This window comes from Pleurodeles waltl, chromosome 3_1, assembly GCF_031143425.1.
Source record: "Pleurodeles waltl isolate 20211129_DDA chromosome 3_1, aPleWal1.hap1.20221129, whole genome shotgun sequence".
NCBI classification, from domain to species: domain Eukaryota; kingdom Metazoa; phylum Chordata; class Amphibia; order Caudata; family Salamandridae; genus Pleurodeles; species Pleurodeles waltl.
In genome coordinates, this window is record NC_090440.1 from 802,364,086 (window position 1) to 802,508,264 (window position 144,179).

Sequence of the window (144,179 nt, forward strand, 5' to 3'; positions counted from 1 at the left end):
TGCATACTGCAACACCTCATCAATCGGCTTTGCTTGCCACCAAATCAAGTGACACTTAATCATCTGACCTATTTCAGGTCTCAATCCCTCCACTAACCTGAACACAAAATGCAACATGCTTTTTGGCTCCATCGCTTCCTTGCCACTGTACTCCTTGAAAGCCATTAACAATCTCTCATGGTATGTATGTATTGACTCCTTTAGCTCCTGTACTGTCCTGTCAATCCTTTGGCAACCAATATTTTTAGGCAAAATTCTTGTCTTCAGGAATTCAAACACCTTATAGTAATGCTCCATTACTTCAGGAGATGGTGCACCTGTAGTCCTATCCCTTTCTGGTTCACTCGTCGGCCAATCTACATCTGTTTTGCTTTCCACCCACAAATCAGCTGGAACTACTATTTGTAGTAAAATATTCAGGTCTTACCACAAACATTTCGAAAGCTTCGCAAATCTATCTGTTTGCTGGTACCATTCGACCAGTTTCTCCCTTAATTTTGGATAATCATTTGTGAATGACAGAATATCACTCCTGTGCCAAGGAACATGAACAAACTGCCCTCCTGGAATCTCCCTCATTGGTAAAATGTTTACAGGATCCTTATCTTTCTGTACACTTTCGGAGCCTTCTTGTGAATCTCGTTTCCGTTTATCCTTCTTCTTCGCCCATCTGCCGTCCCACTTTTCTAATGCTCCCTGTATCTGAGCACTTTGCAATAATTTCTTAAGATGCGCTTTCATTCCAGCTGACCTCATGTGCTCAAAATCCTTTGCTTCAAAATCTAACCTGTAACTCCTTTTCAAATGTTTTGTCTTTCCAATTTCAATATTGTGTTTTTCCGCCAAGTCTACCAATCTCTGATGTATCTTTCCCACCTCTCTCGTGATCCTCGGGCATAAGTATCTCAACTCTTCCTCTGTATAAGATTCCAACCTATTTACCCCTATTGTCCCTTCGACTAATTCAGTCATTTCTGTACCTAACTTAACACGATCAATCTGCTCCTCACTCTTGGACGTGTTCTGTGGAGTGTTCAAACTATCTAACCACTCATTCAACTGCTGTGCTGTCAATCCTTGTAATGTAATGTTGCTCGCATTTGGTGATGGCACTTGCTGCACCACTGCGCTTGCAGTTTGCGGTGTCAGGAGCTTCAAGCTCTGACTTACACTCAGACCATTTACAGCATCAGGAAGTGCGACTAGTGAACTAAGATCCATAAGTGGCCTGGATCCATCAAAAGTCTGACCCATGGAAGAAACTACCTACACATGCTCTCTCACCCTCCTCCTCACAAGGCTCTGTGACATTTCACCCTGTTCTCCAGTGTTTGATTTCTTCTGCGCAAACAATGGCACTGCTGGACCAACAGTAATCGGCAATTATAGTGCATCTGGAGCTGCTCTAGCTCCTGCATTCTGTGGAGGAGTTACTCCCATACTCTGATTCATTACCAGAGTCCAATCTGACTGTGTCCCTGTTAATGGTGTAAACCTCGGCATAACCTGTGGCTGTGCCTGGGGCATCAATATTGGAGCTGGCTCAGTCTGGACCAGTAATGGTCTTGGAACCACTTGTTCCTTAGGCACCACTAAGTTTGAAGCTGTCTCAAGAATTGGTACTTCAGGATAAATTCTCCGTATAGGTGGCGGATGCATCTGTGCTTGGACTACAGAAGCAGACAATGCATTGGGAGTACTCTGCACTACCCCTTATACCTGTCCATTATCTGCTTGCACTGGTCCCGCTGTCCCTGACACTTGTGCTGGGGCAGATGGAGCAGAACTAGTACTTGGACCCCCCTCATGCACTGCATATGGTGGAGGTCGGTCCCTCGGCATCTGTGTAATAAGATCCTCGACATCTGAGTCTTCTTCTGCTATGTAAGCCTTTTTCTTCTTTTTACTCCTAGGCAAACTCTTATCACTTTTGCTAGTCTCCTCTTTCCCTTCTGCCTCATCTTCCTCTGTGATAGCAGGGGACAACTTAACATCCTGCAAAGTCATTGTGCTCCACTTCTTCTGTTTCCAACCCTATCTTGCTTCCACTAGAGGCTTCTCTACTCTCCTTATTCTCCTCTGAAACTTTATTTCCTGCTGATGTCTCACTATCAGCTCCCAGACTGCTAATGCCTCAAACTGTGCCGGTCTCGGAAGGGGTTTTGTTTCATGCAACGCCATCCGTAACTGATCTAATATTCTCAAATTAAACATTCCATGCTCAGGAAACTCTAAAGCTCCTTGTTTCTCTGTCAATTTGCACCATTGCTTTAACCGAAGAGACGGCACAACATCTCGCTCTCCCACAGTCGCCTTAATGTATGTATCGCCCTTCATGGCACTCTTGAAAGCTTTGAAAAACTTAATCTTCTCTACTTTTTGGATATTCAAATCAAATCAGGAAATGTCTTTTACTCCCAAGATTCCCTTCACCTATGTTCTCAACCAATTGCCTCTCATGGATGACTGCCAATCCGTGTGCAACCCTTCTCACTAACCAACCTATCCCAGCACGACTCCAATGACGTCACACACACACACACACACTGCGGCTGACAAAGTCTTGTGGCTCGTCCTCCTAAACTTCAATTCACACAAAACTAATACAAATTATTGAGAGCACTAACCAAACCAATGACCAAAACAAATCTGCTGGTTTATTACAGAAAGGTAACACAATCGCTTCATAGACCTTACAGATTTTCACTGATGGCCCTTTCGCTCATGCAGCTATTCCTCTTTCTCAGTCTCCCACATTTGCAAGCAAAATTTGACTCTCAACTGATCAATGGGTCTGTCCTGGTGCACATAGGACTCACCAAATCTCAATCGAGATTTCTTCTGTTCACTTTAACTACTCAACCTACTAGATCAGACAAACTACAACATATAACCAAGTGTCTCCTACTCTTGTCAATATACTCCGGAGTCTTAGACCACGCAGGGTCCGTACATCAACAACCACGTGGACAATTTGTGAACACAAAGCGCCACACACAGATGAAGTACGACGACTTCCCTACTCTCATACTGCGGAGGACGTACACTCCTACTAAACTTCAACTGGAGTACGCAGACTCCCTAATTTCGCTCACATAGGTAACAATTCACCTGCATTTTGCATAAGCTGTGCAAGTGCACTTTTATCCCTTTCACTCTAGTACTAGAACGCCGAGAACATACCCAACCTACTTGCAGGATCCAGGATCTGGGAAAGTCATTTTTGGGCTTAAGGGGACATCATCTTTGCTACAATTGCCATTTCAGAAAAACAAAATGCAAATCTCAATAATGAATAACTAACCAACCTTAACCTACCACCATAACCACATAACTAGTTCTCCAAGGAAACTAACCATCAAGCTGCTACCAAAAACTGTTAGCGCACCTGGTCCTTAATAAGTAAACTTACAAGGGGACGCGCATAGGACGATTAACCTTTTGATTTGCATGGAGTATCCTAGCTAGGGTATGGTTGATACTTTTAATGATCAATACATAGCTCAATAAACATTAGTCATCAATCAGCAATTAATCAAATGAATACAATGCCCATAACCCTCCAGTCATGAATAACCACAACTTGTTATACATTTAGTGCTTTTATTTCCCTATTTGTTACAATACTAAGTCATAAGATTAATTCCACACAAATTCAAATCAAATCAAAAGAATTCCATATTAGTTATTATAAGGCGCCAAAAACATGATCTAACCAAAACTTGCATCAAAACATATTCTAATGCATTAGTAAGATTGACTAGAAAGATAAAAGGTAATACGTTTTCCCTATTCATAAAGTTCAGCAAAACAGTCCGTCAATCATTTGTCTCTTAAGTCAGTCAGATTGTCATATAAGGGAAACCTCATCTAGTCCAGATTAGCATCGGTATGTGGGACTTCATGCAAAACAATTTGGAACAAGAATTTTGGAAAAACATCTAGCTAAGAAAATATATTTAGACATCACAGTTGGTACCTAGAAAGAAAAGGCATAAAGTTATATTCAGTCACATTATCATATCTACCTATCCTCGGTTTGGTTCAGCAACAGAGTCAGTCTTCGTCTAAAGGTTATCAGTCAGTCAGCACCACATCAGACTCACAAAAGTATGAACCCAATGACTGAATCTCGAATCGCCTTAACAACATCTAGCATCTGCGTCTGGCATCTGACACATCTCTTTCCAACAGTCTAATCTTCCCCCTTCTCCCCTCTGTCAGGTTGTTATATCGAAGTTACCCAGACTATCCCCCAATTTCCAATTGGTCAATTAATCACCAGTTATGACTCTACCCAATAGTTGTTTTTATTCCAAATCTATGAATTATAATATTTCTCAGTTCCCATGTCGTTGATTGGTCCTCTTTACGATGTCCTCATCTTCCAGCTCGTCAGGTATCAAAAATGTTGCATCTTCTTCTTCAGTCAGTGCCTTCATTGTTCACGTCCTGGGAAAGTACACTCAATGCGCTTTACACTCTTAAAAGCTACAATTCTAGTTCTATCATGTCCTGTCCGTTGGTTCACGTAGAGGTTTCAGCTAAGCAAATTTTATTAAACAATGAGCAGTTCACGATTATTTCAGCTTGTCAGCATTTTCCATTAAATGTTAAGAAATACAGCTTCTGCATGAGGCCTGGTAAGACTAGGCCAAGACATTAGCTACGTTGAGGTCTACCATCATTGCAAAACATAGGTTATATCTTTCAATATGACACACTACTATATTATTACGTTTTTCTATATTTCATGTATGCTAGACTTTTTATTAGTATATTCGTAAATCTTGGTGGACAATCTCCGAGGTCACAATTTCAAACGTGCAAATTTATTTTCCTATGTTAATCATTTTCTAACAAATTCATTATTTGAACACATAAACACTCATTAATAATTTTTAAATAAGTCATTTTGCATTAACAGGGGAAAGTAGCAGTCCCAAGACTAAGACGTCCCGGAGGGTTGGGTCTGCTGCTTTTCCTTATGGCTGACCTTTGGTCAGCCAATAAGGAAAGGCAGCAATCCCAGCCTCATCACAACTCTGTGACGATGTGACGATGTGTCACTGATTGACACTCGACCCTGGGGGTCTTGGGCTTAAAGCTGAGTGCCCCGGTGCAAGGCAATGAATAATGCTACCCATCATCACCAAGGGGGAGGGTCTTGAGGACCTTTGCTGAGCTGAGGAGGTCACACACACAGGAGCTGTTGACATTCTCAGCCAAGCAAAGTTCAGGTCAGGCAGCCCGAGTCTGCACAATTAGCGCATGTCAGGATCCTGGCTGCCTGACCTGAAAATAAGGTGTGTCTGTCTGGCTGACCTTTGCCCAGCCTGACAGACACTCTTCCTGAGGGGCAAAAGGAGAGGGGGCATGGCCCCTCTGCCCCTGTGGATGGGCCACGGCTGGTAAGAACACAGAGGTAATCTTTCCCTTTGTTTGCCCAAATATTTTGTCAAAAAAATCAAGCCATGGCTGCTAATTCAGAAAAAAAAATCAGTTATAAATACCACTGTAACAATTTGCCGATTTCTTCTTAGCCTCAAATAATATGTAAATCTCCTTGCTGTCACTGATTTTCAGGACTAGTAATATGATATACACATAAACCAATAATGCCCAACATAAATTCTAAAATGCACACAGTTCAACAACTTCAAGTCCCAGGATGTCCCGACCATGACTAGAGAAATCAACCATGAAAGCTTGTTGGCCATTATAAATGAAGGGATCACTAAGCCATTGTCATCAACCCCTCTAGATCTTCCCATCACCCACTCAGTTCTGGGCCTTAAAACCAAACAAGATAAAACTAGTATGGTTCTGGGCCGTAAGGGATATGAGCTACATCAATGCCGCAGACTTCCTTGCTGACAGCAATGCTATTACTAATCCTTCAATTAGTTATAACTGCTCCACTGACACAACAAGTCTGTTCCAATGACTCTTATGTCTCCATCTCCATCCGTCCTGGAAACCACCCTGCTCCATGATTCTGTTGCGCTCTATTACCCACATCACTTTGCTATTAGAATTCACCATACCAGCAGCATGCAATCTGACGTATTACAGGTGGACCCTACCACTACTATTAATGAACCTCATAAAATGTGTGACTCTATGCCAGCTACTCTACTACAAGACCTTCTGGTTCAATCATTACTTTGTCACCTGCACTCCAACCAAATTGCATGACATCGAACTGAAATTGAACTACCTCCATGCAGCAATGCAAACTCTCCAGTGAATACTCTCCACCCTTCTCTCCCATGCACACTCATTGAAAATGCTGCTCTTCTGATCTTGCCTCCTATTCTCATTTGAATACCCAATCCAGTCCATATTAATATAGACAGTATACCTAACACCTCTAAACACTCCATCACACAAACAACCTCCGGGTCATAGTCCACTCCAAAGTATTCAACAACTGAAGATGCAACAGCTCACACCTCTCGCACTAGTGATAAAGCCAGGCATCCCATCCCAGGAAGGATTAAAGATCTATTTGCTCAAGTAACCTGAAAGGTGTTGTCACTTCTAATGCTAGCAACTAATTCTCTCTCAGCACATCAAAACTGACATCCTAAACTGTTGGTATGTTGTATACAATGCCACATAAACTTCTATTCTCAGTCTAGGATATGACCTTGGCTCTATTGTGATCATTTAGTTTGGTTGAACCCATACCCCTATTTCAAGTGAGCTAACTTTAAGGACACATCATTATTTCTCTTACAGAGCTGAGAAATGCAACATGGAGGGCTGCCTGGTAAAGAAAGAGACCCTTAAATATAAGACAATCAACTATGATATCTCCTCTATTGATGCTACTCAGTGAGATACCAAACACAGCACAAAATCGTCTGAGACAACATATCCTATACCACTCATCCGGACATAACAAGAGATTTGCTAGGACTTACTTGCCTGAAGCACAAATCAACTTCTCTCCGGACGTGAGCCGATTTTCCTTGGATACGTCAACCTCCATGAGGAAAAGATGACAATATTTACACATTTCTCTTCTAATCCTTCCTATTAAACAACAACATGTTTAACACTGCATCTCCCCTACCCATAACAAGGGCTCCATCATACAATTGATTTTCGCAATAACATTCACAGCTGTAATGGTAAACTAACAAGATTTTAGTGGAAAAGAGTGATGACCCTTCCAAGCTATTAGAACAATATGAAGAAGCAGTCTTCAGCATCATGTACAAACGAGCTTCCATCATCTCTAAATGAAAACATAGATGAAAACCTTAAATGGGTTCAACAATTATGTTCAGAAAATCTAAAAACCATTATGAGCTTCTGAAAGGAGATTGGGAATCTGTCACATCTGTCCACCTTCGCAAACTCAAAATTGCCAGGAAATCATACAAAAACACAGTTTCAAGCTGCCGAATAAAAGCAGTCATGGTAGGAATACCCAAACACATACCCCTATCCCACAAAGAACATAATTTTCACAAAGAAAATTAACTTGCAATCTGAAGTACATACACTAACAGGATCATTTAGATCCAGTCAGATTGACTACCAGCCCACCAACCTGCCAGCTCAGAGGATCATATGAACTTGCTCCTTAGGTCGAGGACCTCCTGCTAAATTTAGAGAATTGTACCAGGCACACTTCAATCTTAACTCCTAAATCTCTCCATAATGGCCCCTCATGCACCTTCTATCACACTGTGCCCAGGGTTGTGACGCAATATATCTAGAACTACACTAAATAAATAAATATGTGAATAGGCAATTTTAGATCATGTAGAACATATAGAGCTGCAGTTTAGCATAAATCACAAAATACACCTAGTAAAGCTAGAAGGTGCTGTTGAACCTGGCACCCTTGGTATGGTTTCCTCCTAAACTTTTGCCTTTCAGCTTCCTGTTTTTGCTGACTTCGTTCTTGCTGGCTTTAGGAGTCTGCACAATTTACCACTGCAAACCAGTGCTACAGTACTTGTGCTCTCCTCTTTAAACATGGTAACATTGGCTTACACCCAATTGTACATTCAATGTACTTGTAAGTCCCTAGTAAAGTGGTACCACATGTACCCAGGGTCTGTAAAATAAATGCTACTCAGCACTCATTGTACTACCCACATAAGTAGCCCTTTAAACATCTCAGTGTTGCCTTTGCAGCCTGTATGTGCAAGTTTAAACCCTTTTGAACTGGCAAAAAAGACTTCTGGCCAGGCACAAAACTCCCTTTTTATTACATGTAAGTCATCCCTAGGGTAGGCCCTAAACTGCCCAGAGGGTAGGGTGGCATGTATTCAAAACGTTGGACATGTACGTTTATGTCTTACATGTCCTTTTCATGATTAACTACTGTGAGGTCTTCTACTCCTATATGATAGAACGTTAAGTTTATTATTACATTTAATACATAACTTTCAATTGAGAGCAGGTAGTGTTGGAAATGGCCCTTTTTGCAGGGTTATCCCCAAACTTTTTGCCTTTTCCTCTTATTTGTTCTGATCTGTTTTTGCTGGTTTTAGGACTTGGGGTACTTTAGCACTGCTAAAGTGCAAGTGCTCTCTGTCTAAATTCAGTTGGTGATTTTCTCCATGATTGGCATATTTGATTTACCAGAAAGTCCCTTGTAAAGTGTACTTGAGGTGCCCAGGGCCTGCAAGTCAAATGCTACTAGTGGGCCTGCAGCACTGATTATGCCCCTCACATAAGTAGCTCTGTACGCATGTCCCAGACCCCCAGTGCAATGTCTGTATGTGCCGTTTTAAACTTCCAAACCTTCCCTTTTACTACATATAAGTCACTCCTTAGGTAAGCCCAAGGTAGCCCCATGGGCAGGGTGCAGTATATTTAAATGGTAGAACATGTGCTGATGTGTTTTACATGTCCTGAAAGTGAAATACTGCTAAATTTGTTTTTCACTATTGCAAGGCCTATCTCTCCCATAGGTTAACATAGGGATTGCCTTGAAATATCTTTTAACTGTCATTTCCCATTTGAAGCAGATTGAAATATCGAGCTTGCGGTCTCTGAACTCACATTTTAAAAATGTATCTTCTGGTAAAGTTGTTTTTTAGATTGTAAGCTTGAAAATGCCACTTTCAGAAAACCGGGACATGCTGCATCTTTGCCATAGGACTTCACATCACAAGATACTTCTCAACAGCACCCTCTATGACAATGCAGGACCTTGAATTGGAACTTTGCAGCTCCTTGAAACCTCCACTGCACGACGCATCATCGATGCAGAATCTCGCTTTGCTCCGCAACCAGATTTTAAGGTACTAAGGGCCTAACTGGGTCCCTCTAGCCTGCCCCCATTCCACCAATGACGGCCTGAACTTGTGACTCTGCCCCAGTCCGGTGCGAACATATACCCACAGTTGGCACTAAGTGCTTCTAGGCACTTTTTTATTCACTTAAGTATTGAATATTGAAAATCTCTGATTCTACTGATTGGAATTTTGCCATTTAGGTATCAAATAATTAATTACATTTTAGTCTCATTTTAAATTAGTGTGGGATTTGTCTTGTATTGTGTCTTTACTTCATTACTGTTTGAAATGCTACAGAAATACTTTACACATTGCCACTAAGTTAAGCTTGACTGCTTTGTGCCAAGCTACCCGAGGGTAAGCAAAGGTTAACTTGGGGTTTGCTGGTATTTCAGCCTGACAGAGATTGTAGTTTTAGGATTTCACCCCCCTCAAGCAGTAACCCAATTTCCAACAGGTTTCCACAGGTTCTTGGGCACACTGGCCATCGGGAAGTGTAATGAATGTGTCTAAAATATAGGAAATTCGTACAATATACCCCTCTCCAGGGGTGTCCATTAGGAAGAGGCACAGAGGGCCCGAAGACTCTACGGTCATTTGTCCACCGGCTAGTGCAATGACATACTCTACATGGTCGTGGGGTAGTCCTTTCCCCTACATAAAAGCAGGCTGGTACCCCTTCAATTAAAGATGCACAGCCAATTTTCAAATCTCTGATTCATCTTTAAAGTGTGCTGGCCTTTATTGCAGACATAACATAACGTGTTTGTAAAGCGCACGTTCACCGAGAAGGGTATCTTGCCACTGAATAACAGATGTTCATTGTTACCCCACTCAATGGTACTTATTTTATCGACCTCAAAAGGGTAACAGGCTGACTATATCCTCCAGGATTTGAACCTGTGATCAACAGGTCAAAACAGGTCCCTACAGTGGATGTATTAGTCCACTGAACTGCCAAACCCAGCTTAAGTTCCTGAATGAGTTCCTGCAATGGCAAAAGCACATTCTTTTTGTGATGTTGTGCTCTGTCCCAGGCTATACCAGGAGAACCCTTATCAGGGACACCTTTAAATCATATTAATGTAATAGAAGCTCAGTTATCTAGGTCGGCTGTCCACATGTGTACTTCCACTTGTACCGCAACCCCCTGCTCTTTTTGCAGGTCCCTATCTCGTGCACATGTATGCAGCAAATTTAATTAATACACCTAGACAGAAGTCACACATTTTATATGACATTAGTTACAATATTGCCACACATTCACCGTTATATCGGCACCACTGATGTTTTATTGACCCCAATAATATCTGACCTATGAAGATGATCAGCGATAACATTAACTGCTTATAGAATTCTTTACACGCATCTATCTTTGCAATCGGTGTTTTCACTTGTTCGCAGAACAGTAAATGCACACATAGTAAGTTTGGATTTTTATGAGTGCATGGAAAACAGCTGTAAATAATCAGATGAAAAACTGAAACACACAGGGGCAACAAAGCTATGAATCCTTGGCTAATCATCACACACGTTTTCCCTGCAGAAGGAAAACCCAAGAAAACACGAAAAACTCTTACGAGATTAAACAACATATTTCAGATGAGTAAACGATGCCAAACTAATCTTCAAAACTGAAAGCAGAACAGAAATTCTAATGAAATATGATTTATTATAAAATAAAACCTTTCAGCCATTTACATAATGAGTATTGCAAAGCAGACCATATGCAACTTAATCAAAAGTGCATGACAAGACAATTACGCGTTCCATTGTAATTTACTTTTTACTTTTTTTTGATCCCCTGATCTTTCTTTCTTTATCTTTTAGACATATTTCTAAATACGTTCACGCTCTCCTGTGCATAATTCAAAGTCTCTCTAAATGAATATGTATAGCATATTACTTACTTCGTTGGTAGCAGAAAAAACACCCTTACTTTTGGATTTTAAAGTCGAAAGTGGATCATCTAATGTTTTTTCCTGCTTCTTACATCAAATCATTGCATTATCAAATTATGTACCCACATATAAAGAGCCGTAGATGCCTAAATTGTTTTGGGGATGTGTGAATGTTGACAACACTGATGTTAAAACATGCCATGACATCACAAACTTTGTAAGGCACAGACTGACGAAATTGCTATTCTTTTTGGAGAAAGTTTACGGCACAGGCAAATTGGGCAATTACGCATTGCTCCAATCTTCGAACGCCCGCTATCTTCCCTGGGAAAGTGATTTGTCTCTTTAAACCACCTCTATTTCTCTATCTCAAACTTTTCCCCCCTGTCCGCCTCCTTCAACCTCACCATCTTTCGTCTATCTTCTCCTTACCCTCTGCACCTCTCTACAAAGTGGAATTTTATGGATTCTGGGTCTCAGCTGAGATATTTAGTGTGGCCCTGTTTCAGATAATTTAACTTATAAAATCAGTCTTGTTCTGTATTTTCAGGCTTGAATTAGCTGAAAATGGCTAATAAAATTCGAAGTATGTTTTGTCTTAGTTTACACTGATTCTTTCCACTGCAAGGTGTAAGCTTTTTAGCATTGTTTCGTGTGGTTGTAGATACTATGTAGACTCTTCTGTTGGCTGCATTCTTGTGTTGGTGCTACATTAAAGACGACGATGAGGGGATCCTTGTATCTTAGTCTTCAGGTGTAATCATTAAGTAACCACTGCCACCGGTTTTATGGACCATTGTTAGTCGACAAGGAGAATTTAAAAGAAACAATAATTTTCACCAATCCCTTATAACAATCTAACCCATTAGGCACTTATGGTAGTCAGTATAGAGAATTGGTGTGAATTAAAGTGTTTATTACCATTTTAGTGAGTATAAACCGTTTTATTCAGTAAAAAGTTTACTCCATTAGTCGGTATTTTAAATGCAATGTAAAATACCACATTAGTGAAGATTGCAAATAAAATAGAGATAACACAGCAAGCATGTTCCATAAAGAATGTCCTTAATCTGAATTAAGAATTAAAATGGCAATCTAAACCAAAGTAAAAGTGTCAGTTCGGAATCCCAATTAACAGTTCTGATGTGGAATAAGATGCACAAGCTTAGCACCCCGTTATTACAATAAGGTATGAAGGCACATTTAATATTGTACTTTATGCGCTATTATCTCCAATGATCACAGCATTTTACTGAGTTAGGACACGCCTATGGCCCCCCACATGCTTATTATGAATTTTGCACATTTTTATAGCTGTTTTAATTAAATGGAATTGGCCACTGCTGTATTTTATGAGCTTTTATATAATCACTGTATTTGCTTGCATTTTATCTCTTATTTTACATTCAGCTGTGATGTTTTACATGTACTTTTATGGCATCTGCTGAATGAAGCTTAATATGTCATAAATCTAAAGCTTTCATTTTTAAATGACAACATTTTCAACCTGGGTTATATTCTCGGCTTTAAATTAGCAGACATCTTCTGAAACAAAAAGGGCTACAAAGGGAATCTCTCCTTAAGAGATTATGCTACATATCTCAATAATAGAGCTCAAAATACTCTCAAATGCTAGAAGCCTGAGTGCAGAGGGAGAGAGTGAGATCGAGAGGGCCTACCCACTCTAGGAACATAAACATAATTCTGTAAGAACACAAGTTGAAACAATTGACTTGTTCCCCATTCTCTACATCTAATAGGATTTCAGCAATTCCTGGTAGCAGTAAACTCCCTAGTGTCTCACAACACACAAAAGACCAAAGAAACAACAAGTCCTTGAAAAGATACTTTATCCACATTTTGTGGCTCAGACAGTTCATCCCATAAGTCACGCTTTCTGACATCTTCTCTCCTTCTGGTGAGAACCTCACTTTCAGTTGTCTAATATATAACAAATGCCTAATCACTAACCAACAGAGGATTCTGGAAAGTTACAGCGTCTGCAGTGAAAGAGAAGATCATCCCATGCAAAGCAATAGTTCAATGTGGAAACAGCCATTCAATGCTAATGTACAAATCAATATTAATATGACATCAGGAGTTAGGCTAACTTACATCAGTGCATTATTATTACTTTTATATATTTGCAATGTCTATGTATTGTTACCTACTACACCATTTGAATTTATTTTATGTGTGACATTTTTGCTTGTACCTTTGCATTTTCTATTTAAAATGTGTTTTTGTTCACAAAATTAGGGAAATTCTCTCTAGCACTACTAACACCAGTGTTCATGTGTCACCTGATCTCTTTTGGTCCCATTGTTTTGTTAGCAACATAGACACAGGTTATATAAGAAGAGTTTGTAGACTGGTGTCTCATTCTTGATGGTGGCACAGGGTATTGAATGTTTTCTGGCCACATACTACCAGTAATTTGATATTTCTATACATAACAGGTGACAGCACACATATTCTTGTGTGTTGTATAGTTTTTAATAATGTCTGTGTTCTATGCTTGTGTTGCGATAACATGCAATCGCCATGTGTCCTATCACCATTGTCTTCAATTTGCTTCTTAAATTTCTTTGCGTACATCAAGAATACTTTCTTCACTTGAGGCATTTAGTATCTACCTAAAATGCCATCTTGCACTCTTTCCTATAAGTGTAAGAAGGATAGGTAGTTACACAAAAAGGTGACAAAGGTCAGTTTGTGTGCTATAAAGTGCTAATGAACGATAAATCCTGCAATAATAATCACTTTATTAGCATGTAGATCATTTCTTCATTTGTGAAAAACAGTGAATCTCTGTTGGTCACCAATGTTATCCAGATTATTTTTTGTTCACACTTTCAGGCACTTTTCCCATATCAAGTGAGAACTCATTTGACCAAGGTGTTGAATCTGTGCATTGCACTGGTGCCTCTCCTGTATCTTGCTAATACTTTGAGTATACAAGATGATGTAAGGGTCTGTGGTACTTCATTACACAGCCCTACCCTATGTTTTCTCAGTTATTTGTTGTTTGTACCTATTTTTCTGTCTCCTCAACAGATATCTTTAATATTAAGGTCTTACATGTGGACCTCTCAATGTCTATCACTAATATATCCAAACCCATTATTTACCACAATAGAAAATGGAAGTGCTTCAAAACTTAAATGATGCACATATTAGCTAACTGAAAACAAGTACTTGTCCATTGAAGACCCATCTCTCACTTAGCCAGACACAAGAAATGGTAGTAAACACACTACTCTGTTTCTGCTTGCAGCCCACATGCTTTGTGAGCAATTGTCAGCTATAAGACAATGGCAAGAGAGTTAAGCCAAATTGCTAAAGATCACTTAAGAGTTATCAGATCAAAGCCAAACAAGCAAGCGGATTTTCTTGGTCTCCCAGAGACCTTTAATACTATTGAGCACAATGTGCAGATTGATCTCCAGCATATTACCAAGGAATAGCTGGAACTGCTCTAAATTGAAATTTTGTTGTCCTGTCTAATAATACCCAGCAGGCCAAATCAATATTTTTTGTACATGGAACGATATACACAGGATTTCCTTTTTTTCAATTTCTATTTATTGTAAATTCAGGTGTGTTTTTTCAGTGTTTTCCAACGTGTTAAAAAATTTGAATATTCAGGGTCTCATTATGAGTGTGGCGGTAAGGATCGCTGCTGTTACAGTGGTCTGACCACCACATTAAAACCCTGGTGGTCAGACCACCAGAAAATCCCTAGTACCAGCAGGATCCATGATCCCGACAGCCTGGCAGTGGCGGAGATCTTAATCCGCCAGGGCAGCAACCTTTTTCCGCCTTGAAAAGGCTGGCAGAGAACATGTACAGGGGGCCACAGGGGGGCCCTAAACTGCCTTTGCAGACAGTGAACATTGTGAAGTTGCTGGGGCAGTGTTTTACTTTACTGCAGACTCAGAAGAAATTTTCAAATACTGAAAGGAATTTCTGGCATGCAACCCTCTCAGTCTGAGAAACAAATTTATCAAGGCACTTTGCAATGATATACAAGACAAGTGCACATTTGAAGATAATCAGTGCAATAAAAGTGTACTGCTTTGCTTTAAACTGAGGAAACACAAATAAAAGGAATTCCAGCAATGCAGAGCTCTTAGTCTGAGTAATACACTTATTAAAGCACTGTTTCAGGTTTGAATAGAGGCGACATGTAGGTCAAATGCAGCAACACAAATACACTTCCAACAATAATCACAGAAGTAGAATAATGATGCGCATAGAAAAAAACAATGAAAATACACTACTTAATTCATGGATTATATATCTGCATATACAGTGATTACATATTCATGCACAGTGCAAAGATATAAATAATAATAAATAATAATCAAAAAGAAGACGTCATGATGGGGCTTGCTTGCTTCATCTCTTTGCCAGCAACAGGTTGTGAACCCAGCCAACCATGGAGAAAGAGAGACATCTACCCTCAAGGGAGTGAGGGCAGGCAGAGCATACTCTCCTGCCCGAGTTCAATCTTTTTCCACAGAAAATGCAATTAATATCACCTCACATGTAGGTATCCTCCTGTTTTGTGTTCCTTTCTCAACAAGCATGCCACATGAACTGCTACAATTTTATTTACACTGCTCTCTCAAAGAAGGCAACCTAAGCAAAAGGATGAAAGTTGGCCTGAAAATGAGATGTCATTGTTATGTGGTTCCTACTATAGTAATTGGACTGCGTGTTTAGGATGGTGCAATGGTTGAGTGTGGGAGACTGAGTCCACGTACCCCATTAAAACCTGTCACCCTTACTCTTGGCTAGATCACAGTGCCTCACCCGGATCCTAAACCTACCAGGGTGGAAGGTCATTATGGCAACCTGAACATGACACTCTGACTCGCCAGGGAAGCTGGAGAGACAGATCTGAGCCCTTTGGTGATATTGCTCATGCATGCAAAGGTGAGACACAAAAGATGCAGGATGCGTTTTCAATATATTTATTGAAATAATCGCAATCTGGCGTAGGAGGTGCAAGTGCAATAATTATGGCCGATGGAACAAAGCAAGGTAAACAGCCAGCCATGGTGGATTTAATTCTAAATGTTCTAAAGGTCACAAGCATATTTAAATAAAGCTCATCATTTATTCCACAAAACAGTGCTTGGTGGCATCTTAGGGTATGTATGCCTGTGCCCCTAATCATTCAGCCTTTCAGACAGCCGAGAACTGCCTTCTAGAATGTACTCACCATTTGCCTGGCGAAGGTGCACAGGTTTTGGTTATATATCTTTGCATGCAGAATGTTACACCATGTCTAACTTCCTCTCTCTGTTACTAAGGCTCCAATTATGCTTCATTAGGTTTTAGATTGTCTAGAAGGTGCCCATTTGTTGCATTGCTTATGGTCATGAGGCACTCTGCAAAATTCCAACATAATTCTCCATTCCAGGCTCCTTCCATTGTGATCAGTAGCTAATCTTGATTATGTCAGTGATATACCTAAGGTTGGCTCACACACCCTGCCATAGATGTGATCATGTGAGGATTACGTGTGTACTCTCACACTTGAATAAATTCAGTACCTTGCTTCAGGTTCTCCCCAAAATGAAATTGTCTTCTGAAAGGCATTTCACCAAGCAGCATGCATCACCAAATGCCTGGAAAAAGTTGACAATATCATCCAAATCCTAACAGAACTCCGCTGGCTCCAACTGTATGCCAAACTAAGATCAACACCATCACCTACAAATCCAGAATGCATGGCAGCCTGATAAAGAAAACACTGTCACAGGATCATCAGTCATCTGCAGCTAGGGATCACTGAAATAATATCAGGACCAACAATATAGTGTCAACAAATATTGTGTCACAAATATCAGTAACAAAAATATTGTTTTCCTATACTTCTACTGGTAAGTACAAAACTATTTTTAAAAATGTTGTTTTACACTAATATTGTTAAAAACATACAAAACTGGTGTTTCTAATATCGATACAATTTAAAATAGTAAATCTTAAATATTTTGATAAATAACATTAATATAATGCAAATTAAGTAAATTTCACTAATACTAAATACTATACAAAAATATATACTTTTATAAACACATACACATGTGTGTAAATTTATCTACACATACACATGATGTAACAAACATATTTTACATTATATTAAATTTTTTAAATTATTTTTTAAGTGGACTGTTATATAAAAATATATAGTATGTTTATATAAATATTTATATGTACATATGAAGGCATAGCACCAAAACAAGTTATATATATATGTACACACACACACATATATATATATATATATATATATATATATATATATATATATATATATATATATATATATATATATTCATTGAAAAAAACAAAGGTTACGAGGATATTATAGTTAGGAAATAGAATTAAGAAAAATATAGAAATTCACTCAAAAAAGAACACAGGTTACAAGGACATTATAGTTAGGTTCTGAACTTACTCACACAAAACCATTGAAATTCAGCAGTTATAGCTAGAGTTATTTCAAGTAAGTATAACTAATGGCTTAACATAACTATAACTGTGTCCCACCATGCATAGTTTTTTCTTCAATAATTTGACTGCTAATGTTTCATTTATATTTCCAGTGATGCTATAGAAGTTGTCATGACTGCTGTAATATCTGGGGTACTTAGCAGTGAAAGGCCTGCGACAAGGCCCTTGGCCTAACCCCCTGTAACCACCTAGCCCCTTTGGCTGTGCACATCAGGGGTTGGCTGCAGGACCTGGCCTGTGGCCAGTCCCTGCTGTCAACTCCCTATAACTATCCGACACCACGTCTCGCAGAGTCTTTGGCTGTGCAAAGTGGGAGTTGGCTGCAACCCCCTGTAACCATCCAGAGAGTTTTTCTACACTTTGATGAATAATATACTTAGATTGAGATATTTTAAGATGAATTGAAAAGAAAAATGTATTGTTGAGTAAAACAGTGCTTTATATATCTTAAATATTTGAAGTTGAAAATAATTGAAGGAGGAATCTGACTCACCCTGACTGGCACAGTCAACCTTCAGGGTGAGGGCCGGAGACCTTAACTGCATTACTCTTTTCCTTGCAGTTTCCAAACATACATATGACATTCAACACAAAGATTTTGATGGAAAAAAGTTGTAAATGTTCCATCATTAGAAATGTTTAACAGTCAATACACTAGTAAATAAACAGACAAACTGCATGAGATACCAGGATTTGAACTTTCAACTTAATGGGTAACAATCCAAGAGCTTTAAAAGTAGACCAGATGTCACTTCGCTCTGCTGTGCTTCAAAATATAACCTTCAAAACAAACATCTTGCTTGTGTGCTGCTGTGAAGTCATTCTATGGAGAGGCTATTGTTATTGCAATGGTCTCTCCATAGAATAACTTCAAAGTGGCACACAAGCAAGATGCTTGCTGCCAACAGAGGACTGTGGGGGGGAGCCAGAAGACCCCCACTCACTCACAAACTTGCACTCAGACACCCCCATACAAGTGCACACAGATTCACTTGCATACATGCATGCATTCACCACTTCCCTCCACAGACATGCACACACTCCTCTCCCCCTTTCAGATGCCCACTTACCTTCTCCGTCGAGGAGGACATCCAGGAGTGGATGGGTCCTAACGGGCTTGCACCGCCAGCACCACCACACCAGCAGGACTCCGCCATGCCATATTACAGCTTGTGATATGGAGGGCGGAGTCCTGCTGCTGTGGAGGTGCTGGTGATGCAACTGCCACTTCGGAGTCGGCCTTCCGCCCAGAAATGGGCGGAAGTTCTGCAAAGACTCCTTATATGGCAGCAAACTGACCGCTAGCAGTGGCGGTCTATTGACTGCAGCCGCTTTGGCAGTCCTGGAAGGGACCTCTGAAGTTGTTATGAGGCCCAAAGTCCTTAAATATAAAGGTATATCCGGGAGATGATACTTCCACCTCAAAATCCAAGTGAAAAGTGACCAGGAGATGGACAAAGCACTGACAGGAACAGAAAGTTGAAGTCTCTGGGGCACTTCCTACCTGTGTGAAAAAAATAAAAAGGCTTCTCTCAACAACTTGAAGGGTCCATTGGAGCAGAAAATCCAATCAAAAACCTCTTTTTGACTAGATTTAGATCCATTTCAAGTAGAAAATCGACTCCAGGTGAATTTGCGCCTGTGAGCTGGGCTAGTTTGGCTGCTGTCACATCCGGAAGCAGCACGATCGAACAGGAAGTCTCACATGTGTGGCTAAAATCAGCAAAAGAGAATGCAAAGTCTCACGAGCACTCACTAGCTGCATAAGAGTGTCATGGCACTTGCTTGCAAGCTCCAAAACCAAATCTCGCACATGCAGACCAACTCTACTCCACCGGAAGTCAGAATTCTGGGACTCCGCATTACTCTGCATAGCGCAAAGTGCCCAAATTTCGCAAATTCCATTGGCTCAGTGGAGTTCTATGCCCAGGCCTACTGTGATGTCAATTTACAAATATTGAGGGCTTAGGTAAGTATAACTCATGCCCCTACCATGGACAATTTTTTCTTCAATAATTTGACTTCTAATATTTTAGTGATATTTTTATAAAAGTTGTCATGAGTGCTGTATTATCTGGGGTAATTTGCAGTGCATGACAAGGGCGCAAGTTACTATAACTGGTGAATTTCTCTGGTTATGTACGTGTAAATTCAGAACGCAACTATAACATCCCTGTAACCTTTGTTCTTTTCAGTTAATTTCTATGTGTTTTTTAACGTAAAGTAATTTTCATTACTATATGTTAATCCAACAACTGCCGCGAATGGCTTTCAACCAACCCCCCTAAAACCCTAACCCCATGCTGTGCATTGCCTTTGGCTGTGCACAGCAGGAGCTGGCAGCAGGCCCTGTGTCTCTGGGTGTGAGAATAGGTGTTAGAGGGTGTCTCTGGGTGTGAGTGGCTGTGAGAGTGTCTGTCTGGGTGTGAGAGTGCATGTGAGGGTGTGAGAGTGTGTGATTGCGCTCCAATAGATGAAAGATGCATTCACCTTCACAAAGAATTTCCGATCCTTTTTTATGATGAAATTGCAGAGTAGACACACTTGCTTTGTCTTTACCAAGCCTAGGAGTTAGAATCATTTGTCCTTTCCAAAAGTGGAGCTACAACTGGTACATTTATACTTGTAAGTATTTCCTGTTGGGGTTTAATTTCTGAAAAATTTGCATCATGGCCAGAACAGAGACTCATCTGCTTGTTTATCCAACAAAAGTCCTCAGTTTTGTGCACAATGTCTATCCAACTGGAGAACTTTCTACTGGTTAGTTAGAAAGTGCTACCTCAATGGTTGAAGGACCAGTTTAGGGCAGAGGGGCTCCCCTCCCCTGGTCATTTTTGGCCCTGAGGACCCCATCTTCTAGGGCCTGCCCTTCATTAAATGGAGGGGAACCATGCAGCCCCCCTTCCCTGGCTGATTTTGACCCTGGGCAACCCATCCCCTGGAGCCCAGCCTCAAAATATTTTTTTATTCTTTGGGAGGGGGACTGTTAGGCCTACCTCCCTGGGTTGATCTTGGCCCTGGGGACCCCATCCTTCGGGGCTAGGCCATCGGTCCTGGCTGCCCCAAGGGGCACCCAGTGTGCAATGGGACCATGGGGAGCTGAAGGCCCCTGTGGTCCCAGCTGGCTCCCTGCCCCTACAGGTGCTCCTCCTCTGTTTCCCTCTGGAGTTTATGCTCTGACTTGGATGGAGCTGTTAAAAATCCTACCAAGTCTGAGCAAACAGCGGTCCCTAGGGCCATTATTGGCTCTATGAGGGGGGCTGCTCGGTCCCTCACTAATGTTTGTAAACTACCTCCCGAGGAGGTGGTGGTCCCAGGAACGGGGTCCGCAATGGACCGCCCCTTCATTATGATAGTTCAGCTCGGGGAGGTGGTGGTTTTTACATGACCTCAGGACCTGACCCCCACAGGGGCTTTATTAAAACAAGCATGGGAGACTGCGTGTGCTTTAAAAAAAAAAAAAATTCTCACAAATTTGCAACACTGTCGTGAATTCACCGCAAACTTTTTTTTCCTCTGGACTCCAGCACCAGAGCTAAGGGGTGTCTCTACCCTGGCCCCTTTTTTCTTTTTTTTTAGGGTCTTGGCTGAACCCGAGTCCCAAGATTACTGCCAACTCTTCCTGGTTGAAATGTTGTCAGCCAATCAGAGCTCTACAGACCTCTGCATGGGTTTTTATTATTTGCAAAGTCATTGGGGAGGATCCGTGGCCCTAGATCTAAAAAATGTGGAATTACTTCAATTTCTCTTAAACTTCTGAATGGATTTACACCAAATTACAAAAAGCATGATCTGCGTACCAAAAGCTAACTTTATGAACACATTTGGTATAATTCCATCCAGCAGTACGGGCTGCAGTCAGCTTCAATACTCCTATGGGAATTGACATAGAAAACACATGCTTTTTGACCCACCACCCCTTTGTCTCAGCCCCTGCTTGACGGATCACTCCGCAACTTCCCATGCACAAGAATCATCGTCACACTTTTTTTGTGAAAATATTGTGAAGATTTGTCAAACAATGCCAAAGAAATAGTCAAGTCAAAAAAAGTTTTTTCTTAGGAAACATGGTTTTAACTATAACTACGTACTGGCAATATATATATACTACTACTTTTATTTATTTATATATCTTTTACTATATAAATTACTTTAATATATATATAGATATATGTAGGAAAGTAATTGTTAGGGTAATTTTACGGTAGGTGTGGGTTTTTGTGTGGTAAGTGCCTTTTTTAGGGTTTAGGGTGGGTATGGGTTTTTGGGTGGCAAGGGTAATTTTAGAGTTCAGGGTAGGTATGGATCCTTGGGTAGCAAGGGAACTTTTATGATTTAGAATGAGTAAGGGTGCTAGAAATGGGATCTTTGGTTGACAGTCAGGTTACCCCCTGTCCAAGCAAGGACTCTCAGTCTAGTCAGGGTAAGTCACACACAATCCAAATTATCCTGTGCCTACCCTCTGGCAGCTTAGCACTGAGCAGTCAGGCTTAACTTAGAAGGTAATGTGTAAAGTATTTGTGCGAGAAATCATGCAATAACACAGTAGAACACCACAAAAATACACCATACAGTGTTTACAAAATATATAATATTTATCTTATAAGAGGTAGGTCAAAACTATTAAAATGCAATAAGTATATTTTGAAATATCACTGTAAAAATGATATAAAGTGTTTTTACTCTTTTAAAAGCAATAAATGTCTCTTTCAAGCACAAAGTACCTGGTTTGCGTTCAAAATCTCTGCAGACAACTCAATTTCCGGTGCTCGGTCTTGGATCCCCTTCGGGTTGCAGGGTTTTTGGACGCCCTGGGGACGATGCGTGGATTTCCGGAGCTGACAGGACGAAGTCACATGGGCTGCATTGATCCAGTGGGCGTTGCGTGGAAATTTCTACCACACGTTGATTCCTCTCTGGAAGTCGGGCTGCGTTGTTCCGGCTCGGCTGTGCGTCGATCCAGTGGGCCGTGAGTCGAATTTCCTGACGCTACGCTGGCACTGCATCGATCTGCTCGTTGTGAAGTCAGGCTGCGTAATTCCGGTTCGGCATGCAGTGAATTTTTCATCGGGATGTAGGCTGTGCATTGTTTCTGGCAGGCCGTGCGTCGATTTACGCTGCACAAGGAGTCCTTCTTGAAGAGAGGAAGTCATTTTCGTCCTGAGACTTCAGGGAACATGAGGCACGTCCTTGAAGAGCACTTCTCAGCACAGCCAGAAAGCAGCAAAGCAGTGGGGCAGCCGCAAGGCCGCAGTCCTTCACAGAAAGCAGTCAGGTGAGTCCTTTGGGCAGCCAGGCAGTTCTTCTGGGCAGGTTGCAGATTCTGGATCAGGTTCTCTTCTCCAGGAAGTGTCTGAGTTGGTAGGGGCAGAGGCCCTATTTAAATACTCAAATGTGCCTTTGAAGTGGGGGAGACTTCAAAGAGTGTCTTAGAAGTGCACAAGGTTCCCTTTCAGTTCGATCCTGTCTGCCAGGGTCCCAGTAGGGGATGTGGCAGTCCTTTGTGTGAGGGCAGGCAACTGTCCTTTGACATGTAAATGTCAGGCCCTCCACCCTCCCAGCCCAGGAAGACCCATTCAAATTGCAGATGTATGCAAGTGAGGTTGAGCATCCTGTGTTTGGGGTTTGTCTGAGTGAATGCACAAGGGAGCTGTCAACTGAACCTAGCCAGACATGGATTGTAATGCACAGAAGGATTTAAGTGCAGAGAAATGTTCACTTTCTAAAATAGTAATATTAAATCCAACTTCACCAGCCAGCAGGATTTTGCATCACCATTCTGGCAGAAGCTACTACTCAAACAGTATATGAGGGAAGCCCTTATGTTAGCCTATGAAAGAGCAGGCCTCAGAGCAGTACAAAAATGAATTTAGGAGTTTTACACTACCAGGACATGTAAGCTACACAGGTACATGTCCTGCCTTTTGTCTACACAGCACACTGCCCTATGGATAGCCTAGGGCCTCCCTTAGGGGTGACATATGTGGAAAAGGGGAGTTTTAGGCTTGGCAAGTACTTTTAAATGCCAAGTCGATTTGGCAGTGAAACTGCACACACAGGCCTTGCAATGGCAGGCCTGAGACATGGTTAAGGGGCTACTGAAGTGGGTGGCACAATCAGTGCTGCAGGCCCACTGGTAGCATTTAATCTACAGGCCCTGGGCACATAAAGTGCACTTTACTAGGGACTTATAAGTCAATTAAATAATCCAATTGGGTACGATCCAATGTTATCATGTTTAAAGGGAGAAAGCACATGCACTTTAGCACTGGTTAGCAGTGGTAAAGTGCGCAGAGTCTTAAAACCAGCAGAAACAGTATCCAAAAAGTGGAGGGAGGCAGGCAAACAGTTAGGGGTGACCACCCTAAGGCTGTCAGGTCTAACAATCGTTTTTTGGGTGGCATGGGAATTTTGGGGAGTTTAGGAGGGTATGTGTTTTTTTAGGGGCAAAGGTAATTTTAGGGTTTAGGATGGGTATGGGTTTTATGGTGGCAAGGGTAATTTTTGGGTTTAGGGTAGACATGGGTTTCTGAGTTGCAAGGGTCATTTTAGGGCTTAGGGTGGGGATGTGTTTATGAGTGGCAAGGTTTTTTTAGGGTTTTGGGAAGATATGGGTTTTTGGGTGGCAAGGGTAATTTTAGGGTTTAGGGTGGGTATGGGTTTTTAAGTGACAGGGGTAATTTAAAGGTTTAGAGTGGGTATGGGCTTTGAGTAGCAAGGATAATTTTAGGGTTCAGGGTTTAAGGTGGGGGTGGGTTTTTGGGTGGCTATGGGTTTTTTAGGGTTTCAGTGGGTATGGGTTTTTGGGTGGCTAGGGTAATTTTAGGGTTTAGGCTGGCATGGGTTTTGGGTGGCAAGGGAATTTTTAGGGTTTAGGGTGTGTAAGGATTTTTGGGTGACAAGGGTAATTTTAGGGTTTAGAGTGGGTATGTGTTTTGGGTGGCAAGGGAATTTTTATGGGTTAGGATGGGTATGGATTTTTGGGTGACAAGGGTAATTCTAGGGTTTAGAATGGGCATGGGTTTTTGAGTGGCAAGGATAATATTAGGGGTTAGGGTGGGCAAGGGATTTTGAGTGGCAAGAGTAAAATAAGGGTATAGGGTGGGTATGGGTTTTGGGTGACAAGGGGTATTTTAGAGTTTAGGGTGGGCATGGGGTTTGGGTGGTAAGGGCAAATTTAGGTTTTAAGGTGTGTATATGTTCTGGGTGGCAAGGGAATTTTTTAGGTTTTAGAGTTTTTTAGGGTGTAGGCTGACTGGATTTGTGGGTGGCAAGGGTACATTTAGAGTTTAGGGTGGATATGGGTTTTTGAAAGGACTTTTTAGGGTGTAGGGTGGGTAAGAGTTTTTGGGTAGTATTGTGTTTTGGGTTTATTGTGGGTATGGGTTTTTGGGTGACAAGGTAATTTTAGGGCTTAGGGTACGTATGGATTTTTGGTTAGCAAGGGATTTTTTAGGGTTTAGAATGGGTATGGGTTTTTAGGGGGCAAAGGTTATTTTAGGGTTTAGGGTGGCTCTTGGTTTTTGAGTGGCATGGGTAATTTTAGGGTTTAGGGTGTCTATGTATTTTTGAGTGGCAAGGTAATTTTAGGGTAGATATGGATTTTTAATTGGCAAGGGTAATTGTAGGATTTAGGGTGGCAATGTGCTTTTGAGTGACAAGGTTTTTTTTAGGGTTTCGGGTGGGCAAGGGTTTTTGGACAGCAAGGGTAATTTTAGGGTTTTAGTTCGGGTATGGGTTTTTGGGCAGCAAGGGTAATTTTAAGGTTTAGGGTGGGTATGTGTTTTTGGGTGACAGGGGTCATTTTAGGGTTTAGCGTGGGTATGGGTTTTTGGGTAGCAAAGGTAATTCTAGGGTTTAAGATGGGTATGGGTTTTTGATTGGCAAGAGCAATATAAAGTTTTAGGGTGGGTTTGGGTGCCCTAAGGTAACTACAATTTGCTCCCTTGAAATGCACTGCTAATTACCCCAGATATCATAGCATTCATGACATCTTTTAGAACACCATTGATAATGTTACTGTAACATTTGCAGTAAAATTATTACTCATAGACCCACACAGACCCTGACCTACCGCTTCATAGACCCACTAAAAGACTGATGCACCCAGTCTCACACCCAGACAGACATTCTCACAGCCACCCTCACACCAAGATACACCCTGTCACACCTATTCTCACACCCAGAGAGAAAGACTGTGGCCATTTCCTGCTGCACACATCCAAAGGGTTGTGCACAGCGTGGAGTTGGATGACTAGTGGGGTTAGCTGCAGGGTCTAGACGTAGGCCAGACCCTGTGAGCAACCGCCACCATACACGGCCAAAGGCTGTGCGCAGCAGTGCTTGAACTAACGTATAGTAATTAAAAATACTTTATGTTAAAAAAAGGTAGAAATTCACAAAAAAACTAAGGTTACAGGGACATTATAGTTAGGAAACAGAATTTAAAAAAACATAGAAATTCACTTAATAAACAAAGGTTACAGGGATGTTCTAGTTAGGCTCACATTTTAAACGTGCCAAACCATAGAAATTCACCATTAATAGAGTTATCTCAAGTAACTATAACTCATGCCCTAAGGTAATTATAACTCGCACCCTCACCATGCACTGCTAATTACCACACCGATTGCAGCACTCATGAGGTCTTTGTCAACATCATTGATAATACCAATGTAATACAGTATTTGCAGTAACATTTTTGACGAAAAACTGTGCATGGCTGGGGCGCAAGCCTGGCTATTAAGGAATTTGCCTCATTGTGGGATTGTGGTCACCACATTGTCAGGTGTTGTTTAGCCTTGGTAGAGGAACACTGTCAGGTTTGTGGAGAAATGGTTAATTGTCAGAGAAGGGACATCTATACACTGATCTCGATATTGCTATGCCCAGAATGGGTAAACTGCTGAGTGTGTTATAATGGCACCTGGTGACATTCATTTGTTGGACTGACCTTGTGCTCTTTGAAGAAAATAGTTAGATGGGCGTACAAAACTGGTGGGCCTCACGAATGCCCAAGTGGCAATTGTGCATGGTCTTTTTGTGCATGCAATGGTTATACGGGTGTTGAAACTTACATTTTGATTTGATTTTAGGCAGCTTGCACAGAGTGGCATATTTTGATATGTATAGATGTTCAGGCTTCAAATGCCTATGCTGAAGTTGTGTGCTTTCTCTGCTTTTTCTTTGGGGGGGGCGAAGTATCTTGTTTTTAAGGGTTCTCATCTACTATTTCATGTGTTCATTAAGCCTTTCTCCCTATGTGCTATTTCCATAAGGAGGGATTTGTTCTTAGTAAATTTCAACTTCGCTGTGCATTGGGTTACTTGACCCTGTCTTTGTTTCCCTTTTCTTATTTGATGGAAACCCTAGGCAGCCACTGCTTCCACCCTTACACTTTCTCACTTACCTGCATTGTGTGGCCAAACCCTTGTATAACGAGAGACCACGTCTAACCCCACTCTTCCTGTCTCTGCTTTTTTTCTATCTACTGTTCTCTATCATTCCCACGATTGTCATAATTATTTGATCTCATGATATTCCAGGCTCTTGGCATTCCTTTTTCCTCAACCCTTACTGAACCTTGATAGACTGGTACCTCCTTCTGTGCACTCTGTTCTCTACTGTTGCAGCCTCTGTCACGTCGTTTTAACAGCAAATAAGAATTGCACAGTGGACTAAATAGCAGAGGAGGTAGGGGTGAAGCTAAGAGCGTTTCCGTCGCTAAGCAGTGCGAGGTTTTCAAACTGAAATAACGTTTTGCACCATGTTTAAGTTGAAAAAAATGTTCAAAGAATGTTTTTAAGGTTAATAAACACACCCAACTTCTCATATTTTATTTGATGTTAAGTAGTGTACTGTTTGAAGTGCCTTCTTCCTAAACTGTGTTCATCACAGTAGTTTGCTCAAATATATACCTACAGATATTTTTTGTATCAACATGTTTGGTGAAAGACATTGCCTCCAGTTAATAGTCATTTGGGCTGAAATTATTTGCAAATGCTCTTGAGTGGAACAAATATGAAGAACTTGTTTGACCTCCTTGTTCTATCTCTGAATATATTAAATCAGTCTACTTGCTTTTACAAAATGCATTTTTAAATGTTTGCCTTATCTTATGACTTTGACATAACTAATAATGCCTAATTAGTATTTACAAACTCACCCTTTGCCAGACCCTGATGTTATCATATTTCTCAGTTTTTGAAGAGAGGATGCTTACATGCAGTGATGGAGATGTGCATTCCTCTTTATAGCTTACATTACTATTTCTTTCATGTATTCATTTCACCAATGAGACTTCTGCTTAATCGTGAATATGGTGAATTTTCTCAGAAGATAATTGCCCATATGACAAGCTGAACATTATCCAGGGTCATCGTCAACTACGCTGCGGAACAGTATAGATTAAAATTACACAATTTCCTCCATTGTCACGGTGGTTGCTCGGTCCCATATCCTGTCTGTTATCATTTGTATGATAATTGTGTAATCAGTCATGCCTGACTCACGCCATGGATCACCAGCCTCCAAATCATTCAATTAGTTTTTAGTAATTTAATCCACTTCCACTTCTGAGAGAAATGTGTCTTACTCAGATTCCAGGTGGAGAGACAATCTGAACGGGTACATTCATCGCAATTTATTCCTGCCAAAAAAGAGGACGGCCACTATCGTTTTGTCAACAGTTAAGGTATCCCTGATTACATTTTAAGAATATCTTCGTGAATTGGTAGATTTTCCTCTAAAGGTCTTATAACCAATAACGACAACACTACTGAAATGTAAATGAGGGGCAGCTGCTAATCACCACACACCCGCATCCACAGAAACGTCTGGCTTGGATTCTGTAAAACTGCTGATTTAAGACTTGAAATACCAGGTACAATGTTCCAAAGTGGTAAGTCCTGATGAGTCACACATTGGGCTTCACATGGCAGAAAAACTGCTGTAAATAGGAGGCTCCCCTTCTCCGTGAAGCCTGTGTTTTCTCGCTCTACTCAGAAGAGGTGATGTGTCTGGTTTGCACCAGAGGTGTCGCAGCTGTATCTGTCAGTACAAACATTTGATCCTGCAGCCTGTCTCCCATTGGACTGCCGGATTATAGTGAGGGTCAAGGATGGGGTAAGCGTTAATTGCTTTGCCTGCCCGGGACTACCATGTGAACCATAGCAATTTTTGGGTAGGCAAATTAATTAATGGCCCTGATGTATAGGGAGAATATTCCTCCTGCAAGCCAGGGCTATTCATTGTTTCTTTTACAGCACAGGGGTTTTGGAACACAGCTTATCACAGTTTACAGCCTTTACTGCAACCACCACACTGACAGGTGCAATGAAGGGTGTAGAGAGGACCATGAAGGCAGAATTTAAACAACACTTTATTATTCCTTGTTATTATCATGGTTTCCACTTCTTCTTAACCCTTCAGGTGGAAGCTGTTTAATTGTCATTAGTGAAACAAAGGGGCAAGACTGTGATGTCATGGGAGTGACATGATGTCATTTCTACTAAAACTGGTATTATAGTAAATCATAATTCATGGTAAGGACCATACTTAGAGTCAGCCAGGTGTGGGTCATCTGCCAAAAGGAGGCAGATGTCCTGGTTGCCATATTAAGAGTGTATTGAATGCAATGGCGTCTAAATATGGCAGACAGAACCCCTGGCACTTTTTGGCAATGTCCCGATCAGTCAAACACTAAATAAGAATGTTTGTTTTTTATTATACGAATTTTATTCAGTATAGCTATAGGAACACAATATATCAAAAAATAAACACAAACGTAACGCATTTCCTGAGCACTGAATTGATTAGTATCTCCCTGCATCACTTTGGCTCTACTTTTCATTTTAATGCAGTACCTTACTCTTGCAAGTCCTTATTCTTCATAACAGGTTTTCACTTACCATGCATATGCACTCTGTGGTAGGCTTCTAGATCTTACCATATCTGCCTTTTCACATCATATTATCTCATGTCCCAATTCAAATATTCCAAGGTGCTTTTATATGTAACAGTGACAATGGGCTCAGACGTTCCTGTTATGAATTCCCCAAGTATATTTAGATCATTTGAAGGCTGGAGTGAGTTTGAATGTATTTACACATGATCGTTTGAAGAGATGCCCTCAGCGGCCACAAATGTATATATTTATGTCTTAGCCAGTAATTATCCTGAGTGTTCATAAATTTCAAAATCATTAGAGCATTATCAATGTTACTGATCTTTCATCAGTCACACATTTCAAATTGAATTGCGTCTTAGCTAGATAGTAAAATGGGGCATTATTCAGAAATTCATTGGCACTCATTGATTGAGTTTCAAAGATTCACTGATTCAAAATGATGACCAGTAGGCTAAGCCTAGAACCCTGCTGTATTTAGATAGTTATTTACCCTAGATTTAAATTAAGGAATTGTGGTTACCAATTAATCTCTATAGCATTTCGCTCACCTTTCTTAGGGCCCCTTTTCAAGTTGTTCAGAAATACAAAAGCACTATTCCTGCTCCCGAAAAAAAAACATACCACGGGTTTGGGTAATTATGGAATACTGTCCCTCGAGACTGCCTTAAGAATTTAGGAATCTCTATGGGAATCACAAAATTCCCGAGGTAATGGGTATTACCCAATATGAAATATTTTCCACCTAGAGATTTCACAGTGGTGTGGGGCTGCTGGGAGTGAGGTATGCTGTCACTTCCAGTAATTCTCAATTCTACCAAATAATTTCTTTCCAACCAAATCAATAATTCATTTGAATGGAGGCCTTAAAAGGTTGTGGACCTCTAAGTTTGAGACAAGAAACAGATTTCAATAATGTGTACATTAAAGCGATATCCTATGCCTCACTGTTGTCGCCTAGTAACTGTATTGGCTAAGAGTTAACTTTTACTCTATTTACTCATAAATGTGACTATCAAATATGTTTCTTAATTACTGCAGTCTGTCAGTTTAATTATTTCACACACTTTTCTCTCTTTTTAATATTCTTTCCGGAGCTCTATTAACTAATCATTAGCACGTCTCAGTCTCCATTTGGCATAACTGCTCTCTTTCATGCTCCTTTTCTCCCTACGGCTTATCAAAAACCTCTATTCCTTCTGACTTCTGTAAGATACTCTATAACTCCTTTCTTACATCTAGTTAGTATTTTTATCTCCTCTACTATAACTCAATATTTTTTCTGTCTCTCACTGTGATTTGCTGTCAGAGACCAACCTGTCTCTACCTCGTTTCATTTTCACTTCTTCCCATGTGTCAGTACTCGCTAACAATTTCCTTGTGCCCCTGTATCTGTTGTTTCTTCATCCCATATTGATATAAAAAAAAAAAGAAACAAAGTAGAGTGATAGACATATACTGGCTCAAGGACGGGTTCCTCGTCTGTATTACCAAAGCAGGTTCCGATCACCCTTTAAGCTAGATGTCGTTGGTTACACCAAACTCAGGGCGATATTTATACTCCCTTTGCGCCGAATTAGCATAATTTTTATTATGCTAATCCAGTGCAAACTTAACACCACATTTATATTTTGAGGCTAGACCCGTTTAGTGTCAAAATTTCAGAGTTTGCATCATTTTCTGGATGTGTGAAATCGCCTTGTGTCAATGAAATGTAAGGTAGGTGTTCTCATCCAAAAAAACGACTCAAACACCAGTGAGCCATATTTATCCAGCCGTGCAAAAATGACGCACGGCTCAGAAGCGGACCCAAAAAATGACACAAAGCCCGATTTGAGTCAAATTTTAATGCCTGGGTCAGGGCAGGCATTCAAATGGGGCAAACACACCACTACTTAAGGAAAACTCACACAAGTAACATCATTGCTCAAGAAGTACGACATGGAGATGCTACTCATGCAACTTGCCAGACGACGCAGAGCACAGGACCAACAGCAGCAGCTACCACCACACCAACGTGGACCCCAAAGGCAGAGCAGAAGGCAGGTGAGGCTATTCAGGACCATGACAAACCTCCTGAGCCTCAGGGAACAGGATGTCATCCAGAGGTAAAGACTGAACTGGCAAGCCATAGAGTAGCTGCTGTGCCAAATTGCGCCACAGTTAACAGCCAGCCTGCAGACAGCCCACATTATTCCACCGGAGACCAAGCTGCTAGCTGTCCGGCACATGTTGGCAAGTGGCTCATTCCAAACTACAGGTGCCCTGGTTGCTGGGGTCTCACAGCCCTCATTCTCTGCCTTCCTTCCCAAGGTTCTTGATGCCATCATCTCCCTCACACCCCACCACATCAGCTTCCCCAACCCACAGCAGAAGCAGCAGGAGACCAAACAGGGGTTTTACCAAATAAATGGCTTCCCGCATGTGCTTGGTGCCATTGACTGCACACATGTCCAGATTGTACCACCTGCTGCAACCAAGCACCTATTCCGCAACAGAAAAACACCCACTCCATTAATGTGCAGGCCATTGTTCACCAACATCATGGCAAAGTATCCTTGGACTGTACACAATTCCTTCATCTTCTGCCACAGCACCATCAATCGGCACTTCCAGGATGGACGATATGGCAATGGCCTTCTTGTCGGTAAGTCCAGAAACCTTGTAATATACACACAGCACAGCAACCCTGTAGGACACATAAGACATACACCATTACATTGACACGTGGCCAGGAGGACACTGAGGTGTGACACTGGTAGTTATGTTTGATATCCTGACCCAGTGGGATTTGCACCTATGGACAACCCAATGCAGAAAGAACCTCACAGAAGCCCATGATTCCACACAATACCTCAAACATATATGACTCACAGACGACACAAGATAACAACTGCCATGCAAAATGACATAGCTGGTGCAAGCAACAACAACATACTTACCCCTATTTTCTTTTGCAGCTGATCAGGGTTACGGGATCCAGCCATGGATCATGACCCCATTTGCCAACCCAAGCACAGCAGCAGAGCGTGCCTATAATGAAGCACATCGGAGGACACGCACCATTGTTGAACGGACTTTTGGCATCCTGAAGTTCAGATTCAGGTGCCTGGACATCACCGGAGGCAGCCTCCTATATTCCTCAGAAATGGTCTGTGCCATCCTGCACAACATTTGTGTTAGGAAGAACAATCACCCTTTATGGACCTGAACCAGAACTGCATGAAGAGGAGGAAAAGGTGGATGCTGGCCGGGAAAATGAAGGGGGAACATCCTAACACAGCTGCAGGAATGCGTCGCAGACAACAGATAGTCCAAAACGTTTTTCAACAATAGTCACTATCAACATATTGTTACAATATGGAATTAAACACCTCACTTTATCACTAAATCCGGCTCTGGGCAATTATTTATGCATCACATGTTCTCTAGGAATCAAAGTATTACCTCAGGGAGCATTTCAGAAAGAAAAATGTGACTACTTCTGATGCCACATCACATTTGATGGGTATGATTGTACAGCAAACATCACACACAGTTTATATGAAACACATCTTTTCCATTTTCACATTTAAAGGGCAAATTCATAGGGCCACATCTATAAGAGACATCTATGTTGCCAACATGGTCTATTGCAGCATATGACACACAACTATGACATAATCAATCATAAGGTAAATAAGCGCATCATACATGAGGCAGTGGATATGAAATAGCATTGCTAACAGGAATGTATGACCAGACCCTTGACATCAGTAAGTGTGACATCAGCTATCTCTGCAAGGAGCTTGTGTAACAAGAAGTGCATCAATCCTGAAAATGGATAGCACAAGTGTCCCAGGTAGGACAAGCCATACTCACAAGACATGCCATGCACAGTCCATCCCAGGGAATAAGTCCTGCCACTGCCATGTTTTAAGTCTCTGACCTCCCTTCTCTAGGGGGCACTGTAAATGGACTATCTGTACCCTGGAAATCATCATCTACGCTCACCCAGATTCCCATTCTGACTCCAGTATGGCATGTCATAGTTAAACTTCATCAGCCTGCATGGACTTAATGTCCCATAATGCACTGCCTGCTAGTCGGTAAGACCTGTAATCTTCTGTCCATTACTTCCCATTGGAAAAGTCCAGTTGGCCCCTTATACTGGATTCTCTCCTCCAGGACTCGTGAGAGACTGAAGCTGCACACACTTGTGAGCTCTTTCATGCAGCACAGCCATTTGACTCTGCCCTGGCCTTGCTGCTGCCTGGAACTGCTTAGAAGCTGCCATTCCCTGAAGCTCCTTGTTGTGCATTGAAGTTCAATTCATTTGTGTACCAGAGCCCTTGTTGGATTGTGTTACAGTGCTGAGTGCTCCTGAAACTGCTCTTTGTTTCCACAGTGTTGTTCCTGCTTGTTCCAGTAAGACTCTGCTCTCTATTTTTCTGCCTTGTTCATGTTTGTTCCTGACTGAGCCTGCTTCCTGTTAGCAAGACTGGTTCCAGTCTTTGCGTCAACCAGAGCCATTCCTTGTGCCTACATTTGCCTTATAGTTGGTTTCCATGCCCTCGATTTCCTCTTGGGGTATTGTGTCTAGTAAGTTTACGATCAGTCCTCAACTGTATAGACTAGTTTAAATTATTTTTTTGTACTGGCACATGGTTTCCAGTGGGCGAATCCAGCCCTCATCCTTTGTCTGCTTTTGCATGTATTCATTAGTGCCAAACAGTGACAGTGTGCTATGGCTCTATTCCTGGATTTGGTAATGTGCCTCCAGCCAAGCAAACAAAGTCTGGTAATGTGTATGTAAGGACAATCCCTGTTTGTGCCCTACCTGTCCAGACACAGATTCACTTCTGCTGCCACCTTTCGATGGGGCTAACGTGGTGACTAGCTGTGAGATTGATCTGCACAGATGCACTGATGTTTCCTATTGCTGTGGGAAGTTCAGAGCCCCACCCTGTGTACAAATGTAGTGATGAAACCTGCGTGTTTGTCCATTACTGATCTGTAACATGTTTGTCCACACCAATGTTGCTCTGTCTTCACTCTTCTGTACTTTCTGCTGTTCCATAGCTGCCCTATCACCTTGTATGCCTTTAGCTGATCTTCGGCTTTAGGTCAAATCTGCTTTGAACACTACTCTGTGAACGCAAGGGTTGCCTCCACAGACTCCTGACTAGACCTGCACGTAACCATTACACCATGGAGGCCAATACTGACACAGGGTACACATGGCCACACACTTGAACTGGACACTTTTTTTAAACAAACCTCTGAAAATATGTGAGCACATGCAGCCTGGGCTGCTGGTCCACCACAGCCACAGGAGGAACATAGGTCAATTGCATTAGTCTACCTGGTGCACCAATATTATGATTGGAATTGAGGCTCTGTGTCACAAACACTTTACCTACTAAACATGTTCAAATGCCCGACTCATGGGTAGTATACACAAGCAGCACAGATGATTGTAAAATCCAGACCCTTGTGCATAGATATCAGCCCACATTCTTTCTACGCTATTGTATTGACATTCTGTGGCCATTGACTTGTAACATGAATCACAAAACTCCTGCACAGTAGATGTGTCATATTACACGGAGACAAAGTGGTTGTGCAGGTGCTGTTTATTTTAAAGTGCTGAAGTACAATATTTACATAGTCCAGGTTTGTAAGTCCATTGGTGTGACGCATTCTATTGTGACACAACACGAGTGCAAAGTTGAGGGACATGTCATTGGACATGCTGCAATGGAGTGTAATTCAGTGCAGAGGAACATGAATTGGCAATTGGGTAGTGAGACAGAATTGCAGTCCATAGTGTTAAGGTAAACAGTGTGTTGGAGAACAGTGCATGTTACCAACTGTTGCAAGACTAGCATGCTGTCAAGCACAGGACAAAGGAAAAACAGTGCCCATGTGGCATGAGCTGGTGCTACTGGGTACTCCTACAGGTGAAGGTGATCTGTTCCACATCTTCATCTTCTGATGTGTGTGTCGTCTCCTTTGCCCTTGGTGGTGTCCTTGCTGGATTGTGTTACAGTGCTGAGTGCGCCTGAAACTGCTCTTTGTTTCCACAGTGTTGTTCCTCCTTGTTCCAGTAAGACTCTGCTCTCTATTTTTCTGCCTTGTTCATGTTTGTTCCTGACTGAGCCTGCTTCCTGCTAGCAAGACTGGTTCCAGTCTTTGTGTCAACAAGAGCCGTTCCCTGTGCCTACATTTGCCTAATAGTTGTTTTCCATGCCCTCCATTTCCTCTTGGGGTATTGTGGCTGGTAAGTCTACGATCAGTCCTCAACTGTATAGAATAGTTTAAATTATTTTTTTGTTCTGGCACATGGTTTCCAGTGAGCGAATCCAGCCCCCATCCTTTGTCTGGTTTTGCATGTATTCATTAGTGCCAAACAGTGACAGTGTGCTATGGCTGTATTCCTGGATTTGGTAATGTGCCTCCAGCCAAAAAAACAAAGGGGGTCATTCTGACCTTGGCGGTCCATGACCGCCATGGCAGAAGGCGGCGGAAGCACCGCCAACAGGCTGGCGGTGCTTCCTTGTCGATTCTGACCGCGGCGGTAAAGCCGCGGTCAGAAAAGGGGAGCCGGCGGTTTCCCGCCAGTTTCCCGCTGGCCCAGGGAATCCGCCATGGCGGCGCTGCTTGCAGCACCGCCATGGGGATTCCGACCGCCTTTCCGCCAGCCTGTTTCTGGCGGTGTCCACCGCCAGAACCAGGATGGCGGGAACGGGTGCCGTGGGGCCCCTGGGGGCCCCTGCACTGCCCATGCCATTTGGCATGGGCAGTGCAGGGGCCCCCTAACAGGGCCCCACAAAGATTTTCACTGTCTGCCACTGCACCCGTCGCACCCCTTCAACTCCGCCGGCTCCATTCCGAGCAGGCTTCATTGTTGAAGGGGCTGTCCCGCTGGGCCGGCCGGCGGTCTTCTGGCGGTCGCCCGCCGGCCCAGCGGGAAAGCCGGAATGGCCGCTGCGGTCTTTCGGCGGGAACCGCTTGGCGGGCGGCGACCGCCGCGGTCAGAATGACCGCCAAAGTCTGGTAAAGTATATGTAAGGACAATCCATGTTTGTGCACTGACGGTCCAGACACAGATTCACTTCTGCCGCCACCTTTCGATGGGGCTTGCGTGGTGACTAGTTGTGAGATTAATCTGCACAGATGCACTGATGTTTCCTATTGCTGTGGGAAGTTCAGAGCCCCACCCTGTGTACAAATGTAGTGATGAAACCTGCATGTTTGTCCATTACTGATCGGTAACATATTCGTCCACACCAAGGTTGCTCTGTCTTCACTCTGTATTTTCTGGTGTTCCATAGGTGCCCTATCACCATGTATGCCTTTAGCTGATCTTTGGCTTTAGGTCAAATCTGCTTTGAAAGATACTTTGTGAACGCGAGGGTTGGCTCCACAGACTCCTGACTAGACCTGCACATAACCATTACACTATGGAGGCCAAGGCTGACACAGGGTACACATGGCCACACACTTGAACTAGACACTTTTGTGCAGCAAACCTCTGAAAATATGTGAGCACATGCAGCCTGGGTTTGAGGGCGCAACACACACTTCAGTGTTTGGAGAAGTGGACTCTGAATTCCCGGTAGCTGCCAACTGTGGAACTATTAAGGGCATTACTGCAGGAAGGAGGAGCTGCTGGTTATTGAGTATAGCAGCAACTTCCCTATGGTAGGCAGCCAGGTCGGCCCTGAGGGAGTCCTTATTGTTGTCATGCATGCAGTGAAAGGTTTGGGAGGCCAGGTGTTGTGGCAACTCCCTCACTGCAGTGGTGAAGTCCCTCACACACTGTTGTAGTCCTTGCAGTAGTTATTGTTGGACTTGCATGGCTGCTGACTGTTCCGCGGATGTCATCATGCACATGCGTATCCCCTCAAGGCTAGCTGACATATTTTGCATCCCCATCCGCACCCCCTTGGCCAGCTCCTTCTGTACTCCCACAACTGTCCTCTCAAAGGTGATCCCAGTGTCATCAAAGTCCTCAGCTATGTTTGAGCTGGCAAGTCGTACTATTGGGGTGGTTCCTCCGGGGTGGCTGCTACATCTGTACTCCTCCTTGCGACTGAAGGTGGGGTCTGGAGGGTTCCCAGAACACCTTGGAGGGTTTCCTGGCTAATGGTGGTCAGCTCATCCTCCATGTCATCAAGGTATTCCTGGACAGGCATATCCACAGGAGAGCCATTGTCCTCTGCAATGAGATATTGTGCAATTAGTGTGTCTGTGTTGTGGTAGTTGTTTTGTGACGTCACTGACTTCCTATTAGTGGAACATTGTAATCTGGGTTCCTGTTCATTGTTGCTGTCATTAATATTAGCATTCTCACAGGCCTACGCCTCACCTGCATGTCACATGTAATGTGGGCAGTTTGGGGAATTGTCTGCGTCACATCTTCTAGGAGTAGGATCAGTCCAAATTGTGTCTTGCTACCTTCTTGTCCTACTCAACCCTCCCCCTACTACCATTAGCATGGTGAGGCCTAGCAATGCCTGTTGATGTTCTGATGCCACTTGCACCACTCATAACAATATCGGCCTGACCCAGTCCATGATATTTCAAATACACCTATACGTTGTTGAAACCTGGCACATACCATGTATTGCATTGGCATGGCACAATACAGGTGTCAGCATTGGTAGTGTATCATGTTGAGGTTTGCGAATGTGTGCTACATTGCATTGCATTAATGGGCCTGGCAGAGTTTCATTTCCTCTTATGACTGAGCGGGTGTTTTTCACTAGCTACACACATATGTCCTCCCCCTCAATGCTGTTGTCTTAGCAGTATGACAGTTGAGATGTTACAAGATGGCATTGCAGCTATTGTAACACAGGCACAGTGTATACCCTGGAATGGGCAGCATGGGTATGACATTACTGCTGTGTACTTCATAATGTAAGTGATAATACCTGATGTTTATTGAGTCTATAGACATGAGCGTTTGACAGGAGTTACACTTGGTTAGGAATTGAAGGGGATTAATCACGTAGTCATCCTGAACCCTCATTTTGAGTGTGTTTGTTCCATGGGAACCTAACTGCCATTTCCTAATTGACCAGCACACACAGCACAGGTAGTAGTGGCAAATGTTGTCAATGGTAAATGCCGCTTGAGGCAATGGCCTGAGACTGGGCATTGTCCCCTAGTTCACATTCTGACAATACCAGGTATCCTGTGACAGCAGCCCAGTTTTGCATTCTAGATTACCCTCCTGGACTTGCTTTGCCTTTCCAGCAGCCTTGGCATGGCGGTGTACCCCCATGCAAAGGTTGTTGGTATTGTGTTGGGCTGTGCCCCTGGATGACCCTGCACTGCCCATGCACCCGTGCCGTGCCCCTTTGCCCTTTCCACTACCCGATTTCCATGGCTGACATGCATTGTAGGTATGTACCGCCCCCTGCTTGCAATTAACATTTAGGCATTTGTGTCCCCCATGCAACTTACCCTGCATATGTGTTGTTTCTTGGTAGTCTGTGCTGTCCTGTTCTGCGATTCCTGTGACGATCTTCTCCGGGATGACAGCTGCAATCATCTCCTCCATCTTGTCCAGGGCCTCCTGCAGTGCTGGACTCCCACCGTCAGTCTGCAGTGCTGCCTTCCTGTTCCTTGCCATTTTCTCCTTTGTCCTGCGCTTGCAGTAATGCCAGCGTTTCTTGCACTCAGTGACAGTTCTCCTGACATCTGCCACACTGTTTATCTTGTCAACAATTTGTTGCCAAATTGCCTCTCCCCTCCCAATTGGCAATTTAGAGGTAATGAAAAGTTGATGCTGGTGCTCCATCACCTCTCTGACCAGTGTTTCATGCTTCTCTGCGCTGAAACAACACTTCCTTTTTATTCTTGTCTCTCCCCTGGGTCTTGTCTGTGTCCTCCTGGTTGGGTCCTGGTAGATTGAGGTCTCCCTGGGGTCTCTCCTGGCTTCTGGGATCCATTTTGGGGCTCCTTAGCACTGCTTGCTGCATTTGCACTGCTTTTTGACGCTATTGCAGTAGAAAATGGCGCATATCCGATTTGCAACATTTTCTGTGTCGCAAACCGGTTTAGAGTAATTTTCCCTGCGTTAAAGTCATTTTGCTTTACGACACGGTACAAAGCATAGAGTTAAAAAAACCCGACTCTAATGAGTTCTTAGAGCCACTGTGCGTCAAAGTATAAATTTGACGCACAGGTGGCGCTAAGAAATAGCATTAGCCCTCATTACATTTTTTTAGACAAAACTGCATTAGTGCAGTTTTGCGTCAAAAAGTATAAATATGGCCCTCACTTACTGAACTTTTAAGTAAGGCCATGGTAGATTGAAGCAGAAATTACACCAATGGCATGGAAGTAAAATGTCAAATGTAGATTGTGGCATGTACTTACTCCATCCATATATACTGTATGGCTCCATAAAACACCATTTGTCCTGGCTAAGGTCCTGTTTTGAAACCTATCTTAGAATAGACATATTGTCTACTAGGATAATCATCTTGCAAATCTTTCAAAAATCTTTTTCAGTACTTACAAAACTGCATGTTAGTAGTAAGTTTACCAGTGCAGAGTCTTCACAGTCGGGGCTTAGAACTCTGCACATAAAAAGATAGGCACAGCCTACCTTTTTATGAGTGGAGTTCTCAGGCCGACTGTGGAACCTTCACACTTGTAAACTTACTTTTAAAATGCAGTTTTGAGAATACTGAAAAAGTGTAAACTTACACAAACATGTAAGTTTACCTTTGTGAATCAGGCTCTTTGTATGTAAACTACCAAAATATTGAGTCAGAACCATTGTGGAACAGAATATCGACAAAAATAAGATATGTACATCAAGATATTTATATTTATTCAATTATATATAATTTATTTCAAATATATACTTTAAAATATGTAGGGCCTTATCACAAGTTTGGCAGTCCCCTGACCACCATGGCCGTGGTGGAGTTTAGACCGCTGCGGCCCTTACTGTCAGACTGCCGTATTATGATGCCATTACTTGAATAGGAGATAGGCCGCCATGGTTCCACCACCACCGCCAGGAAAAGCTAGAAGACGCAGGATGAACAATGGTGAAAGCACCTGTTTGAGGGTGGTCCACCACGGTTTCTCACCAGACGTATTACGAGGATGACTTCCGCTGACTTGTCATTGGTGGTCCAACCACCACATATTGGTAGGAGGTAAAGGAATGTATAAAGGCACAAACTCACCTGTCGGCAGCTTCACATAGCCCGTGCGACATGGAGCCATTTCTACACATCATGCCACTGCTCCTGCTGTTGAATGTACACTGAAATAGACACTGTCATGGACGCAACTGACAGTAAGACAAATACGTACATAGGACTGCCAAATGCAAGGTAAGTGAACTGACCACCACATGAAGGATGTGCCCTGTGGTGCAATGATATACACTGTGCACCTACCTGTAGTGTCCTACAATGCAATATACATTTGCAATTACATAACAGCAACCTTTGAACACTCAACACAAACAGCACTGCCACACACTACACAAAGACATATGGGTACACATCCCAGTAGCAGGGAAAGTAAGCAATACACAACAGTGGGACACACAACAGCAAATCAGATACGACAACACACATACAAATCACAGTCAAACACTTATATTGGGCACATGACGTACTGGTATGACATCACATTCACACACATATAGATTTGTGTGTTTACATAATATAAATATCCCAGAAGTACCTGAACGGGACGCATACATCACCCATATTGTTAGAGAAAGCCTGCCAATTTGGATGAAGAGTAATGTCTCTGACAAACAGGCAGTACACATATTGTGAACAACCCCTGCAGGATACCCATCAGGACATCAGGGGAAACCCAGGTAGCCACCAACACTGGATCACACCTCACCTCACAGATGCATGAATAAATGATATCGCCACAGAAAGCATGGCCTCAGGAGTATCAGAGGAACCTACTCTATATCAAAAACTAGTCTATGTGGTCTAGGTGTAAGTGTCAGAAAGTATAAACACTAATAAAACTATGGGTCACACATATTGAACAGGTAGGTGTATGGGACACACATCATAAGGGACACATGTCCACACAAATGGACAAGTAGGTAGTACTGTTCAATATCCCCCATGTGTGGACAAACAAACACCAAGTTTACACACAGGAACAGATTGTCAAAATACATGCATTGGCAAAAACATAAAGAAATAGATCTGTACATTGGGCAAGGCAAGATTAAATACTTACCACATGAACCAAAACCCAATACAATGTGAAACACCTGAAGGTGAAGACACGTATATACAAACCCAAAACGTCTCACCCTTGTTTTGGATGAAACAGCACAAGTACAGGAGTCATATCTCAACAACCACATGAAGCAGCAATCAGGTTGGAATAAACACAACTTAAGTTACACATCACATGCACAACAGATTGCTGCAAAAGGAAGGGAAGGACAAATTGGTCAACAGAGAACCTGAAAGTATTTATTTTTGAAAAGCTGTAAAGGCACATGGCCAGTCCAAAGTCATCACAGTTCACGCACAGTACTGTGCCAAGCAACTTACCTCACAAAACAGTGCTGTAGGTGCCTCCACAGGCAGGGGCAAACCAGGCACCTCTTGGGACAGCACTGGGAGGCTTTGGGTCAGGGGGGTTTGTTTGTGAGGGAGGTCTTGGATTCAGGCTTAGGAGGGATGGTTTTAGGTTTGGTAGGAGTGTCTTGGATTCAGGCTTGGAAGAGGTGGTCTTAGGTTTAGTAGGGAGGGTCTTGAGCTCAGGTGTCTGAGGTGGGAGCTTCACTTGGCTAGTGGTTTGAGTACGGTAGGATTTGGAAGAGGTGAGGCTAGAATAAAGGGTGGGTTCAACAGGGGAGTCTTGGAGGTAAAAGGGAGGGACTTAGAAGGGAGTGGGGGCTTCTTGGCTTTTTCAGTGAGGTTGGGATCTTAATGGGTAAGGGCAAGGGCAAACCAGACATCCTCCCTGGGAAAATGGGTAGGGGGTTGGAAGGTTGAGGAAGTGGATTGTGTGTGTAGGTGTTGTGCCTGTTGTTGCTTGGGTGTCTGGAGCGTCTGCATGCATGTCTGGTGAGTTTTGGGTGTGAGAGCAGGATTCAGCATTTTTTGGGTGGCACTGACCTCTCATGATTGGCACATGTGATTATGGCAGTAGTGGTTGTGGATGTTGTTGTGCTGTCTGCGTGTGTGCTGTGTGTGTTGCATGTGTCCTTTGATGTTGGTTTGGAGTTTGTGGGTGTGCACGTACTTGTGGTTGTGTCTGTGGATGTTGTTTGGATGACTGAAGGTATGCTGGATGTGCAGTTCATCTCTGTGGATGGTGAGATGGTGGATGGGTGTATAAGTGGTGAAGTACCAGTCCCTGTGGGTGTTGCTGTGGTGACTGCAGGTGTGGTGAACGAGCTGGTGGGTAGAACGGTGGTGAAAGGCTATTGCTTGCTTGCATGTATATGTGCCTTGTGTCTGTATGTGGGGCTTGTGTCTGATGAGGTGTGTGAAGGTGTGAGTGTGCTTTGAATAGGTCTAGGAGAGGGTTTAGGAGTGGGAAGTGGAAGGTGGTGGGGTGGAGGATTAAGGGGGGGGTGCTGCCATCAGGGAGGAGGCCAGAGCCTGAAAAGATCTCTGTAGCTCAGACATTGCAATATGAATGCCCTCCTGGTACACACAAATTTGTTGCATTTGACTGCTCTGTACCTGGATGGCATTCAGAATGATGGTCTGGACCATAGAGATACTCCTCTGGAGGCCAATATCCTCCTCACTTAGAGCAGCAGGGGCAACTGAGGCATGAGGTGAGGGGCCTGGGTCAACGGAGACGGCTCCCCTCTTGGGGAGAGGGTATGGCCAACTTGATGGGGAGCAACAGGCAGGGTAGTGATGGAACTGGGGGTGGCAGACACAGATGGAGTAGATGCTGGTCCTGGATGTGTCCACCACCACTAGGGAGTGACACCTGGAGGTTGACTTGATAGATGATGTTGCTGAATTGGTCTCCTCTGTGGCACTCCCGTCACCCTCTGGGCCACTGGGTCCCTCTGTGTCAGATGTCTTGCGACCTGAGGTGTGGTGGCCAGTTGCTTTCCTACTTTGTGGAGCCCTGTCTCTTTTGCTGGTCTGCAAGAATGCTGAAATGACAAATAAAAAATGGGATCAGTACATGTACAACAGCTTTTGAAACAAATACAGTGTTGATACGTACAGTTGCCGTCAGACAACAGACCATACTTAATTGCCTCAAAAAGTGGAACATGCCATGCATGCTTGGTACATGGTTTGTCAACAGTTGCACACATGAATCTATGCATCATACAACACATACACAACATGACTGGACTGGACCATACATTAGACATATTGAGCATGATGAAAAACTGGTCACATCCAAGTGCCTCGTATATGTTTTAAGTAACCCATTTACATGTTAACAGCACATCCAATGGCATTGTCAAAAACATCCTCAAAGTAACACACAAGGGACTGTTGTCACCAAAGGCAACTTTGACTATATCACAATTCCTGAAGAAATGATGGGCAAAATAGCCAGCTATAATGCAGTATGCTGTGCTGCAGCTTGACGATGGTCTAATACCAACCACCATATCACACTGTGCCAGCACACCACTGACAAATGAACATCATTTCACATGTTGTGTCACTCTCATGTGAGTTGCAGTGACATCACATTGGCATATACCTCAACTCCATAGAAAGGTAACCGGGAGAGTATCTGCCAACATTTCTGGGACATATCTGCACTCCTAACCATAGTACAAGGAATATCTTTTGCCCATGGAGGTCAACTGTCCTGACTGCAAGTGCTGTCTTTCTCCTGCATACAATGCTGCAATACAATACTTCTTTACTATAAATCTCCTAATGGCTCGTGAAATTTGCAGTGCAGAAGAAGAGAACCTTACAATACTCATTCTGGAAGGCACAGGACTGAATCATGTTGAAATGCAAAAACATGTCCCAGAAATTTGCTGAGTATACACTCTCACATGTGATTTGAGGTGTTCCACATAAAACTCCTTGATGAATATCAACAGGCAGGTGAGGTACCTTCAGCAATGTCCATGTGCAAAGCACCAACTGGAAGAATAAAGTTCTATCACATTGAGTCACTGACTAGGAAGTGTTGGACCTGGCCCTTTTTGCAGGGTCATCGCTAAATGTTTTGCCTCTTTCCTCCTATTTATTCTGGCCAGTTAGTGTTGGCTTTAGTATTCCGGGCACATTACCACTGCTAACCAGTGCTAAAGTTCATATGCTCTCTTTGTAAATTATATGTGCAACTGGCTTTTCCACGATTTGCATATTTGATTTACTAGTAAGTCCTTAATAAAGTGCACTAAAGGTGCCCAGGGCCTGTAGATCAAATGCTACTAGTGGGCCTGCAGCGCTGTAGTCATGGCTCAAACCTGCCACTGCAGTGTCTGTGTGTGCAGTTTTAAACTGCCAATTCGACCTGCCAAGTGTTTCCCTTTCCAGGCCCAAACCTTCCCTTTTTGTACATGTAAGGCACTCCTAAGATAGGCCCTAGGTAGCCCCATGGGCAGGATGCAATGTATCCTAAAGGAAGGACATGTACTGATATGTTTTACATGTACTGACAGTGAAATACTGCCAAATTTGGTTTTCACTGTTGCAAGGCCTATCTCTCTCATAGGTTAACATGGGGACTGCCTTTAAATATCTTTTAAGTGCAGTTTCACGATGGCGATATAGAGTTTTGGGTCTCTGAACTCATAATTTTAGTAAATTACTTTTGTTAAAGTTGTTTTTAGATTGTCAGTTTGAAAATGCCACTTTTAAAAAGTGTACATTTTCTTGCTTAACCATGCTGTGCCTCTCTGCCTGCCTGTGGAATCCATGTCTGGATCAGACTGACAGCTGGTCTGTTTGAGAATTCCCTCTAGACAGTGACACAAAGGAAGCTGGGGTGTAGCCTGCGTATCTTGATGAGTCTCTTGGGCTAGAGTGAGGAGGGAGGAGCTGACACTTACACCTTAAAGGGCTGTGTCTGCCCTCACAGTCTCCAACCCCATGGTTTATGTCTGGAGCCAGACCTGGGCAAGGCAGGATCTTGTCAACAGCAGATACTTTCCTTTGAAGTTTGCCTAGTTATAGACAGAAAGGGGCATAAGCAGTGGACCCAAAACCCCAGATTTTTAGAATACTTCTCAATCAAGAGGAACCTTGAGGAGGAGTAATGCCCCTTTGTCTGTGAGTGTGCATTGCTGGGTTTGTCTTCAGTTGCTGCTTCTGCCTACGAGAGGATAAAAACTGGACTTTGCTGTGTTTTCCTGCTTGTGAAGTGTCTCCAAAGGCTTGGACTGAGCTTGCCCCTGTTCTGAAGTTTCAGGGCCATCATAGACTTCCTTTGCCAGCACCTGTACTCTCTTGCTGAGACCCCTACCCTGCCAAGTGTTCCCGACTCTAGTCCCTGGGCCCTTGAAAGGTGAAGCTGGGGGATCCAAGGTGGAAATCCATGCACAGGAGCTGTGCAGGAAAAGTTTGACTCACCACCTTCATTGTGGCTGTAAAAACGACACACCACCTGCATTGCGGCTGAGAAATCGACACACCACCTGCATCACGGCTGGGAAATCGACCCATCATCAGGCCTTACTGCTTGTGCTAAGCTACGAATGGGGTGAGCAGGGGTTGTCTGAGGAGCGTAGCTCCCTTACCCTCACTACAGTGAGGGTCTCTGCTTGGACAGAGTGCAAACTGACTGCCAACCAGAGACCCCATTCCTAACAAGAGAATTCACCATAGGTCTCACAGTCATATCCTACAGTACATCTACAAATTAATATGACCCATGATATGCCCTATTGTGTCTGGAAAGGTTGGACTTACACATCTAAGTGGACAGACGCATGCCTGTGTACATATTTGAGCTCAAACATCAATCCCATTGTCACACATATACAATGTGACATGCTGGCACAGAGCTCTGTAGGACTCCCACAGTATCCCATTTACCTACCTTCAACATATTTGTAATTGTAACACAGACATATTTGGCAGATACAAGACCTACCTGCAAATTATTTGTTGTCCTCACTAATACCCAAATGCTACTGGGCAATTGCTACATAACAAGGGAAGGTAATGATCAGTAACATTAACATTGGACATTGTATGCCATGTAAGATGTATGTGGCCAGGATCACATGAGGGACAGCAGTGACTCAGAAGCACTCTTGGCACACCAAAGACAAGTAGACTCTGGGACACAGATGAGAGAGGGAGGAATCACTTTACTACAGATGTGGTGCTGTTCAGCGGTCAAGCATCTCCAGCTGTTCCATCTGTTGTTTGACATTTGTACACCCACTTTGCATATCTATGGAGTGTCAACCCCAACACAAAGCCATATGTAACAAAATATCAATGCCCACAGCAGTGTGTGCACCCAAGAAAGTTGATTGTCATCTATACCAAACTGTCAATGTGTAACAGATTTGACAAGTGTACTGATGTGTCCTAGCTGAGCCTCATGTCAGGCTGGACACATATATGTGTAATGGCGTACATGCTCAGTCACCATGCACATTGTAGGTAGTGAATGTCCAGGAAGAAGCTTGGCATCACATCACTGTCGTGATGTGAACCCAAAAGAGAGGCTGGCACTAGAACCTTGTCTCTTCTAACATCAGCAATGCATGCCATGTTACATTTATGTGGCCACCCTCACATGATAGACAGCAGTGATGGAAAACCACTCTTAGCATACTGTAGACAAGGGGAATTTCAGCACAGGTGACAATACACAAACTCGAGAAGACACATGGCTGACCACAGTGTTCCACACTTCCAGGCTCTCTGTTGTTTGGACTGACATACCAAAGAACAGTGGAATGTTGGACATACATGTCAGTAAACACAACATACAACATGAGATTCTTGACCACTGGACTTAGTCATATGTATGCCCAAAATAGTGTATTGGGAATGGACCTGCACTGTTGTGTACTGGTTCCAGGAACAGTAGCCATTTGAGATCTACTGGGCACAATATTCCTTCCTAAACAAACCTGGAAACATCTTGTGTATTTCACATGGATTTACACAACATGTTTGGAGGAGAATGCTGCCTCAAAGTAATCTACATAGCCATGTAATGTGAGATCAGTCTATCTGATACTCACCCCCTGGTGGCTACTGCGACTCCCTCAAATGCCCATCACATTCTAGGTAGGCCACCTCCAGGATGCGGGCAAATAGGGGGGGTCAGTGTCCAGCGAGCGCCACAGCCATGCTGGGAGAATACCTCCAGCTGGACCTCTGTGAACATCCGGGCCCAGTGTCTTGGGACCTCCCACCTCTTTCTGCAATGGACACTCCACCGGCGATGGACACCCAGGGTCCGCACTTTCCGGACGATGGCTTTACCTATCCCTTGCTTCTGATGGGTGTTGACCGGCATGAATGCAAAAGACAAATGAAGTGGACAAATTAGATCCTTATCTAGATAAATTATTGTCTGTACACATATTCAGTACACACCTAGAACAGGCAGGTATGGATTTCCTAAACAGTACGTGAGGACCACATATTGAGTGTTAGATACAGGGACCTGTTCAGATTTTCACTGAGTGGCAAGCACTCTTCCTCACAGCACTGGTTATGGCTACCAGTGATTGTTTACACACACTGTCGCAGTTTAGCCCATGACATGGCACTTGTCTTGTGACGTTACCCAACATCACCCACAAATCACCTTATTTCCCTGCTGCCAAGCTATCCTCTTGTGCATGATTCACATACACCTCACATCCAGGCACATTGCCCTGCTGTAGATAGTGCAAATAGGTCTTACCTGTGAGAAATGCACCATCCTAAAAAGTGCATGGCAATGGAATGGCAATAATGGGTGTAAATTGAAGCTACCTCTATGGGGACGAGTGTGCATGTCTACAAACTATTGTGTCAACATACCATTTCATGTGGTAATAAGGTTAAGCCACAAGCAACATGTGAGACATATTGGGACACATGTTGTGCCTTTACAGTGATGTCTGCAATCATGTCAGGGTCTGTTCCTTGAGATCTGACAAATGTCACCAAGATATTGAGTCACATTGCATGAGCTGCCATGATTTGGGCATCCATTGGCACTGTGGAACAGTCACTTGCTCGATTGGCCTGCACTGGACAGAGATGCCTCAGGGACAGGTGCCATTAGACTGAAATGAATAGGGACAGGTATTGGCCCACACCTGTTCAATGAAATGGGTGGTCAATGCACAAATGTAAAAGGACACATAGATATTTCAGTTCTCATCCCTAATGTAGTTTATGAGGGTGTATCCAGGCCACATGTAAGAACTGTACACCCAGTGTACGCACCATCCAAGCACATGCCTGTGTGACAGTGTTGCCATGATGCCTCATTTACCTAGTCCATTAGCTTGCCACTTTGGCTATGGCATACACTGTGAGCATGCATTGCTAGTCCTTGTTGCCTGCATGCTGTTTATGAAGGACATACATGAGCATTGCAGAACCAACAATGGGTTGCTTGACAGTACGTTGCGTACCATTTGGAGGCAAACCTGGTTTCAGCTACAACTTTGGTATTTGTAAAGTTGGCATGGCCTGAACTGCCTTGAGGGGGGTCCTTTGTTGACTGACACACAGCTGCCTACCACACAGATGTAGCACATCAGTACTGATGACATGCTCATCCTGTTACTCAAATTAAGTGACTATGAGGTGAACTAAATGTAAACTTCAGTGAGGGGGATTACATGTTTGTAAAGTTGCATTGCATCTGCACAATCATGTAACAGAGGGGGCACTTTGAGCTGCTCACAGGACATACTGCACAACAGACAAGTGTTGTACACTGGGCACATTTTTCTACTTACCCACCCTGGACATCAAAAGCACGTCTCACAGATTGTGGGACATCCACCATACTGACTCACTATCGCACATAAGCACAAATGTGACCTATGTGAAGAAAAGATGATGAGAATGATAGACTGTATGTAATGAGGACATTTCTCTTACCTGCTCCTCCTGTGAGCCATAGAGCTGGCCATAGTAGGGAAAGACATCCTCAACCAGCTTCTCCTGTTCTTCTGGTGTGAAAGCAGGGGCCCTTTCACCTGCTTGGCCAGGCATGATTGCTCCCAGAGTAGACACACAGCAGCTAAAATGGTGGAGGTGTTGATGCAGCAGTGTAAAGAGGCCAGTGAGTTTCTTTCCAGAATTCAGCGTACATGTATGTGACGTACACGTTCACCACTGACGGACACAGCCATTGGCCCACAACCATCACTACCAGCAATGTAGGCTTATGGCTGTTTACGCCGCAGTTGTAACCTCCCACCGCACGGTGTACTTCCGCCAACAGCGGGAATTGCCAAATGTCCATTTAGGAGGTTAGGCATCCACTATTATGTGTCTTGGCTATGCAGTTAAAATTTACATGATATGATGCATCACAACTCGGCATTGGGTGTACTTACACCCCTACATTGTTTGGGCCTCATTCGACTGTGAAAAAGCCCACAGAAATTGGCTTGAAGTATGTTCCTAGCCATACAGTATATGCTATGTGACCACCTTGCAACATCGTCTGTCAATGGCTGTTTAATCGGCGGATACATACTTTAGTATGAGAAAGGGATGTTTAGTTGGACCTTGAGCAGTATTGTGTTGTGATGTACAATGGCTGGAGTGTGTCTCGTGACTGTAATTTGTTGAGATGCTACCTTTGGTGACACACCTCAGACATGTCTTTATAGCCACTGTGTGTCTAGCTATGTATGTTTTGTGCCCACATGTAGGTTCCCTGGGTGAGTGAGGTTAAGAGATCCACCAGTCTGCAGTCCATACCAGGATCTGGGGACCAGGGTTGAACATGATGTCATCAGAAGATATAGGTTGGACCATCAAACTGTCAGTGAATTCTGCGGTCAATTGGAGCCAGATCTCATACCACAGAACAGCAATCCATTCTGTATACCACCTACCTGTAGACTGATTGCAGTATTGCGCTTCTAGGCAACAGGATCCTTCCAGTTCACAGTGGCTGCTGCAGGTGGTATGTCCCAAACCATGTTCAGTATGGTACTAAGGGATGTGCTATCTGCAATGATGAGTCACATTGACCAATACATCAGGTTTCCCAGACGTGAGGACTTGCCTACTGTGAAGTATGGCTTTTATCAATTAACAGGCCTCCCACATGCGGTTGGAGCCATTGATGGAACACATGTTGGATTTGTGCCGCCACAGAACAGAGAACAAGTGTATCTGAACAGGAAACACTTCCATTTGATCAACGCTCAGGTCATCTGTTTGGCAGGTTTTTACATTTCCCATGTGTGTGGCATGTTTCCAGGCACAGCCCATGACTCATTCATCCTGTGTAACAACGCAGTTCCTCAACTGATGTTAGAACTGCAAGCGAACAGAGCCTGGCTTCTTGGTAAGTATCATCTGTAACTACTCTGTAGGTTCAGTGTTTGGTGGTATGACCACGAACTGTGTGGCTCATTGTGTCCTTTCGGTCTCATCCCATAGTAGAGTCTCAGCCTATCCCAACTGTCCTTGGTTGTTGAGGAACCGAAGAACACCGGATGAAGTCCGCTTCAAAGAGGCCCATGGCAGGAAAAGGCGGCAAGGGGAGCAGACTTTTGGGCTCCTGAAGGCAATGTTTAATTGTCTGGACCAGTCTGTTGGAGCCCTCTGGTACTCACCCAGGAAGGTTGTAAGATCACTGTGGCCTGCTGTAAGCTTCACAACATTGCAGTACAAAGGAAGATCCGTTACATTCCGGACGGCGATGAGCCTGTGGGGCCCCTGGTTGAGAACCCTGACCCGGTAGATGATGATGATGAAGATGGAGATAGTGGTGAAGAGGAAGGAGTAGACGTGCGTCAAGATATCATCAACACCTACTTCTCATGATTGTGAGTAGCTCAAGGGATGTCAGCTCTTTGATTGTCCAGTACGTTCCTGGTGTTTGCAAGTGTGGATGATAATAATTGGATATGTGTCAGTCCTGGGACGCTGCCCATTCATTTTCACAGATTGTCTTGTGACTTTGTTATTTCCTAGATTAAATGTGGTCATGCAGCTCTTTGTGTGTCAGATATGTTTCCATTATTGTGTTCTCCATTTGTAGACTGTACAAAACTGGTACCATTTATGGTATAGTTTCAATATCTGTGTTTGTTTTTTCTAGGAGTCTTCACCATGCCATCATCACTTTGGAATGTCAGTGTGGTGACATTGTCAGATTTGTGACACAGTCAAAATGGGCATGGCTTGCCTCTGGGAATTTGATTAAGAATCTTTGTACATTCCAACCTGGACCATGTTTGCATGCACAGTGTTATGATGGAAGTTGCACAGACTTTATTTAACTTCTCTGATGATGTATGTTTTGGCCCACTTGCAGCAAGTATATAATTCCTTGTAACCTTTGATGTTTGGTTTCCTGCAAAGTTCTTGTAGGTATCATATTACATTGCCAACAATGGAAATGTGTGGCTGGAAAGATTTAGTTTTCTGAAGTGTTCAAATATGGAATGAAAATATGCCAATGCGCATCACATGAGTTTGAAGGGAACACTACTTTTGCTGCAATCTCTCTAGAAAGTGTTAGTCTTGAGATGAATCAGGGTCATATAACCAATTGATATGTTCATGTTTGATATCTGTTGTGATTGTGCTGCAGATTTGAGCATGAGGACTTCACCAGAGACACTACAACAATTGAAAGATTTTGGCTACTGTAACATCTCTTCAATGGACACTGGCCCTGTACCTAGATGTGTGTCAACATAAACTACATGGTTTTGTCAGGTGGGTTCTATGATCCTGACATGTTGTTGATCTTTTAGCTTAGCATTTGTGATCACAGCTCCTTGTCAACAAGTGTATTACATGACTGTCATTGTGGACTGGAGGCAATCATGACCTACACACTGTATGCTTGCCACATTTCTCTCCTAGACATGTGTGCATAACTCACATGGTGTTATACATATGTATATGTAGCTGTACATTTCAGTTTTGCAGTTGCGGGCATGAAACAGTGTTGTTTTCGTGAACATTTTTATTTGAGTGATCACAAATTTGAACATAATAAGTGAAAAAAGGTGTCATAAGGAAGGTGAACAGGTGAGTCATGGGTGATGAAATCATATAGGTAGATGCCACAGCATCTGAGGATCAAAGGGCCAGATGTAGCAAGATATGCTTTTGCGATTCTAAAATTGCGAGTCGGTGCGACTCGCTATTTCAGAATCGCAAAAGCATATGCAGAACAGTGTCTCAGACACCTTCTGCGAATCGCTATGGGGTCACAAAGACCCACCTCATTAATATTAATGAGGTGGGTCGCATTTTGCGACCCCATAGCGATTCCCTGCACTCACAGCGATGGTGGCCTGCTGAAGTCAGCAGACCTCCATGTCTGTGACTGCTTTTTAAATAAAGCAGTTTTTTTTTCTTCATTTTGCAGCCCGTTTTCCTTAAAGGAAAACAAGTTGCAAAATGAAAAATAAACCGAAACCATTTTGATTTTGTTTTTTTCAGAGTAGGCAGTGGTCCATAGGACCACTGCCTCCTCTGAAAAAATATTTTTGCCGCATTCACAAAGGGGAAGGGGTCCCATGTGGACCCCTTCCCTTTTGCGAATGAGTTACCACCAGTGTGACACTGGTGGTAACTGCGAGTTGCTTTGCGACCGCATTCGCGGTCACAAAGCAATTCTGAATTGCGATGCGATTCGCAAATAGGAAGGGGACACCCCTTCCTATTTGCGAGTCGCATTCACAAATTGCGAGTCGGTACCGACTCGCAATTTGTGAATGTGCATCGCGTTAGGCCGTTTGCATGGCACAAACTGTGATTTTCGCAGTTTGCACCATGCAAACGGCTACCTACATCTGGCCCCTAGTCCTCCTGCCATCAGAAATGAATTCTGGTTCAGGTGTAGTCCATAAGGTGAATGTGGCAACACAGAGGAAGACATCAATAATGAGTTTTTTTGCTGGTTGCGGTGGGTGACTTGTCATCTGCAACTCCTGATTGTTTGCATGGACATTCCTACCTGCGTTGGTGGGGAATCAGCTTCTGCAGAGGCAGGGGGTCCTGAGACTGGTGTGTCCTCATGTAGGGCCTCCCTCCCTTTGGCTCCTGCAGATGTCTTTGGGCTAGTTAGAGGTGTCACACAGGGAGTGGTGGGTGTTGTCAGTGGAGGCCAGCTCTGGGATGTGAGACTGTCCCTCAGCACCCCTGTTAGGGAGGCCAAGTTTGCATTGAGGATCTCCCACTGTTGTTCTGTGTGGCTGTGATGGTCTCTTTGCATCTGCTTCATCTCCCAGAGTTCCTTCAATAACTGGCCCATCACGCCTTGGGACTCTTGATAGAGCCCCTAAATGTGTCTGATGGTCTCCTCATGAGGGGTGGCCAGAGTGGCCTGCCTCTGTTGGCCCACTGCATTCCTCCCAAGGATCTGTCCCTCTCAGGTTTGTGCCCTTGACACAGTATGCTCTCCTCCACTGTTTCCTGGACCCCCAGTTCAAGGAGTGGTGTTCTGTCCCTCAGAATCCAGGAATGGGGCACAAGATGGTGGTACCTGTACTAGGTACCCAGTTGGGTGGATGGATTTGCTGTAGATGTTGATGCTACTGGGCTGGGAGTTGTTGCTATGGTGACAGAGGTCCTCATTTCAGCCTGATGGGATAGACCTGATGGGCCAGCTTCATTCTCCATGTTCACATGTCCAGGAGTTTCTTCATCATTGTGGGATTCCTATGGAGTTGAGTTGGCAGGCTGATGTCTGGGTGTTTGATGTTCCAGATCGACCTGTTGATAGATGGTACATATTGTGTTAATTTGAAGTGCTGTTACCACATACACACGCCTTAATCACAGTCAACATTTTCTCAGTCTGTTTGCTGTATTGGTACTGTTCCCATGGCATTAGAGTTATACACTTGACAAGGGATGAACTTGCCATGCCTATTTCAATGAAGCTGCACATTAGCTGTGCTGTTCATTTCCACTGTGGATGGAGATACAGACATGTCAACTTTCAACATAATTGTGACCAATACTGTAGGATAGACATGTGTATCTGGCTATTCCAAGGCCTAGTTATGTTAGCTAGTGGCCGCCACCCAAATTTGAAGTGGGTGTAGTTGTCTCCATCGTTTGCTCAGTGGATTTTGAATGAGCTGCCTGTCATGCAATTTGATGAGACATCTCTGATGCCTTAGATGTACTAGTTTTGGCCACTTGCTAAAGTGTCATTTACACATTCCTTAGGGCTTACCAGAACAGGGAAAGTGTATCAAGACATGTAACTTGCATAATTGAATCTCATATATTGAATAGTTATTCCATGTAATAGGACATGTGTGTTGAGAGGGCATGGAAGAGTTTGACTTGCAATGCAGTGTGGCCCCCTTGATTTCTAGTTACTGATACAAGGGCAACTGCAGGTATTGACTGTGTAACTGTATGTGTCCCTCTCACTACCCCACAGGTCTCCTCCCAGAGTGGGCTAGTTGACTTGAAAGAAAGCATGGAGGTGTTTGACTAGCAATGCAGTGTGGCCTGTTGGTTTTGACTTACAGGGACAATGTCTCCTTGTAGTTGTAGTCATATCAACCTCCCCATTTCCCCACATTAAAGAGATGTGTGTTTCTATGACATTTCATTGGGCACACAGTAATTGGGTGGGGACACACATCTCAAAGTTGACACATGCAAGAAGTCCTGGTTTGACTTTGTAAACGTTCTACCTTTACAGCCCCCATTGCAATCTTTTACATTTCTTTTGGATGGTTACATGTGGTGTGATATAGCACACTGTACATTTCCGTGATAATATCTTTGCTAGTCTGCCTATTGCTTAATGGTTACATGATTGTAACATACAGTGACAAAAGTTGAGGTGTGGGTATACAGGTTATGATGCATTCTGGACAGTGTTTGTATTGTGACCTACCAGACCGCACTCCTCCAGGTATTCCTGTCGATCCCTCAGGATAATGGATAGGCAACATCTTCTCCCAGGCTAAGAATTTTGCTTTGAGAGTGGGAGGGCCCCCAGTCCTCTTGGCCCCAATGTGCTGTCTAGTGACAAGGGATTGTACCTTGTCCCAGAGGTCATACCACCTCTTCCTGATTTCCTCCTTTGTGCGCATGGTGTTTCATACGGCATTCACTCTGTCAATTATCCTTTGTCACATTTCCATTTTTCTACTGAGAGGAGTGCTTTGGACTTGTGCTCCAAACAATTGTGGCTCTACTTTAAGGATTTAATCTACCACAACCTTTAATTCATCTGCTGAGAAATGTTTTTTTTTAGTTCGGGACATTGTGAAAAAACAAAAGGAAGATTGTGCTGATATGTGGGAGAAACAGGTGGTACAAGAGAAAAACTAGGTAAATGATGTAGTGTGAGTGGCTTGTCTGGTGAATGGATGAAAAGCTTTCTTTTAATTGAAATGCTGCAACGTGAGTGTCTGTTCTGGCTCTGCCGCTGTTGCAAATACAAAGGATCATGGTCTGGGTTTGGGTGTGTTTTATAGTGAGCTTCAAAGGTGTGTCCTCTGGCCCAATATGTGTCAACTGTGCTGTTTTTAAACTATCCAAAGTTCAATTGTCTTCTGCTTTACTGGCTGTGTACTGCTGCGGTTGACTGCCATTAGCTAACGGCTGTGGTTGACCGCCATTGGCTAACTGCTGCTGGTAGTTCTCTGTATTATTGTCATAGGTTCCCCAAGGTCAGTGGCGGTGTCGGAGTGCCAGCCGCCATGGTTTTCGGCCGCCGCAGTGCTGACATGATGACTATTGCCTTGATGGGCGGCAGTTCAGGCTGTTTATATTGTAATACCGCAGTCCATTGGCAGCAGCAGCGGTGGTCTTTTTGGGCCTCCGCCACGGTTCTTTGACTGTCTGACCATGAAACTCGTAATCGGTCCTATATTTTCAATAAGTAATGTAAGCTATACATATATATTCTTCAAAAACAATAAAAACAATAATTAAACACTAAATAAATTGAATTAAAAATATGAATAACTTAACAGAAAAATGTAACAAACATATAAAAAACCAAAAGATACATGTAGCCTAATTGAAATATTAAAATTATAATAAAATATGTATTATGCAACTATACATATACATATATATCTATATAGCTCTCTGCCTAACTTGGTATCTATTCAGAGTTCTCCGCTTCCTTTTTTTCCATAAGGTACGTGTCGCTTCAAGCCTCTAAAGGTGCTGTCTTGATTTATATTGGATGCTCCCTTGTGTCTGGACAAAGCTATACCTCTCTGCGGAGCTCTAATTAGTGTGAAAAAAATGTCAGTATTTGTTTCTATTCATTCGGTGTTGGCTTGGATGTTATTTTACCAATCCAAAGCAAAAATACTGCACCTGAAGTGGTAAAAGGCTTTTGTCATTCTCCTGCGGACTGGATGGCATGTGCTAATCTCATGCTAGTAGGATTTGCTGTAAAAATGGGAAAAAGGCCTTGTCACTCTCCAGCTCAGCATGGATTGCACTGTGCTCATCCCATGCCTAAAATACTGCTAGAGAAAGCAACATTTGATGTGAGCACATTCAGAGTGTTGGTGGTGTTGTAAGGTGCTCCATGTAAAGGAGCTGCTCCCTACCTATCCTGGGAACTACCCAAGGTTCCCTACTAGCTTTTGTTTCATATTTTATTTGCCACTCTACGCCTGTAAGGTTTCGTCTTGAATTATACTGAGGGCTCCCTTGTGCCTTGCCAAAATAATACCACTCTGATGTGGTCTAATTAGAGCAAATCACGTGCCTAGGATTGCTTTTATTCAGTCCAGGTTATCTTCGGTGATATTTACCAATCCAAAGCTGTAATATTGTGCCTAGAGTAGTAACAATCTTTTGTAATTATCAGCTCGGCATGGATGGCATTTGGTAATCATACTTAAAGACTTTACTGTAAAAATGGCAAAAGGCTTCCTCACTGTAGCTCAATGTGGATGGCACTATGCAAATCCTATGCCTAAAACTGTGCTAGAGAAACATACCTTTCAAGTGAGTAGATTCAGAGTTTCAGTCTTGCTGTAGGGTGCAAAGGAGCTGCTCTCTACTCCTAATTTAGAAACTACAGAGAGTTCCCTGAATCTATCTATCTATCTATCTATCTATAAAAAATATTCAAACCATTTTTGTAAAATTGCATTAATAATACTATGCAAGGAAAGTGATGGACTTTGTGAATTTTGGGGTGTGGAGGGTTTAGATGTACTCATCATCATACACAAGCTTTATTCAGTAACAAGACCATCAAAGCATCAAAATACAAACATGATAATATAGAAATGCCATAAAATCGAAAATAATACATTAAAATATAGCATATAAATAGAAGATTGTAAAATGCATATGGGTAAAAAATAATTCATGAAGAACTACTTATTTAAAAAACTCTTCCTTATAAGCCACGCAGCCACAAGGAACTTGCTAACTACGAGATACAGTGCCTTAGATGTATCACTCCTTAATATTCTCATTGCTTCTCTATATTGAGTCACAACCAGAGCACGGCATATAGTACAGATCCATTTAGATTGAGGAGTAGAATAAGCTGGACAGAAGAACATAAAGTGCTCCTCTGATTCAGGGTTACCAAGACATGAGGAGAACAGATCAGACAATGCCCCATTTGCTAGTCAAAGTTAGCAGCAGAAGGCTCCCAAATCGGAAACGTGCATACAACCCATTCCCCAACCGATCAGGTATAAGGTCCAAATATGGTTCAAAGTGTGGAATCGACTTAAAGTCCAAGAAAGAGATAGTCAAACGACCATCCAAACTGCTACGAGTTAACTCGTTACTTATATAGGTCCAATAAGACGTTTTCACAATGGAACTATGTGATTTCTCCAATCCCTGAGGATTTTCCCAAAAAAAATTCCTAAAATGTGAAACCATTTAGACATCTGTTTGGCCCATGTAATAGAAGTCACATTGTTTTTTTTCAGAAGGTCACAAAAGGAATCTCTGTATATGGCAAGTTCAGATACTGTCCAAATCCTCACCCAGTATAATAATGGTCTTAGAATAATCAAATCCATTACTTGTTTGAACCCCAGATCCTGAAACAGATGTTTTAACAGGGCACTCCTTGGGCAAGCAATTAAAGCCCTGGCAAAATAGTTTTCACCTACAGTTATTTTTTTACAATCAGAAAATCTCCATATTTCTGCACCATAAGCAGCCGCCCCTTGAGCTTTAGCCAAATACATTTTGATAGCAGGGGATACAGCTTTGGACACAGAGCTTTTGTAAAAGTGCAGGATTGCGGCTGCTCTATTCTGGAGAAGCCCCACACTCTTCCCAATCTGTTCCTCCCAAAGCATGTTACTTGAGATCCTCACTCCTAAATAATCAATAGAATTTACTTGGGTCAAAATAGACCCGTCTAGGCTAATGGAACATCTACCACGGGGTCCTGAGCCGAACACAAGTGATCTACAAGGATTTGGAGACCCATTGGCATCTAAGAAATAAGAAGGGAATCATCAGCAAAAAGTAGAATGGGTATCTTTTGGGAATTCAGTATTGGGGCATCATTCTGACAAGAGAGCAATATAGGGACTACCTATAGATAAAAAGTGAAAACAGAAGTGGAGTCAAAACACAACCTTGGTGCACTCCCCTATAAGTGGGAATTTTATCTGTCAACTCACCTCGTTCACCCCATCTCACATGTGCGTAAGGATTCTCATGTAACCACCTCAGGAGATCAACTATATTATAGGGTATTTTTAGCCTAAATAATACTTCCCATAACTTCTTCCTTGGGACCAGATCAAAAGCTGTTAGCAAATCCAGAAATACAACGTATAACGGTTGTTTTTCAAGGGCAACATACTTCCAATGCAGGAGGACCAATCTAAATACGTGGTCTAATGTGCTGATTTTTGGGCGAAAGTCCGCCTGCAATTTGGATAGAACCTGGATGTCATGTACCCATTCCATCAGTCTATCCAGAAGTTGTTTAGAAAAAACTTTTTTGCACCTTATCTGATTGGTCTATAGTTGACAGGTAAATTGGGATTCCCTTTTTTATATATTGGAATGATTTCTGCACCTTTCCAAGTGCCCGGGATTGCACTCTCTGCAGCAATTTTATTGGAAATCAGGTTTATATACTAGGACCAGATCATCAGTTCAGATTTGTATAAATCACCTGGTATCTTATCGGGTCCTAGGGCCTTGCCTGGTTTTAAGGTTTGAATCGCATTTGTTGTCTCCTTCATGGAAAAATTAATAATATCCTCAATGTTTGAGGATCCTGGTTGGTTTGCTTGGAACTATCACAGAGTGTAACTCGGGATAAAAAAGCAAGGTCACACTCATTACTATTAGGTGACTCAGAGGGAGCCGCATAAAGTTGGGAGAAATGTGTCACCCAAACCTCAGATTGAATTTGGTTCCTGAAACTGGACCTATTCCCTCTTTGTCTTTTAGATACCAGTTCCCAGAATAACCTATCATTTTTTAATTCTACTGCAGCGAGCAAATCCTGCCAAACAGCATCTTCCCATGACTTTTTCACCTGCATTAATACTTTTTCATGTGTGCATCTGGAAGAACGAACTTCCCCTAAGGTACCATCCATAATTGCCGTCTTAAGCTCCAGCTTCGCCTTTGCACAGTCCCTGTTAAACCATGCATTGGCTGCTGTCATATTGGAAGGTATACGTTTAGGCAAAAGGTTTTAAAGAAAATATTCTGGAGCCTGTTTAGCAGTGATTCATGTATATTAAGAATAGGGATACTATTTGCTTCATGATTTACGTAGTCCGATGTCTCATCAATAAAAGCTTTATAAATCCCTGATAGCAAATAAGGGTTAGACGCAACCTTAGGCCAACAAACTCTAGTGCCATTATCGCTCAATATGGGAGTGGGGACCGCTGACCTCTGCGCATGAGTGGACCTCCTAAATTTGTCTCCACTCAAAGTAAGGAGTAGGGGATTGCGGTCGCTCTCAGGTCGAGCATCCACCTTCATATTGTTTAACATGGGCCACAAACTGATATCCAATAAAAAATAATCAATAATACTAGCGGAAATGTCTCTCCTAAATGTCGGCATCATGTCCATATCAGAGGATGTGCATCCATTGCATGCCCTAAGGCCATATTTTAAACATAATGCGGCCAGCTGAGAGGCCACTCGAGAGCGAATACATAGAGTGTTTTTTGTGAATTGCGGAATTCCCCACAATTTGTCTTCTTCATCAGTTAGCCCGCTATTTAAAATGGATAGTTCAAAGGTGCAATTCAAATCACCTCCTATTACTACCAGAGTCGATGGATGTAGGGAATCCAAGAATTCAGACAGTTGGCTTAATGTCTGAGATTCTAAGCCCTGTGAAACTGAACGGGCATATACATTTATTATTATGATCTTTAAGTCCAAACAAAAAGTAAGTTGAACTCCCATTAGATCCACCAAATCTATATTTAATAGCAAGTGGTGACAACATAGCTTCTTATTTAGTAGTAACAATAATCCTCCTTTGGCACGACCCGAACCCTTAACTGGCGGTTGAGCGGGGACGCTAAATGAAGTAAACCCTTGAATATGGGTCTGTTGCTCAACCCAAGTTTCTTGAAATAGACAAATGTCCTGCCTACTGATATAGGTGGTCCATTCTGTATCTCCCAGTTTCTTTCCCAACCCTGCAAACTTCCATGACATCAACAATAGCATTGTTTTTGTCAGCTCGAGGTAATCTGAGGGAACAACGTTTCCCTCAAGATGTAAAACCCTATAGCGTGACCCCAGGGGCACTATCTGGGTAGGATTTAGTCACCTGGTTACTGGGGGCAGGGTCGTGGATCCTATTTCAGCTTGTGATAAACAGACGGAAGTAGGAGTAAAAATATTCCTGGAACGGGGGGCTGAACTGCAAGGCTAATACCAGTTCCTCTCAAGGGATTCAAATAGCGTGTACGTGCTTCAAAGTCTATCAATTCCTCCAACAGGTCCCTGCTGGAGAAACAAACAGAGATAAAGTCATAGTTTGAACATGCAACGCAATGCCTTTTCACCAGGTAAATAGCAGAGCGGATAACTGGAAGGCAGTTGTGCTGGGTACGTAGCCAATGGATAGATTTATTTATCAAGGACTCTTCATCTTCAAAGGCACCTGGCAATAACCTGGGTACGTTGATCATATAAATAGTACAACTATTACGTCTCCAATCCATCCTCTGAGGTTGCTGGGATTCAAACGTTGTTTCGGATATCGGGGAAGAGGGGAAAGTAGGAGAATTCGCAATCCTTTGGGGAAGAGGCTGGTTACCCTCTCTCCTAGGCCCTACTTCTAGGGCTGTGTAGAGGCAAATGTAGAAAATCCCTGATAAGACCTAGAAATAAGACCTTGGCTTTTTGGCTTCCGCATAACACTTGCATGTGCTTCCTGGTGTTTGACCCCTGTACTAGAAGTAGTTAGAATAGCAACAGACTGGACCGGGTCATTCACCTGTGGAAATTTATCGGTTCCTGGTACGGGCCTAGACATGGCAGATCTCCCACCGCCCCCTACCTCCTGGCATAAAAGCTGGCACTTACAACTATTACTTTGTAATAAATTCTTTTTCATGAGACCCATTAATAATAACAGTATAGATTTTATCTCATAAATTTTCTGTAAAACAGGAGTCAACTCTAATAGTTTGTTTGAAGAATGCAGGCCCTCGGGAGCGGGAGCAAAGACAATAGGAACAGAATTTGTGATAGCATCCACAGCAACTCCCGGATCAAGATGAGATATACATGTAGACAAATCCTCATCCTCATCCAGAGGCCTAAAACGATTTACACACAAAACGTTAAGGACCACCTTGACCATCTTTCTGGCAAGCAGGAGATCCCGGATCGTCCACAGGAAATATCAGAGGAGTGTGAGGAGAAAACCCCTCTAATTCCTGGGGGGCCTTGTCAATATTAGCGTAAGTGCACTTGGCTTGTAGGCTCCCACTCTTGCTCTTGTTGAACATGGGTGGGATTTTCTTTTCCTTGAGCGTTCCACTACCAGTACAAGATGAGTGTGAATTACTATGTAATATGGCCTCAACCTCCTCGAATAACTGGTCGATAGCATGAAGAGCACTTAGGTCTGCCTTGGGCCCAGATCTTGTTTGGGTACTTAACTTGGTTTTTACTTTTTTAACACCACTCCGAGAGGCGGCAATATCAATAGCTTTCCTTTTCCCCATTTTCCCCTGCTATAAGAGAAAGTTATTAATCCTCCTTACTTGTAGATTTTCACGGTGGTTCAGCCTGCTCGACCTCTACCAGATTATGGTCAGTGCGTGAAGTACGCTACAATTAAATACAAAAAAGAGGAAGAGCCTGGGGGACGAAATCCCACCCCAGGCTTGATGACCGGGGAGCTCCGATCAACATCCCTCAACCACGGCACCGATGAAGCACCAATCTTAATAGGCGTGCAGACAAGTAATCATGAGCCCACTGAGTGAAAATGCTTGGGACTCATAGGGATTGCCCAGCCCGTTCTCCAACGGGCTTTGACGGGCGTGGACGGGCTTGCCCTTGGCCTGGGCTTTTTCCGGGCGCAGCCCGCGTGTGTCCCGCGCAGCGGAGCAGCATGGCGTGCTTTATGCGCCCGCTTCAATGGTAGGCCCCCAGCAGCAAGCAGACTCCTGGGACAACCAGTCCCAACAGGAGTGGATGGCACCTGGAAAGAAGGGGTACAACCAGCGGAGCAGCGTGGTGTGCTTTATGCACCCACGTCAATGGTACGGCCCCCAGCAGCAAGCAGACTCCTGGGACAACGAGTCTCAACAGGAGTGGATGGCACCGGGAAAGAAGGGGAACAAACAGCTGAGTAGCGCAGCGTGCTTTATGCGCCCGCGTCGATGGTCCGGCCGCCAGCAGCAAGCAGACTCCTGGGACAAAGAGTCCCACCAGGAGTGGATGGCACCGGGAAAGAAGGGGAACAACCAGTGGAACTGCACGGCACGCTTTCTGCGCCCGCTTCGATGGTCCGCCCCCCAGCAGCAAGCAGACTCCTGGGACGACGAGTCCCACCAGGAGTGGATGGCACCGGGAAAGAAGGGGAACAACCTACGGAGCACCACGGCGTCCTTTATGCGCCTGCGTTGATGGTCCGGCCCCCAGCAGCAAGCAGACTCCTGGGACAACGAATCCCACCAGGAGTGGATGGCACCGCGAAAGAAGGGGAACAACCAGCGGAGCAGCGCAGCATGCTTTATGAGCCCGCGTCGAAGGTCTGGCCCCCAGCAACAAGCAGACTCCTGAGACAACGAGTCCCAGTGGGGAAAGAAGGGGAACCTTTAGATGTACTATTCCTTCTGTCATGTAAGCAAAATCAGAGATGTTGGACTTTTAAGTGTTTAGATTTGCTATTCATACTCCCACATAAGCAAAACCAGGAAATGTGTTGCACTTTGGAAGATTTAGATTTAGTTTTCCTACTCTAATCTAATCAAGAGTAGGAAAAGTGTTGGAATTTGGAGGGGTTGTATGTACTATTCCAAATCTGATATATACAAAAATAAGGAAAGCATTGGACTGAGAAAGGGTTAGATATTCATTCCTGATCCCTAGTCATTTTTAAAAAAACATTTAAATTCCTATCAATGTAAAATGAATAAAATAAATTAAAAATATACACTTCATAAATAAAAAATAAAAAATTGAAAAAATAAATTAAGAATACACAAATAATTTACCAAATGAAAAGAACCTAATTATTATACTTTCCTTCCTACTACACCAAAAAAAATCAAATCCAGAAAATAAATTATAAATAATAAAAAATAATGATAATAAAGTAGTAATGAAATAAAACAAATTACCTTTAAAAATAATTAACATAAAATGGAGGTAGTTATTGAATGCACCAATCAATTAATTAATAATTTACAAAATAAATAATAAACTAAAAAATGTGCATAATTTCTTACCAGTTAAATATTTAATTTACATAAACAACTGATTTGTTGAATAGCCAAATATTTATATCAGAAATAATTTCACCCACCAAGCTCCTACAAGCCCAGCAAACTACTATTAAACTACGAATCAGTAATTAAACTGTAGAAAAATAAAATCCATTAAAAATCACAACATACACTTGCATTTTAAAAAGCCAATTTATCAACTAAGCATTTTACCTAATTAATTACTATTAAGTATATACCTAACCAAATAATGAAATTATAAATTACAAATTAAACGGTAGAAAAACAAAACAACACATAAAAATCACAAAATATTCTTTAAAAACTAAAATAACCATTAATCAATAAATTAATTAATATATAAAATTACCAAATACCTTAAAACATAATTTGACATAAAAAATAAATCAACATAAAATAACAATCATTTATAATTTAAATACATTTCCTTTTCTTTTCCTACAAACACAACTCACAACTATATACTAACAGTACATTATCTATTAAATGCAAACAATTCAAATACACATTAAAAATTACAAATTATACAAAAAAATTGAAAGAATCAGATTAATAATGCTAGTGTCTGCAAATTATATAATTAATATATGAAATTACCTATTTCTTTTAATCCAGCTATATTAAACTGCACTGTATTATATACAATATATTTAAAAAAACTATGGGGGTCATTCTAACCCTGGCGGTCCAAGACCGCCAGGGCTAAAATGACGGGGCACCGCCAACAGGCTGGCGGTGCCCGGCTGTGCATTCTGACCGCTGCGGTTTGACCGCGGTCAGAAGTGGAAAACCGGCGGTCTCCCGCCGGTTTTCCGCTGCCCATTTGAATCCCCCATGGCGGCGCAGCTCGCTGCGCCGCCATGGGGGATTCTGACAGCCCATACCGCCATCCTGTTCCTGGCAGTTCGCCCGCCAGGAACAGGATGGCGGTATGGGTTGTCGTGGGGCCCCTGGGGGCCCCTGCAGTGCCCATGCCAATGGCATGGGCACTGCAGGGGCCCCCGTAAGAGGGCCCCACAAAGAATTTCACTGTCTGCATTGCAGACAGTGAAATTCGCGACGGGTGCCACTGCACCCGTCGCACCTTCCCACTCCGCCGGGTCCATTCGGAGCCGGCGTCCTCGTGGGAAGGTTGTTTTACACTGGGCTGGCGGGCGGCCTTTTGGCGGTCGCCCGCCAGCCCAGTGTAAAACCCAGAATACCCGCAGCGGTCTAATGACCGCGGTGCGGTATTCTGGAGGGGGGAACTCTGGCGGGCGGCCTCCGCCGCCCGCCAGGGTGAGAATCACCCCCTATGTATTATTCTTTAAAAAATTAACAATACTCTGCCCTTCAATATTTTGGTCCTCTGTATTTTTGTAAGGATAATATCACACAATACTCAAACAACTTGATATTATTGAAAAAAAATTAATTCACTATCTACGGAGGCTGGATGTAGAGATGAAGGCCCTCATTACAACCCTGGCAGTTAGCGATAAAGTGGTGGTATTACCGCCAACAGGCTGGCGGTGAATACCGCCAAATTATAACCATGGCGGAAACAGCTCAGACAGACAGCCACTTTCACACACCCACCGCCAGGGCAGTAACCGCCTACATCCAGGCGGAAGACAATGTTCTGCCCACTGTATTAAGCCAGTCCAATCTAACACCTTTTCCGGGGCAGTACCAACGACATCAATAGCCTGGCGGAAACACTGCACAGAAGGGAAACAACTCACCTCTGGAGACTCTGGGGAGAACCACGCTTCCATGGAGCCCGAGCTGCATGTCTTCCCAATGCTCTTCTACGTGCTGCTCCACTACGAACACCAACGACGACGAAGATGACCACGGTGAGTAGAGACATCTAGCACACAGGAGAGGGGGGGAGAAAAAGAGAGTGACACACACACGCAACATGCAACACCCCCATCCCCAACGCCATACGCATAAGCAGATGCAGTAACATAACTTTTACACCCCCTACCCTTCAGAAATAATGGAAGGACAACTACTATAGATTAAAAAGAGTGTAATAAGATAAAATAGTAGCAATACGTGCATCCAAATAAAAATGTTTATACATATTTACAAATGTAGGGACACAGCCCACTCCTCACTACTCGTGGGCCACATTACAAAGTCCAAGGCCCCAATCCACTCCTGCAACAACACGGAGAGAACATTGTAGGGGCATCAGGTCGAAAATAGGCAGGTACCTCAGGGGGACAGAGGACGGGGGGGGGCATCTCAGCCAGCAGATGGAACAATGCCACTGGTCCTAGAGGGGGCAACATGCCCTGTGCTTTGTCCTGGGAACTGCAAGGCCACAGTCTCTTAAGTGGGTGACTTGCCCACTGGCAATGGAGGGGCAACACGCCCTGTGCTTTGTCCTGGGGAGTGCAAGGCCACAGTCTCTCAAGTGGGTGACTTGCCCACATGCTCTTGAGGGGGCAACATGCCCATTACTCTGTCCTGGGGAGTGCAAGGCCACAGTCTCTCGAGTGGGTGAATTGCCCACTGGCTCTGGAGGGGGCAGCATGCCCTGTGCTGTGTCCTGGGAAGTGCAAGGCCACAGTCTCTCAAGTGGGAGACTTGCCCACATGATATGGAGGGGGCAACATGCCCATTACTCAGTCCTGGGGAGTGCAAGGCCACGGTCTCTCAAGTGGGTGACCTGCCCACTGGTTCTAGAGGGGACATCGTGTCCTTTGATCTTCATCCTGGGGAGGATGGGGTGAGTGGATGGCATCTCCACTGGTTCTGGAGGGGCCATTGTGCCCTGTCATCTTCATCCTGGGGAGGATGGGGTGAGTGGATGGCATCTCCACTGGTTCTGGAGAGGGCATTGTGCCCTGTGATGCAGACCTTGGGGAGTGCAACGTCACAGTCTCTCAGGTGGGTGTCATACCCACTGGATTTGCAGGGGACAGGCCACACAACAGCCCATAGACTCAGGTCTACAGAATGTCCGCCGGTGGTGACGGCTGCTCAGTGGTGGCAGTGGTGCTGCTGCTGCTGGTGGTGGTGGGGGGAGGCTCCAGCCTATCCCCTGCAGCCTCGGACGGTGGTGCTTCTATTGGTGGTGGTGCTGGTGGCGGTACTGCTGGTGGAGCTGGAGTTGGGGGGAGGCTCCAGACCAACCCCTGCAACTTCGGACGGCTGCCCACTGGTGCTGCTGCTGCTGCTGGTGGTGCTGGTGGTGGTGCTGCTGGTGGAGCTGGTGGTGGGGGGAGGCTCCAGCCCATACCCTGCAGCCTCAGACGGCTGCATCACCATGGTTGGTGGTGGGGTCTCCGACTGAGTCCCAGGACCCTTGTCCTTACTGCCTGAAGGTGCAGGCCCCTTGCCCTTCCTTCCTGCAGCTGAGGCTGGTTCCTTGCCCTTCCTTCCTGTAGCACCTGGGGCTGGCTCCTTGCCCTTCATTCCTGCAGCACCTGGGGCTGGCTCCTTGCCCTTCCTTCCTGCAACACTTGGGGCTGGCTCCTTGACCTTCCTTCGGGCAGCACTTGGGGCTGGCTCCTTGCCCTTCCTTCCTGCAGCACTTGGGGACAGCTCCTTGCCCTTCCTTCCTACAGCACTTGGGGCTGGCTCCTTTCCCTTCCTTCCTGCAGCACTTGGGACAGGTACCCTTTCCATCCTTCTGGCTGGTGGCCAGGATCCTTTCCCACCTGGAGGGGTTAGGGACACTACTGTGCCCGTGGACTGGGTAGCTGAGGTGCTTCTCTGGGTTTTGACCACCCTGGCCTGATGTGAAGGACGGGGGGCAGGGGTAGGGAAGAGATCAGTGGTGGAGAGGAAAAGCTTCTTAGAGACATTGGGGGGAGGGAGAAGGTTTTGGAGTGGAGGAAAAGGGAGTGGTTGTAGGAGGTGTCAGTCTGCTGTGTTTGGGTGCAGGTGCATGGGCTGGATGCTATTGTGAGGTGGATTTCTGTTCGGTGTCTGAGTGCGTTTGTGTACTTTGGAAGGAGGAGACACAGACACAGTGGGAGAGGACACAGGGGACGTGCGCATGGATGTGGGGGTAGTGACTGCCAGTGAGGTGTGTGTTCTGATAGGTGTGCTGGTGATGGGGGTAGTGGATAAGGATGTAGTGCATGCAGGTGTGAGTGTAGATGCAACTTGGAGTGAGGTGAAGGCTGAGTAGGAGGGTGCCACAGTGTAGGCAGTGGATGTTGGTATGTCTGCATCTGGATGGTGTTTGTGTGAGTACCTGTGGGATGAAGTGTGGTGCTTGGGTTTGCCTGTGCCACTCTTGTGTGTTGTCCTGTGTGCATGTTCGTCTGCCTGTATGCTTGGGATAGGTTGGGTTTGAGGGGAATAGAATTGGGTAGAGGAAGTTGGAGGGGGGAGGATGGAAACAGGGACAATGGCTGCCATCAGATAGGAGGCCAGAGCCTGGATTGATCTCTGTTGGGCCGCCAAGCCAGTGTGAATGCCCTCCAGAAATGCATTGGACTGTTGCATTTGGGCTGCCAGCCCCTGGATGGCATTCACAATGGTTGACTGCCCAACAGAGATGGATCGCAGGAGGTCAGTAGCCTCCTCACTCAGGGCAGGAGGGCTAACTGGGGCAGGGCCTGCGATGCCTAGGGCGAAGGAGATGCCCACCATCCTGGGTGAGCGGGCATGGGTATCTCAATGAGGGGCTGCTGGGAGGGCGGTGCTGGTACAGGGGGTGGCGGCTGCACCTGTAGCTGGAGTGTGCACAGTGGTGTCTGCCACCACCAGGGACCTTCCATCGGAGGAGGTATCCGTGTCTGAACTGTCCCCTCCAGTATCTGCTGTGGTGTTCCCCTCACCCTCCGTCCCACTGGTGCCTTCAGCATCAGTGGACTCTGCCTCCTGGGTCCTGTGAGATGCAGCTCCCTCCATCGCCGGTGCCTCAGGGTGACAAAACAAAAAGGGGGGAAGAGACAAAGGAACACTTCGTCAGTGGTGGCACCAACACCAGTATGGGCATATCCAATACACTCAGACACAGGGAACAGCCCTATGCAATAGGCAATGCACTACCAGTTACAATGCTAGTTACCAGGCCATGGGTAGGGACACATACTGCCAACTGCAGCATAGCTGAGACTACCACACCGCTGCCCAGTAGAGGATGCCTACTAGCTAAGTTGGAGGAATTTCACATAAGAACTCTGGCCAACATGGGACCTACTCTGCAATGTCAGGCCTGGCCTCGGGGCAACCACAGGCCCACATATCTCACCCTGATATCACCCCACCAGGCATAAGTAGAAATGAAGGGCACTGTACTCACCACCTTGTTGCTGCTGTGATGCCCCCAAGCACCCATCCAACTCCAGATAGGCCACCACCAGTATGCAGGCTATCAGGTCGGTCAGGTGTCAACGAGAACCCCTTCCTCGTTGGGAGGCCATCCCCAGCAGGGCCTCCGCCGTCTTCCGTGCCCAGCATCTCAGGTCCTCCCACCGTTTGCGACAGAGGGTGCTCCGCCTGCCGTAGACCCCCAGGGTCCACTCGTCCTTGGCAATGGCATGCCACATACCGTTCTTTTGATGGGCGCTGACCGGCAGAGAAAATACACACAGGGAAAGGTATTAGTCAGACGGTCCTGACTGTTACACTCATGGCCCACCATGCCCCTTCCCATCCCCATTAGCACAGACATGGCCCAGAATACATGCTGCATGCTGCCCAGGGCCCATCCACCAACCTCCCCACACAAGGCCTTCACACACACACTCCATCCATTCATGCCCTATGCATCGTACTCACAGTGTACTCACCTGTTGGTCTGGAGGCCCATACAGCAGTCGGTACTGGGGTAGGACCCCATCCACTAATCGTTCTATCTCCACTGAGGTGAAGGCAGGGGCCCTTTCCCCAGTCACATGGGCCATGGTAGGTTCCAGACACAGGTCACAGCAGCACATGCAGTGTAGGTCCTCTCCTGTTGAAGGTCAGGTAGCAAGTGAGTGAACAGATAGAAAATGGCGGTCACGTCCGCAGCGATGCGTACCATCACCGCCGGCGTAGATCACTATTGGACATTGTACCCCATAGGGCCCAATTATAACCAATGAGGATTTGCATGGTGGTTCCCGACCGCCTCCTGCAACGGCGCACAACGTCAGCGGAATTACCTCATTTCCACCTGTGCCTCCATACTGGACAGATGGATGCCATTTCTAGGGGGCGGCATGGATCCTCAGTGCGTCAGAGTTCACAATTTCACAATCTGGACATATTTCACCAAAATATTGTAACAATCACAATATGCATTGAACTGAAGTGGTTACAATTTACAGATAATGACCAGCTTCTCACTATTTTACCCCATAGATTGCAACCGCTGTGGATGAATAGGAGATGGATACATCCCACCGTGTACAGACCCCTGGTGGACTTGGCAACAATGGAGGACAGGCACATTATCCTCACCTATAGACTGGACAGGGCCACAATCACAGAGCTGTGTGCCCAATGGAGCATGACCTGATATCAGCTATCCGTCATCCCATTGGGATCCACCCTCTTGTATAAGTTCTCTCAGTGCTCCATTTTCTGGCAACAGATTCTTGCCAATTGACAGTGGGCTTGGCAGCAGTAATGTCACAGCCAATGTTCTCAGTAGTGCTGACCAAAGTGATGTCTTCCTTGATTAAACACCTGTCCAGCTACCTTGTTTTCCCACAAGTGGATGATTTGGCCACAGTGAAGGCTGACTTCTATGCAGTGGGACATATCCCCAACATCATTGGTGCGACTGATGGTATACATATTGCATTTGTCCGCCCCCAGCAAAATGAATAGGTCTTCAGAAATCGTAAAAGTTATCACTCTATGAATGTGCAGATGATGTGTTTTGCGGACCAGTACATCTCCCATGTCAATGCTAAGTATCCAGACTCGGTTCATGATGCTTTTATTCTGAAGAATTGCAGCATCCCAAATGTGATGCCCAACTCCAGGGGCACCGTGTGTGGCTAATAGTTGAGTCCTGGTTCCCAGCCAGTGGATGTTGGTGTATGATCATGGTGTGGGCCATATGGCATAGTGTGTGGCTAACAGTTGTCCCTCGATATTTGCAGGTGACTCTGGTTACCCCAACCTCTCATGGCTACCGACCCCTGTGAGGAATCCCAGGACAAGGGCAGAGGAACGTTACAATGAGGTACATGGGCAAACAAGAAGGATTATTGAATGTACATTCGGCCTCCTGAAGACCAGGTTTTTGTGCCTCCATCTAACAGGTGGATCCCTGTGCTACTCACCCAGGAAGGTCTGCTAGATCATCGTGGCATGCTGTATGTTGCACAACCTTGCCTTGAGACGCCATGTGCCTTTTCTGCAGGAGGAGGAGGAGGCTGGAGATGGCAGTGTGGCAGCAGTGGAGCCTCTGGACAGTGAAGATGAGGAGGCAGATGACGAGTATGAGGACGACAGAAGTTCAGTCATTCATCAATACTTCCAATGAAACACAGGTAACTGTCACAATTCATTGACAGTTTGATGTGTGACATTGTCACTGGCAGGCTGTGAATTCCTACTTCTATGGCCACTCACCGTACCCATTGGCATCTCTCTTTGCAGATGAAGGTGCCCCACTATTGCTCCTGGTGTGCTCACTGCAGGCAACTACAGGACTTTCCTATGTAAAAATTACTGTACAGTTGAATTGCAATTTATGAACCTTGTTAAACAAATACATTTTGAAATCATTTGACATACTCCATACTTGTATTTTTTCAAAGTGTTTTTACTGCAGTGCTCTGAAGAAGAAGGGGTAGTGCAATGGGCTGGAGTGATGATGGAGAAAAGTCCAGGTTAGAGTCCAGTCTATTTGTAGCACAGGTGCATTGTCCAAGGGGCATAGGAAGGGGAGCAATGGCAGTTCAAGGTGGACAGGGTGACAGAGTGGGACACAAGGGTGAGAATCAGGAGAGTCTTATTTCCTGGCGAGGGTCTTGGCAATAGTCTCTGGCTTCTGCCTGGATCACAGGGAAGGTTTGCGGGGTGGTTCTCCTTCTTCAGGGGGAGGGGTGCTGGTGGCCTGTTGGTCCTGTGGCAGGGCCTCCTGTCCGCTAGCGACAGTGGAGGTGGAGGGCTGCTCAGTATTCTGCCTAGTCTCAGGGGCCCACTGGTGTGCCAGTGCCACCCTCATACTGTTGCCCATGTCTGCCAGCACCCCTGCAATGGAGACCAGGGTGGTGTTAATGGACTTCAAGTCCTCCCTGATCCCCAGGTACTGTCCATCCTGCAACCGCATGTTCTCCTGCATCTTGTCCAAGATCTGGCATAGCGTTTCCTGGGAATGTTGGTATGCTCCCAGGATCGCGGTGCATGCCTCCTCGAGAGTCAGTTCCCTGGGCCAGTCCTCCCCCTGGTGCACAGCAGTCCTCCCAGCTTCCCTGTTGTCCTGTGCCTCTATACCCTGAACCGTGTGCCCACTGCCACTGACCCCAGGTCCCTGATTGTCCTGTGTTTGTGGTGTGCCCTGGGTTCCTTGTTGTGGTGGACTCACTGCTGATTGACGTGTCCTGGGGACAGAGGTATGGGCCCACTGAGTTGGTGCTGTGGTGGTGTTTCCTGAGGGGGAAGCCTCTGTGGTGGTGTGAGACTGTGCCCGGGTAACCTACTGTCCGGGGGTCCCTGATGGTCCAGTTTGGTCATCCAGATCCAGGCGGGTAGAGCTGCTGTCAACACTGTGGACCTCTTCTGTGGGGGGACTGGATGTTGCTTGCACCTCTTCTCTGGCCACATTGGATGGGGTACCTGTGGGGATGTAAATGCAGTGTTATTGTTTCTGTGTGTGGTATATTGTGCATGGGTGTGTTGCCCTCTATGGTTGGTATTGGCCTGACAGCTTTTCCTTGTGTGAGTTATTTGGTGGGCTAGCTGATTGTCTCTAGTGTGCATGCTGTAGTGATAGGTGTCCATGCAGGTCTGTGAGTGGTGTCCATGCATTGGTATGGCATGCAGGGCTTGGCATTAGGATGAGTGGGTTGTGATGGTGGGGTGTGTGGGAGGTGGAGGAGTGATGGGAGTGAGGGTGAGGGTGGGGGTATGTGATGGCATGCAGGTAGGGGGTGATAGTAATAGAGAGTTGACTTACCAGAGTCCAGTCCTCCTGCTACTCCTGCCAGGCCCTCAGGATGCATGATTGCCAAGACTTGCTCCTCCCATGTTAGTTGTGGGGGAGGAGGTGGGGGTTCACCAACAGTCCTCTGTACTGCAAGCTGGTGTCTTGCTGCAATGGAGTGAACCTTCACCTGTAGGTTGTTCCACCTCTTCCTGATGTCATCCCTTGTTCTGGGGTGCTGTCCCATGGCATTGACCCTGTCCACGATTCTCCACCATAGCTCCATCTTCTTAGCAATGGATATCTGCTGCACCTGTGATCCAAATAGCTGTGGCTCTACCCAGATGATTTCCTCCACCATGACCCTTAGCTCCTCCACAGACAATCTGGGTTGTCATTGTGGTGCCATGAGTGTAGTGTGAGTGGTGTGTGTGAGGGTGTGTAGGGTGATGTGTTGGGGTGTGTGATGTATGGTGCGTGGGTGTTGTATAGGTGATGGTGGTATGTGGCTCTGGTTGTGTGAGTGCTCTTGCTGTCTCTCTCTGCTGGCAATTATTTCTAGTCGTAAAGGGTTGTGGGTAATGTGGGTGTGTGTTTTAAAGTGGTGTGGGTGTGTGGTGTGTGTATGGGTGTCAGGTGTGTGTAGTTTTAGTTGTCCAATGTGGTACTGTTTTGTTAGTGTTTGTGTATTTTGAGCTCAGCGGTATGTACCACCAATGGTTTACCACCGTTGAATGTCCGCCGTGGTGACTCGTGGGTCAAAATGTTGTGGGCGTTGTTCTGTTGAAGTAACGGTGTGGGTTTTGATACCCCCAGTTTATCACTGACCTTTGGGCTGGCGGATTTGTGTGTGTGGCTGAAAAGTGACCGATTGGTGTGTGTGTGTCATAATATGGTTAGCGGATATCCGTGGCGGTGGCGGTATGTTGGCGGCAATCAGCATGGCGGTAAGTGGGATTTACCGCCAATGTCATAATGAGGTCCGAAGAGTGTGATGTTGTATTCATTTACGTGGATGCAATAGAATGCGGTGGGGAGTCAGTGCGAATGTCTTGACAGAAACCAGGTTGATACATTAGAAGACAGGAGATATGTCCCACTAAAACTTGATGAATACATGGTAAGAGTTTGGCCTAGTGAAAGAATTTTAAAAAGAGATTGTGCATTCTGCAGCAGAGTCAAGGATCAACTGGTGGTGAGCAAAGCTGTGTCATGGGAGGAGATAAGGTTGTGCCTCCTGAAGGGCTGCAGAAGGGGACATCATGTTGCTTAATAAGAGCCATGGAGGTAAGAGCACGTGTGAACTGTTGTAGGAGAGATAAGTGAGCCAAGGCATGTAGTGCACCAGTGTTCTGTAAATTCCCAAAGGGGCTCTGGAGGAAGTTGGTGTTTTATAAGATAGGCCTGGTGTTGCTTCTTTCCCGAAATTAGTTATATGCTATTGTTTAAATTGACTGCTATGCCAAGTGGCGGGAGGTCCATGTGGTGGTAAGTGTCACCACTGAAATTGTCATTGGATTTATTAAAGATATTTTTTTTAGAGAAGGAATATTCGAGGGGATTGTTTCAGATAAAGGGGTGCAGTTTCTAAAAAGGTTGTGGAATTAATTATTCCCTGGTGAGAGTGCACACCCATGATGGTTAATGGCCAAGTAGAATGAACAGAGATAGAATGAAGGCTGTCTCAATCATTAATGTATAAATGGCAGTAAGGGTGTAGTAACACCAAAGAAGAGATGAGGGAGTACATGAGTTGGAGGAAATGTAAGGGAGGTATAAATGGTCCGTAGATCAGGGTGGGTCAGTTTGATAGAATTAAGAAACCTAGACTGTTTGACAAAAGATTGGAGTGTAGTCAGATCTGTAAAGTGTAGTGGGGGACTCAAAGTATTTGGATTGGAGAATGGTAAAGTTTGGAACTTTCATGGGTTTTCTCTGTATCAAGCAAAGGATTTTTTTGATAATAGAGGAAGGAATTAAGGTCATTCTGGGTGATGTTGGCACTGGATTTTTTGATCAGTGGAATGGTATTCAGAGTTCGGATTGGAGGCTCAGACATAGATGGTCATTATGAGTCTGGTGGTGTTGGGACCGCCATGTTGGTGGCAGCGGTCGTACCAGTAGTGAACATCACCATATTATGACCATGGCAGTCTTCCCAACTGAATACAGCCAATACACCGCCAGTACTTCCAGTGCGATCTGACCACTGCGGATGGCGGTAGACACCTTCAGACAGCAGGGACCATGTTTCCGCCTGGCATATTACGAGGCTGCACACGACCAGGGTTTCCGCTGTGGTTGCACTGCCACAAAAGCCCTGAAGGAAATGGAGGATATAAAAGGAAAGCCTCATCTTAAGTAACACAGACCTGACCAGAGCCACCATGGAACCAGAACTCGAAGTCCTCCCACTGCTTTTGCTTGTACAACGACGCCTGATTCAACAACTGCGATGAAGGCAACAACTGTAAGTACATACCTACCACACACTGGAGGGAAAGGCATTAGTACACACCCAAACACAACACACACAGCCGAGACACCTTGGACAGACACACATACATGTACCTGCACACTCATGAGAACACAGACATACCTCAACATACACACACGCACACAAATACTACACATATGCACACATGAACTACACACACCACGGCCAACACACACATGACATACAGACACCAATCCGCACACACTGCCACTGGTAAATACAGTCATACACAAATCACCGATTCGCACAACCACATCACAACTGCAACTGCACAGATGCTTTGCTAACCACTCTCCCTGCACACATCCACACCACAACACTTACACACAACAACACGTAACAACACCTCACAACCAACACTAACACATACCCATACAATGACTGTGTTGTCACACCACGCTCCCACCACACACAATGCATAGGACATAGCCAAGACCATACACACAAATGCACACACAACAACCACAAAATGGCATACAACACATTGCATCATGACAATACACAAGATAGCTACACACATGCATGTGACTACACAATCCTATCACACACTCAATACACACCCATCACAGTGGGACTGGTGCCAGGGCCTCACACATACATGCAGGAAATGCACAAAAGCACAAACACCCAACACACACACATGTCACACACACAAACTAAGGATCACAAACACAAATCCGACAAGGAGAAAAAAAAGAGAGGACAGGTAAACTTCAATGGATGCCAACATCTAGTAGGCCCAGATGTATTCAGCAAACAAAATAAATAGAAATTAATAACTATGTACAAATGTGCCCTTAGGCAAGTCCAATGTCTGAGGATTCCAGACAAACATTAGTCATCTCACTGTGCCCCAACTTGACTCCTAGCAGCAAAATTACCTCTACAAGGTAGGGACATCAAGGGGGCAGGCAGGCACCTCAGTGGGGAGGGGGAGTTGGGCTTGGGAGGGGGGGTCTTTTGGTTTAGGCTTGGGAGGGGGCTCCTTAGGCTTGTTTTTGGGTGGGGGGTCCCTGGTTCTAGCCTTGGGAGGGGACACTGGGTCTTAGGGGGGTTTACTTTTTTACAGGGGGGAGGGCAGGGGCACTCGCATGGTTGGCAGGGGAGGACTTGGAGGTGGAAGGGCTGGACTTGGGGAGGGGCTCACAGGGTGGGAGAGTGGTGGTGGGGAAGAAGGAAAACTCATATAGGAAATGTTTCTTAGGCACACAGGGGCAGTCATGGGAAAAGGGTTTGGGAGTAGAGGAAGTAGGAGTGGTCATGAGATGTGCCTTGGTGGGTGTGTTGTGTGGAGGTGCATGTGTGGTATGCTTGTGTGCGCTGGTGTCTGTTGGGTGGGTGAGTGTGGGCGTTTTGGTGTCTTGAAATGGGGGTACTGGGAGATGGGTGACTGTCTGTTAGGGTGATGTCTACAGGCATGGTACATGTGCTGCATGTGAGGATGTTAATGGTTATTGTGAGTGCGGAAGTGGTGACTGGGGTGCATGACATTGAGTAAGATGGGACTGGTGGTTGGATCTGCAACTGATTATGTGCTGGCTGCAAAAGTGTTAGGTGCAATGTCTGTGGAGTAGAGGGTTGTGGGGGAGTCTGTGCAGGGAGAGAATGTTGTTGTGTCTGCAGGTGGGTGTTGTCTGTGTGCATTCCGGTGGTGGGTCTTGTGGTGCGTGTGTTTGTCAGTGCCAACCGTGTCTGTTTAGGTGGAAGCATGCCTGGGAGAATGTGTGCCCTGGATCGATGTGTGGAGAGGGGTTTGGGATTGGCAAGAGGTAGGTGGAGTGGGAACAGTAGCCAAAGGGACTGCCATCACTGAGGAGGCCTGAGCCTGAAAGGGTCTCTGTAGGCTAGCCATGGCACTATCAATGCCTTCCAGAAACACATTACTCTGTTGTACTTGAGCTGCTAGTCCCTGGATGGCATTCATGATGGTTGACTGACCCACAGAGAAGACCTCAGGAGGTCAATAGCTTCCTCTCTGATGGCACAGCAAATCATTTACATCCGTCACAATACATATCATGGCTAGGCAATCTCATTTGCAAGGACACATTACTTACATCATGTCATGATATTGCACTACTTCCCACAACTGACTGCCAACCCTCATACCTACAGCAATACCTACGTTAGACAGCAGTACTAGACTCATCCCTATGATGCCAACCAATGCCCTCTTAAGCTGGCACAACATGCCCTGGATATACCTTCAATACCATGCCTGATTACACACCTTACCTCACCATACCCCTATCACCCACTGGATGTGCAGATTACACAACAATTCACTGTAGTCTCCTACAGTGACAACACCTTAATAGTCCATGTCCACTGTCAAATGTCCATTACAGTGAAGACAACTCCAAACACTGAACACACAACAGTTACCTGTCCTTATACATGGCTGCCCATTCAGTATAGTGAGGTCATCATGGTGGAGAACTCCGGTTTGGCAAATACCAGGCAGACACCCAAACACATCACATCAGATGTCCCATGCAATACCCAGACCACACCCAATCTTGACCAATCTAATTGCCAAGCCAAGGTATAAGAGTCACTGACCATCTGAAGGGCCCCCAACTATCCAATGTCAGCATGATACAGGCAGTCAGTCAGCAATGAAGCAGAGGAAAAGCTAGGGCTTTGTAATACATGTCATATACACACCATGGTGACACATCAGGGATCTCCCAGGGCACTTACCACCAACAGTACCAACCCATACTTTGGAAGGACACAGCTCAACAAGTATAGCCCCCACAACTGTTAGAACTGTACAATCAGACCTCATGAAATCGACATGTATCATTGTCCCAGGTTGCCTACGCACACATAGCATACAGTCATGACATCACCTATATATGCCTAGTCAGCTCTCAGGCCAGTACTCCTGTCCCATGAAGGGCAGTGCAGTGTTGGAACTGTAATGCCAGCCACACAATCTATCGATTCCAGTTATAGTACATGATCCACATAGCCCCAGGGATGGAAGGAAAGTCGCACAGTCACATAGACACTGATGCTGGAGCTTGTCATACACAATGCTTAGGGTACTACTGACACTTTCATCCATCGTACGGCCAGGATGGAGTCACACGTGTGACCATGTCATTTGTGCATATTCACATTACAGACTTTGAGGGGTATGGAACAGGGTGATGAAAATCCACTGAGAGTAGAGCATGGGGGCACAACTACAAAAGATAGTCATCAAGAGTGCCTTTTGCCCATTTCCAAATGCTGAAACACATGTAGCAGTAACTGCAATTCCACTTTTGCAGCACTTGGGCATCCAATCCCAAATATGGCTAGCCAAGCCCCAGGATGTAGCCAGTACACACCCCCTTGTGGCTGCTGTGCTGCCATCAAATGCCTATCCTCCTCAGGATAGGTCACTGCCAAAATGCTGGCCACTGGGGGCATCAGGGTCCGACGGGTAACCCTCCCTGGTTGGGAGGACATCCCCAGCTGGGCCTCCGTGGTCTTTTGGGCTCAGCATCTCAGGTCCTCCCACCGCTTGGGACAATGGGTGCTCCACCATCATGGACCCCCGCGGTCTGCACTTGCTTGGCGATGGCACGCCAAATCGCCTTCTTTTGATGGGCATTGATCTGCATGGGTGACACAGACAGGAGAAAGTAATTTGGCTTGGCACCATAACAACAGCAGTGAACTATAAACAGCTGATCCACCAAATGCCAACACATACCCATCCTCACAGTCCACATGCCTAAACTCCATGCCCCCTGCATGCACTTACTCCCTGACTGGCACATGTATGCCATTCACCCTCACACACCCACCTATCACACATGACTATGGCATTGGGCTCACTTATTCCTCTGGTGCCCCATAAAGCTGTTCATACAGGGGTAGGACCTCATTCACTAGCCTCTAAAGTTATTCCAGGGTAAAGGTGGGGGCCCTATCACCTGCAGAACATGGCATGTTGGCTCCTAGAGACAGTAGACAGCAGCTCAGCACTTGGAGATCTTGCTTGCTCGAGTGTCAGGAGTCAAGTGAGCTAGGCAGCATAAAATGGCAGTCACAGTCACCGCGTACTGGACTTTCACCACCGGCAGAGATTGCCAGTGGGGCCAGGCTCCCATAGGCAACAATTTTAGCTAATGAGAAGTTGCAAGGTGGTTGCAACTGCCTAACGCCATCACAACATACGTGGGCGGAATTAGGTCTCTACCACATGTCCAGAGCTGCAGGTGAAGCAGCCGCCATTTTAGGCACATATCATGCCATTATGCAGAAAAACAAGTGCGCCATACACATTATATGGCAGATAGCGGGGTAGGCCTAAGTGGTGCCAACATGTTTTGGCACATACATGTGAGATGCATGACACAGTGACCCTAAGTGGCTGGGTGTCTGATGACCAGCATGTCCAGGTAAACATCAGCTGATTGATGGTGTCACTGTATAGGTATATGGCATGAGTGCATACAGGCTCATTGCAGGACATGCCAATGTAACACATATGGAACTTGACACGTGTGATGTATGTCAAACACTATTGATCAGGGGTAACAATCTACATCAAGGGAGTAGTCCATGCCACTTCAGTATGCCCAATATGGTATGTGGCAGCAGTGTTCTCCATATGGGCACTGTTAGGTGTGTGCATGGTAGATGTATAGTGCCAACATGTGTGGTGTGCAATTCACATTGTGCTATTTCTCCTCTCCATCCTCGATACCTTGTCCTGAGGAGAATGAGACATGCACCAGTGTACCGTCCGCTAGTGGACCTGGCAGCCCTAGAGGAGAGGCACATAATTCAGACCTATTGTCTGAATCATCACATTAGCATGGAATGATGTACCCAGCTGGAGCCAGATCTAATGCCTGCCATATAGAATCCCTATGCCATCCCTCCAACAGTTCACATTCTATCAGTGCTACACATTCTTGCCACAGGCTCCTTTCAGATGACAGTTGGTTTGGCAGCAGGGAAGGCACAGTACATGTTCAGCATTTTGGTGAAGGATGTACTGTGTGCTTTATTGACACACCTGGCAGCTACATCAAGTTTCACCCAACAAGGGGATTTGGCCCATATGAAGGCAGATGTCTATGATGTGGTACACATCCCTCATGTGATAGGGGCCATTGATGGCACCCATATACCCTTGGTCCCTCACAGTGCCAATGAACAGGTGTATAGGAATCACAAAAACTACCACTCATCAATGTGCAGGTGGTGTGTCTGGCAACCTCCCAAGTGACAGCCAAGTTTCCTGTATCTGTGCACGACTTCTGCATTCTGAGGAACAACAATGTCCCACACATGATGACATGTCTGCAGAGGGAGAGGGTTTGGCTCATAGGTATGTAAGCTTTTGGTTGTAAGTCTCTGTTGTTGCACCTGTCATCACAATCTTCCCTGTGTATGTACCTGTACTGTAACAGGCTCTACCGCACAGGTGACTCTGGCTATCCTAACCTTCTCTGGCTGTTGACACCAGTGAAGTAACCTGCCACTGAAGGGGAAAACAGTTTCAATGAGGCCCACATTAGGTCGAGGCGTGTAATAGAAAGGACATTTGGCCTCCTGAAGGCCAGATTCAGGTACCTTATGTCTTTGGAGGTGCCGTCCTCTACAGTCTCCAAAAGGTATGCCAGATCATAGTGGCCTGCTGCATCCTCAACAATCTAGCCCTGAGATGTCAGATACCCTTACTAACTGAGGAGGAGGAGGCAGCTGAACCAGTGGCTGGTGATGCTGACATGAAAAGTGATGAGGAGGCAGATGGGGGAAGGTGGAGCTGAGTCACAGGCTGAGCTCATCAATCAGTAACATACAGGTATGTTGTCTGTGTATTTGCAGGTCTGCTATTTCAACATAGGTCTTTTTTATGGTCCTCCTGATTTGGTATATCAGTGGTGGTGTAATGTGTTAATTTCCTCATGTGTGTGTTGCGGGAGGTGACTGACTGCATGTAAGTTGCTGAGTTGCAATGTATACTCTCTAACATGTGCACTTGCTGCAGGTTGAATGCATCACATCTCTCATGGTCAGGCCGGTATTGTGCAATGTGTCCTGCATACTCATGTTCTCATGTTATTCCAGCTACTCATTATGCACCATTTATCTTTGACACTCATACCTATTGCTTGTGACATACATGTTCTGTATCCTTTGGTTACTGTGCAATTGTGGATTTTAGCACATGAGAGGTGCCATATACAGTGTTTAGCAATGTATTTCCTGCGACTGGTGCAGTAGAGGGGTTATCTGTTGTGCCCTGTTTAGCTTTATGCTGTACTGGGCACGTCCACTATGGACTAAATATGTGCTTTAGCCGTCACCATGCCTACTATCCTGATGGTTATCTCTGTAATGGTTTGTTTTGCCGGTTGGATGTGTGGATTTCTTCTGATCTGTGGCAACACTACTGACTCCCTTACACCAGCCCTGGCACATATCTGTTGTACTGAGTCTGCTGCAGAGGATACCTCCCTCTGCAGTCTTTTTCACTGCCTGTTGGATTGTGGCCCATTCCACTTTGACAAATAGGTAAACAAACTTTTGTGACTGTAGAAATAAATAGACATATGCAATGGCTGTGATCAATGTTGTTTATTGTGAGTTGAGTGACAAACAGTTAATGAGTGGGGTCATGGTAGAAGAAGTCCTAAGAGTAGGTGGCACAGCTGTACATAGCATAGGTCCAGTGTTCATGTGAAAATGGAGTTTATGCATTATAACAGTCAACAGGGTGTCTCAGTGGCAAACAAGGGAGAGCTATCAGGTGAGGCTCACTTCCTGGCAGTGGTTTTGGTCTTAACATCTGCTCCAGCCAGATGTCTGGATGGACGTCCACGTTTGCGGGTGGGGGGTTCTCCAGCTACAGAGAGCGGGGTACCTGAGGCCTCTGCCTCCTCTGGCAGGGCCGCCATTCCACTAGCAGCTGTAGATATTAAGGGCTGTGATGTGATGTGGTTACTGGAAGGGACCTACTGGTGGGTGTAGGAAGCACGCAGGGTGGTGGTGCGGTCCCTGAGCACCCCTGCAATGCAGGCCATGGTGGCATTGTGGGCCTGCCACTACTACATGACCTCTTGGTGGTATTCCCTCTGCAGTCTCTGGTTGTCCCCCATCATGGTAATGATCTAGCCCATCCTGTCCTGGGATGGTTGATATACTGCCAGGGCGTGGGAGATGGCTTCCTGGTCTGCTGAGTGCCTTGGCTGCCTTGTCCTCTGGCTCACAGGTTCCCTCCCACACCCCCTGCCCCAATGTGCCTGTACCCCTGGCACGGTGTGCCCACTCCCAGTTTCACCAGGACCTTCATTATTTTTGGTGTGAGGGGTCAACTTAGGTCCCTGTACTGTGGAGCACACTATTGATTGATCTGTCCTTGGGACACAGGTTTGGAGACAAAGGGTTGGCTGGGTTGTTGTTGCCTCATGGTGGGGGGCGGGGGTTGGTGTGGGCAGGGTGAGGCAGGGAGTGGTAGACTGACCAGGGCTACCAGATGGGCCAGGTGGGTCGTCTCTGTCCAGACATCCAGAGGCATTGCCCTCATTAGAGCCTTCATCCTGAGGAGGGATGACAGTCTCTGGTATCCTCTCCATGGTGGAACTAGTAGGGGTACCTGTGGATGGAGTGAGAGAGGGTTTAATGGTGGTGTGAATGGTTGTCTCATTGTCTAATGCATACAGTGGCTTTACTTGATTCCAGCAATGGCACTGACAGGTGCAGCACTGTTTGCACTGTTTGTGGATAGTGGATTGAGACATGTGTACCATGCTTCTTGGGCTTGTTTGCATCAGAACTGGTCAGTTTAGCTCAGTGGGTTGGTTGTGTTCCTGTGTGATGTTTCACATGACAGGTTTGCCCTATTAGCTGATGGGCATTCTGGCTTACTAGATTTGTGATTGGGAATAGCTGTTCATTGCAGCATAGTGTCCATATGGGAGGTGGGTATGTTTGTATGAAAGGTTGTTTGTCCTGTCTGTGCCTGGTGTGCGTGGAGTATACCTCCATACTGTAATGGCTAGAATTGGTTTATTTCAGGGTAGTGTGCCTGGATTAGTGGCCCTTTGGTTTGGTGATAGTTCTGGGTTTATGTCTGGCCTAGTTTTCCATTGTGTAGTGCCATAGCATTGCTGTCATTGCCATGTAGTGGTCCTCATTCAAAGCATCCAGTTCCTGTAGCTAGCGCAATAGTCATACATGCAAGAGGTGTGATATGACATGCACAATGCAGGTTTTGTGGTGGATGGGCTAGTGCATTATGGGAGTCGTAATTATTGTTATTGGCAGTGCTCTCCGTGCACTTGGCAGGGAGAGTGGGCATTGATGGTAGGTCGCAGTGTGGCATGCAGGAGAGAGGCCTTAGGTGAGTAGGTGGGAGGTACAGTGGGAAATGGAGTGATTTGGGGAGTGATTGGGTGGTGAGGAAGCACGCTGGTCAGGACAACTTACTGACAGAGGAGTGTTAGTTACTCATCAGAGTCCACTCCTCCAGGTATTCCAGTCAGGCCCTCAGGATGCAGGATGTCCAAGACCCTCTCCTCCAACAATATGAACTCTGGGGGAGGAGGCGGGGGCCCACCGCCAGTCTTAATTACCGCCAGCTGGTGCCAGGATGCCATGGAATATACCTTCCCCCTAAGGTCATTCCACCTGTTTCTGATGTCCTTCCTTGTGCGTGGATGGCTGCCCACTAAATTGACCCTGTCGACTATTCTTTTCCATAACTCCATTTTCCTGGCTATGGAGGTCTGCTGAACCTGTGCTCCAAAGAGTTGTGGCTCTACCCTGAGGAGTTAATTGACCATGACCCACAGCTCCTCATTGGTAAAGCGTGGGTCCTTTTGCCGTGACATGGTGGTTGTGTTGGGGGAGTTTTGTGTGTGTGGGGTGCAGCGTTAGGTGCTTGGTGGGGTGGGGATGTTTGGCAGTGAGTGGTGGTAAATGGTAGTGGTGGTTGTGTTTAGTTGTGATATATGTATGGTGTTGGTGGTGCAGTTGTGTGGTGTGTGCTGAGTGTGAAGTGTATACGTGCCTATAGTGTATATGTGCTTAGTAATAAGTTTGTGAGTCCTCGCTGTTTGTGTATGTGGTTTTATTCACAAAAGATTGTGGGTTGTGTGGGGGTGTGTTATATAGTGCTGTGAGTAGTTGTGCCTGGTGTGTGGATGTGTGTCCGGTGTGGGTTATTTGGATTGTCCAATGTGGTGGTGTGTTCTGACAGGAATCAGTTTTGAGTGCTACTGTTTGGAACGCCAATTTTTTTCTGCCATGGAAGGACTGTTCTGCTGGTTTGTGGCGCGTAATCTGGTGGGTGGGAAGTTGTCATTGTGGCAGTGCAGGTGGTGCAACCGCCTCTTTTCCGTCCTCCTTTGTCCTGGTCATGTCAGATTTGTGGCTGTTTTTTTCCGGAATACATTGTGGACTCTTAACATGGCATGTGGGATACCGCCAACACTGGTTCTCTTTTGCGGCCGCCACCGTGGAGGTCTTGCTTAAAGACCACCAAAGTCGTAATGAGGGCCATAATGTTTAGGAGCAAAAAATAATCAAGAGATTTGAAGATTTTGTTGTAGGTTAACATGTGTGTTGTTTTTGTGTGGAAGGCTTTGTTGTCAGTGTTGTGTGCGAGGGACGATGTGTAGGGAATATTGAATTCGTGTAGAATTGGGAGTGGAACAGATAAGATGTGAATGCTAGAACGCTTGGGGATGGAATGGAAGTATTGTTGGTGGATGGGGTGATTGAGACAAGTCGTGGGTTGTGCTGCTCTACTGACATTAGCATTAATTCTGAATCAATCTACACCTTGTATTTGGAACCTACACCAATAAATAGAAACATTTTTGTTTGCGAATTTGCTAGCAACTCGTCGTATAGTATTCAAAGGACTTTCTCTGTGTGTTACATTCAAGTGTAGACTGTAAAGCACAAAATACTATTTGAAAGAAAATAGCGTGCTCTTAATACCATCAAATGTTTTTTTTCTGAACTCTGCAGCCTGAGAGTGCACGAGTTTTGTCTTGTCACGCTTCTACTTGTTGACTTTGGCAATGAGTTTTAAAGACATTTGAGTCAATTAGTATCACCAACAAGCATTTGCACATTCGATATTCGCTTTCACTGTGCTTCTTTTTCTATGTTGCGAAGGCCTCATAAAGCTGTGATCATATCTCCTAAATCTGTCTCAATCAATTTGTGTTGAATACATCGCTAAATTGAAAGAATCTTTTATTACCCTGCCACAGATGTTACGTTTTAATCCCTGAGTCAAGAAAAGCCTAAAAAACTGACTTTGGAAATGTGGGACATTACTTTTTGTTTTGGTAAATTTGCACCGAAAGATTCCACATCGATAGTCAATTGCATTGTTTAGGTACACACTTTATTGTCGGCTGTGGTTTACACTTTTAAATGGCTACATGCTCGTAACAATTTCATAGAGACTCGAAGCATGAGAATAATAGGAGCGAGGCGAGATTACAGCCACTTGGCTGGAAGATATGAAAGATGCATTGATGAATTCTCCAAGTGTAATAGAGAAAGAGCTCTCACTCAGCCAGGGTACAATCAGAACAGTCACACTAAGAGAACAGCAATTTAATTTCGTTTCCACTTCATTAGGCAAGGACTCTGCCTTTCTTTGGCCCAGCTTCTAAGGGACAGCTGCTGTGACAGAGGCAAATGCTTCAAGGACATTGTTGTAGTTTCTACGCCTGTTTTTTCAGGATCTATTAAAATTACTTTTTTCCTAGGATATTGCATTTTATCTTCGATCCATCTTTCAGTTTTTGTGTCACTCTTACCTTTAATCCTCAATTTTTACTGAATTATTCTTTGCATTTTCTACCTCCTTTCCCGTGTAATTCTCTTCCTGCGATACCCCATTTTAGTTGCTGTGTCAGGCACTTTTAAACTGTACCACTTGTTTTAAAGCGTGTTGATACATTCACCTGGTAACCATATTATGCATAAATAACCAAAAATCTGTTACTATGTATCCTCATTGACTTTGACATCTTGCCATGTGGAATGGTGGGCACAGAAGAAATATATCCAATGATTAATGACCTCACTGCTAAGATCACATGAGACATCATCAATAACATCAAAGGAAAAGCAATGGGGCAAATTTTTGAAAAGTGGTGCTGCACCTAGTGCAGTGCCACTTTTTGTGCACCCCTTAGCACCCCCCTAACACGACTATGTGTATGCCCTATTTAAAATACGGTGTTCTATGGCGGTAGGCACGGGGTACCAGCATCATAATTTTTTTAAGCATGAACGATAATCCTGCAAAGCACCCAGAGGTCCATTGAAAACAATGAGAGACTCCCTTTAACGCCTGCTCTTAACAGGTGTGAAAAAATGCAGATAAAAATGACATTTTTTGGGCCCCCCCTTGCGCCAGAACACCCCCATACATACATTATGCCTGGTGCACACATGCATACCACCACGCATACACCACAACACTCATTGACTCATACATACATGCACACACACATTTATACACACACGCAAACACCAACCACTCACACAAAACACCCCCCTCCCCTGACAAACGCCTGGCTTACCTTATCCGGCAAGGAGGTCTTGTGGCAGGGAATGGGAAGGGACGCTGCTACCGCCAGCAGCGCCCCACCCGCAGGACACTTCCAGGCCGTCTGTTTGGTCAAAATACAGCTGGTGTTGTCCTACTGGCTGGGCAGTGCAGGTAGTAGCACCGCCCAGGCGCCTGGTCCGCCAGCATGGCTACTGCTGGATTTCCACCCTAAATGTGGCGGAAATCCAGCAGTATCCATATAATGGCAGGTGAAAGACCGCCAGCACTGGCGGTCTTCTAGCGCCACTGGCTTTGGCGGTCTTGGTTTGAGACCACCAAAGTCATAATGAGGCCTAAGTAATTCCATCTCCGAATCTCCCAGTAATTCTTGATTTTCACTGGATGTCACACTGATAATTTTAGCGGCTGAAATCTCTGTGATAAAAGATTTTGTTACGGAATTAAGAGGTCACTGCAAATGAGCGCCTCAACATTCAAGAAGTCTTTTCCAACCATCACACAGAACATAGGCGGTGCATTATGGGATGAAGTTATCTGTAAGACTCCGCAAACAATCAAAGACTACGACCCTGTGACCCAAAACGTTATTGTCTGCGTTTCAGATGCAGTCGTAATTTCCCCCTTTGTTTCTAGTGTTGACCTTTAGTCTGTATCCCTGTTCCTAAAGCATTCCATAGAGTTGAATAGATGTCAATTCATTTAAATGTTTATGCAACATTGCTTAGCAACACATCACGACGCAATGCCCAATAACCATAATTTACTGATGCAGTGATACATCATAATATGGGCGCAATCATTTTCAAATTAACTGATGTCACCGCCGGAGCTAATTCAGTCTCTGCAGTGAGGCACTTACTGTAGAACATAATTGAGCTGCACCAAGCAGATGGTGGAATCACAGAGGTACATAATTTGTAGGAGCTACCACCGCAAGATGATAAACAGGGAAAGAAAATATTTACAAATTCAAAGATACTTTAAACAGTTTGTACATTCTAGGAAAGAACAATACACGTATCTCATAAGGGTAATTAGGAATATGCTTGAAACGCTAATTATGCACAATAATACAGTCACAATTTGCATGGTACAATTAACGCACAATATACTTAGCCTTAATTTTCTCTCATCAATATTGGCAATGTGCTTAGCCCGGAGCAAATACTGTTTGGCATAAAATGAAATGTTAGTGTTGCTGTTGCAATCTCACTATCCCACAGTTTCCGACGGAGTTGTACCTGATTTCCAGCAGTGAAATATTGTGGGCGATGCTATTTAGAATTTTTATTTGCTTTTAACCCCTTCGCTGCCAGGCCCCCCCCCCCTGGTGCCAGGACCTTTTTTAGCTTTTTGGGACAGTTCGTGCTTAGGCCCTCAGAACCTTTTGTCCACATAAGCTACCCATTCCAAATTTGTGACCTTTTTTCCAACATCCCAGGGATTCTAGAGGTACCCAGAGTTTGTGGGTTCCTCTGGAGGAGATCAAGAAGTTAGCCAAAATACAGCGAAAATATATATATATTTTTTTTTTAAAAAGGGCTGCAGAAGAAGGCTTGTGTTTTTCCCTGAAAATTGAATCAGCAAAGCGTTTAGGGTACTAAAATCACCATCTTCCCAACTTTCAGGAACAGGCAGACTTGAATTAAAACCACATTTTGCAACATAATTTTGGTATTTAACTGGGACATACCCCATTTTTACTATATTTTGTGCCTTTAGCCACCTTCCAGTAAGTGACAGAAACGGATGTGAAACCAATGACTGATCTCGCAAAGCTAAACAATTCTGAAAGTGGACAAAATTCTGAATTTACCAAGGGTTATTTGTGTAGATCCTACAAGGTTTTCCTACAGAAAATAACAACTGAAGTAAAAAAAAATGAAATTGAGGTGAAAAAAAGAAATTTTTCTCCATGTTTTACTATATAACTTTTTCCTGCAATGTCAGATTTTCAAAAGTAATATACCATTATGTCTGCTGGACTCTTCTAGTTGCAAGGATATATTGGGTTTGTAGGTTCATTGTTAGACTTTTCCTCCTTGGCGTGGTCTCCCTTAACTTTTTGCCTCTGTTCCCCAGGTTGTTGATGTGTGCTGGACTCTGATTTTACTGTTTTTGTTACTCTGGGCACTTTACCACTGCTAACCAGTGCTAAAGTGCAAGTGCTCCTTTACAAAATGTGTATGTAATTGGCTTATCCATGATTGGCATATTTGATTTACTAGTAAGTCCCTAGTAAAAAGCCCTAGAGGTGCCAGGGCCTGTAAATCAAATGCTACTAGTGGGCCTGCAGCACTGGTTGTGCCACCCACAGAAGTAGGCCTGTAATCATGTCTCAGACCTGGCAGACACCGTCTGTCACCGCACCCTAATCACCCGCCTCCGCTCCACCGGGATCCAAGGCCAGGCCCTGGACTGGATTGCCTCCTTCCTCTCAAACCGTTCCCAAAGAGTTTACCTCCCTCCGTTTCGCTCAGTACCCACCGAGATCATCTGCGGCGTACCCCAAGGCTCATCACTCAGCCCGACACTCTTCAATGTCTACATGAGCCCCCTCGCCAACATCGTACGCAAGCACGACATCATCATCACCTCCTACGCCGACGACACCCAACTTATACTCTCCCTCACTAAGGACCCCGCCAGCGCCAAGACCAACCTACAAGAGGGTATGAAGGACGTCGCAGATTGGATGAGGCTCAGCCGCCTAAAGCTGAACTCTGAAAAAACGGAAGTCCTCATCCTCGGCAACACCCCGTCCGCCTGGGACGACTCCTGGTGGCCCACGGCCCTCGGCACCGCACCGGCCCCCGCAGACCACACCCGCAACCTCGGCTTCATCTTGGACCCTCTTCTCACCATGACCAAGCAAGTCAACGCCGTGTCCTCCACCTGCTTCCTCACCCTCCGCATGCTCCGCAAGATCTTCCGCTGGATCCCCGCCGACACTAGAAAAACCGTGACCCACACCCTCGTCACGAGCCGCCTGGACTACGGCAACACCCTCTACGCTGGGACCACAGCCAAACTCCAAAATCGGCTGCAACGCATTCAAAACTCCTCGGCCCGCCTCATCCTCGACGTACCCCGCAACAGCCACATCTCTGCACACCTGAGACACCTGCATTGGCTCCCAGTCAGCAAAAGGATCACCTTTCGACTTCTCACACACGCACACAAAGCCCTCCACGACAAGGGACCGGAATACCTCAACCGACGCCTCAGCTTCTACGTCCCCACCCGCCTCCTCCGTTCCTCTGGCCTCGCACTCGCTTCCGTCCCTCGCATCCGCCGCTCCACGGCGGGTGGGAGATCTTTCTCCTTCCTGGCGGCCAGGACCTGGAACTCCCTCCCCACCAGCCTCAGGACCACCCAGGACCACTCCGCTTTCCGGAGACTCCTAAAGACCTGGCTTTTCGAGCAGCAGTAACCCCCTCTTTCCCCTAGCGCCTTGAGACCCGCACGGGTGAGTAGCGCGCTTTATAAATGTTAATGATTTGATTTTGTGTACAGTTTTAACTGTAAATTCGACTTGGCAAGTGTACCCACCTGCCAGGCCTAAACCTTCCCTTTTCTTACATGTCAGATACCCCTAAGGTAGGCCCTATGTATCCCTAAGGGCAGGGTGCAGTGTATGGTTAAGGGAAGACATGTAGGGGGTCATTCCGACCCTGGCGGTTGGCTACCGCCAGGGCCGGGGACCGCGGATGCACCGCCAACAGGCTGGCGGTGCATCCATGGGCATACCGCCGCGGTCAGAAACGGGAAACCTTCCCGCTGACCTGGGGAATCCTCCATGGCGGCGCTGCAGGCAGCGCCGCCATGGGGATTCCGACCGCCAGCCTGGTTCTGGCGGTTTTGACCGCCAGAACCTGGCTGGCGGTAACAGGTGTCGTGGGGCCCCTGGGGGCCCCTGCAGTGCCCATGCCAATGGCATGGGCACTGCAGGGGACCCCTAACAGGGCCCCACCAAGATTTTTAGTGTCTGCCAAGCAGACACTGAAAATCGCGACGGGTGCAACTGCACCCGTCGCACCCCTTCCACTCCGCCGGCTCCATTCGGAGCTGGCATCCTCATGCCCGCCAGCCCAGCGGGAAACTCAGAATTACCGCGGCAGTCTTTTGACCGCGCAGCGGTATTCTGACGGCGGAACTTTGGCGGGTCAGAATGACCGCCATAGTAATGTGTTTTATATGTCCTGACAGTGAAATATTGCTAAATTCGGTTTTCACTGTTGCAAGGCCTGTCCCTCTCATAGGTTAACATGCGGGCTACCTTTAAATCTGGTTAAAGTGCAGATTCCCTTTGGGAGCGGATCGACATGTGAAGTTTGGGGTCTTGGAGCTCACAATTTGAAAATACATCTTTTAGTAAAGTTGATTTTAAGATTGTGTGTTTGAAAATGCCACTTTTAGAAAGTGAGCATTTTCTTGCTTTTACCATTTCTGTGACTTTGCCAGTTTGTGGATTCCCTGTCTGTGTCACTTTGAGAGTTGGGCTGGTTGCACCTCACACTAGACAGTGACACAAAGGGAGCTGGGGAGTTGCCTGCATATCCTGATGAGCCATCTGTGCTAGGAGGGAGGGGAGGAGTGGTCACTCACACCTGAAAGGGCTGTGCCTGCCCTCACACAATGCAGTCTCCAACCCCCTGGTGAGTGTCTGGGCCTGGCCTGGGCAAGGCAGGATTTCACATTCACAAGAGGCTTTGCTTTGAAGGTGGGTATAACAAGGGCACCCAAAACCGCAGACTTTAGATCACTTCTGGAAATCAAGAGGAACCTCTGCCTGGAGAAGAGCTGAAGAGCTGAGTAGAAGTGCTGCCCTGCCTGTGACTCTGCTTTGTGGAGCTATCCTGCGGTTGCTGCTTCTGCCTGTGCAAGGGGACAAAGACTACACTTTGTGGTATATTCCTGCTTGAGAAGGACTCTCCAAGGGCTTGGACTGAGCTTACCCCCTGTTCTGAAGTCTCAGGGCCATCAAAGACTTCCCTTACCAGCACCTGGACTTTCTGCTGAGACCCCTATCCCGACAAGTGATGCCCTATCCAGTCCCTGGGCCCTTGAAAGGGAAAGCTGGTGAAAATTCACAGATAATCAACTTCGGACGATTCCGGACCGACGCCGCTGCAACCGACTCCGTGATCTTTACTGGAACGTGACGACCTTCGCAGGCCCGAAACCGCTGCAGCCCCACCGAAGTCCGCAACTTGTTTTCTCTCTTCACCAAGGTACTGTACCTGGGGATCAAAGTGACTCTGTGGCCGGCACCGCTGGTGTCAGATTGTTGGGAATGACTCCGTCACGACACCGGGTTAACATCTCATCGAAGCATTTTGTGTTTGTAAGCGCTATTTTTTAATTTAATCTTTAAAAATTCAAAACTTGACTTGTGTATGTCGGATGTTTTGTCATTTTGGTCTTGTTTTGTTTAGAAACATTTTCCTATTTTCCTAAACCAGTGTTGTGTCATTTTGTAGTGTTTTCATTACATTAGTGTGTGTTTTGGTACAAATACTTAACACTTAGCACTCTGAAATTAAGCCTACTGCTCTGCCAAGCTACCAAGGGGGTGAGCAGGGGTTAGCTGAGGGTGATTCTCTTTTACCCTGACTAGTGTGAGGGTCCATGCTTGAACAGGGGGCAACCTCACTGTCAACCAAAGACCCCATTTCTAACATCATCAAGACCCCTAGCGTCCCAGAGCCAATAAAGGAGCTGCACCTTGCAATGGGTTTTCCTTGTATACCTGGTATACAGCAATTCATTTGGGGAAATATAAAGAGTGAAATTAGGTATCAAGGAATCCTTTGTATTTCCAAAATGGGCTCAAAATAAGGTGTTCATTGGTTATTTGCACATCTCTGAATTCCGGGGTGCCCATACTAGCATGTGAATTACAGGGCATTTCTAAAATAGATGTCTTTTTTTATGCACTATCTTACATTTGGAAGGAAAAAATGTAGAGAAAGACAAGGGGCAATTGTTCTGCTATTCTGTGTTCCCAAAGTCTCCCGTTAAAAATGGTACCTAACTTGCGTGGATAGGCCTAATGCCCGCGTCAGGAAACGCAACATGGACACATCACATTTTTACATTGAAAACTGACATGTTTTTTGGGAAGTGCCTAGCTGTGGATTTTGATCTCTAGCTCAGCTGGCACCTAGGGAAACCTACCAAACCTGTGCATTTTTTTCAACTAGACACCTAGGGGAATCCAAGATGGGTGACTTGTGAGGCTCTCATAAGTTTCTGTTACCCAAAATCCTTTGCAAACCTCAAAATATGGCCAAAAAAACACTTTTTCCTCATATTTTGGAGACAGAAAGTTCTGGAATCTGAGAGGAGCCTCAAATTTCCTTCCATCCAGCATTCCCCCAAGTCTCCCGATAAAAATGGTATCTTGCTTGTGTGGGTAGGCCTAGTGCCCGCTGCAGGAAATGCCCTAAAACACAACGTGGACACATCACATTTTCCCAAAGCAAACAGAGCTGTTTTTTGCAAAGTGCCTAGCTGTGGATTTTGGCCTCTAGCTCAGCCGGCACCTAGGGAAACCTACCAAACCCATGCATTTTTCAAACTAAACACCAAGGAGAATCCTGGGATGTGTGACTTGGTGGATCCCCCAATGTTAGCTAAATCAAATTTTTCCCACATTTCTGTGTGGGATCACCGCACCGGGACAAATTGTCTACCACCCAACGTTCCTCTCAGTCTTCCAGTAAAAATGATACCTCACTTGTGTAGGTGGGCCTAGTGCCTGTAGCAGGGAAGAGCCAAAAACATGTCAAAATTGAGGGGGAACCAAAGCGGGTCCAATAGGGCAGTTTGAAAAAAAACATTTTAGGCTAACAAGTGGGGCAACATTTTTATCGGTATAGGTGCTAAAATGCTGGATGGTAGGAATTTTGTCGATTCCTGCAGATTCCAAAGGGTTCCATCACAAAAATGTGGGATTTCCAGCAAAGTTGGAGGTTTGCAGGGCATTGTGGGTAAGAAAATGGTGCAGGTGCATGTGAAGCAAACCACCCTGGACTCACACAGATGTTTAGTTTTCAGATGTGTCTAGGTTTTTTTTCTACATGGCAGCATCCCAAAGTCCAAAAAGTGCACCCCTCACTCTTCCAAGTGGGTCGGTTTGGAGAATAAAACAAGCTCTCATGGCCCAAAGGTAAAGCCAACACCCAAAATAATCAAATGTCCTCTTATTTGCCATGGGATAAGATGTTTTAGTGTGCGGGGGGAGAGTTGAAAGACTGTTACCCCCATCAGTTGGGGTGGGGGCATAACCATGCCCATACTGGTAGGTAGCCACCATCCCACTATTTTTTTTAATTCCCTGGCATCTAGTAGGCTTTCTGCCCCCCCCGGGGAGTCGATCTCTGGGGCAATTGCCCCATCTGCCCACCGGTGGGCAGACTCACTTTGGCCCCATTTATTTGGGGTGGGGGTATGGCCATACACCGCCGTCTTTTAAAAAAACAAAAAAACAAATCTTCCCTGGTCTCTGGTGGGCTTTCTAATTTCTAATTGTCGAATTACAGTAGGCCTATCTGTACCCAAGGGGGCAGAAAAGGCCTTAAAAAAATTGCCCCCCTAGGGAGCGACCCTATCCCAAAGGGCCGCTCCCCTTCTTCATATATATATAAAAAAATCCCTGGTGTCTAGTGGGCATTTCTTCTGAGCAATCGCTTTGCGATCGGGCAGCAGAAATGCTGAGAGAGACATCAAAGAAAAGGAAAGGCCTTTCCTTTGATGCCTCTCCCTACCCACCTCCTGGTCAGAAGAGGAATGCTTTTGCATTTCTCTTCCAGATCGCGCAAGAAGCACAGCTTCCAGCACAATTAGAGGTGACCTCTGATGAGGTCAGCGCGCAATTTGCGCACTGACATTATCAGACGTTACTGGGGGGGTGGAGGGGAGTTGAAAGTGGAAGGGGAAGCAATTCCCCTTACATCCCTGCCCTGGATGGGTGGGTGGGAGGCTCATGGGGGGAGCACTAGCACTCCCCCAATGGGCCGGGTGCAGGATCAACTGGTCTCGTCCTCGGCACACGTCAACCGTAGCCACTCACCCCAGGCACCAGAGGGGTTAAACAAGTAGAATACACTATACGGATCCGGATGAATTGTGATCCTACTTAAGTTTAAAATCAGATGCTGGTTACTTGTCCTTATTTCTTTTTATTAGTGAACCTCTTGTCATAATGGAAACATAGCAATGTGCTAACACACATATTCTATAAAATCTATATTTTAACAGCTGGTCTCTGCCTTCTTCTCCTTTTGGCAAAAAGACTACAACGCTAATTTATTATTATATGTACAGTTTTCTAATTGGAAAATACCCTTAAGGTATTATTACATGCAGTGAAGGCTCAGAGTATGTGTGCGTGTATACACACACACACACACACACATATATATATATATATATATATATATATATATATATATATATATATATATATATATATACAGAGAGAGAGAGAGAGAGAGAGAAGTTTTAGTATTGAATCGAATTGAAACATAGAAGAAGATGCTATTAAGCGAATTTGAGAAATCACTTGAGTTAAACATCCATTTATTTGAAAAGCAGCAATAAAATGATACTAGGAAGCTCAACTTGAGAAACTGGGATATAAGAAGTAGCCTGTAGAGTAGACCAAGTGATGGGATGTAAAATAAGCACTCACCTAAAGAGCAAACATATGCTACAACCTTATGATCTACTACAGTCTGATTAGGTTCTGGTGACACTGTTTATCTGCAAGCCTCCGCATTTACTCGGGTGACTCCACCATGTGAAATGTTCCACTGAGCCACTGCTGGTTCCGAAGCACTCATGAGAGCAAACGTATGCTAGCATTCAGGGACATAAAGCAGTCCCCTTCAGCCCATGGGGGTATCTTCAGGAAACCATCATTCAGCCCAAGGCCAATGAATAGCTGTGAGATATGCGAGACACAGGGGCTCTTCATTACATTCTGCTTCGGGAGGGCATTGGTTTTGCCTTACACCACAGCTATCAGTCCCATTTAGCCACTGAACACTATAACCTCAAACTGTCTACTGAAATTCCAATACCAGGAGTTGAGCCAGAGGAGCAGGGAAAATGGGGTAGGGAAGAGAGAGAGGGTGAAAGAGAGCAACACCCCCAACTCTTAAGCTCTCTGTCTCCAGACCGTGTGAAGGCCAACATTCTATCAGACAAGTGGCAACAAAATGATTTGTGATATTTACTTTCAAATATGCAGCTAGAAAAAGTTCAGTGATGACCCAGCAGAGCACCAGACTAGGGTGGTCGTTATGACCCTGGCAGTCTTTTGACCGCCAGGGTAAATGTGGCGGTCCCACCACCAACAGGCTGGCGGTGAGTACTGCCACATTATGAGTGGGGTGGGTTGGCCATTGCCAATCCACCACATCTCCACCCATACCACCATGGCGGTACGAACCGCCAGGCTGGAGGACTGCCGGTGGTATTATGAGCCGGCCCACCGCCATGAGTTCTGCGGCAGTAACACCACCACGAAAACCATGGTGGTAGGGCTACTGGTGACAGGAAATTCCTTCCCTGTCACTGGTAGACAGCTCCCCCCCAGCAAGCACCTGACCTCCCCACCCCCCGTCCAGTCACAGCACCCCCCACTCACATAGCGCCCCTCTCCCTGGATACATGCACACAGACACACACACACTACACATACACCCACACACCTATACTTCTAGACATGCAGCCACTCACACTCATCCATTCACACATTCACTCACACGCATCCATCCACGCATTCACCTACACATACTCACATGCATTCAGGCACGCATACTCACAAACATCCAAACACGCATGCTCACACGCCTACACACTGACATGCAGACATGCACTCACTTCAACATTCATACACACATTCACTCACATGCAAACAACCACGCATACACCACAACAGACACAGACGCATTCACACACGCACACACACATGCATACACACACGTAGACACCACACACTCAGACACGCACACACAACACCCCCCACGCTCCGACCCCTCTCCTCTGTCGGACGCCTGACTTTCTTTGTCCGGCGAGGAGGTCGTCAGGCAGGGAACGGGAAGAGGCCATTTAGCAGCTAACATCTCCAGGTAAGAATTAAACAAATCATGGCTGTTTCTGTGGCTCATATAATTCCTATGGGGCTGGTAACTACTCTTATCGACTGCATCACAATTAAGAAGGACCCCACAATGAGGATCTTAGAAATATGCAGTTCAGGCTATTTGCCCAAACCTCGTCTATGGGCACTTGTTATTCTTGGGTTGCCCTTAATTTCTTCTGCCCCATATCCAAACTGTTCAAAAGGCAGCTGACTAACTCATTACCCCACTCAAACCCTTGGAATGTCTCTTTTGCTGCAGACCACAATCTCCCACTATTCCTCTATATCCCCCCCTTTTTCTCGTTTTTCCACCCATTATGCCTTGCTTGTCACCACAAAAAAAAATGCTTCAGAATTGTCGATTGAGCTTTATCTTACGTTGCACCCAAACTCGAGAACATCTTTAACTTTTCCTTTTGGACACAAAGTGACCATGGACATTTAGACAACATTTTAATACTTCACTGTTAGACCTACATCTCTAATCCTGCCCTGTTTGAATATTTTTTGTGATGTTTGCTGTTTTTCAGTCTAGAGCCAGAACATACTTTCAGATAGCATTCCAATGTCCCAGTGTATTGTATCATAGCACAACAATTAGACAGAGCTTTAAGGGAACATGAAGGATAAATGCATGCTTGCATTTATATTGTGAGTCAAGAAATTGTACACACTGCACTACGAATGTCCTCAGGATTCTATGAACTGATGCTTATTTCACATTGATAGTGACATAACATATTTGGTTGGGAATGGTACGTATTAGTAGGAGAACTAACTTGTAGTGACAGCAAACCTTCATGGTCCAACTAACCAAGATTTGCTCATGAGCAAATCAGAATGTTTCTGGAGCAAATCAGAACTAATGGCCTGATTTAGGTCTTTATGGTGGAAATATTCTGTCATAAACGTGACAGATATACCATTCGCCTTATTACAATCTCCATGGAATATCATAGGATCGTAATATGGCCTCCACCAAGAACGAAATTAGGCCCTAAATCTATCCTATGTCAATTTTCAACAAGCAGCTAAACACATCTCTGTTAACCAAGAAGCACATGCTTAGAGCATGTTGTAATTACCCTATCCACCTTAGACGAGGCTTGCAGATCTCTTATTTTTTTATTATTTATTTGGTACATGCACAGTTATTAAAAACCATTGCATACAAAATTGTTAAAATTAGTGCAGTAATTCACGTGAGTGCTACTTTTGTGGGGCTGTCTAAAATTCATTAAACCAAGTCACTGAGGGCTGATTACGATTTTGGTGGTCTGAGGACCACCATGTTGCAGTCACACCACTAACGGGCTGGCAAAGCGAACCGCTGTACAATGAGTTTGGCATTCGAGCAAATAGAAGACCGCCACACGTCCGCCACCTATGCCAGGGAGCACAGACCGCTGCGGTCCCCTGGAAGCATAGATAGGCCAGCAGAGACCATTTTTCCACCTGACCTATTAAGCGGTTGCACACCACCAATGTATTCGCGGAGGTCCAACCACCAGGTTTCAGGAGGTGGAAATGAACAGTATAAAGGGGGACATTCACCTGCAGATAGCCATACACGTCCAAAGCCGCCATGGAGCCATTCCCAAACGTCATACCACTGCTCAGCAAAAGACAACGGATTAAACGCCAACGTGGACGACAGCAACCATAAGTACAAACACCTACCAGTATCATCAACATTAGAATAAACGTGTATCGCTAGCAATCACATCATGGGGGTGGTGCCACAGGCAGCAGCTATACCTGAACATTCAACACACACACACAGTCACATACTGCAACACGGACACCCACACAGTCAGAGCATGTACACTTCAGCCAGCACACATGCACTGCATGGCAATACTACACATACATGCACAGCTACACAGCACAAGCTCTGGGACACAGAAATTCACACAACATTTACACATACAACAACAACTACACAACTACTGCACATATACAAATACATTCAGCACACTCACACTCAACACTGGCTAGGGACTGGCCACACATACAACACACATATGCATACATGTGCCATGTGACACACACAACACCACCACCAAACAACTGTTCTATTGACACACACATCACACACATAACACAACGGAAAAACAGAATGCCATGCACAATACACACATAGACAAATAGACAAAAGACACAAAGCACACCACCACCACAAAACCTGCACAACTGGGATAGGAGCATCAGGACCATACATGGAAGGTGTCTTTACTGGGACACATATCACGTTGAACAGGGCCACAGACAACATGCGCACAGGACTTAGCACTAATTAGATCTCAGGGACAAGCACAGTCACACAATGGGGAAGAGCAAGGCAATAAAACACACACAATTCACATTTCATGGGACATACCCTTACACCAACCGTGAGGGACACACACATAAATGGACACATGCACATCAAATGCAAAACAAAATAGCACAACTCAACACACACTATGGCCCTCATTCTGACCTTGGCGGGCGGCGGAGGCCGTCCGCCAAAGTCCCGCCGTCAGGTTACCGTTCCGCGGTCGAAAGACCGCGGCGGTAATTCTGACTTTCCCGCTGGGCTGGCGGGCGGTCGCCTTCAGACCGCCAGCCAGCCCAGCGGGAAAGAGGCTTCCACGATGAAGCCGGCTCGGAATCGAGCCGGCGGAGTGGAAGCTGTGCGACGGGTGCAGTTGCACCCGTCACGTATTTCACTGTCTGCGCAGCAGACAGTGAAATACATGTAGGGGCCCTCTTACGGGGGCCCCTGCAATGCCCATGCCAGTGGCATGGGCACTGCAGGGGCCCCCAGGGGCCCCGCGACCCCCCCTACCGCCATCCGGATCTCGGCGGTCCGACCGCCGGGATCTGGATGGCGGTAGGGGGGGTCGGAATCCCCGCGGCGGTGCAGCAAGCTGCGCCGCCGCAGAGGATTCAATGGGGCCGCGGTACACTGGCGGGACCCCGCCAGTGGTGCCGGTCCGACCGCGGCTTTACCGCCGCGGTCGGAATCCCCATTGGAGCACCGCCGGCCTGTCGGCGGTGCTCCCGCGGTCCTCCGCCCTGGCGGTCAAAGACCGCCAGGGTCAGAATGACCCCCTATGTCTGCACTGACAAAACTCAAGAAAACACACATCACATGTAGACAAAAGCCATATCAGGGGGGAAAGTCCTACACCATACATACCACAACACATAAACAAATACATGCCACAACTAACACAACACAGTGCCATGACTCCAACATTGCAGATACACACACATACCCATCACACAACACACACCCTTCCCTTGGGGGACAACAGCACTGCACTCTAACTCACATACTGCAAGAAACACCACATGGAGCAGCAAACAGTCCTAATACACACAACTACAGGCACACAACAGAAAGCTAGGGAAGTAAGTGCAGGACAAGAGGAGCCTTCTGGGGAGAAAAACGTTTTTAGACATGGTGAAAGGTCATCAGAAGGGGTTGGGATTTGGAGGTTGAGGGAATGGTTGTCTTACATGTAGGTGTGAATGTGTCGGGTGCGTGTTTTTGGGAGGTGTGCTTGTTTGTGGTGTGTCTGTTCGGTGGTTGAGTGAGGGCGTTTATGTGTTTTGGACTAAGGTGGGGTAGTGGTGCAGGGGGATGCCATGTCTGTTGGGGTGGTAACTGCAGGTATGGTGGAAGTGCTGCATGTAGGTGTGTCTGTGGTGTCTGTGGGTGTGGTGACTGGTGTGGATGTCTGAGGGTGTGCGGGGTGGTGCCTGTGGGTAGGATGGGCATGGTGGCTGTATCAGTGACTGTTGATGTGGTGTCTGTAGGTGTGCCGGATGTCACGTGTGTGATGCTAGGGGTGGGTGGGGTGCCAGGGTAAGTGATGACTGTTGCTGTGTTTGCCAATGGATGTTGTCTGTGTGCATGCTTGTGTGTCTTATGGTGCTTGTGTTTGTGTGCGATACCCTTTGATGTTGAGGTGGATGCATGCGAGTCTGTCTGTGTGGTGTGGGTGGGTCGGGGAAAGGGGGAAATGGACTGGCAAGAGGAAGGTGGAGGGGGAACGGAAGACAAGGGGTGACTGGCTGCTGTCAGTGTGGAGGCCAGAGCCTGAAAAGATCTCTGTAGGCCAGCCATTGCATTGTGAATGCCCTCCAGGAACACATTGCTCTGTTGGATTAGGGTTGCCAATCCCTGGATGGCATTCACGATGGTGAATGGCCCACAGAGATCGACCCAAGAGGTCAATAGCCTCCTCACGGAGGGCAGCAGGGGTAACAGGGGTTGCAGCAGAGGTGTCTTCAGCAAAGAAGACACCCACTCTCTTGGGTGAGTGGGCACTGCCAATTGGGTGGGGAGCAACAGGGAGGGCTGTGATAGAACGGGTGGTGGTGGACAAAAATGGTACTGGGGTGGTCGCTGATGGGTCCGCTACCACTAGGGAGTGGCCACTGGAGGATGAATCTGATGATGAATGTTCGGTCTCCCCGGTGGCTCTCCTCTCGCCCTCCAGGCCACTAGGTCCCTCTGTGTCAGTGGTGTCATGAGCGGAGGTCCCGTGGCTAGATGCTTCCCTACTTGGCGCGGCCCCGTCTCCTTCACCTGCAGGTGCTGATGCTGCCAAAAGAACGTGAAGTAAGGGTATCACATGGACATGAAAACATTTCAATCACAACATACCATCATGTCAAGTATCTCCCTGCATGAAGTGCCAGCAAAGTGGCAACATCATGTGCCAATAACAAACCATGCATGCCATCTGGAATTACAAAGGTAACACATGAGAAAAACTTGGTCTCAGACAACTGCAGTAGCATGGATGAATTCTAGCTACCACACTAACCATACCACAACTAAGTGACCACTATACTCCAAACCTGTGCCACATACAGCAAACCCAGTGAACCAGTGGACAACATTTGAATATCATTGTAAGGTATCCTACCAATTATACAGACACAAGCCTATGCACACATCCAACTTGCACTGATGTAATGTATCAACAATACCAGATGTTGCTAAAGAAAAGCAGACAACACTAGTACCAACATGCCATACCTGAAATTGGAGACATGGATACATCCCTTTTACTATAGACACATCCCAACAATGTACAGTCCTATGAGTGACATCAGCCCTAAATTAGTCCAGGAGGTTGTAGCAAGGCCACTCAGACATGCCCCACATGTGGTGTTGCAAGGAACAACTATGAAGTCAGGTCCTAAACATCATGGAGAGATGTCTCCTGAATACATGCAAGAATGATCCTATAAGGCCCAGGACAGTCCCCACCAAGGTCTCACACCCATTTCCATGTTTACTTCTGAGAGTGTTTGCAGTAGACAACTGTACCATGGAGGAATAAGGGACACAACCCTTGCAACCACTAACTAAAGGACACCAAATTGTTGTACAATCTGAAGCGGCATCAATACCCACATCTCAGACATGGCAAGTATGTGGATGGATCTCTGAGCCTATACACAAGGGATGCAAACATCACTGCAAGTCAATCCCTGATGCATCCCAAAAGTCAGTGCACAATTCCCAAACAACACACATGTGCTGTGCACCTACAACCAACATTCAACATCAGAGGTCATGAAGTGGATCCACACCCTGGCCCTACCTATCATACCCATCTTTGCCACTGCAGATATACATGACAAACTGACAAACTACATACTGTGGGACATGAATGTATCTGCTGACAAAATATGATGATGACACAGTCCTGGCTTGGCCATCGCAGTAAATGGACAACCATTGCAGATGTACCTATACGGCAACAGGACACCATGGACATATATGTTAGAGATTCCAGACATCATCACATCTGCATGGCTAGCACATGACTACATCTAATGCACAGTCATGTATCCTAGTGGAAATGCAGCACATGCAGACACTTAGACAACTGGAATGTTGGCTACACTGATGACACATCACCCGTGACAATGCAAATTCCCCACTTACCAAGGGAAAGTAGCATGTTAAAGCTGCCAGGATTTTGCCATGTAAGTCATGCCATATGTATGATGGACTCTCATGCATCACAGACTGCTGTGAGGCACCAGCACCAAACATGCAATGGAGAAGACTTGCACATGGTGTGCAGATGTCAAGCTACACATATCCCCAGTCACATGGCAGTGGGCAGTGAGCCACATCCTACCTACCTTTGGACTGCGACATTTGGGAGTGATCTGTTGGTGAAAATGAACACCAAGCAGATTAGGTAAAGCAGAAGATGTGTACTTTAAACACAGTCACATGTGCTCTCTGCTGTGCAGTTGGACTGAGGGTGCCCCACCATTTAGTCTCAGGTCCCAGCTCCAAAAAGTTGAGCACACCAGTTGGAAACACATAACCCCTCTGCACCAGTATGAACCCAGATGAACTGTGACACATGACACATCTCACATCGTCAGGGGGAGCAGTCTGTCTCTCGCTCAATCATCTGGCAGAGGGTCAGACATTAATTAGTATTGTACTCACCCCCTGTGGGAGGATGGCCTGGTTTGTAGTGGTTACCTTGGGTACATACACCTTACACCAGGTCCAGTTATCCCTTGTTGCTGAATGTAGTAGTGTTCTAGCACCTTAGGCTGATAGAGGTAGCTATAGCAGAGCAGCTTAGGCTGAACTAGGAGACATGCAAAGCTCATGCAATACCACTTATAGTTACACAGTACTTATACACAAGTAAAGACAATACTCATTGTTACCAAAAATAAAGGTATTTATTTGGGTGACACAGTACCAAAAAAATCTTAGAGACAATACTCCTTCTGGAGGTAAGTATTATACACAATATATACACTAGACACCAAAATTAGACAAGTAAATAGTCACAGAACAATGCAAACAGTAGGAAATCCTATAGAATGCAATGGGAGAAAAAGGAATATTGCAAAGAGTGCACAGAGGCCTCAGGAGGCAAAGAAGACACAATGCACAGGGATACTGTCGTTCTCAGGGAAGGCAAGGTCTTAACTCCTCCAAATTGCATCAGCAGGACCTCAGGACAGTCTATGTTGATGATGTCTACCCTCTGTGTCCTTAGGAGCACGCTCGTTGCCATGAGAGGAGTCCCAGGGTACCGGTCGTTGCCTTGGAAGGAGCCTGCTTGGATCAGGGGAGCGACTCCGTCACTCTACGGGAGATTTCTTCGGTCCTTCTGGTGCAGGATGAAGACAGGGAGTACCCAGAGCATGCACACCATGGAAACTGTTGCCGTTGCTGAGTTGGAGCTGAGGTTGCTGAAGAAAAGTGTCTCTTGCAGAATCTTTGTTGCAGTTACAGCATTTCTTGGAGCAGGCTGCAGTTGATCTGAGGTCAGAAGAGTCTGAAGTTGTTGCAGAGGATTCCTGAAGGAAACTTGCTGGCAGAATCTGAAGAGAACCCACAGGAGAGACCCTAAATAGCCCTGAGAGGGGGATTAGCTACCTTATCAGGTATGGACCTATGAGGAGGGGTCTCTGACGTCACCTGCTGGCACTGGCCACTCAGAGCCCTCCAGAGTACCCCCACACCTTGCAAAGCAAGATGGCTAAAGTCTGGGACACAATGGAGGAGCTCTGGGCACCACCCCTGGGGTGGTGATGGACAGGTAAGTGGTCACTCCAATTTCCTTTGTCCAGTGCCCCACCAGAGCAGGGGAGAAGGGGTCCCTGAACCGGTGTAGACTGGTTTATGCAAGAAGGGCACTGTCTGTGCCCTTCAAAGCATTTCCAGAGGCTGGGGAGGCTACCCTTCCCCAGCCTGTAACACCTATTTCTAAAGGGGGAGGGTGTAACACTCTGCCCTCAGAGGAAATGCTTTGTTCTGCCTATCTAGGACTGGGATGCCCAGACCCCAGGATGGCAGAACCCCATCTGTGAGGTGGCAGCAGCTGTAGCTGCAGTGTAAGCCTCAGAGAGCTGGTTTGGCAGTACTGGGAGTCCATGGTGGAGCCCCCAGGATGCATGGAATTGGCTCCCCAATACCAGATTTGGAATGTAGGATAATTCCATGATCTTAGACATGTTACATGGCCCTATTTGGAGTTACCATTGTGAAGCTACATATAGGTATTGACCTATATGTAGTGCACGCATGTAATGGTGTCCCTGCACTCACAAGGTATGGGGAAATGGTTCTGAACTATGTGGGGACATCATTGCTAGTGAAAGGGTGCCCTCACACTTAGGGCCAGATGTAGCAAGATACGAATTTGTGAATCGTAAATAGCGAGTCGGTGGGACTCACAATTTCCGATTCGCAAATTCGTATGCAGAATGTTGTCTCAGACACCTTCTGCGAATCGCAAGGGGGTCGCAAAGACCCACCTCATTTATATTATTGAGGTGGGTTACAATTTGTGATCCCCTTGCGATTCCATGCACTCACAGGGATGGTGGCCTGCTGGAGACAGCAGACCTCCATATCTGTGACTGCTTTTTCAATAAAGCATTTTTTTTTTTGTATTGCAGCCCGTTTTCCTTAAATGAAAACGAATTGCAATACAAAATAAAAAATGAAACCATTTGGTTTCATTTTTTCAGAGTAGGCAGTGTTCCATTGGACCACTGCCTACACTAAAAAAACATTTTGTGCGACATTCACAAAGGGGAAGGGGTCGCATAGGGACCCCTTCCCTTTTGCGAATGAGTTACCATCCACTTCAAGTGGGTGCTAACTGCGAATTGCTTTGCGACCGCTTTCGCGGTCACAAAGCAATTCTGCATTGCGGTGCGAGTCGCAAATAGGCAGGGAACACCCCTTCCTATTGCGAGTCGCATTCCCATTTTGCGAGTCGGTACCGATTTGCAAAATGGGAATGTGCATCGCGATAGCCGTTTTGCATGGCGCAAACTGCGATTTTCGCAGTTTGTGCCAAGCAAAACGGTTCGTACATCTGGCCCTTAGTAACTTTGCACCTAACCTTCAGCAAGTGAAGATTAGACATATATGTGACTTATAAGTTACTTAAGTGCAGTAAAAATGGCTGTGGAATAGTGTGTGCACTATTTCACGCAGGCTGCAATGGCATTCCTGTGTAAGGGTTTGTCTGATCTCCTACAGTGACAAATTTAAAAGCAGAGAGAGAGCATAAGCACTGAAGTTCTGATTAGCAGAGCCTCAGTGACACAGTTAGACACTACACAGGCATTCACATTAGGCCACAAACTATGAGCACTGGAGTCCTAGCTAGCAGGATCCCAGTGAGACAGGCAAAACACACTGACATATAGGTTTTTATCTATGAGCACTGGGGTCCTGGCTAGCAGGATCCCAGTGACACCGTAAAAACACACTGACACACACTCACAAACAGGCAAAAAGTGGGGGTAACCATGCTAGACAGAGGCTACTTTCTTACACCCCCTTGTGGCTGCTGTGCTGCCCTCAATCGCCTATCCAACTCCAGGTTGGTCACATCCAAAATGCGGGCCTTTAGGGGGGTCATGGTGTGATGGGCACCCCATCCTCATTAGGAGGACAGCCCCAGCTGGGTCTCTCCAGTGTTCAGGGCCCAGTGCCTCAGGACCTTTAAACGCTTCTGACAGTGGGCACTCCGAAGCCGGTGGATCCCCAGGGTCTGCACCTTCTTGGCGATGGCTCTCCAAATCTCCTTCTCCTAATGGGCATAGACCTGCATGGACGCAAAGGACAAGACATCACATTATGTCCACAAGTTTGACACAAAATGGCTGAGTCACGTACATGTCAGTGCACCAAGCTAATTACAACCTGTCTTGACCATCCTGGCCACTTGTGGTACATAGCAATCATTGGACACAGGGACCTGACTGCAAACACTGTCCAATAGGGTGCACTAAATACCCCCCACCTCAGACCCTATACTGACCAGGTAGGCCAACTGTGACTTTTATGGGACATGAGCTAGCCATATTACATTGACCAGAAAACCAATGAAACACATCACACAAAGTGGCAAGTGACATGTACACCATCCAGCAAAGAACATGCACAAACATCCACTACCTATGAATGTCAGCTGTTGTATACAGTCCCTACAGGTCACGGCCAGCCTAAATACTTACCCTGTGTGCTTGGTCCACAATGGAGGGAGTGACATGTTGAGCACACAAAGAGTCAAGGCTGTCCATGTGTGGACATTTGCAGATACAGATGCAGACACCTGCTACTTCAGGGGGTGGTGGTCTGTGTGTCACATCAACATAACAATACACTCCAACACGGGTGTTCACAAAAAGAGTACCTTAAGCGAAACTTGGCCCTGCATTGTACATGTCCAGATGTATGCCAAAACCACTGAGTCCAATATCATGGCAAATCAGTTAACAACACACTGTTTGCAGATGCGCAATGTTTAAAGTGTAAGGAGCACACACAGGACACATCAGAGATGGATGAAAGAGATAACAGGGCTGTGGGATCAGGGCACTTGTCAAAGCTATGTGACACACACTGTCTGATTAGAAAAGAACACATCATTCACACATCACCAGCCTATCCCCAAAGCAATTTTCATATTAATCAGTGGGCAGAGGCTCAGTAAGCTGCACATTGGCAGTGAAGCATGATTTAGCAACATCACATGCTGTGCAGGGGTACAGGGTTTGGGCACAGTGTCAAACTTGCATTGCAAAAGGTAATCAATATCAGAACTGATTTTGACTTCTGTTGTGAGTAACAATAGAGAGGCCTCAGTCTCTGCAGGCTGAGCATACACACCTACACAAAACACCATATCTGACAAAGCACATGCGTCACAGTACATCTTGTAGCCTACGGCCAATTGCCATTGGTTGTCTATGTGCAGAGCTGAGGGGCACTGTGAGTCATTATCTGGCTGCAGAATAACAGTACAACAAGGCCAGATGTGGCCAGAGATCACTGTGCAAACACAGAAAGCTCAAATATTGACCAACTGACACATACAACGTGCATCAACACTCCTGCTGTCATGCAATCACATGTGACCACACATGATACACATTTTATGACAAGAGTTGCCTGGGGATGGCTGTTATGACAGCTCACCTAGTCATGTGCATCCAATGCAATACGGGTCAGGGAACACCCAATACACACTCACCACATTGTCTCAGGACTTCCAAACTGTCACTTGTCATAGATACATGCCATGGACTCAACAATTATTGCACACTCAGCCCCTATAGAACTTTGAACAATCTGACAAACTGGGCATAAGCCTGACTAAAGCTAAGATGCGTAGATGGGAAAATTGTGCACATGGGAACTTGCCTGCGCCTCTGGTGCACATAGAGCTGCTCATACAGAGGTAGGACCTCATCCACTAGCTTCTCAAGTTCTTCTGGCAAAAAGGCAGGGGACCTATCACCTGATGGATGTGGCAAAATTGATCCCAAGGGTGGTACACAGCAGCTCAGGCTGTAGAGGTCTTGCTAGCAGCAATGTCAGGAGTCCAGTGAGGGATTCAGCTGAAGATGGCAGTCACGTCTGCCACGTATGTGACAGTCACCGTCGGCGGACACTGCCATTGGCCAAGATCACCACAGGCAGCAATGTTATCCAATGGCAAGGTCCACCACAGTTGCATCCGCCTACCGCCATGACGATTTCCACCGGCAGTTACAGGTGGTTCCTAATGTCCAGTGGAGGAGGTCAGGCAGCCATCGTTTAGGAGTCAAATAATGTAATATAATGCAATTTTGAATGCATCACAAGTGTGAAAAGTGATGTCCTGGGACCTGTCAAAGCTATGTGACACACATTGTCTGATTAGAAAAGAACACATTATTCACACATCACCAGCCTATCACCAATGCAATTTCCATACTGATCAATGGGCAGAGGCTCAGTAAGCTGCATATTGGCAGTGAAGCATGATTTAGCAACATCACATGCTGTGCAGGGGTACAAGGTGTGGGCACAGTGTCACACTTACATTGCAAAAGGTAATCAATATCAGTCCTGATTTTGACTTCTGCTGTGAGTAACAATAGACAGGCCTAAGTCTCTGCAGGCTGAGCATACACACCTACACAAAACATGCTATGTGCAGAGCTGAGGGGCATTGTGAGTCATTATCTGGCTTCAGAATAACAGGACAACAAGGCCAGATGTGGCCAGAGATCACTGTGCAAACACAGAAAGAGCTCAAATATTGACCAACTGACACATACAACGTGCATCCACACTCCTGCTGTCATGCAATCACACGTGACCACACATGATACACATTTTATGGCAAGAGTTGCCTGGGGATGGCTGTTATGACAGCTCACCTGGTCATGTGGATCCAATGCAATACGGGTCAGGGAACACCCAATACACACTCACCACATTGTCTCAGGACTTCCAACCTGTCACTTGTCATAGATACATGCCCATGGACTCAACAATTATTACACACTCAGCCCCTATAGAACTTTGAGAACACAATCTGACAAACTGGGCATAAGCCTAACTAAAGCTAAGATGCGTAGATGGGAAAATTGTGCACATGGGTCACTTACCTGCTCCTCTGGTGCACATAGAGCTGCTCATAAAGGGTTAGGACCTCATCCACCAGCTTCTCAAGTTCTTCTGGCAAGAAGGCAGGGGACCTATCACCTGATGGATGGGGCATGATTGATCCCAGGGGCGGTACACAGCAGCTCAGGCTATAGAGGTCTTGCTAGCAGCAGTGTCAGGAGTCCAGTGAGGGATTCAGCTGAGGGTGGCGGTCACGTCTGCTACGTATGAGACAGTCACCATCGGCAGACACTGCCATTTGCCAAGACCACCACAGGCATCAATGTTATCCAATGGCAAGGTCCACCGCAGTTGCATCCGCCTACCGCCATGACGATTTCCACTGGCAGTTACAGGTGGTTCCTAATGTCCAGTGGAGGAGGTCAGGCAGCCATTGTTTAGGAGTCAAACAATGTAATCTAACGCAATTTTAAATGCATCACAAGTGTGAAAAGTGAAGACCTTGCAAATCTTGAGTGCTGGCCTTGTCCTGTCTTGTGGGTCAGTCATCTAGCACATATGACAACGTAATTGGGGGAAGAGCCACAACCTTCTACCCCACAGGTATTTCCAGATTTTGGGCATTGAATCACAGTCAGACTCGTAAGTTTGATGCACATATTGTTGCTGACCAGATAGAGGATGTGTACACATAGGTTCAAAATAAAAAGGGTAACAAAAATGAGACAATGTTAACCTTGATGAGTGCTGTGTATCATGTTTTCAGTGACTCACATGACATGTCACCGTTTGTATATGTCATAAATAATGTAATATGCAAGGCACACAATTAAAGATGGCCAAAACTTCCTTTTTTTCCCACATAGTTACCCTGGGAGGAGAAGGATCAGACAACCTCCTGTGTACCGTTCACTGGCAGACTTGCAGGCTATGGAGGACAGACATATCATCCAAATTTACCACCTGGATAGGCAGACAATCGTAGATATTTGTTCTCATTTGAAGCCAGACCTGATGGCAGACATCCGTCATCCAAATAACATACCACCCAATGCATAAGTCATGTCAGTGTTGTACTACCTGGCAACAGGGACCTTCCAAAATACAGTGGCCATAACTGCTGGGATGTCCCAGCCTATGTTCAGTCTGGTCTTGAAGGATGTTCTCACAGCAATGTTGAAACACTTGGACAGCTACATCGGGTTTCCTCAACGTGAAGATTTTGCCCATTTGAAGGCAGAATTTTATGGTTTGGCACACATCCCACATGTTGTTGGAGCCATTGATGGCACTCCTGTAGCCTTGGTTCCACCGCATGGCAATCAACAGCTCTATAATAACAGGAATAACTACCATTCCATTAATCTCCAAGTAGTTTGTTTGGTGGACCTTTACATTCCCCAAGTCTGTGCCTAGTACCAGATTCAGTCTATGATGCCTTCATCATGTGGAACAATGCAATTCCACCGCTGATGACACAATTGTACCCAAAGAGGGCTTGGCTGGTTGGTAAGTAATATATATCATGTGTGTTTGTATGCTAGGTCTGCTGCTAGTCAGACAATGCTTTGGACTCATGTTAGCACACATGTTGCATTCACTTACAGGGGACTCTGCATACCCAAATCATCCCTGGTTGTTGACACCTGTGAGGAACCCAACTACGCCAGGGGAAGTCCGCTTCAATGAGGTACATAGAAGAACACAGTGCATAATGGAGGGGGTTTTGGGCTCCTGAAGGCAAAGGTTTGGGCCACTGACAAGACTGGTGGAACCCTCCTCTACTCACCCCCAAAAGTGTGTAGATCATTGTTGCCTGCTACATGCCCACAACCTTTCCCTGAGGAGAAACATCCCATACATTCCTGATGAGGGGGAGCTAGTATTGCCACCATGTGAACCTCCTTAAACTCTAAGTGAGGATGGGGATGAAGTTGAAGACGTGCGGGTAGATCTCATCAATCAGTACTTCACTTGAGTGTAAGTATGTGATGTTCTGTGATTAGTGTGACTGCATGGGGAACTTTACGGTTCCCTATTTGTTGAGAAGGAAATCTCTGTCAGCATGAGACAGGGCATCTCATGCTATGCATCATACAGCCCTGGTGTGCAGGCTAGATCTGGCTTGAAGTTGTGACTCTCTTGAGGATGTCCTTAGTTATGGGAAGTCTCATTGCAATGTCAGTGAAACAACTGTATCTTGAAATGAGTTTTGTGTCTGATGTATGCATGTACCTCCAGAAACTCCCTGTATATCACTTGTTCCTTCCAGGTGTCTTCACCATGCCATTCTCATGTGGGCATTTCAGATTTGTGTCATTGGCAGGTGAATGGTGATGGTCTGACATGTGAAGTGGGCATGGATTGATCCAGGTAATGTTGGTTGCAGATTTGGGGTGCATGAGTCCTATGGCCAGGCTGTCAGTACAGTGGGAGGGCAGGAATTTGAGTTACACAATAGAGATGTTTGTCGTGGTGTGTTGGTCCAATGGTCACATGTGTATGATCACGTGGCCTTGTAAAATGTCATCCTGTGCAATCCATTCCTTCTACCTTTACACTGTGATGACATTGACCCTGTATGACCTGTTAGTGGCTGTCAATGTGTCACCTCATTGCAGGCCAGCGTGTCTGCGCCACAACATTGAAACAGGTTTGTGACATTCCAACAGGTGCTTGCTCATTGTTATGGAAAGGGCTTGGGCGTAGGCTCTGTTGTAACGCCCTCTGCCTTTGGCAGGCCTGGTTTTGGTATGTGATAAGGGTCAAACTGGAGACAAAATCCCAAACTCTCTTTGGCTAATCAATGGGACAAGGTCTGACAGACCCTTTCTGGTGTGGTCTGGTGCACGTTGGTAATTGAATATCTCAACTGACTCCATATGGCAGAGACGTTCTTGGCTATGACTGTGCAGACATTCTTCACAACATATGTGCAATACAGTACAATAAAACATTTGACCAGACCCCTGTCAAATCAAATCAAATCATTAACATTTATAAAGCGCGCTACTCACCCGTGCGGGTCTCAAGGCGCTAGGGGGGAAAGGGGGGGTTATCGCTGCTCGAACAGCCAAGTCTTTAGGAGTCTCCGGAAAGCGGAGTGGTCCTGGGTGGTCCTGAGGCTGGTGGGGAGGGAGTTCCAGGTCTTGGCCGCCAGGAAGGAGAAAGATCTCCCACCCGCCGTGGAGCGGCGGGTGCGAGGGACGGCAGCAAGTGCGAGGCCAGCGGAGCGGAGGGGGCGGGTGGGGACGTAGAAGCTGAGGCGTCTGTTGAGGTATTCCGGTCCCTTGTTGTGGAGGGCTTTGTGTGCGTGGGTGAGAAGACGGAAGGTGATCCTTTTGCTGACTGGGAGCCAATGCAGGTGTCTCAGGTGTGCGGAGATGTGGCTGTTGCGGGGTACGTCGAGGATGAGGCGGGCCGAGGCGTTTTGGATGCGTTGCAGGCGGTTTTGGAGTTTGGCGGTGGTCCCGGCGTAGAGGGTGTTGCCGTAGTCCAGGCGACTCGTGACAAGGGCGTGGGTCACGGTTTTTCTGGTGTCGGCGGGGATCCAGCGGAAGATCTTGCGGAGCATGCGGAGAGTGAGGAAGCAGGCGGAGTACACGGCGTTGACTTGCTTGGTCATGGTGAGAAGAGGGTCCAAGATGAAGCCGAGGTTGCGGGCGTGGTCTGCGGGGGTCGGTGCGGTGCCGAGGGCCGTGGGCCACCAGGAGTCGTCCCAGGCGGACGAGGTGTTGCCGAGGATGAGGACTTCCGTTTTTTCAGAGTTCAGCTTTAGGCGGCTGAGCCTCATCCAATCTGCGACGTCCTTCATACCCTCTTGTAGGTTGGTCTTGGCGCTGGCGGGGTCCTTGGTGAGGGAGAGTACAAGTTGGGTGTCGTCGGCGTAGGAGGTGATGATGATGTCGTGCTTGCGTACGATGTCGGCGAGGGGGCTCATGTAGACATTGAAGAGTGTTGGGCTGAGCGATGAGCCTTGAGGTACGCCGCAGATGATCTTGGTGGGTTCTGAGCGAAACGGAGGGAGGTAAACTCTTTGGGAGCGGTTAGCGAGGAAGGAGGCGATCCAGTCCAGGGCCTGGCCTTGGATCCCGGTGGAGCGTAGGCGGGTGATTAGGGTGCGGTGACAGACGGTGTCAAAGGCAGCCGAGAGGTCGAGGAGAATGAGGGCGACTGTTTCACCGTTGTCCATCAGGGTTCTGATGTCGTCTGTGACTGAGATGAGGGCGGTTTCCGTGCTGTGGTTGGTTCGGAATCCGGTTTGTGAAGGGTCGAGCAGGTTGTTGTCTTCCAGGAAGGTGGTCAGCTGTTTGTTGACGGTCTTTTCTATTACCTTGGCTGGGAAGGGTAGAAGAGAGATGGGGCGGACGTTTTTCAGGTCGCTTGGGTCAGCCGTAGGTTTCTTTAGTAGGGCGTTGACTTCAGAGTGCTTCCAGCATTCGGGGAAGGTAGCAGAAGAAAAAGAAGAGTTGATGACGGTCTGGAGGTGCGGGGCGATGATGTCGTCGGCTTTGTTAAAGATGAAGTGCGGGCAGGGGTCCGAAGGGGCGCCGGAGTGGATAGAGTTCATGATGGATTTGGTTTCTTCCGTGTTGATGTGGGTCCAGTTGTTGAGGGTGATGTCCGGGGAAGCGGGTTCAGTGGTGTATGGTTGGGTCTGGTGTCCGAAGCTGTCGTGGAGGTCGCTGATCTTGCGATGGAAGAAAGTGGCGAGGGATTCGCACAAATCCTCTGAGGGCGTGACGGCGTTGGCGCTGGCGCTGGGGTTGGAGAACTCTTTGACGATGCTGAAGAGTTCTCTGCTGTTGTGGCTGTTTTTGTCTAGTCTGTCGGTGAAAAAGTTCCTTTTGGCAGTGCGGATCAGGTGGTGGTGTTCGCGTGTAGCGTTCTTGAGGGCGGTCATGTTGTCAGCGGTGTGGTCCTTGCGCCAGGCCTTCTCAAGGGCACGACAAGTTTTCTTTGATTCTTTGAGGGTGTCAGAGAACCAGAGAGGTTTTTTGGAGTTGGTCTGTCGATGCGTGCGTTTGAGGGGAGCAAGGTTGTCAGCGCAGTTGGAGATCCAGTTTGTGAGGTTGAGAGCTGCGTCGTTGGGGTCGGTGGTGAGGGTGGGTTGGTTGGCGGCGAGAGCGGAGAAGAGTTGCTCTTCAGGGATCTTGTTCCACTGTCGACGAGGGATGGGTTGAGTGCGGAGGTGGGAGGTCTCGCGTCGGAATGTGAAGTGGACGCAGCTGTGGTCGGTCCAGTGTAGGGCAGAGGTGTGGCTGAAGAAGACGTGTTTGCTGGCGGAGAAGATAGGGTCGAGCGTGTGTCCGGCGATGTGGGTGGCGGTGTTCACCAGTTGTTTGAGGCCGAGGTTGGCGAGGTTGTCGAGCAGGGTGGTGGTGTTGGGGTCGTTGTTTTGTTCCAGATGTGACATTGTGTTGTTAGTCATCCTCCGCATGACACTACCTGAGACGTCTCCCTCCATCCATTGTTTCCTCGTGTCTAACACATGTACATTACATGTGATTAGCATTCAACATTCCAGACAGATAACAAAGAGAGGCAGTAGGCAGTTTTTCAGTGATGGGTGTGTTTATTTACATTCAAACAAAAATGAATAGCGCCACTAAGCAGAACACTTTACTTCAGGTGAAGGGATCAGTCATGGTGGATGCAATGAATAGAGAATAGGACACAACAATTGGTGTCCGGAGTCCAGTGTCCTACTAGATTGGAATATGGAAAGTGTTTAAGGAACAGTTACCAGAGTGAGTCGGTGGTACACAAAGGAGTGACATCAGGAAGTTGTCATTTGCTGGCAGTGGTTGGTGTCTTGCCACCCGCACCTCCTGGATGCTTGGCTGGATATCCCCACTTGTGGGGAGGGCTCAGTAACTACAAAGACAGGGGTGTCTGAGACGGGTGCTTCCCCTGGCAGGGCCTCCCTTCCAGTGACTGGCACCGATAAAGGGCCTGATGTGGATGCACCAAAGGAAGCGGTGTGATGTTGATGTATATCGCTGCTCACGGTACTGTTAATGTCTCTCAGCACCCCTGCTAGGGAGGCCATGGAATTGTGGGCCTCCCACTGTTCCTACATCTCACAATGGAAAGACCTTTATATTTCCTTGATTTCCCGGATTTTGTTCAGAACCTGGCCCATCACGCAGTAGGAAAGTTGTTAGGCAGCCAAGACCTGGTCGACGGTATCCTGGCCAGGGGCATTACAGGCAGACTCTTGCCACTGGACCACACCATCCCTTCCACGCACCCTACCCCCACGTGCCTGCACCCTTGGTGCAGCCTGCCCCCTTCCATTGATTGCAGGTCCATCATTTTCAGGGTTGGCAGGTTGAGACTCAGGAACCTGGGCTGGGGACACAAGATGTAGGAAACTGTAGGGACGCAGGTCTGGGGAAACTGGCTGCCTGCGACGTTGAAGCTACAGGGCTGGGAGGAGTAGATGTGGTCAGGCTGAGGCTTACCAGTGTCATCTCCCCAGGTTGGCTTAATGGACCAGAACCGTCCTCCACATCCAGCAGTCCAGGAGTGTTTGTTTCACAGAAGGCTTCATCTTTGGGGGTATTGGCAGTCTCCTCTGTGGTGTCAGTGATAGCATTCCCTGGTTGTACTGGCAGCACAACCTGTTAATGTGGAGAGATTATGTTAGTGGTTGTATTGTGATATCTACCTCCAATAGTTGACAATGAAATTGGGCTAGAGCTATTTTCACTTTGTGAATGATGATTTCCCCCAATAGACAGCTACATGTATTGTAATTTGTAATGAGCTGACATTGTAACCACATATCAATTCCTGTTCAGTGACCTAGCCTCGGACTGTCTGGAATTCTTAGCTGTTGGAGGTATGGTAATAGATTCATGTGTTGCCAGCAGAGCAGGCAGGACATTGGCCGGGCAGGATGGTGTTTGTGTCATCTTGAAAGCTATTTGCTTGTCATGCAGGCATTGTCAGGACCTTAGATGGTGTGTGATAGTTGTCATCTTGTGGTCAGTACATTTTGGAAGTGAGTGCTGCGAATGCCTAACAGCAGACCCATTTTGGGGCCTTTGATCTGTGTAGGAAGTTCCTATCAGACATTTTCAGCTGTCTTTCCTGTCTACCCTTTTGTCATCTTGGCATGTCAGCTCTAGATGAATATGGGTGTGTTTCCACATCACAGGGTGTACCATGACCTGTATCCTTGCCCCGCCTAAGTTTATCCCATTCAATGTGGGTTCAAGGTCTGTTGCATAATATCATCTGGAAAGTGGTCTGCTGTTTGGGGTTGCATGTCTTGGTCCTCCTTGATTTTGTTCTGACATTTCTCTTGACACAGCTCACAGTTTCCAATGTACATTCTCTGAGGTATGTGGACTTACATGACAGGAATAACAGCAGGGATAACTGACCATATGCAGAGTGGTTTGGGTAATTGGATTTGTTAGACAGAGCCTCCTGGCCGCCTCAGCAGTCATGTGACTCCCTGTAATACAGGCAGTTTGTCAGTTTGATTCTCCCAGGTATGTACACGTGTGTTTTCAGGTAAAGGTATTTTACAGTTGTATAGTGTACTGTTGCTTGAATTGTGAGTAAGGGATCCTCCTTTGAATACTAACCATTTCCACACAATGTAGAATTATTCTCCTGTCAGGTGAGTACTGTTGTATGGCTTACTAGGTGGAGAATGGTCATTGTAGCAGAGCACACAGTTGGGGCAGAGCGTAGTGTGAGTCCCAGTGTGTCATGGCCTTAGCATTCCAGTCATTGCCTGTCCTACCCACACACCATACAGTGGTGGTCCCCTCAGGTGAGTACAGTTTTATAGCTGACTACATGGTGACATCATAGTAGCAGAGCACACCATTTTGGCTGAGTGCAGTGAGATTCCCAGTGCATCCTGGCCTTAGCAGTCCTATTATTGCCTGTACTACACACACACTATACTGATGGCATCCTCTCAGGTGGGTACACTCCAATGGAGGTTTGACAAACAAGGTCATTTTGATTATGCTACACTGTTCTGGTTTTAGTGATGTGGTACAGTACCTGTTGGGAGGTGTAGTGCTGCCAGACCCTGTACTATACCCACTATGCAAAGGTGTCCCAGATGAGTCTAATTGATATGTTGGAGACCAGACAGGGATCTATTGACAGGTGGACACTGGACTGTTGAGTGGGGTGACATAGTAGATCGGAAGAGGTGATCAGTGAGCATGCATGGCAGTACATGTTGGTGCTATTTTTGTTGCTGTGACTTACCCAACTCCACTCCCCCAAGTATTCCTTTCAACACCTCCAGATCCCATGATATCAGTTGTAGGGGAAGAGGTGAGGGACCACAGCCAGTCTTCTGGACTGAAAGCTGGTGCCTGGATACCATGGTAGGAACCTTCCCCCTGAGTTTGTTCCATCTCTTCCTGATGTCGTCCCTTGTGCACGTGTAGCTGTCTGTTGACTGTCCTTTGCCACATTTCCATTTTTCCAGCAAAAGTAAATTGCTGGACTTGGGCTCCAAATAGTTGTGGCTCTGCTCTGACGATTTCATCTACCATGACTCTTAACTCGTCATCTGTGAAACGGGGATGTTTCTTTGGTGACAAGGTGGTGGAAAACAAGAGAACAAAATATAATGGTTAGGTGCTGTGTAATGAGGAGGTGACAGGGAGTAAATGGAGTGTAGAGGTGCAAATATGTGTGGTGGGTGTGTGTTGAGGGTGTGAGATATGTGCTTAGTGCAAGTTAGAGGGGTGCATAATCTATGGTTGTTGAAGTTTTAGGGCAGTGCTCTGACTTGTGTTTGGTGTGGAGATGCAAAGGATTATAATGTGGTTTGTATGTGTTACGAGTGTGTGGATGTGTGTAGCTGTGTTGTTTTCAAATGCAGCCAATGTGGTGTAGTGTATTACTGTGGTAACTGCCAACTATCATGGTTCTCACCTCCATTTGAAGACCCGCCATGGTGGGATCATCATGTGATTTTTGAGTTGTAATACAACTGTGGTTGGTTGGCAGACTGGCAGTTCCTGTGAAGGGCCTACCTAATTCCCACCCTCCAGAGTCCTGGTGGAGTCAGATTTTTGGCTGGCTTTTGACGGGCCTGCAAATGAAACTCGTCATCTGGTGGTCTGCATGAATGGCAACATCGCAGCCTTTTGACGGCCGCCAACATGATGGTCTGGCAGTCCAACCACCAATCCCATAGAGAGGCCCTAAGATTTTGAGATTTTAGGTAGAAATGCAAGAAGAGAAATGTGGAAGGACACACTATTACTAAAACCATTACATTAAAAAAAAAATGTTGCAGTAACTCACGTCTAAGTACTACTCTTGTAGATCAATTTACATTCCCACAAAATCATACAATCAAGTCACGAAGATTTAACATTTTTAGATAAAAGTTCAGGCACTGGATGTGGAAGAGCACACCATAAATTGGTGGTGGTGGGGCAATAGCAGGATTTTACTCTCATCTTTGCTTAAGGTGACACTGCCGTTGGCTGCTTAGTTTCTTTGTTGCTCGAATCAAGAATTTAACAAAGTGAGCAATGAGTCTGTGGTTGGAGGCCAGCAGGGACTCAATTTCAGCTATTCTGTATGTTCGTATTCCTCTTGTTAGAAAAATGGGTGAGGCAGAGTCTGCGTTCCATCAGAAGAGTAGGCCAAGTGCATGTTATGTGTTCGATGAGGTTTACAAGGATTTGCATTAGAGTGGATCAGAATATCCCTCTCGCATCTTCAAGAAACTGTTGAAAATGTCTTTGTGCACCCTATTTGTACAAAAACATCTGAAAGATGGTGCTGGCACCTCCAGGGGTGCTCCGTTGCAGAAGTTTGTGAACTCTGCATGAAACAAATGGTGTAGATCTGAAAAATTCCTTCCAATTTTGACCTAAAGTCTTGCTTTTCTATTAAAAACAAAGAAGTACAATTATCCACTAAGTAATTGCATCTCGGTTACTCTTATAGAGTTTACAGAAGTATGTTAATTTATTCATTACATTTATGAACGAACATGTAGCATCACGAAACAGTAGCATTTGTTTAGTGGTGCATCTCACTGGTTTAGACTTTAAGAATCTTATAGATTTAATATACTTATGTTAACAGATATAAATTGTATTGATGTGTTACATTTCTGATATGTCAATATTCACTCTGAAACCAAGAACAGTACAAGCTTAATATGCAGAAAAACTATCATAGAAAGGTAGTCTTAACTCCAGAGATTTAACACTTCAAAGGCTCTAACTTTTAGGATGGAATGTACATTAATTATTGCTTTTTTCATCTAATGGGAAGAGCTAGTTGTTCAGATTGTGGAAAGGCATACCTCAGGGTAATAGGTGATACAATAATGGGAATAGCCAGTGGATCGGATTGTGGAAAGTCATACCTTGGAGTAATTGCTGATGCAATGATGTGATGTTCCATACAATCTTCAGAAGAATGTGCATATCACCTTTTTACCTAGAAAGCCTCCAACCCAATGCATGCTTAAATCTGTTGTCATTTGTCACCCAGGATGTCTGGCTACAGAACTGTCATGACCTGTCAGTATCTCTGTAAGAAACTGGGTTACTGGTTGAGGGAGTTAAAACACTTCTCAAGCAGCAACCACAATCCTTCTTAGGGTGAAGTCACTAGAAAGCCCTAAATTAACCTGCACTCAACCCTAGGGTAGCTTGTCAGAGCAGTCAGACTTAACTCAGGGAATGGGGGCAATAGCAGGATTTGACTCTCAAAGTAGTCTCTAAAGTATTTGTGCAACACTTCAAACAGTAATACAGTGAAACCAAAGCACAAAAGGATCCCACAACAGTTCTAGAGAAATAAAGTAATTGTTAATAAATAAAATAATACCAATATAGCAAAAATCCAATCTGTAGAATTGAATAAAATACAAATTTAAAGGTTTTAGTGACAACAGCACCATAAAGCACAAAATGCCACCTATGGATACCTGGTTGTGCTGGACCAAGCCAAAGTCACAAATTCAGGGTAACCTCGATGGGACTGCTACAGGGTCCCAGTAAGGCCCGCTGAACAGAGAACCCTAAATTCTGGTTGTGATAATCCCAGTTGAAGACGCACCTTGGAGCTAAAGCAATACTTTGGCTCCAAGATTCAGTGAGGCTACGGTGAGAGGTCTTGCATTGTCTAGGATCCCATCAACAAGGGTTTGCAATACGAAGCCCAGCGTTAAGGATGAATCATGCAGTTTGGGCTATGTATCAGCTCTGAGGAGCTGTGAGGCTGGGATGCGGAGTCTGTCATTGTTTACGTGACTGATGTCAAAGAGGGATGTGGAAGCCTGCATTCAGGATGAATTGCGCCGTGGCAGTCCTGATGAGTCACTGGGCTGTAATGCGATGCAGGTCTTTGTGGCAGTACCACTCCATGCAGCAGCGGTGATGCGTCAGTTCTGTTTGGGGTTGCACCTCGCAGCAGAGGAGATGTGTTAGCTCCACTGGATCAACAGAAGCTGACAGAGCATCTTTAGCCTACTTCCAAGGGTCCAGTACTGGGGTGGCACCACACGGCAGGCTAGACACATGGATGGCAGAGTCCAGCTGCTGGGTTCAAGGTTGTTGAGGTCTTCTGTCCCTGATGCTCACGTTAGGAGGCCCACCAACTAGCCCCTGGAGTCCCTTTGGGGACCTGGATTCAAAAGATGCAGGTCCAGTCCTTCACACCCAGACATGAGGGCAGCAGGTCAGCACAGCAGGACAGCAGGTCTTCAAAGCAGCAGTCCAGCAAAGTGGCAGTCCTTTCAGCAGTACAGCAGTACTTCTTCCTGGCAGAGTATCCCCAGGTCCAGAAGTATCCTAAGGAGTTGGTATTGAGGTCCAGTATTTATACCAGTTGTGCCTTTCAAGTGGAAGCTTCTAGAGGTTTCCCTTTGAAGTCCCCAGACATGCCTTACCAGTCCTTGCTCCAGACTGACTACATTGGGATATGGAGCTCTTTGTGTGGAGGCAGGACACTGCCTACTTAAGTGTAAGGCAGTGCTCAGCTCTGCCCTCCCATCCTGCCAGCGATGGTGTAGCCAGCCACTCCTAAGCTCTCTATGTGTAACTGTTTAGGAGGAATACACAAAGCCCAACTGTCCGCTACACCAAGTAATTTGAACCAGACGCAGGTTACAGCCACTGAATGGCTTAGGCAGCAAAATGACAACTTTCTAAAAGTTGCATTTTCAAATCTGCAATTTAAAATCAAGCTTTGCAAAAGTTAGAATTTGTCATTACATTTCAAAAGCCCTGGGTAAGCAGCAGCCACAATCCTAACCAGGGTAAGTGTCAGGCCAACCCTAAATTAACCTGTGCTTGCCCTCTGGTTGCTTGGCACACAGCAGTCAGGCTTAACTTATAGGCAGGTGTAAAGCATTTGTGCAACACTTCAAACAATAAAACAGTGAACAAAACAACAAAGATCCAATAGGCAAAACTTGAGTTATGGGTTTTTAAAGAATAAACTGTAAATTAGCGCTTAAAAGCAAGAAGTGTCAAACATGAATATCTGGTTGTGCTGGACAGGGACAAAGTCAAATGTTCAGACCAACTGCGATGGAGCATGGGCATTCGACAGGGACTCAGTTGGGTCAGTTGAACCAAAGTACCTTAAATCCTGGTTGCAGAGCATTGCGTTGTGCAGCCAAGGGGATACATCAGTTCCAAGATGCAGCGAGGCCGCGGTACGAGGTCCTTATACATCAACATCAAGGATCCTGTTGATGGGGCTTGCAATGTGAAGGCCGGTGTCGAGGATGTGTTTCTCAGTCAAGGTGATGTGCTGGCTGTGATGCACGGTGAAGCTGCAATGCAGAGTTTTGGCATTGTTTTCCAGGCCGCTGTTGATGGGGTTGAGAGGATCTTGCACCAGGGAGAATCGTCACACAGAGGCAGTTCTGAAATCAATATGTCAGTCTCGAGATGCACCAATGTGAGTCTGTTGCGTTGGTTCTGACCCACACAGTAGTGGTGATGTGTCAGTTCTGCTCCACGCAGCAGCGGTGAGGCATCAGTTCTACTCCTGCAGCAGAGGATGCATCAGTCCTTCTGGAGCAAACATCGTAGGCCCACTTCCAAAGGTCCAGGACTGGCGTGGTGCCTTCTGGGTTCATATGATGCAGGTCTAGCCTTTCTCACCCAGACAAGAGAAAAGCAGGCAGCAGGGCAGCACAGCAAGGCAGCAGTCCAAGAGAGTAGCAGTTCTTCAGCAGCACAGCAGCTCTTCTTCCTGGCAGAGTCCTCACAGGTCCAGAAGTGTACTGAGTTGGTGGTTTTCTGAAGACCAGTACTTATATCCAGTTGGGTCTTTGAAGTTGGAGAGACTTCAAAGACAGGCCTTTGAAGTGCACAGAGGTCCTTCCCTTCTTGGCCCTTCTTGGCTCAAGACTCACTACAGAGGACTATGCAGCCCTTTGTGTGGGGACAGGACACAGTCTATTCAGGTGTGAGGTTGTGCCCAGCTCCTCCCTTCCATCATCCCAGGATGGCCCATAAAGTCACCCCTACATTTCCATTGTGTGGGGCTGTTTTAGAGGGAATACAGAAAGCTCAGCTGTCACCCAACTTAATGAAATAAACAGGGACAGGCAGCAGGCACCTAATGGCAAACTTTGAAAAAGTGGCATTGTCAGAAATGCCATTTAAAATCTGACCCTACCATGTCATATTTTAAATTTTGATTCCAGAGCACCAAACACAAAAAGTTTATCTCTTACAGATTACACATTATACCTATAAAATGAAGTAAGGTAATCCCAATGTTAACAAACGTGAGAGTAGGCCTCACAATAGTGAAAAAATGCATTTAGGAGATTTTCACTACCAAGACATGCAAAACTTAAAAGTACATGTTCAACCTTTTAATTAAAATACACCCCGTCCTATGGGCTACCTAGGAGTAATATGTAATCGAAATTATGAACTATATTCGAGCTGCCATGGCAGATCAGTAACGTGTTTTAAAGGGCTACTTTCGTGAGTGGCACAATGGGCACTCCCACTAGTAGCATTTGATTTACAGGTCGGGGTAGTCGGTAAACCACTTTACTAGGGACTTATAAATATATTAAATATGTCATTCAGGTGTAAACCAATATTATTATATTTAGAGAGTGAGCACATGCATCTCAGCACTGGTTAGCAGTGGTAAATTGCACATAGTTTTAAGACCAACAAAAACAAATTCAGCAAAATAAGAGGGTGAAGGCAGAAAGGTTGGGGTTAGAGCACCCTAAGGCTGGCAAGTCTAACAGGTAGGATAGGAATTTCTCTTGATGGAGCTAGGTTTTCAAACTCGTAATGTGTTTATTTTTCACTACACTGTTCTATAAGTGTGCACAGTTAAAACATATGCACCTGACCAGCCTTCTCTGTTCTTGTCTACAAAAATGATGGAGATTCATGGCGAACCGCCATGAAACACATGAGAATACATATGGGTGTCACTCTCTGACTGAAATGAAGAACCCCAAAAGTGATGCATGACCGTTGAATATTTTAAATCAGTAGCAGAATCTCAGCTATGACACTGCTGCTTTCAAGGGATAAAGAGGTCATACAATTCAGGACACCCTCTATAATGAAGAGTCTTGTGTACAAGGTAGTCTAAAGAAGAATGTCAAGATGATTGTGGGTATTGCCTTAGAAAATGTAATTAAAATCCCATTAATCTGAATATTAAAGCAGTAGGATAGTTTGCTGCTTTGTTCCACTATGTTAAGTGGCCTTTTTATAGTTGCACTTTTAATTGATTTATTGAATCTTGGTTTTCTTTTCCTAAAACTTACACTGCTTTCATCAGATACACAGAAACCTGTTAATTGTTTGCAGCTACCTGTAATGGCGTGCTACACGCATGCATCTTCAGTCAGCACAGACTCTGCATCTTCACAGACAGATCTATTTGGGTGCTGTGTGGCCCATTTTATTTTGTTATGATTCTGAATATGTTTCATTAGGATCACTGTTACTTTTATGACCCACATTTGTTTAAGCCTGTCTGTACATTTGAAAATGTAAATAGAATTACAATACGAACAACGTTTTGCACAAACAGTTCAACATTGGCAGAAAGAAACTAATCAATATGTGAACAGCCACTCCATTGGCAATAGGGTCAATATCTCAACAAAAAGGGCAAAATTAAGCATAATGCAAATTCAAAAACAGGAAGTGAATATCAATTTCTTAAATGAATTAATCAACTACTAAGCTCAAATTAGGGAGACAAAGCAAATCTGTATTCAATTAGTTGATGACCCTGATTAACAAGGGCATTTTTGAAGCATGCATATTCATGACTTGGAGATGAACCAAATAAATGTCACAGTTAGGCAAGTTAGCCTACTGCAAAGTGAGGAAACGTATACCACAATGGAACAAATGAACTCTCAATTGCTAACTTAATTCGCCCAAGTATAATGTGTTTGGGGAATTTAATAGATGCATATTTCAACCTTCCTTATCATATTTTTATTAGTCTCACTCTGTCTTGGTGTTTACCCATGAAATTGCTGCTCATTGACCATGAGATGAAGTATAATTCCAAACTCACATCGTCCACTTTAAATTAAATATGACGATTTTGGTCTAGATGTAGTAAGCAATTGCCCAAACATCCAAACTATGGCCCTCATTACAACATTGGCGGTAAAAGCCGCTTACCGCCGGGCAAGAAGACCATCAACACACCGCCGTGGCAGCGGAATTCCGCCACGGTCATTATGACCCACTGCTCGGAATCCGCCAAAATTCAGACACCCACACAAGTCCACCACACCAAAGGTCAGTGATAAACTGGCGAAAACAAAGCCTCCACGGTCACACCAACAGAAATATGCCCACACTATCACGAATCAACGCAGCAGTCTTTCAACCGCGGTATTCCATTAGCGGTACACACCGCTGCGCTCAAAATACACACACATCTCCAAAACACCACCACATTGGACAATTCGAAATACACACACCTGATACACATACACACACCACTCCCACACACTCAATACAATATAAAACACACACCCACATGACCCACAAACCCCTATGACAAAATTACAGAGAGAAGGCCAGAGAGAGACACTACAAACAACTACCAAGCATCCACAGGCACACAATACCATCACCCACATAACTTCCACGCACCTCACACAACACACCACTACATATCACCCCTCTTATCACTACACCACCCCATGGCACGGCAAAGACACCCCAGGTTCTCGGAGGAGGAGCTCAGGGTCATGGTGGAGGAAATCGTCCGGGTAGAGCCACAGCTATTCGGATCACAGGTGCAGCACACCTCTATAGCTAGGAAGATGGAGCTATGGTGAAGAATAGTGGACAGGGTCAATGCAGTGGGACAGCACCCAAGAAATAGGGATGACATCAGGAAGATGTGGAACGACCTATGGGGAAGGTGCGTTCCATGGTCTCAAGACACCACCTTGCGGTTCAGCGGACTGGCGGCGGACCCCCACCTCCTCCCCCACAACTAACAACATGGGAGGAGCAGGTCTTGCCGATTCTGCATCCTGAGGGCCTCGCAGGAGTAGATGGAGGAATGGACTCTGGTAAGTCAAATGTTAATTATTGCATCCCCCACCCTACCTGCATTCTATTACATACCCCCACCCCATCACTCCAACTCCTCACAAATGTCCCACTATCACAACCCACCCATCCCAACACCAAGCCCTGCATGCAACTACAAAGCATGGACACCCATCACCAATGCATGGCCACTGCACATACCCACACACACCCCTAAACAATTATCACACAAGGTCCCACACAAGAATGCAAGCACTGGGGTACACGGTCACCCACCCATTGCACACCATGCCACACACGGATGTAATAAACATCCTTTTATACCCCTGCAGGACCCCTACCCAATGTCACCCGACAGGAGGGTCCACACATGTCCACACCACCAACAGAAGAGGCCCACAGTGATGACAGCAGGTCTGTCCAACTGGATCTAGATGACCAGCCTGGCCCATCGGGGACCTCTGGACAGTCGGTTCCCCTGACACAGTCAAAGGCCACCACTGAGCTTCCCCCCTCTGGAAACACCAGCACAGCACCCACCCAGCGGGCCCATACCTCTGTCCCCAGGACACGTGAATCAGCAGTGTGTCCACCACTACAGGGAACCGAGGCTAACCCACCACCCCAACAACAACAGGGATCTGGGGGCAGTGGCAGTGGGCACACAGTCCAGGGGATGGAGGCCCAGGAACACAAGGGAACTGGGAGGGCTGCTGCGCGATGGGGAGGACAGCCCAAGAGAACTCACTCTCCACGAGGCCCTCTCCAACATCATGGGAGCCTACCACCATTCCCAGGAGACAATGGCAACGGTACTGGCCAAATTTCAGGGGACCAAGCGCCTGCAGGAGGAACAGTAATTGGGCTTCAGGGAGGAACTCAGATCCATCAATTCCACCCTGGGCACCATCGTAGGGGTGCTGAAGGAAGTCCTCAACACCAGGAGAGACACTGTGGCACAACAAGGGCCCCTGACACTAGCCTGGACGATGAACTGCCCATCACCTCCGCCAGCGCTAGTGGACAGGAGGCACCGCCACAGGACCACCACATCAGCACCCCACCCCCTGCAGAGGGTGAACCACCCCACAAACGGTCCCTGAGATCCAGGACAAAGACAGAGAACGATGCCAAGACCCCCACCAAGAAATGAGACCACCCTGAATGTCATCCTTCTGTCCCACTTTGTCACCCTGTCCATCCTCAAACTTCCCCAGCTCCACTTCCTACACCCATTTGGGCAATGCACCTGTGAGACTAATAGACTGGACTCTGCCATGGACATTCCTCCACCATCAACCCTCACCATTTTACAACCCCCTCCAATATTGAGCACTTAAATAAACACCCTTGAAGCACAAAACAATCTGGAGTCAGTCTGTGATTTCGAAATTGTGTATTAGCAATTACAGTGTCAAAATGCTCTTTCAAATGTAATGTCAACATACCTATGTCACACACATCTAGTCCATGAGGAAACAAAGCAGATGTCACACAGTGGGTCCCACATCTGTGAAATCGTAAGGGAAAGTGACAACTCAGTGACCATACACTGGGTGAAAATGACAGACAGTTGAGAGGTAGTAGTGTTAAAGTACATGTAGTAAGCAGGTTTGTATTCTTACCTGTGTCTCACTGGAAATACTGCAGGATCACCGAGTCCCGGTTGTCCATGTCCTCTTCTTCTGCTTCCTCGTCTTCACTGTCCACAGGCTCCACAGCTGCAACAACACCGCCATCTGGACCATCCTCCTGCTGAAAAGGCACCTGTCATCGCAAAGCTAAGTTGTGAAGCATACAGCAGGCCATGATGATCTGGCACACCTTCTTTGGTGAGTAGAATAGGGATCCACCTGTCATATGGAGGCACCTGAACCTGGCCTTCAGGAGGCCGAAGGTCCGCTCTATAATCCGCCAAGTTTGCCCATGGGCCTCATTGTAGCGTTCCTTTGCCCTTGTCCTGGGATTCCTCACTGGGGTCCGTAGCCATGACAGGTTGGGGTAACCAGAGTCACCCTGCAAATGACGAGGGACAACTGTTAAACACACACTAACCTGTAGGGATATCCCCAGACCCAGACAACCATTCCCACTGACTGGCTTCCAAGTGCTCACCTAATAGCCACACACGGTGCCTCTGGAGTTGACCCATCACATAAGGAATGCTGCTATTCCGCAGGATGTAAGCGTCATGCACTGAGCCAGGGAATTTGGCATTCACATGGGAGATGTACTGGTCTGCCAAACACACCATCTGCACATTCATAGAATGATAACTCTTCGGGTTTCTGTACACCTGTTCACTCCTGCGGGGGGGTACCAAAGCCACATGTGTCCCATCAATGGCACCTATGATGTTGGGGATATGTCCCAGGGCATAGAAGTCACCTTTCACTGTAGGCTAATCCTCCACCTGAAGGAAAACGATGTAGCTCCGCATGTGTTTCAGCAGGGCAGACAACACTCCGGACAACATGTTGGAAAACATAGGCTGGGACAGCCCTGATGCTATGGCCACTGTTGTTTGAAATGACCCACTTGCAAGGAAATGGAGTACTGACAGCACCTGCACTTGAGGGGGGATTCCTGTGGGATGGTGGATAGCTGACATCAGGTCTGGCTCCAGCTGGGCACACAGTTCCAGGATTGTGGCACGATCAAGCTTGTAGGTGATGATCACATGTCTTTCCTCCATTGTCGACAGGTCCACCAGCGGTCTGTACACCGGAGGATGCCACCATCTCCTCACATGTCCCAGCGGACGGTGCCTATGAAGGACAACAGCGAGCACAGAGTCAACCAACCCAGAGGTACGTACCCACAGCTTACACAGAACACAAATCATAACTCAAAATGTGGCCTGTATGAGTGTTGAGGCAAGGTCTAGGTATGTGTGACGCAGTTAGAAATTAAGCCATGTGGGCTCCTAAGTTGTGAGGTAACTGCGCTGGCGTTGTACACCGTCGCGGTAGGCGGTCGAAGACCGCGGCGCAATTCTGTATTGGTTAACATTGTACGCTATGGGTCCCAGGGGCCAATGAGAATGTACGCCGGCGGTGACAGTTGGAGAGGACCTACACTGCAAGTGCTGCTGTGACCTCAGTCTGGAAGAGACAATGGCTCGTGGGCCTGGGGAAAGGGCCCCTGCCTTCACATCGGAGGAGTTGGCGAAACTCGTGGATGGGGTCCTCCCCCAGTACACGCTACTCTACGGTCCTCCAGACAACCAGGTAAGTACACTGGGAGCATTCTGTAGGGGCTATGCCTGTGTGGAGTGGGGTGGATGAAAGATGGGGGGGAGATTGAGGCATGCATGAAACGACGGTGAGTGCATGTGCCACATGGCAAGGGTAGGGATGGGGGCCAATGACTGTGACGGTGCAGTTGGTAATAACTTTTCTTTTCCCCCTGTACAATTCATGTAGGTCAGCGCCCACCAGAAAAAGGATATTTGGCGTGCCATCGCCAAGGACGCCGGACCCTGGGGGTCTACCACAAACGGAGCACCAACTGCCGTAAGAGATGGGAGGACATTTGACGCTGGAGCAAGAAGACAGCGGAGGCCCAGCTGGGGATGGCCTCTCAATGTGGGAGGGGTGCCCATCGCACTATGAACCCCCTGATGTTCAGGATCCTGGCGGTGGTGTACCCGGAGTTGGATGGGCACTTGAGGGCATCACAGCAGCCACAAGGGGGTGTGTACACTCTCATTCTGCTGATCTTGAGCGCACTGGAGGTGTCTGGGTGGGGGAGGTGGAATGTGGGTTTCCATAGGCCAGGGCAAGAGTGCTAGTTAGGTCCCCTTCTTCTGGCAGACCCTGTGGCACCCCACCCCCCTGTGTACAGTGCCAAGTACACCTAGTAAGGCTCCTGTGTCATCCATGTGTGCAGATGTCGGCCATAGCCTTGTAGGCCATGTCCCAGGGATTGAACAGTGGACTCCAAGTGCGCGGCGTAGTGCAGGGGGCTTCTGTGTCTGTCGTGTCTGCCAATGGTAGCAGTAATGCATGCACTCAACATGTCTTTCGTCTGTTGTCCCCCCTTTTTGTGGTCTCCCTGTTCTTGTGTGCATTAGCATCATCAGGCGGAGGAGCAGTGGCACCGGAGCAGGAGGGAGCTGCATCCGACATGGCCCTGGAGGGGGAGACAACAGACTCGGAGTTCACCAGTGGGACAGAGGGCGAGGGGAGCTCCACGGCGGGGACAGGAGCTGACACCAGTGATACAGACTCGTCCTCTGATGGGAGCTCCCTTGTGGTGGCGGCAACATCTGTGCCCCCCGCATCTACAGGTACAGCCGCCACCCCCCCACCAGCACCGCCCTCCCAGCAGCCCCTCAGCCTTTGCTCCGTGCCTGCTCACCCAGGAGGGTGGGCATCACCTTCAACCCAGGCACCTCAGGCCCTGCCCCAGTCACCCCTGCTGCCCTCAGTGAGGAGGCCATTGACCTCCTCAGGTCCCTCATTGTTTGGCAGTCTACCATTTTGAATGCCATCCAGGGTGTAGAGAGGCAGTTGCAACAAACAAATGCATTCCTGGAGGCCATTAATTGTGGTCAGGCGGCCCTTCAGTGAGCTTTTCAGACTCTGGCCTCAGCACTGATGGCAGCCATTGTCCCTGTGTCTAGCCTCCCCCTCCAACTTCCTCCACCCAGACCCAATCCCCTCTACCTCAGCCCATCCCAAGCACACCTTCATACCAGCATGCACACACCTCAACACACAAGGGAAGCTCTGGCAAACATAAGCACCACACATCCCACAGGCACTCACACAAGCATCACACACATGCAGACATACCAACATCCACTGCCTCCACTGTGTCCCCCTCCTCCTCGTCTCACTCCTCCCTCCCAGTCTTGTCTACACTCACACCTGCATGCACTACATCTACAGCCACTACTTCCATCACCAGCACACACACCACCACACCCCGCTCACGTGCAGTTACCATCCCCACTGCCATTCACACGTCCCCTGTGTCCTCTCGCAGTGTGTCTGTGACGCCACCTCCCAAGATGCACAAATGCAGGCACACACCCACACAACAGCCATCCAACTCATGACAGCCTCCAGAGCATGCACCTTCACCCAAAGTCACCAAACGAACACCTCCTACAACCACCACCTCTTCCTCCACTCCCAAACCCCCTCCAGCTACCCGTCCCAGTGTCCTGAAGAAACTTTTCCTGTCCAACCTTGACCTCTTTCCTTCACCTACCCCGTAAGTCTCCTAGGGCCCAACTCTCCAGGTCCCAACCTAGCACCTCAGCCACAACATCCCTGGGACCAGTGATGCCTGTAGTCACCGGAATCTGGAGTGCACCGGCCACCAGGGCAGCCAGTGTGGCACGGAGCCACAGCACGGACAGCCCCCCACCTGTCAAACATCAAAAGTTGGCCAGTGCCCGGTGGGAGAGGGGGAAGACTCCAGCCACCAAAGCCGCTCCCAGGGGTACAGGTGGGAGTGTGGAGTCAGCTGTGACACCTTCCAAGGTGGGGAAGGGCCACAAGAAAGTCTGCAAGTCTGGGAAGAGCAGAACGGCGGAGAAGACCGCCATCATCCCCGCTGTCCAGGAGGCCACCACCATCATCCCCGCTGCCCAGGAGGCCACCGCCATCATCCCCGCTGCCCAGGAGGCCACCGCTAGCACCAGCCCTGCTGCCCAGGAGGCCACCGCCAGCACCAGCCCTGCTGCCCAGGAGGCCACCGCCAGCACCAGCCCAGCTGCCCAGGAGGACACTGCCAGCACCAGCCCCGCTGGGCCAGACAGGACCGCCAGCACCAGCCCTGCTGGGCCAGACAGGAGTGCCAGCACCAGCCCTGCTGGGCCAGACAGGACCGCCAGCACCAGTCCTGCTGGGCCATGAAGGACCGCCAGCAGCTGAGTCCCTGCCAAGGACCCCCCGCCGCAAGCACCGCTGAACAGGACACCGCCGCCACAAGCACCGCTGCCAGGGACACCGCCGAAACAAGCACCGCTTGCCGATGAGCACCAAGGGCACTGACGCTACTGAGTCCGTCACGAGCAGGATGAAGCACTCTGGGCACAAGGCCCCCTCCAGAACCAGTAGAGAGATACATCCACTACCTCTGTCCTTGGCAGGAAGAAGCACTCTGGGCACAAGGCCCCCTCCTGAACCAGTGGAGAGATACATTCACTACCTCTGTCCTCGGCAGGAATAAGCACTCTCGGCACAAGGCCCCCTCCAGAACCAGTGGAGAATCACATCCACTACCTCTGTCCTTGGCAGGAAGAAGCACTCTGGGCACAAGGCCCCCTCCAGAACCAGTGGAGAATGGCATCCACCTGAGAGACTGTGGCTTTGCACTCCCCAGGATATGGCAGTGGGCAAACCACCCACTGTAGAGACTTGAGAGACTGTGGCTTTGCACTCCCCAGGATATGGCAGTGGGCAACCCACCCACTGTAGAGACTTGAGAGACTGTGGCTTTGCACTCCCCAGGACATGGCAGTGGGCAACCAACCCACTGTAGAGACTTGAGAGACTGTGGCTTTGCATTCCTCGGGATTGAACAGTGGGCATGTGGCCCCCTCGTGGATTTGGCGTCGTGCACTTAACCGGCTGAGGTGCCCCCCCCTTTCCCTTCCCCCTGAGGTGCCTGTTTTATTGCTATCTGATGCCCCTGCAGTGTTCTCTCCATCATGTTCGTGGATTGAGTGTTTGGCCTCGCCCATGCCGTGTGGGCCCAGTGTTCCACGGACTTCAATGGAGCACTACCTGGACTACTATTCCTGGTGTAAATATTTGTTAATGGTGTATATACAGTATATTTTTGCGTCCTGGATTTTAATAGATTACATTGGTCACACTCATTTGCTTTTGTCTTTGCATTCTTCCGGGGGGGTTGTGGGGTGTAACTGTAATGTATCCTGCTGTATTAGTGTGTGTGTTGTAGTGGGTGAGGGTGGGGGTGGAGGTGTTGCGTGTCCCTGTTTTTTCCCTCCCTCCTCCCCCGTGTCGTAGGTGCAGTACTCACCGTTGTCTTCGCCGCCAGTGTTCGTGCTCCTGGTAGAGGAGCAAGAAGATGAGGGCTGGCAGGATGTGGAGCTCGGGTTCCATGGCGTCCGGATTCCTCTTGGGGTGTGTAGAGGTGAGCGTTTACCCTTCTGAGTCCTGTTTCCGTTGTGTTTTTGTCCGCGGTGAATCTGCCCTGGAAAAGGTGGTGGATTGGTAGGTTGTGATACTGCGGGCGGTACATTGTCCTCCGCCTGCCTGTTGGCGGTGACCGCCAAGCTGTTTGTTTGTATCGCTGTGGCGGTCGGAGTGTTAAAGTGCCTGTCTTTGTTGGCGGTTTCCACCACGGTCGTAATTGCAATTCTTTTACCGCCGGCCTGTTGGCGGTTTTACCGCCGCTTTAACACCGTCCGCCAAGGTTGTAATGAGGGCCTATGTTTCTAGCTGTGGTTAAAACCTATTATGTGAGTACTGTCTGCAAGGAGTTATCTGAGATCACATGGGTGTAATTGTCAGTTATTGGGACCTACGATCTTTTGATTTAGTACTGGATAATTAATTTATATTCAATCTCCTCCAATGATTATTTACATCTTGCTGAATATGCTCCTCCTGATTATGTCAATATACAAAGGGTCCTAACCAGGTAAAAGTAGCGTTGTAGCGTTTTACAAAATGTGAAGAACTATGGTTTTATCACTTTTTAGCTATGTTATTCATAAGGCTTGTGGTTTTCAAGTATGCGCACTACTTTGTCGTACACAACACAGTGACATGAAGTTACATAATTCAAGGTGATGAATAACACAACCATATTTATTTGGTGTACTTTGTATGCTTTCTCGTGGCAATCCAACACTGGGAGCCTACTCACAAAGGCACCTTGGAGTACGAAAATTATTCTTTTGTTTGTGGATTGTTGTAAAACATCTAAAATGGGAATAAAATAAAAATATTCAGGGAATAGTCATATTTAATTGGTAAAACTAAAAAAAGACTGTATCTTCGTTGCAATTTTATAATATACAGTTGGACTTTTCGGAGCCGTTTTCCATAGGCGCCCAAGATTATATGAAAGAGCACTGCTTTAGGTCTAATTATTATACTCTTAAATGCTTTAGTGAATTGGTCGAGTTATGTTTTTTGCTGAAACTGAAAAAATATTGAAATTCGTATTTTACTTGATGCTGGCAACATTCCCTTTGCAAGGAAAATCGGTTTCTCCTTATCAAGTTTTTAACACATTCTCACTGCTCATTTAGGATTCGTTGGAAGTAAATAGAATAAACATGAAATGTGAAACATTGTCTTCAATGACAGAAAAACATGATTGCACAGGTGTAGTATTAAAGTACTGTGAGTAATGATGTTGACCATGAAAAAGGTAAGATACTTCAAAGAAACAATCAAGAAAATTAGGGCAAGAACACATACAGTGAGCATTTGGAGCTAGATCACAAAATATTTTTGACTGGTGCTATTACATGTCATTGTTTGTAAGAAAGACAGTGCTTGTCCAAACATTTTTACCACTGTATTATGAATGCAAATTTGTTGAGGCGGTGATATATGTGATAAATATTTGTCCATATTTATAGCATTTGTGTTTCATTACTACATGACTATAACCCATGTAAGTATCTGGCTACTGCCCAAAGCATAGAATCTAGCAAAACATATTATTGATCTGATGTTACCCATGAGTCAATATGATCTCTCTTAGAACCGGCTAACTCCCATCTTTTCTTCACATGTTCTGGTGACTCTTCCTGAAATTATCTGAGTTCACTCACTGTTTTGTTATTGGAGTCAACAACAAAAATTGACATTATTTACATCATCATTGGTCTTCAGATCAGGATCACATTTTTTCTGATTCCTGTGCTTGCTTCTACTCATTTGACTTTACAGTTGCATTTTTAACAGCAGAGTATTTGGCTACCTGATCAGCATAAATAGTGCCCATTCTTTAATTGGCAGACTTATGGGCTACAGCAAAGTCAGGCAGACCGGCGATGCTCCTTGAGTGGATAGGCGAGCAAGTTGGTCCCAGTCTCCTCTCAGTTCTCAGAGCAATTTGTAATGAAAGATTTTCCAAGTCACAAGTTTTAAAATTTGTCTGGACACCTTTATGACCGCTTCCGAGGGTCCAGGACTAGAGTGGAACCATTCAGGCCAAATCAAGATGCAGGTTCAAGATGGTTGGAGACTTTTTTGTCCTTGAAGCTCTGATCAGCAGGTCTGCCAACTAGCCCTTGGCGTTACTCTGGTATTCCTGAGTTAAAAATACAGAACAGGGCTTAAGCAGCATGACAGGCCTCTGGGGGTTCAAGGCAAGCTTCAGGTAGTCCTTCCAGGTGCCTCAAAGAAGTCTTCTGAAGTACATATCAGACAAAAGTAACAGACAGTCCTATGAGAGTCCTTCCCTAGGTCCATAAAGTGACCCGAAGAGTGGGTCTAAGGATCCTATTGTTATATCCGGTGCCTTCTTAGAAGTAGGAGGAGTTTCTGGGGAATTCCATTTAAGTTCTTGGAATTTCCTGCCTCACCTGCACTGGCTCCAGCCTGACTGCAGGCACAATGCATTGTTGTCAAGTCCTTTGTGTGAAGACAGGGCACAGCCTATTGATTTGCAAGTGGGGCTGTGTCCAGGTCTACCCTACCCCCATCCTGCCTGTAATGGCCCATCCATGCACACCTAATCCCTCTCTCATGTGGCTGTCTTGGAGGAATAGACAAAGTCTAACTGCAAATTACACCCAGTCATGTGGCCCAAGAACAGGGTGCTGGCACCAAATAGTTAGGGCATGAAAATGCCAACTTTCTAAAAGTGGCATTTTCAAAATGTCGCTTAAAATTAAACTTGACCATTAAAGAGGATTTTAAATTACAATTTTGCTCAGGTACCAAACATGAAAGTCCTACTTGCTCCCAATCAAATGTTAGCACTTATTAAATGCAGTAAGCCAACCCAATGTTATCCTATGGATGAGGTAGGCCTCACATTAGTGAAAAATGAAATTGCGAGTTTTACACCACCAAGGCATGTGAAAGTTAAAAGTACATGTCCAACCTTTTAATTGCAATGCACCCTGTCCCATGCGCTGCCTAGGGCCTACCTTATGAGTGACATATATTTAATGAAAGGGGAGTTTAAAGCTTGACTAGAGGGTTATTTCACCTAGTCAAATTGGAAGTTGAAAACTGCATTCATGTTTGAAGGGGTCACTTAAGTGGGTTGCACAATAATTGTGGCAGACCCACTGGGATCATTCATTTACAGGTTCTGGTATATGATATACCACTTTAATAGGGTCCTATACTTAATATAAATATACCAATCAGGTGTAAGCCCATTTACTGTGTTTTAGGGAGTGAGCACAAGCACATTAACACTTGCTAACAGTGGTAAAGTGCACAGAGCCCTAAGGCTAACAAAAACAAATTCGACAAAAATAGGAGGGTGAAGGCAAAACATTTGGGAGTGACCCTGCAGAGAGGGCTAAGTTCAACAGACTGACTGATTAATTATTGCATGAAAAACTCTCACCCATTCCACTATGTCCTATCTACATGTTATTTTCTGAATGCCACACTTGGACTTTCACCACTGTATCAATGAACTTTTAAATTGCATCTTGATTTTCTTTTTCCCTTTCTTTTATTCCCAATTATTCAATATCCGATGACTTAACATGAAGTAATGTTTTTTCATCTGCTACAGTGGAGAAATGCTTTTTTAATTATATTTTTTATATTTTCTGAGAATCGTGAATATGTTGTGATGCATGTAAGTTTCTAGAGTATTCCTGTGAGACAAATAAGGACAATGAATTCTCCTGCTGCCTTTTGAATTAATTTTCTTCTTATATGATTCTTTTCAATTTCAAAATGTGACTGTGCAGTAAAGAGTAATCTGGTTTTCTAAATGGACACTTGTAGAATGCAAACATACATTTCTCGCAGGAGGCTGTGTGTATAGCTTTGTGATGAATGTACCCTTCTTAACTGAGACATCTACCCTCATCAAGATAATGTACACAAGATTTACCTATGGTTATTGTGTAATTAATTTGCTTCATTCTATATAGAATGTTCAGTCCCATTCCAAATCCCAAACATGTTATCAATGTTTCTAATCCACTATAGAAATATCTGTTGAGGACTAAGCACAGTAAGGATAAATTCACTTTCAGAAGTGTATTTTTAGATGTTGGCAAATAAAAGCACCACATTGGACCCCCATCACGGTAAATGCTCACTATGAACAGTACCTTTTGTTTTACATAAATTATTTGTAGTGGAGTATGAGAATTAAAGCCCTGACTTAGAGTTTGGCAGAGGGGGTTATTGCGTCACAAAATGTGATGGATATCCCATTCTCCGTATTACAATTTAATTATAGCCTATGGAATTTGTAATACAGCGGATTGTATATCCGTCACATTTGTGACAGAGTAACCCCTCCGGCAAACTCAAAATCAGGCCCTCAATGCTGTTTAATGAAGGCTTTTTTGGCATCCAATTCATGTTGCTGTATCAATAGCTATTGCAGTCATTGTCTGCTGCTTATGCCTCCTTCCTGTAATGTTGAAGTCTCTAAATATGTGACATTTAATGTAATCCGTACAATGGTGCCCTTTTGTATATGTAATTTATCTCAAACATTGTTTCTGTCATAATATGTAGAAAAATCTGAACCAATTGCTGAACATGTTTCAGATGTATCTTCCAGTGGTTGGAAAGGAGAGTTGATTTGAATTATTATCAGATGTGCTTGGACTATGACATAATGGGGTTTACAGACACAGCACAGAGTTGAGCACCATTTCTATGTGGTGGCAGTGAGTAAAGAGAATTCATTTAACCAGAATCAACTCAAACAGAGAAAGAGGAAAACTTTGTTCGTTATTTCCAAGCTGTACTAGCTTAAAATAAAGCATTCACTTAAAGAGATATTGAATCAAAGGTATTCACTTTACACACTGCAGGTGCATAATAACAGGTGCTCGGTTCTGCAGAGAGCCAGCAATGCTCATCATAATAAAGCCACAGAAGGTTGAAGTGGATCTTTGTACATTTTTGGAACATGGTAGAATACAGGTGTTGATAAGGGTTTCTAAAGAAGACATTATTTGGTGCATTTTTTAATATTTTCCAGATTGAGTGCTTGTATCAAACTATTTTAGAGTACTTTTGAATATTCCACGGTTGGATCTTGTGTTACTATGAAATATTTATTATTATTCAGTAGTTGTCTCATCACTTCCTAAAGAAACTGCTCTGCATCCATTATTATGAGGATTATTGCTCCTCTCGGCCTCGTTGACCACTATTCAGTGAATATTTACATTTTGTTGATTTGATCAATGACTGTGAATAGGTGATTTGTGTAAAGCAATCTTATAAATTAAACTTTCAAACAGGACTATGCACGAGTTAATAATTTTCGGATTAATTCACAGAAAAACAAATTCCTGGACTTTGTTCTGGTTGCTGGCAAAACATGTTTTGCAATAAATGTTTTGAGTATGAAATTTGAAGTTGAGTACTTTTAGTTAAAACGTTTTGCTATGGAAATAAGCCTTTATGAACTACTTTATGTTAATTTCTTTTCAAATCATATATTGATATGTTGTATGCCTTTTGAATGACAGTTCTGGCATTCGACATTTCTTTGCCTTCTCCATGTTTTTCTTTTCAAAGAGGAACCTCTAAGAAGGACACAAATTAATTTGACACTGTAAGTCATATGTTCTTGTGAAACCTATACATCTACTCTAAATTTGAAAGTGCTGTCTGGATGTTCTTTTATATGTTGTTTGTGTCTAGTTAGTAGTAAATCATTCATCTATGGGTATCTTTATCATAGATTTTGCACTGAATTTGCAATTTTCCTTTCTTTTATTTCCTGTTTATATTTGTCTAATTACGATTTTAGATTGAGTAAACATTTGTCTCATTGGCTTGGATAATTGTCTGTACTTCTGTTGTCATGTGATTGACATTTTGGAAAGTTTCTCTGTTGTTAGAAGCATTAATTCTACAGAGCATATATTTGAACAATTTTCCAGTCTCTTCTGGAACTTTTCTCCTGGTTTTGAGTAGTGTGGGGTCCTCGTCAATCCCCTTGAAAATCTTTTATATGTGATCTCACTGAGGTAATTTAAAGAGGCATAGAATTTCCTTCTTTGCAAAAATAAATACATTTATGCTTTGGCCTGTTCACTGCTTGGTTTAGTTGTTAATTATACTTAGTAATCAAAATGGATTAGTATGTGATCTGTAATACTGTGCGGAGTGGGGGTGGGTTGAGTGAGTGTGGGGGGGTGGTCAAAGGTGTGGCTAAAACCTAAATATTCTGTAACCTTCGTTATTATATTTGTTATAAAATAATGCACAGTTTAAATGGAAATTAAACGTCAGTTATGTTAATCAGTTGGGTAAGCATTGTAATACATTTTGAAACCTCTGTTAGTTAATGCACTGCACCTGTTAGCCACAGATTGATTCCTGGTTGGTACAGTGTAGAATAGAGACTTGTGGATGTTTAGTGCTACAAGGTCCCAGCCTATGACCAAAAGGACTGTGAGCATATAAGTAATTACTTTAAACATGCATTACCACAGTACAAGAAAGGCTGCTACAAAAATGGGCAAAAAGGTTTAGGATAAAAACATGCTTCAAAATATAGATTTTATTAATAGCCAGTGTTTACATTTTATTATAACTGTCTTTTAACCCCTTCTGTGCCGCGGACGTAGTGGTTACGTCCTGCGGCACAGTGCTGCTGTGCCGAGGACGTAACCACTACGTCCTCGGCACACAGCCCAGAGGGAGCGCTCTCGCTCCCTCTGTGTGCTTCCCCCCACCCCCCCAAAGTCAGGGATGGAAAGGGAAGCCCTTCCCCTCCCACCCCGACCCCCCCCCAACCCCCCCTGTGACGTCAGCGCAAGAGCGCGCGCTGATTAGTCACAGGGTCTCCCCCATCGCGCTGGAAGCAGAGCTTCCAGCGCGATTGAAAGAGAAATGCTTTTGCATTTCTCTTTCAATCCCATGGGGGAGACCCCGAGAGGCTTCAAAGGGAAGGAAATGTATTTCCTTCCCTTTGAAGTCTCTCACAGGGTTTTAAAAGCCGGATTGCTTGCAATCCGGCTTTTGAAACCCCACTAGACACCTGGGATATTTTTTTTTTTTTATGAAACTGTCAAAAGGGAGCGACCCCTTGGGCAAGGGTCGCTCCCAGGGTGGGCATTTTTTTAGGAAGGCCTTTTCTGCCCCCCCTGGGGGCAGATTGGCCTATTATTAGGCCGATCTGCCCCCAGGGGGGGCAGAAACCTCTAGGCACCAGGGAGCTTTTTTTTTATTCTTTTTTTTTTTTAATGTTTTCTTTTTTTTTTAGGTGGTGAGCGACCCCTTAGGCAAGGGTCGCTCCCCTAGGGGGCAAATTATATTTAGGCCATTGGCCTATTTTGATGAGGCCAATCTGCCCCCAAGGGGGGCAGAAACCATTAGACGCCAGGGAGTTTTTTTTTTCCGCGTGAATTTCACGCAAGGGGAGCGACCCCTTAGGCAAGGGTCGCTCCCTGGGGAGGGTGATTATTTTAGGCCATTTCTGCCCCCCTGGGGGGTAGATCAGCCTATTTTGATTCGGCTGATCTGCCCCCAAGGGGGGCAGAAACCACTAGGCACCAGGGATTTTTTTGTTTTTTTGTTTTACAGATGGGGAGCGACCCCTTGGACAAGGGTCGCTCCCCTGGAGGGGCAAAATGTATTTAGGCCATTTCTGCCCGCTTTGGGGGCAGATCGGCTAATTTTAGGTCAATCTGCCCCCAAGGGGGGCAGAAACCAATAGGCACCAGGGATCTTTTTTTGTTTTTTTGTTTTACAGATGGGGAGCGACCCCTTGGACAAGGGTCGCTCCCCTGGAGGGACAAAATGTATTTAGGCCATTTCTGCCCGCTTTGGGGGCAGATCGGCTGATTTTAGGTCAATCTGCCCCCAAGGGGGGCAGAAACCACTAGGCACCAGGGATCTTTTTTTTGCGCCGTCACGCAAGGGGAGCGACCTTGTAGGCAAGGGTCGCTCCCTGGGGGGGGGATGTAGGGGGGGCAAAATTATTTTAGGCCATCTCTGCCCCCCCTGGGGGCAGATCGGCCTATTGGTATTAGGCCGATCTACCCCCAGGGGGGGCAGAAACCTCTAGGCGCCAGGGCATTTTTTTTCTTGTGTTTTTGTTTGTTTGTTTTTTTAGAGATGGGGAGCGACCCATCAGACAAGGGTCGCTCCCCTGGGGGGCAAATTGTGTTTAGACCATTATTGGTCGATTTTAGGTCAATCTGCCCCCAAGGGGGCAGAAACCAACAGGCACCGGGGATTTGTTTTTTGGCGTCAATGTCACGCAGGGGGAGCGACCCCGTAGGCAAGGGTCGCTCCCGGGGGGGGGGGAAGGTTTGGGGGGAAAATTTATTTTAGGCCATTTCTGCCCCCCCTGGTGGCAGATCGGCCTATTATTAGGCCGTTCTGCCCCCAGGGGGGGGCAGAAACCTGTAGGCGCCAGGGCAAATTTTTTTCTGTGTGTTTTTTTTTTTTTGTTTTGTTTTTTTAGAGATGGGGAGCGACCCATCAGACAAGGGTCGCTCCCCTGGGGGGCAAACTGTATTTAGAGCATTTCTGCCCCCCTTGGGGGCAGATTGGTCGATTTTAGGTCAATCTGCCCCCAAGGGGGCAGAAACCACAAGGCACTGGGGATTTGTTTTTTTGGCGCCAATGTCACGCAGGGGGAGCGACCCCATAGGCGAGGGTTGCTCCTGGTGGGGGGGTGGGGGTTGGGGATGCAAATTTATTTTAGGCCATTTTTGCCCCCCCGGGGGCAGATCGGCCTATTATTAGGCCGATCTGCCACCAGGGGGGGGGCAGAAACCTCTAGGCGCCAGGGCAATTTTTTTTTGTGTGGTTTTTTTTTGTATGTTTGTTTTTTTAGAGATGGGGAGCGACCCATCAGGCAAGGGTCGCTCCCCTGGGGGGCAAACTGTATTTAGACCATTTCTGCCCCGCTTGGGGGCAGATTGGTCGATTTTAGGTCAATCTGCCCCAAGGGGGCAGAAACCACTAGGCACCAGGGATTTGTTTTTTGGCGCCAATGTCACGCAGGGGGAGCGACCCCGTAGGCAAGGGTCGCTCCCGGGGGGGTGGGGGTTCGAGGGGCAAATTTATTTTAGGCCATTTCTGACCCCCCTGGGGGCAGATCGGCCTATTATTAGGCCGATCTGCCCCCAAGAGTGGCAGAAACCTGTAGGCGCCAGGGCAGATTTTTTTTGTGTGTTTTTTTTGTTTGTTTGTTTGTTTTTTTAGAGATGGGGAGAGACCCACCAGACAAGGGTCGCTCCCCTGGGGGGCAAACTGTATTTAGAGCATTTCTGCCCCCCTTGGGGGCAGATTGGTCGATTTTAGGTCAATCTGCCCCGAGGGGGCAGAAACCACTAGGCACCGGGGATTTGTTTTATGGCGCCAATGTCACGCAGGGGGAGCAACCCCGTAGGCAAGGGTCACTCCCGGGGGGGGTGGGGGTTCATGGGGCAAATTTATTTTAGGCCATTTCTGCCCCCCCTGGGGGCAGATCGGCCTATTATTAGGCCGATCTGCCCCCAAGGGGGGCAGAAACCTGAAGGCGCCAGGGCAGATTTTTTTTGTGTGTTTTTTTTGTTTGTTTGTTTGTTTTTTTAGAGATGGGGAGAGACCCATCAGAAAAGGGTCGCTCCCCTGGGGGGCAAACTGTATTTAGAGCATTTCTGCCCCCCTTGGTGGCAGATTGGTCGATTTTAGGTCAATCTGCCCCCAAGGGGGCAGAAACCACTAGGCACTGAGGATTTGTTTTTTGGCGCCAATGTCACGCAGGGGGAGCGACCCCGTAGGCAAGGGTGGCTCCTGGTGGGGGGGTGGGGGTTGGGGATGCAAATTTATTTTAGGCCATTTCTGCCCCCCCTGGGGGCAGATCGGCCTATTATTAGGCCGATCTGCCACCGGGGGGGCAGAAACCTGTAGGCGCCAGGGCAAATTTTTTTTGTGTGTTTTTTTTTTTTTGTATGTTTGTTTTTTTAGAGATGGGGAGCGACCCATCAGGAAAAGGTCGCTCCCCTGGGGGGCAAACTGTATTTAGACCATTTCTGCCCCCCTTGGGGGCAGATTGGTCGATTTTAGGTCAATCTGCCCCAAGGGGGCAGAAACCACTAGGCACCGGGGATTTGTTTTTTGGCGCCAATGTCACGCAGGGGGAGCGACCCCGTAGGCAAGGGTGGCTCCTGGTGGGGGGGTGGGGGTTGGGGATGCAAATTTATTTTAGGCCATTTCTGCCC